The sequence below is a fragment of the Sparus aurata genome, chromosome 13, assembly GCF_900880675.1.
Source record: "Sparus aurata chromosome 13, fSpaAur1.1, whole genome shotgun sequence".
NCBI classification, from domain to species: domain Eukaryota; kingdom Metazoa; phylum Chordata; class Actinopteri; order Spariformes; family Sparidae; genus Sparus; species Sparus aurata.
Window position 1 is genome coordinate 29,719,173 of NC_044199.1, and position 144,179 is coordinate 29,863,351.

Genomic DNA, 144,179 nt, shown 5'->3' on the forward strand with positions numbered 1-144,179 from the left:
GCAGCATCAACACCAACATTGAAAAATGTGACCTCCAGCTTCTTCAGAGCATCACAAGGCTCATCAAATGCCTCATAGGAGAAGTGACGCTTTGTGGACCTCAGTCTCTTCTGTTGCAGAACAGCCTCAACATTCATTTCTTCACAAATATCCTTGGCTGACATCTGTGCTGTCACAAAGCCTGTTGCCCTGTAGCTTTGAAGATCTTTTGTCAATCCTGTTGAGAAGACTGACTGCTACATCAACTTGCATGCTGGGAGACTGCATCAACTTGCTCACATGGTGTGTCTGGCTCAAGATGTCGTACCACACCACTGTACAGATGCTGAAGCGGTAGGATCCCACCTCCTCCGACAAGGACTGGGCCTCAACCTTAATGATGGGGTCTTTAGTGTGATCTCTCACCTCAATCAGTGCCTCTCTCACAGCAGCTGCCTGATATCTCAGGGGCTCAACACTCTTCACTTTACTTTCCCACCTTGTGTCAGTCCACATCTTCAAAGTGATGCCCACATGTTTTTTCAGTATGGCCCATCTCTGAGTGGAGGCTGAAAACAGGGTGAAAAGCTTGTGTAAGATGCCAAAATCATTCATGGCATCAGTGGAAGCCTTAGAAGCATCGGCCACAACCAAATTCAGGGTATGAGCCCCACATGGCACAAAAAGAGCTCTTGGATTCATTTGTAGAAGCCTGGCTTGAACAGCCTTGTTTTTCCCCTTCATGTTTGCCCCATTGTCTTAAGCCTGTCCTCTGCAGTCCTCAAAAGGAACTTTGAGCTCCTCTAGTCTCTTTATAATCAGAGATGCCAAATGCAGACCTGTTGATTCCTCAGCTTCCAAAAAAACATTAAATGTTCCTTTATGCAGGGCTTTTCCTCGGTCAGTGACACCACACATATTACAACTGACAGCTGTTCGGTGTGGCTGATGTCTGGTGTGCAATCAAGAATAACTGAGAAATATTTTGCCTGCTTGATGTCACTCACCATTTCAAAAATGCTCTTGCTGCTCATCAAATTAACCAGTTCGTTCTGTATGCTGTGACTGAGGTAGCTGGGGTGACCAGAGGTACTTTTTGGACCCGGTTAAGTTGCTCTTTCATTACTGGGTCAAATTGTGCCATCAGTTCAACCTCTTTGAGGAAATTGCCATTAGATGGCGTGAACAATGTTTCTGTACTCACCATTAGTGCCAGATTTCTCACTGCCAGAGACTGCACAATCGCAGTCAAACGGGTCAACACTGCTCTCCATCTCATCTTCTCAGCCTCTAGAAGTGCCATCTCCTGGTTATCAATTGTTTCCCCCTTTTTTATCCTGACTGCCAGTTCTTTCCATACTTTCATGGAGTTGAGGTGTTCTGGACTGTTGTCGTGAGAGGTGAGCAAAGAACTTGCATGTTTCCAGTCTGTCAGGCCTGAGCTTGTTAAGTTAATTGTCCTCTTAGAAAAGAGTTTGCAGCAGAAGCAGAAAAGGCTGTTGTTTTTCTCTGAATAGACTAACCAGCTTCTGGGAATCTTTTCACCATTAACCAATGTCTTCTTGAAATACAGGTGATGGCAACTTCTTCCATCCATCCTGGGGAAAACAAAGTCAGCAGGTACCTCACTTGGTCCTCTGCAAACCAGCTGTGTCCGAATTCTGTCAGTCAGAACTGAAGGCCAATTAGCAGGGTCAGTAGACAGAGGCTCATCCTCAGGCACAGGATTTGGTGGGATTTCTGGTTGGCCAGGGCAAGTTAGTCTGGTCGAGAAGACAGTCTCTTTTGTTTATTATTTTGTGTCACATGAGCTGTGAACAATAAATTAGAACTTTTCTGGTTGCAAAACATCATTCTCTGCTTCATTTATATTGTGCCCCTGGCCCCCTAGCGTGGGGCAAAACATAAATTGGGGGCTCGTCCGGGATAGCGTGGGGGAGGTAAGTCTGTTTGTACTGTTGGTTGGCAGTTTTTCTATATGTGTGGAAGCATAGGATGACGTTTTACATGGATGGGTTTACACAGGCTCCTACTCTTGAGAAGTTGGACAGATGTACTAAAGAGGATTTGTTGGTGATTGCTGCTTTCTTTGATGTTGCCGTTCCTATGAATGCCCTTAAGTCAGAGGTAAAAAAAGTGTTGTCAGAGAGGCTGGTGGAGAGTGGTATAGTCGCAGTGGAGACGCAGCCGCAGTCAGATGGTGCTTCTGAGGGTTTAGACGGGGAGGTGGGAGCGGAGGCTCCTGAGGCCCCACAAGCCCTCAGCGACCCGGTGGAGGAAGGGGTGGCGGCTCCTGTCTCCACTCCGGGTCTGCACCTGGATCACAGTGTGGATCCCATGGCTCTACTTCAGGCTGGGGTGGAGACGGAGGATCTGAGGATTGCCCTCCGCCTCAGAGAGATGGAGCTCCAAACGAAAACCCGCGAGGTTGAGCTGATGCATCTCCGCATCAGGGCAATGGAGCTGGACCGCCCGTCTCGCCCACCCGCGTCATCTCCTGTGAGTATGCCTTTCCCTCACGGTTCTCCTGGTCACTTTGATGTAAGCAGACAAATTGCCTTAGTCCCATCCTTTCGTGAGAGTGAAGTTGATTCTTACTTTAATGCTTTAGAACGCATAGCAGCGACCTTAAAATGGCCCAAAGATCTTTGGAGTCTGCTACTGCAATGCAAATTGGTAGGGAAGGCACAGGAGGTTTGTGCGAGCCTATCCATTGATGACAGTTTGGATTATGCTGTTGTGAAAGCTACAGTGTTGCGTGCATATGAATTGGTCCCAGAGGCGTATCGCCAAAAATTCCGTACATGTGAAAAATCTGCCAACCAAACGTATGTTGAATCCGCTTGTTAAGTCTGACGTCACCGGTGACGTAACATCCATTTCCGGGTCCAAACGCTCCGTCAGATCGGAAAAGCAAACAACAATGGCGGAACTAGTGAACCTTTTCACAGTAACTTCCTTCTTCAGCGAGGCACCATTGAGAGTTAAAAAGGGTCTAAATTCTTTTAACGCCAATAGAGTGATGAGTGTAGCTGTTTTGCCAGGTGGAATAATCAAGGGTAGCGTCCAGGCATCCATGAAAAAAAAGGTTTACAAGGTTGAGGTGAGTTAGAAGTTAGCAGTAAGCTAGCTAGCTAGTTGACATCTAAAGATGATATGTATTATTTAAAAACAACAAAAAACACACACAAAACAAACTTCCAGGGGTCTATTACAGAAAGCTGGTTTAACAAACTGAGCCTAACCCTGAACTCTGAGTTGATGAACCCTGCGATAAAAAATCTGAATTGCCGGGTCCAAAGCAGCCTGAGCGCCGATACTACGATTCACCATGGCAACGGGTAAATAAAAGGCAGCGCCTCCATTTAAACAGTGTTGGGCAGTAACGTCGCTTACTAGTTTAACTACATTTCTCAGTAGCGTGGTGGTAGCGTCGCTATTTTCTGAATGAAATAGCTTTTCAGTAGCTTAACTCTTTTATTGACCAAGTAGCGCGGTAGCGTCCACACAAGCTACATTTTTATGAACACCTCTGAAGTTCAGCGCAGCGGAGCTTTCTGTAGCGGTCTGAAATGAAAGGTTAAGTCGGTGATGCCACCGCCACACATGGCCGTGTATGTGGAGCCGACAGAAGCACTCCCGTATGACGGTGACACCACGGACTAATCCTTGCATACAACGTCTCTGCTGCACGGGGACAGACAGGTTAGCTTGAGTGAGTTACGTTACTTGATGGAAAGATGGCAGAGGGTGAGGAGGACGGAGACGAGTTGATCCCGAGGGATGCAAAAGACAAACTTGGATAATAAACAAATACAGTAACGTTACATATAGTTAAGAGGTGGGGAAATAGGGGAACAGAGAAACATTTGAAAAGTTTACATTACTCTGAATTATTACTTTTGTCATTTTTAACCAGCACAGGGTACAGTTATATGAGACACTGGTTGATGGACAGAGTACTTCATTAATCTCAAAGGGAAATTAAAGTGTTAAAGCCACTTGACATAAATCAGAATACAAAAACAATAAGGTAGAAAAAAGAAACAATACAATTAAAGGCTGAATTATATACAATAACTAAATAGACTAACTCAAATATAAATTATAAAGCTGAAGCTGCCACATTTCTGGCTCTTATGCTACAGTACATGATGCAAAACACCCGAGCTACCCCTCATCTGAAAGGGCAGACTTCACAGATTTAGATGACACATAGCACTTGCAGCTACGCCGATTCGCCACAGAGACAGAGGCCAAAGTATAGGAAAACAAAAATACCGCTTCTCCAGGAAAGAAGTGTAATATTCCTCTCTGCCTCACATCCACAAAAAACTGCTTTCAGCTGTGGCATGATGGACAATAGTGCAGTAGGCACATGACACTCCTGTAAATAAAAGTGTAAGTAGTTGTTTTTATGTGCTGTGTGTTTTTATAGTTCACAGAAATGTTTGCAGTGTTGTAAAATAAATCTGGTCCATTTGGATTCAAGATGCAATTGCTTTTGTGATAATTTTTCGAATGGGAAATCTAATATAATATAATATAATATAATATACTGTGTGTGTGTGTGTGTGTGTGTGTGTGTGTGTGTGTGTGTGTATATAAGCCAAAAACTGTTGTATTTGGATGTTTTGAACACCATTAGTGATGTACATCAGAAAATACAAATGGCACAAATGGTGCCAAAATGTGCCAAAATGTCCATTTTGGAGACTTCGCCTAAGATGTCTTTGCTAAAACCTCTCTAATTTTGTTCTGCTGCACTTGTTATAAATCAACCTTTGCAGAGACAATGTTAACACATTGTGCTATGATTTGAAAGAGGGTTACCCTTAAAAATATAGTTGATGTTCAAATATATAGAGATTGAACATATAGAGACATGACTGTAAACTCACAATCTGATCCAGTAATAATGTGGTGGGTGATTTGCACTTCGATACACGCTTTGATAGAGACGGAATCAATGAGGGAATAAAACTGTGCGTCTTGCTCTGTGAGAGAGAGGAGACAGAGAGAAAGTCAGGGTTTGTTATCATAGAAACTGACCCAGAGTTTAAGTTACCTCTCTTTCTGGAACTGAAACCCAGAGTTTCCCTCATCTCAGGTTTTCACTAAACCCGCTTTCTGGAATCCACCCCAGTACTGCTATAACTCTGGACCTAAACAAAGTTGAAAAACTAAATATGTATGAGCCAGGATTTGGAGGGTTAGTGAGGTTAGGCTAGTCGACATTTAATGATCTGCCACCCCCTGTCTAGCTACACAAGTATTGTTGTAAATGTAAACACAGCACATGCAATGTCTTTCAGATGTGTTAGGGTGAGGGTAAAACTGTTTTCAATATAGGTGCACGTTGAGGGTCAGTCAGTGAGGTACAGCACCTGCGAGTGCCCAATCGGCAGAGACAAGTGCCACCATATGGCAGCCTTGTTGATTTGGGTGGAGAAAAATGTGTCCCGCACCGACGTGGAATGCGTGTGGAGGAGGGCGAAGACACCGAAAATGGATGAAATTGCAGCCAAGAGAGTGTCTGAGATGACACCATCCACAACACGAGGTTAGTAATTAATTTACAAGTGATACTGATGTTGTTGCTGGTTTGAGTTATTTGCTAAACCTTAGAAAGAAAATATAAGATATAATATTTTGAACAAATATTTATGAAAATATTATACAAAAACATGTAATTTAGGTTTAATCTGAAGAGCAAAACAGACATTTAGCAAATCGGACAGCAAAAAAAACAAATTCCAGTTTAGTATATGCATTTCTTGCTAAATAAATGATGGGATCTGTTGACTTTTTGTGTAAAATAAAAGAGAAATGTGTCTTGATGTAAAATTGATCATTGCTTTAAGTGAATAAATAAATAAATTGATAAAAGAAAGTCTATGGACATGACATGTACCCCTAATTATAGAATGACATAACACTTGAAATAATCTCTAACTCTATTATTTCAGCTGGAATCAAAAGACCTGTCACCCAGGAAGACAAGGAATGGGCACTGGCATCCTTGTCACAGCTTGGGCGTTTTACTGGAATGGGGTGGATTTTGAGTCCAGAAACACCTCAGGTACGATTTATGTCTTTTGTATGTTACCAGAAACACCATATTACATTGCATCAAATCAGTGACAATTCAGCTAGAGTACAGTCATCCCACACAATAATATCAAGTCAAGTTTGAGCAACTTTTGAAGCAATATTTTCATAATTTCTCATAACTTGAACCAGGGGTTTCAAACTAGCGTAATTTGTAGTTAAAACAAATATTACATAGTTTAGGCCCATGACAAATTTGGTTTGACACGTAATGTAAACTACACAGATATGTCTGTAAACTCCTTGCAAGTTACAGACATCAGCCTCTCCGCTTTAATTTAAAGGTATTTTGAATACACTGTGGCCAAAAGTATGTGGATATTTCGAAATATTTGACACTGTGTGCTTAACATTAAATCCAGACTCTTCCTGTCAAGACATTTGATGGGCTGGTGACCAGCCCAGGTTTTGCTCAAGCAGAGGATAAGGCTCTTTATGTGCTGCCATCCCTTGCTGTCACTTGGCATGAGAAGGAGCAGATTGAGGGAGCCACAGTTGGGCAAGCAAAGAACGCATTATGGTAATAAACGCATTAATAAAAACAATACAAAACTAGTAATTGAAGCTGCTCAACTTCTCAGAAACTTTGACAAATTGTAGCTGCAGAGGGTGTGAGAGATGTTAAGCAAGAACCAACACCATCTCTCTTTTTTTGTTTGGGTTTCTTCATAACAGGTCGGCATATCGCAAGAAGCGAATCACAGCAAGCAACTTTGGTCTGGTCTTGGCAGCATTCAAGCGAAAGTCTTACCCGCCTTCCCTATTCAAAACCCTGCTTGGCCAGTACAACCTCAAAGAAGGATCTAAAGTAAGTTGTGGGTAATAAATGTTTATTTATACTGAAGGCATCTGTGCTCCTAAGAATACAAGCAAGTGGTCACCAACCTGCTCCTGGAGAGTTACTGCCCTGCATGTTTTTGATGTCTCCCCACTCTCTCCAGGAGCTAAGTGGTATGTTCTTTTTTTTTTTTTTCCAAGGCATGTGATTGGGGAATCCTCCATGAGCCAAGGGCAAAGAAGGAATACACAGAGCACACTGGTGCCATTATACAGGAGAGGGGAGTGTTCCTGTCTGACAGTGGCCTACTTGGTGGATCTCCAGATGGGACGGTATCTGATGACTGCATTATTGAGGTGAAGTGTCCGTGGTCAGCTAGAACCAAGACTGTCCTGCAGGCAGCAGAGAGTAGAGATTTTTTTCTGGTGTTGGATGAGGTAACTGGTTCCCTCTCACTCAAACAAAATCACAACTACTGGCATCAGATCCAGGGCAACCTACACCTGACCAGAGCTAATAGTTGTCACCTGCTTGTTTGGACTCCTCTTGACCTTGTCATCCTGCAAGTGCTCAAAGATCCAACATGGGCTGCTAATATTGACACTCTGGAAACCTTTTATAAGGACTGTTTCCTACCACACATTTTGTTGCATTTGTAAATCAAACAAGCAAGGTTTCCCTTTAACATAAAAACATCCCAAAAACACAGACATCTAGGTGCACATTCAATACCGACATTCAACATTGACAACATCTCAAAAAGCACACAAGACATTCAGCTATTCTTTGACATCCAACATCAACATGATCCAAAGAAAAAGTTCAGCAGCCTACGCACACTTCATCTCCCACTCCTCAGCAGCTTGATTTTGTACAGTGGAAGGAGAATTTATGTCTGTATAAATTCTGTATATATCTGTATAAATTCTGTATATATCTTATCTGTTTCCAGTTGATAACCTGTACCTTCTACCTGAAGGCATCAGCTAATATTGTTTGTGAAGGAAGACAGTGGTGATTTTAAGGGCCTGCCTCATCAGTGTCCTCATTAATATCTGTACATGTGCACTTTGAGATTTGTTTTAATGTAAAGTGCATTACAAATTAATTATTATCATTACTATCACCCTGAATGACCAATGATCTTTATCAATGTTTAATTAATTGTGATATGTGTTATACGTTAAGTTATGGGACTTAACAGTGCAATTTACTGGATATAAACGAAGAGAACACATTTTTGTTGTCGTTGTTTGGTATTACTTTTTTAATAAAAGGTTTTCAAAACAAACAATTAAGAACAGGAAAATGGGAAGATGCCCACAGGGTGACAATGCACACCCGTCTCTCCCTTAACAGGCACGAATCAGCGTTATTCAACAAGTTTCAACACACATCGACAATCAGTTAATTCTACAAGTACATAGGTATTCTCAGTTTCTAATGTAGTTAAATAATCAGTAAAAGAACACAAGTATCATTAGCTAAATCTAGTAAGAACACAATTATTATTAGCATCATGTAGTTAAAGAATCAGTAGTACAAGTTAGCTTCATGTAGTAAAAATAAAAAAGTATTATTCATGGATTGCAACAATTTGTTGCAGCTCCAGTTCATTCATTCATTCAATTTCGCGGAGAATGGGTGTTTGTAAATTTGTAAGACACACACACACTTTCAGTATCTTGTTGATGTTTTTTCTGAACTGGTATGGGATGTGGTGCAAAATGCCAAACAATTTCAGCCTCTGAATGGATCGCTCTACATGTATCCTGGCACTGGAGATTAGTCTGTTATTGTTCACTTCCTCCTGTGTGAACTGTCCGTTTACAAGGAAAGACGGGATGTTCAGCAAAACCCTCTGGCAAAATGTCCCGAATTGTGAAGCCCTTGTCAGCCATAACCATATCACCTGGTTGTAGATGTTGGAGAAGTCCACAGTCAGCTGTTATTGCCTTGTCTGAGGCACTCCCTCCGTACAAGTCACTGGCGAAGGTAATCACTCCATTGGGAGCCACACCAATTAGAGCCTTCAGTGTGGTCCGTCCTTTGTACTGGCTGTACAAATGGCTCTGTGTGTCGAGCCTCTCTGTGTTAGAGACTGCAACCTCGGTGCAGTCAAGCACTATCCTACAGTTAGGAAAGGGCCGGAAGCAGTCTGGCAGCGATGTTTGGTTCTTGGCTGTCGAGGGGATGTTGTTTTCGAGCATACCAACATACAAAATGTCATACAGCGCACTAATGATTGTGGTAAAGATGTTTGTTACTGTGGCTGTGCTACAATTAAACCTTGTTGCAAGGTCTACGTGGCCGCAATTAAGTCTAAGCTTCATTAAGGTCAGAAGCAATTGATCCACTAGGGGCATCATTTGGACAGTCCAATCAGAATGATATTGTAACTCGAATTTGGAAAGAAGCGCCTCCAAAAACAGGACAGTGGCAGCATCAGGCAATCCAGTGAAATATTGGACTCTGTCAGGATTGTTTTGAATTTGACTGAAGGAAAAGGTTTGCTTCTGTTTCTCCAATTGTTTTTTCAATTTCTCATTCTCTTCTCTCAGCATCTCATTCTCTATCTCAAGCACCACAAGACTTTTAGATGTACTAGGAGTCTGTGCAGTTGCAATTTCAGCACTGTGTAGTTGATGGATTCCTTCCTCCTCGCCACTGGTAGGTGTTTCTTGTGCTTGCTTCTTCCGTTTGGGGGTATGGCTTAATGGGTCGGGGTATTGTAGGATCTTCCCCTCGTTCCATGCAAACCGCGATGGCCCAGCAGCTTTGCCATTGGGGAAGTGCCAACTGCACACCCTGGAGTTGCAGTTTGGGGTGAAGTTTTCACGCCTGTTAAAAAAGAAAGATGAATTAAATTGATCATCATTACTTAAGTTCTTTCTTAGTCATGTGCACAACAATTACAGTGAAGCAGCCATTGACAATGAAAATCTGAAATCTGAGGCTTCCTCCAACGAAATATGTAGAAAAAAGAAACAAGCAACTAAAAGTGACATCAAAATTAAGAATCTAAGACATAAAATAGTGCTTAAGTTAAAAAATAGTAATAAAATAAAATATAATACTGTAGTAGCAGGTGTAGACAGGTTGTGCACTAATGTACCTATATTACCAATTAATAGTCGGGTTTCAATTAATCGCAGGGTCCCCTTTAAACGCTGGGTGCATATTTTGATAAATAACCACCGGTTCCAAATAAATGCTGGGTCTACTTCATTAATTTTTTTTAAATCAAGGAAGAAGACGTGACCACTGATACTGCACGTTTTTCTTTTTTGCCTTTTTCATATATTGTGCTTGCTTTCTGGAAGTCAGAAACAAATCTACACCACCGTGAGTGACAGCAGAGATGAGGAGTTTGCAGCGAGTGCTGGTCAGCTAAATCGTTTCCTCCACCGCAACAACTTCACTTGCAGAAGGATGCCAGAGAGTTCACAGAGAAGCTGGCGAAGTTTGTGTCATTTTCATCCCGGATTTTTGTGAGGAAGGAATTAAACGCCTGTCCCAAATTGCCGCCTGGTCTGTTGAGTGATTGAAACAAATAAACATCCCGGCTATTAATTGGTATTTTACAGTATATGCATAACGTTAATGAGAACTGGTTAGAACAGGATTTAACAGGTAACATGATGACATGAGTATCAGCTGTGCTCTTCCTTGGTTAGAACAAAAACCTGTAGCTACTCCGGCCCTTTGCTGATACCCATGATTAGCTAAATTGAACTGGGCAGCACAGATTCTATCAAAACGGATAACCCTGTGCTATGGGTTTTATAGGGTTTTTCATGCTACTTAACGTTAACATTACCCCCCATTTTCATGTTTCGGTTGAAACATGAGGGTGGCCGCATCGCTAGCGATCTTCGTTAGCCCTCAGGGCTAATCGCTAGCTAAGGCGGCTAGCTAGAAAAAGGCTGAAGATCGAAACACGAAGATGTGAATTCATGACAACAAACACCCTAACTTAACCCATTACCTAAGTTATATCAGGGGTATCCGCAAAGAGCCGGATTGGCTTTTGCGAGTGGGTGCTAACGTTAGCTAGGTAGCGAACACTGCTTTTATTTTTCTTTATTCGTATAAGAATTGTAACTTACCGTATCAACTGCAGCCATTTCCTCTTCTCTCTTTCATCGCAGGGGAAGCGGTAGAATGACAACTGAATACCATCAGTTTTCTTAAACTCCGATCTGTTCAGGCAACAGGGGACACAGCACTGTGGCATGTTGAAAAGACGTGCGCTTCAGCCTCCACAGTAGAGGCTTGGACCCAGCTTGGACCCGGAAACAGTATTATCGGACCGTTGCTACGTCACGACTTAACAAGCGGATTTGCAAGGGAGAAGTCTGTTCTGCTTGATAAGTGGTGCGCAGCTTGTAAAGTCACTAAGTTTGATCAGTTCCGAGAGCTCATTCTTTTGAAAGAGTTTAAAAAGTGTCTACCCGAAAGAATTGTGGTTTATCTGAATGAGCAGAAAGTTGAAACTTTGGCTAAAGCTGCTGTGGGTGCTGACGAGTTTGTTTTAACTCACCGTGCTGTTTTTCCCTCGTGCGCCGCAAATACTTTCCAGTTGCCGGTGCGGGTAAAAATCCAAGAGTTCAGGCCAGCCCTCCCCTGCGCTCCAGTCAAAGTCCTTCCGATCGTGAGTGTTTTTACTGCCATGAGTCAGGGCATTTCATTGCTAACTGTCCTACTCTCCGGCGCAAAGATGGTCAGAACTCAAAACGACCCAAAAGTGTGGGTTTAGTCCAGTCTGCTCCCCCTCCGCCAATCAGTCCGCCAGAACATGGTGATGACGAAGTTGATGAGTGTTATAAGCCGTTTATCCACAAAGGTTCAGTCTCGCTTACAGGCAAGGATAACGATCAGGTGCCCATTGTAATCTTGCGTGACACCGGAGCTACTCAGTCGCTCATACTCCAAGATGTTCTGCCTTTTTCAGAGCGGTCTTTTCATGGCTCTGACATCCTCGTGTTGGGGGTTGAAATGAGTCTTTTAAGGGCCCCACTGCACACTGTTTTCCTTCGCTCCTCCATCGTCTCCGGTCCGATGAAAATCGGTGTCCGCGCACGCTTGCCAGTACGGGCGTGGCGCTCATCCTTGGCAATGATTTGGCCGGGGAGAAAGTTTTTCTGACACCTGAAGTTGTTGATAATCCTGTGCCCGATCCCAGTCCGTCTGTGTCTGCTGTGTTTCCTGCCTGTGCCGTGACCTGTGCACAGTCCCGAAAATTTGATGAAGTGTTAAATCTGTCTGACTCCTTTCTGTGTCCTGTTGATGAACCTGTGAATACAGAAAACCCCACGGTTAAAAATAAGAAAATTGATAACTTGTTGCCTGCTGAGGCAGAGCTTGCTCTTAAAGTGGATCGTAGTGTGTTCATTCAAGCCCAGAAAATTGACCCGTCCCTGGCTGCCTGTGTGACGGCAGCCGCCACTGACTCGGAGACTCCTGTGTACTGTGTTGTGGATGACCTTCTGATGCGTAATTGGCACCCGCCTGCTGTGGGAAATCTGGGGTGGAACTCAGTGCAGCAGGTGGTGGTTCCCCAAAGGTTCCGAGCCCAAGTTCTCAGTCTTACTCATGATACATTCGCTGGTCATTTAGGAATTAAGAAAACTTACCAGCGAATCCTGCGTTATTTCTTCTGGCCAGGTCTGAAGTCCGATGTGTCCCGGTTCTGCCACTCCTGTCATGTGTGTCAGGTTGTAGGTAAACCAAACCAAACCATTCCTCCCGCTCCGTTACAGCCCATTCCAGCTCTAGGTGAACCCTTTGAGCACATCATCCTTGACTGTGTAGGTCCACTTCCTAAAACTAAGTCCGGGCATCAGTATCTGCTCACATTGATGTGCGCTGCTACTCGGTATCCCGAGGCTTTTCCGCTGCGCACTTTAAAAGCCAGAGCTGTTGTTAAAGTACTTGTGAATTTCTTCTCCACTTTCGGTCTGCCAAAGTATGTCCAAACTGACCAAGGCACAAATTTCACATCCAAACTGTTTGCTCAAGTCCTTTCCTCACTGTCTATCCCCCACAGAACGTCCAGCGCCTATCATCCCCAATCCCAGGGCGCGCTCAAGCGTTTTCATCAGACGCTAAAATCCATGATGAAAAAGTACTGCTTAGAAACAGGGAAAGATTGGGACGAGGATCTGCCTTTTCTCCTCTTAGCTGCAAGGGAAACCGTGCAGGAGTCCACTGGTTTCAGCCCTGCCGAATTAGTGTTTGGACACACAGTGCGTGGTCCACTCCGTCTGCTCCGTGAAAAGTTCCTGTCTGACACAGCTAGCCCCAGCTCCAACGTGCTTGACTATGTGAGTCAATTCAGGGAGAGGTTGCACGCGGCACGTGAAGCTGCGCGCCGCTCGCTGGGGGTTTCTCAGGAAAAAATGAAAGGAATATTTGAAAAAAAGTCTGTGAAGCGAGTTTTTCAGGTTGGCGACAAAGTGCTCGTTCTTCTCCCACTCCCCAGTTCTGCTTTCCAAGCCAAGTTTTGTGGCCCTTATGTGATTGAAAAACAGTAATGTGAAACTGATTTTGTTGTCGCCACTCCTGACCGCAAGCGAAAAACTCGAGTTTGTCATGTGAATATGCTGAAACCATATGTCACCCGCGGTGTTGTCGGTGATGTATGTAGCGTAGCCACCGTCACCTCTGTCCCTCCTACCCTATACTCACCAGAAAGTGATGGTCTCTGTGTAAATGGCTCCCCTTGTTCTGAAATGTTGAAAAATCTCTCTGTTCATTTGCAGCATCTAGATGGTCCCGCCCAAGCTGACATTATTACTCTGATTGACAGTCACTGCACTCTGTTTTCTGACACTCCCACCTGCACTACTGTTCTGTCTCATGATATTGATGTCGGTCAACACCTGCCAATTAAACAACATGCCTACCGTGTCAACCCCACCAAGCGCTCCCTCTTTAAAAAGGAGGTTGAGTATTTATTGGAGAATGATCTGACGGCACGGTTTTGTACAGACTTTAGAAAAGTGAACAATGTCACAAAGCCCGACTCCTATCCTCTTCCCCGCATGGAAGACTGTGTTGACAGAGTTGGTTCAGCAAAGTTTGTTACTAAACTTGACCACCTGAAGGGATACTGGCAAGTCCCGTTAACATCACGTGCTTCCGAGATCTCAGCTTTTGTCACGCCTGACAGTTTTCTGCAGTACACTGTCATGCCGTTTGGTCTCCGAAACGCACCTGCCACATTCCAGCGTTTGATGCACCTTGTCTTATCAGATGTGAATAATTGTGAAGTGTATTTGGATGATGTTGTTGCATATTCTGAGTCGTGGTCAGAGCACATAAAAACTCTGGAAGTGATTTTTGATAGGTTGAGAGACGCCAACCTTACTCTTAACTTGGCGAAATGTGAGTTTGGTAAGGCCACAGTCACTTACCTTGGCAAACAGGTGGGCCAAGGCCAAGTGCGCCCTGTCCAGGCCAAAGTCCAGGCCATACTGGATTATCCCGTCCCCAAAACCAGGCGTGAGCTCCGCCGCTTTCTGGGTATGGCGGGGTATTATCTGAGTTTTTGCCGAAACTTTGCTGATGTAGCTGCCCCTCTCACCAGTCTGACCAGTGTAAAAAAAAACGTTTGTTTGGACCAATGCTTGTGATGTCGCTTTTCGTTCCTGTAAAGCTCTCCTCTGCAGCACACCTGTCCTGGCAGCCCCAAACTTCACTCGCCAGTTTAAGTTGGAGGTGGATGCCAGTGCCAGTGGGGCCGGGGCTGTGTTGCTGCAGGAGGATGAGAAAGGTATCGTTCATCCCATTTGTTATTTCTCCAAAAAGTTCAGTGTTCCACAACTTAACTACAGCACCATAGAGAAGGAGGCTCTCTCCCTACTGCTGGCATTACAGTATTTTGAGGTGTATCTTGGTTCCGGTTCTTTACCCGTTTCCGTGCTCACTGACCACAACCCACTCGTTTTCCTGAACCAGATGCGGAACGCGAACCAGTGTTTGATGAGGTGGTCTCTCTTGGTACAGGATTTCAACCTAGAAATCCGCCACAAAAAGGGAACTGTGTCCACCATTTTGGTACAGCGCCCTTTGTGTGACATGAGCTGTGAACAATAAATTATAACTTTTCTGGTTGCAAAACATCATTCTCTGCTTCATTTATATTGTGCCCCTGTTTCCCTAGCGTGGGGCATGACAATATGAACACGAGCATTGAAAACATTGTTAGTGTACACAGAGTTTATTAAAAAGAAAGTTTTTGAAGAACTCAAGTTAGCAGTTGTGTTTTCCAAGAACCGCCGATCTCTAAATGCGACGTAATATGAAGGAGAGTTAAGGTGGAACGCTACTGTCTTCCGGCAAGAACTATCCACGCAAGATCTCACGTGACTTTTCTGGCTTTTGATTTTAGTATTGCATTCTATTCAAAGATCAATGTCACTTTTCGACTGGCGGGACGGGTGAAAAAACACAGCTAACATGAGTTGTATGTTTTTTTTCTCTCTCACCATCTCCAGCATTCAATCAACACACGGTCTGTTGTCTGTTGACGATTTTTTCCAAAAATATTACCTCACATTTTTAAAACGTGAAGCCCAGTTATTCCTGAAGTGTGATTGGCCGAAGCCTGTAAAGCTTTGATTTATCTCCATTTTACTCCTGCATGATTGTTTTGGAATTTTTAAATAAAGTTGTGTAATGAATCTGAAAGTAACACATTCTCCTGAAATATTGCCTTGGAGTGTTTTCCTTCATGAAAGAGCCAAAATGTCACAAACTTCAAATCATTTCAGAATTCTGCTATTTCTGCTGAAATTACACATCATTTTACAGCTTAACATCCATTCACACCTGGGCTCACCTAGCCGTAGAAACCCACATGAAGGCTGGTTTGACCAACGACACACAAGTGGCCCTAACGACTCTTAAACTCAGAGCTCACACGTGTCCTTAACGACTCTGTAAGGACACTCCCACACAGGGTTTAAAAGCCGGCAACTCCCCTCCAGTTAGTTAGAACTGAAGAAGCCTCTTGGATGAGAAACGCCTTCAAGAAAGTGAAACAAATCCAGTTGCCTACGATACAGCACCTAGATTTACCATGACCTGGATGACTGAGAACCTTCATCAACACATTTGTAACTTTTGTTTGTGTAGCCAAGTGGAAATAAGAGTTCACACTAAAGCCACTAGATGGCGCTGGGCCCCAGACTGTGAGATGTTCTGTAGGAGATCACGTGAGAGATAGTGAGAATCGCGGACCAGAAACAGGAAGTGATGAACCGCGTCCGCTTAGAGAGAGACTCACCTGTTCACCAGGAGGGATATTTGCCGTTTTTCGAGAGGAGCTGCATGAGTTTGACGGCCTGTCGCCGCATGATGTGCATCTGAGTTAGCACAGAGATAGTGTTAAGAGCTACCGCTACAGTTATTCTTGTACTCACATCAAGCTGTTCATGCATGTTGATGCATGTATTTACATGGAGTTGTTCATGAGTTGTTAATGCACTGGCATTAATGCACTTTCAGTCAGAGATATTGTTAACCAAGATAGGTGAAGTCATTTGAGTTTTGAAGAGTAAGATATTACGTGAAGTGAGATTCTTCATGCCTGAAGATGTCCATTTTTGTTTGTGAATGAAATCTTTGTTAAAACCTAAACCAAATTTAACTCTCCAAGATAATTTCATACTACTCTCATTTTTTAAAGAGTATTCAGAGAAATAAAGATCCCGTAAATTAGTTGTGTCCTGTGTTATTTTAAATTTGACCGGGCTACATTTGTATCAATGTGATGCAGCTTCAATCAAGTGCTGCAATAGCAAGACACAGAACACGTGACCTTTTATACAACCAAATATGTGTTAGCAGCTGCATTTGTCTCATACTTAGACTTACATAGATGAATCATGCACTCATCACATATCTTTTTTAGGGGACAAAACTTACTGTTTCAAGCCTGTTTCCCTTTTGTTTAATTAATTGATGAATGAGTGCCACGACTGCACATGAAAAATATTATGAAAGATATTTAAGATGTATCAATTAAATGATACATCATTTCAAAAATAATTCAGTCACTGGTTGTTTTGATCCTAAAATTGACAGGAGAGGGACTCTGAACTTTTTGAGATTGCTAAAAGTATTTTTAATTCCTTAAAGTTTGCAGATAGAAAATACAAATGATATGAAAGTGTGAGATTCAGCCAATAGCCACAACACCTGAGGATTATCGGCTCGTTCACCCACAATATTACCTCGAAGTTATCCTGATCAATTTGCAGCCACAGCTTTAAATGCATACAATCAAATTACCTGCAAGGTATGTGATTATTATCTACAGAAAAGCAGCATTTAACCTAAAAACACCAACATGAACTCAGTACACAATGTGTTCAAGTCAGTGTTGATGTGTTGGTGAGGTAGGTTAGTGGAAACAGATGATTCTTCTGCCATCTGCTGTTTGTGTCTGCACATAGAATTGAGATTAGTGAATATAAACTCCAGCACAACAGCTGCCAAAATAAACAGGCATTCATTAATGAACAGCAAAATACAAATCCAGTGACAGTCAGCAAGATCAAGTCAAAAGGAAACAGTTTGTGGTGTGTTAATCTGCACACTCCAGCAGACTAGTCTCTGTTAATGAGCTTTGTTCCCTCCACTGTGTAACTTACAATTCATTTTGCACTATTTTCCTCTGGTGGTTCACAGCATAGCAAAGAGACTGGTTCAGGTCTAATCCCTGTACCACAGTAAAGGCCAGACTACATCTTTAAGAGTCCTGCAGTGTAAACAGTGTTATTCTGTTCTCCTCCACTGTTGCCCCATTATTTTCAGACTCTCTGAGGTACAAATTGTGAAGTTACTAAAAATGGTGAAAATTCAAACAACAATCTGCCCACCAGAAAAAGAGATTAACAGTTGAAAAAGTTTCTTCTTTTGGAGCTTTATGCTTTCACAGAGACAGAGGGTGTTTTTTTCACTCCTTGGCCACTAAAGACAACGAAAAGCAGATGCTTTCATAGTTTTTACATTGATCATCTGTGGGTTTTGGTATTTTTCATTGAAATTTTAATTTTTTGCAGCCATCTTTAGTCTCTATAGCCAGAGCTGACAATAAGAGGGTAAATAGGGGAAAGCTTTCTGGGCTCCAGCCTCTAGGGGGGGCTGTTGGAGACCGGCATTAATCATGTTCATCCTAATGTAGGTGTTGATGACCACATTTCACTTTCACTCATCAAAAGAGCAAAAATAAACACATCATTCATTGTTTTTTTTGTGTAATGTAGCATGTTTCATAATAAATAACATCTCCTGAGTCCAAAGTGATGTATATATTTTGGAAGCATGTAAATAAATATATACAGATATAGATAAATTAAAGTACAAACAAATGCAAGTGCTAATCATTACACTTATGAAATATATACTTCATTATTTGTCTTATATTTAGACATGTATCTATTCTGTAATTCTTTCTCATTCATTGAAACAGAGACAGTGAACATATCATGATGTGAAAATAATTTTATGAATCTGCTTTTTCTGATAAAATGACCCAACAACTCCAACATGAAGTGGACGTTATTTGATTAACCTTCATCACCCTCCCTGTGTGTTTGTTATAGTACACAGTACAGACCGCAGAATGTAAACTACTAAAAAGAAAACAAAAGATACAAATCATGTTCATGAAGATAGGGTAAAACTTAAATGACTTTTATAATCAGAATAAGAAATGACTGCTATTACTTATGTACAATACATATTTACATATATAACTTTTAATCATTTTGTAATTTTTGACATAATTAAGCCCATTTATATGATAACAAAAATCAAATCTAAGTAGGATAAAAACAGATTTTTCGTCAGTTATATTACGTAAGTAACATTTTCCATACACAGTATGAAATGGAAATGTTTTAGTAAATATCCAATTTCAACGAACAACACAGTTTAATAACTATGTCGCAAAATGTCTTTTTCATTTCACCATTTCATTGAATTGACAAACAAACAAAAACAAACAAACAAACAAAAACTTTATTAAATCCAAGAAAAACATTACAGTCCCACCCACCATGTTTGATCAGTGCAGTGCAGACACACCTCAACATGTACAGCACCACAGATGAGTCTCTCTTTAATCTCCTGTCTACTTGAGCTCACACAACTCTGCTGTGTCACCAGTACTGCCTCGAAACCAAAATCCAGCATAGAGAGGCTGAGTGAACGTGGTCTGGACTCTGTGGAGGAGAGTGATGGTTTCAGAGACGCTGTAGTAAGACAGAGTACCTGCACTATGATCCAGGTAAACTCCTACTGTGGAGGACTGAGGACCTGAGATGGAAGTAACATTATCATTATGTCTGAATCTATAACCTCCACTGTTACATATTAATGACCAGGATTTGTCATTATATCCAAATACACATTTAGTCCAGGTCCCTGTTCTGCTAATGTTCTTGTATGCAGTTGCTATATAAACTGTCCCGCTCCACTTCACCTCCCAGTAACAACGTCCAGTCAGACCCTCTCTACTCAGGACCTGCCACTTTTCAACAAATCTGTATGTGTGAGCTGAATATACCTGGTCTACTGACATTAATGTTGCTTTTCTGTTCCTGTCACTTAATGACAAACGTTTGTTTGCTGTGTTTGGATCCAGTGTGATTTCACAAGGATACTTCAGCAGTTCAGTTCTGGTTCTGTGCTCCAAAAACAAAACATCCACTTCAGTCACTGCCAGTGAGATCTTTGTCCACTCCTCACTCAGGACAGCCTGAAGTTTATCTCTGGCCTCCGACACAGCTGCTGTCACCCCCTCAAAAGAGGGCAGAAGATGTATATCAATGCTGGGTAAGTCTTTAGGTTCGCTCAGACGTGACAGTGAGACGTAGTTGTTCAGGAAATGGAGATGATCTTCAGTGTGTGAGAGCTTCTCCAGCTCAGTGTCTTTCCTCCTCAGCTCAGTGATCTCCTGCTGCAGCTCCTCCTCAAGATCTTTAGCTCGACTCACTTCAGTTTTCTGCTGTGATCTGATCTGCTGCTTCACTTCAGAGCTTCTCTTCTCAATGAGACGGATCAGCTGGGTGAATGTCTTCTCACTGTCCTCCACAGCTTTGTCAGCAGAGAGATTGACAGCCTCCACCCTCCGCTGAAGCACCTTGATGTCTTTCTCTCTGTCCTGGATTCTCTGTTGGATTTTTTGCTGACTCGCCCCGAGCTGCGTCTGCCTCTCAGCCCTTTCTGCTGCAGCAGAGACTGTGTCATGGCCTTTATGATCATCCATGGAGCAGAGATAACAGATACACTGCTGATCAGTGCGGCAGAAAATCTTCATCACCTCGTCGTGGCGAGAGCAGATGTTCTCCTGAAGCTTTAAGGTGGCTTCAACCAGCTTGTGTTTCTTTAATGCAGCCACACTGTAGTGAGGCTGGAGGTGTTGCTCACAGTAAGAGACCATACACACCAGACAGGACTTGAAGGCTTTCAGCTTCTTCCCAGCGCAGAAGTCACAGGTCACGTCTCCAGGTCCAGCAGAGGAATGATCAGGTGAAGCAGCTTGAAGTTGTACTTTCTTCACTTCCTCCACTAACTCTGCTAACATGGTGTTTTTCACCAGGACAGGCCTCGGTGTGAAGCTCTGCCTGCACTGAGGGCAGCTGTGTGCTTCCTTGTCATTCTCCGTGTCCCAGCAGTCTTTAATACAGCTCATGCAGTAGTTGTGCCCACAGGGAATAGTCACCGGATCCTTCAGAAGATCCAGACAGATTGAACAGCTCAGTTTCTCTCGATCCAGCTGAATCACTTGCTGCGCCATTTCTCCTCCAGACGACAGTGAATGTCAGTAAGTTTCACTCTCTGTTTCCAGATAAAAGCTGAGCTCATTTCCTTGATGTTTACTCACTGGTCTGTAGTGTATGAGCCTATCAGCTGTTACAGTTCATCACATGGTGTTTAAACCCACCTGTACACTGGCAGATCTATGAAAGGGGAGGGAACTACCAACATCAGAGCTGAATGTGCTTTGAGAGTTTCTCAGAGCAGGAGGAGCCGAGCCGGCCCATCAGTAACGTCTGGGTGGGGTAAAAAGATGAGTTTAATTTCAGAAAGAGGAGGGATGTGAGAGTTGCATTGTGTATCAGCTCTCAGATCAGTGCACCTCTCAGATAACTATATAATCAACCCGTGTTCCCAAAGGAACCTGATTTACAGGGTACAAGGTTCCTTTTTCTTTCTATCATCTTACAACAGAGTTGTTTAAGAAAATACTTGCTGAATTCCCTTCATGCTCTTCACTTAAGGAAAACAAATCTGTAAATGGATGAATATAAAATAAGACACAACAATGAACAATTTCTTGTAGTTGAGAGCAGAGGATGAGTTCAGGAGTCTCCCAGCCTGAGGAAAGAAGAAGCTCTCTAGTCTGGAGGTGAAGCAGAGTAGTAACACCTGATTGAAAAATAAAAACTAACTTAACCGAATAGTAAAGTGGTCCAGCAGGCTGATTGGTGAGCCACAGCTCAACGTGGAGACCTTGTATATAAAACAGCTACAGCACATATGTGGTTAAATTTTAAATGACAGTTTCCATCCATTGCACACTCAGTTTCAGCTTCTCCCCTCTGAGCGCAGGTTTAAAATCCCCAGGTGTTGAACAAAAAGACACAGAAACAGCTTTTGTCCCTGCAGCCATTACACTGAGGAATAAGTCATAGCTATATTTTGCACTAGTGATTAATTGTTGTTACTTTTACTTATTTACTCAATGCTGTATTTATTTTATTTACTTATCTATTCATATTTTAAACATCATGAATATTTTTACAACCTAAATATTTTTAATTGATAAATTTTGTTAATTTCCCTCTTACTTCTAGCATTTTAGTTCACTTGAATATCTTAGAGTGATCTGGACTTGTAAGAACTTTTTAAAGAACTTCTTAATTTGCCATTGTTTAATTTCCACTGTCCTAAGTTGAGGATGATGTGTGATAGTGCCTCTGTGTTTTTTCTATATGTGTGTTTGTGGACTCCACTACTGCAAACAAAATCTACCTCTGGGTGCTAATAAAGTAACTTGCACTTGAACTTGAACCTGCAGCAGGTTGCAGTCAGCACCTGCTGATGAAGCCCTGCTCTCCTCGCTACCTGCTTCCAGATGATTTCACATTTACATGGCTCCTGTTAGATCGTCCTTTTGTATGACTTCTAGTTCTTTCGTGTTCCTCTTTTGGAGATGCAACGTCTTTCATGTTCACTCTAACACAGTGTTCACCTGCACACCAACTACCAGTGTTTCCAGCTCCACCTGGGACTCTCTCCACCTTTACCTGCAAGACCCTTGTGAAGTCAATCCATGTGCCTGCCACCTGATATAATACTGTTAGTTTTTCAGTGCAACTGCTGGAGATCTATGGTGTGTGGAAGCTCTCACTACATGCTGCTGTGTCTGGTTTCTTAGTGGGAAAATACTACACAACTACCACATGAGCAAGAAGTTTTATGTTACTATCTGTAGAGGTATTTCAGTGTGCTTCATGAAGCATTTGAACACAGCTTAGTGATGGAAACATTCATTTTAAAATGTTTTATTACTGTAAACAAAGGAGACCATCGTGAGAAGATGACCTGAGCTGAGCTGGACACACATTTTACTTTTCTGTTCATCACACTACAGTTTGAATTCCTTATTATCTAATGTTGTTGGATATTCGCTCTCATTCTTGCTCTTTAAACAAACACAAGCAAAGCAAGAAAGGAGGGAAACACTGACACGTAGCAACATTGCCTTTGCAACAGGATGGTTTGCTGTAAATATAGTCTTTCATTTCAAAAACAAAATGCTATATGTAGCACCTTATTAATGTGTCATATTCGTTAGACGAAGGGTTTTGAACAAAGACTTTCATAGATGTTTCCGAAAAAAGTTACCTTGTAAAGACACTTTACAACTCTTCCAAAGATAAGTAGAGAACTCTTTTTCAGAAGGTAAAATTTTAATCATATCTGTTTCTACAGCATCACTAATTTTACGGAGTAACGAGAATTTCCAATATCGTCACAATAACAACATAGTATGCAGCACAGACGGCAGTATGTAAACTACTAAAAGAAAACTAATGATACAAATCATGTTCATGAAGATGTGGCACAACTTAATGTTATTTTCAAAATAAAAAAGATTACTACTATTACTTACAATACATGCATACATGAATTTTATTATTTTGTAGTTTTTGACATAATTGAGCCCATTTATATGATAACAAAAGTCAACTTAAGTAGGACAACAACAGATTTCTAGTCAGACATTTTGTTTAACTAATATTTTCCACACACAGTGTAAAATGGAAATATTTTAGTAAATTTAAAATTTCCACAAACAACAGTTTAATCCCTTAATTTCAACATTTAATTGAGTTGACGAATAAACAAACAAACAAAACTAAATAAAATCCAAGAAAAACATCACAGTCCCACCCACCATGTTTGACATCTTTAGTGCAGAGATCAGACATTCTTGGTTTTGGTTACATTATCATTATAACAGAGGCACATTATGCAGTACAGACAAAAGTATGTGGAAAACTAAAACGAAACATAAAATTACACAAAATAAGTTCATGAAGATTTGGTATAAATAAAATGACAGAAATAACTTAAAACTCGAAAATCCAAACAGATTAACACATTTTACACACCACATGTTTCTGATGCAAGTAAGTCTGACAAAAAAAGATTTTTCATTTCACATCTTATGTAATATTTCCCAAATGTTCAGTAAATGTAGCGTACAAGTCAAATTTCAACAAACAAGATGTTCTAATCACTCTGTAGGAAACAATCACAGTTTCACTAAAGTGACAAGAAAATAAAACCCCAATATAAAATCAGAGAAAAACATTACAGTCCCACCCACCATGTTTGATCAGTGCAGTGCAGACACACCTCAACATGTACAGCACCACAGATGAGTCTCTCTTTAATCTCCTGTCTACTTGAGCTCACACAACTCTGCTGTGGTACCAGTACCAAAAGGAAGCCAAAATCCAGCATAGAGAGGCTGAGTGAACGTGGTCTGGACTCTGTGGAGGAGAGTGATGGTTTCAGAGACGCTGTAGTAAGACAGAGTACCTGCACTATGATCCAGGTAAACTCCTATTGTGGAGGACTGAGGGCCTGAGATGGGAGTTACAATGTTATTATGTTTGAATTTATAACCTCCACTGTTACATCTTAATGACCAGGATTTGTCATTATATACAAATCCACATTCATCACGGCTCCCTGTTCTGCTAATGTTCTTGTATGCAACTGCTATATAAACTCTCCCGCTCCACTTCACCTCCCAGTAACAACGTCCAGTCAGACTCTCTCTACTCAGGACCTGCCACCTTTCACCAAACCTGTCTGTGTGAGCTGAATATACCTGGTTTACTAACATTAGTGTTGCTTTTCTGTTCCTGTCACTTAATGACAAACGTGTGTTTGCTGTGTTTGGATCCAGTGTGATTTCACAAGAATACTTCAGCAGTTCAGTTCTGGTTCTGGGCTCTGCTTGAGGCAGTAAAACATCCACTTCAGTCACTGCCAGTGAGATCTTTGTCCACTCCTCACTCAGGACAGCCTGAAGTTTATCTCTGGCCTCCGACACAGCTGCTGTCACACCCTCAAAAGAGGACAGAGGACGTATATCAATGCTGGGTAAGTCTTTAGGTTGGCTCAGACATGACAGTGAGACGTAGTTGTTCAGGAAATGGAGATGATCTTCAGTGTGTGAGAGCTTCTCCAGCTCAGTGTCTTTCCTCCTCAGCTCAGTGATCTCCTGCTGCAGCTCCTCCTCAAGATCTTTAGCTCGACTCACTTCAGTTTTCTGCTGTGATCTGATCTGCTGCTTCACTTCAGAGCTTCTCTTCTCAATGAGACGGATCAGCTGGGTGAATGTCTTCTCACTGTCCTCCACAGCTTTGTCAGCAGAGAGATTGACAGCCTCCACCCTCCGCTGAAGCACCTTGACGTCTTTCTCTCTGTCCTGGATTCTCTGTTGGATTTTTTGCTGACTCGCCCCGAGCTGCGTCTGCCTCTCAGCCCTTTCTGCTGCAGCAGAGACTGTGTCATGGCCTTTATGATCATCCATGGAGCAGAGATAACAGATACACTGCTGATCAGTGCGGCAGAAAATCTTCATCACCTCGTTGTGGCGAGAGCAGATGTTCTCCTGAAGCTTTAAGGTGGCTTCAACCAGCTTGTGTTTCTTTAATGCAGCCACACTGTAGTGAGGCTGGAGGTGTTGCTCACAGTAAGAGACCATACACACCAGACAGGACTTGAAGGCTTTCAGCTTCTTACCAGTGCAGTAATCACAGACCACGTCTCCAGGTCCAGCATAGGACTGATCAGATGAAACAGCTTGAAGTTGTACTTTCTTCAGTTCCTCCACTAACTCTGCTAACATGGTGTTTTTCACCAGGACAGGCCTCGGTGTGAAGCTCTGCCTGCACTGAGGGCAGCTGTGTGCTTCCTTGTCATTCTCCGTGTCCCAGCAGTCTTTAATACAGCTCATGCAGTAGCTGTGCCCACAGGGAATAGTCACCGGATCCTTCAGAAGATCCAGACAGATTGAACAGCTCAGTTTCTCTCGATCCAGCTGAATCACTTGCTGCGCCATTTCTCCTCCAGACGACAGTGAATGTCAGTAAGTTTCACTTTCTGTTACCAGATAAAAGCTGAGCTCATTTCCTTGATGTTTAGAAAGTGGTCTGTACTGTCTGGACCTATCAGCATTTACATTTCATCACATGGTGTTCAGACCCATCTTTTCACTGGTAGATCTATGAAAGGGGAGGGAACTACCAACATCAGAGCTGCATCACTCAGAGCAGGAGGAGCCGAGCCAGTCAATAAAAGTCTGGGTGGGAGTTATAAAGTTGTGCTGACTTCAAGGAAGAGGAGTGGTGTGACAGTTGCAGTACGTCTCTATTCCTAACAGTGCATAGTCCTATGAATGATTCAACTTCCAGGAGTAAATGTAACTACTCAGATCAGTACTGTTTAATTAAAAACAATGCAGGCGATGTGATCTCTTGTGTGGAAGCTGAGAATGGATTGCTTGCAATCATTTTCTTCATGCTCTAATCTTGAAATAGCAAATTAATATACTTGTAATTAGTTTAAATCCATTGGCTTGAGATTACAAGTCAATTGTCTTGTTATGCCAAGATAAAGCTTGTGCTCTTGTGATGCATTTCTGCCATATGTATCTCTTTGAATTGAGAAAACAACATATTGACTTCTCGACAGAAGGAGATTACTTATAACGAGAAAACAACTTCATGAAGTCAAAAGGCTTCTGTACAGGGATCAACTGAAGGCAGATGTGTTACTGTCAAGTAGACTAAAGCCAAAAAAAAGTCTTAGTTGGGATGGACTTACTGTGAAAGAAACAGCCCACATTGGTTGGTATTTGAATGGTAAAATAAAGTATGAAAATATGTATACAAACAAAGAAGGCTAAGGTACAGTCTAAATTGTTGATGGATGATATGGACTCGTTGATTGGCTGGAACTTGTTGATATAGTTGTCAAGATGCCAATCATGCATGTTGGAATGACACTCCTGATCACTTAAAATAATTGTAAGTAATAAAAAGAATCAATCTCTTTTTATCCCTCTTTTGATATCTTGAAATAACTATGGCCGTTCTCGGCTTCCATAACTTGAAAACCAGATTTCAAATTAAAAGGGAAAACGTTCTTACAACAAAAGCAACATTTCATATAAAAAGAGAGATAAAATATGTGGTTAGTCTTGAAAATCACAACATTGCAATTTTTTGCAAACGTCCAACTGGTCCCTCATGGTTTAATGTCCGCCTCCGGAAGCATACGTCTTAGGTGTTGCATTTATTTTCTTCCGCCGTACCTCGAAACATTATTTCCCGTGAGCCGAACATCATATCATGTAAATTCTCAACATGTCGTGATTACGGTTCATATTTGTATCCAACTAAGTTTTAAAAACATGACGGGCATTTTTAACAAACTGTACATCTCGTATGTTTTGTTATTTATGCTGTGTCATTCTGATGTTCTGAGGTTCTCGGTGGCGGCACAAGGTAAGAGACTGACACCAGCTCGTTAGCTAACAGTGGTAGCATAATAGTAAACTGGCAGTTATTGGTAACAGCTAACTGGTTGTCATACTAATATTAACTTGCTAGCTGTCTCAGCGTTTTGTTCGTGTTTTAATAAGATGTCAGTTAAACCAAACGAACCCTGCTCTTTGCTCAAAACACCATGTCGATCTCCGTAATGTTGAATTAATAAAGATGTTGTAACGTTAACGTTAACGTTACATGCATTATACTTTGAAACTGAATTTTAGTTAAAAAACTAGTGATGCACTCACGGTTAAAGGACAAAGCTAACGCTAGCTTTGGACACTATTATTTCAGTAGACATGAGCATGCGAGCTAGCTAGAACTGTAAGCTACACCTCTTTAAAGCAATTACAACAAAAACTGAATGATAAACTACATAAAGGATCTAATGCAGGCCTTTTGTGTTAGACTGCACTCATGTTAGCTGTGTAAACCTTGGCTTTTTAGCTAGGTGCACCGATAACTTATCTAAACTAGGTCACAAAATGCTTCACATAAAATACTGTTTAAAATAAGCTTCGAAGAATACATGAGAAAAAGCACAAATAAAGAACAAAGGCTAGTTCATATAATCTATTTAAATGCAACCAAATAAAGGACATTTGTGTGATAAAAGTGCTACACAGAGTACATACGAATAAAACAAAATAAAGAACACATTAATAAGCCCTTCTACGTTTGAAAAGACCGAGCAAATTCAATTTTATTGATGTTTCTTACCTGCCAATTACCATGAATTGTGGTTTAATGTCACTTCATTCATGCATTCTATTTGATTCAATAAAGATATTGGCGATAAGGCTCTTCTCTTTAATGAAAGACAGCGAGAGAGAACTGGCTTATGTTCTGAGCTTGACCTATAATTGATGTTTTTCAGGGAGCGATGAGTCCCTGGAGCTCATGCGGTCAGAGGATGCAGTGTCCGACTTGGAGAACAGCCCCAAGTTTGTGGAGTCAGACGACCTGGACTCTCTGCCGAAGAGGCAGTTCAAGACGGCTGAGATCGCAGATGCCGTGATGGGAACCGAAGCCCCCATAGATCCATCTGACATCGAATCCCTCTTTCCCAAAAATGTGAAAGACTTCCAGTCAGGCTTCTCCCCGCCTTGTGACGACAACAGTGCCCAGTGTGATGCACATGATCTGGCTACTAATGGAGCATCACTGGAGGAGACGAGCTCTGAATCATCACAGCAGGTTACTATCTAGAAGCGTTATAATATGAAAATGAGTTGTTCTAGCTTAAGGAATAGGATGAGGTATGAACACCTGACTCCAGGGAAACCATGGTAAAGTTTGGACAGTAAATATTTATCCTGTACCACTACTTCTGGTGATAAACAACCACTGTGAGTTGTTTCCCTAAAATGAAAGTAGTGGATTAAGAATCATGATGACTAGCTGGCCGATGAGGTCACAAATGATTTCTGGGAAAGTCAAAAGGTGATTACACGATTAAAGAAAAATCTCTTTAAATTGTACAAATTAATTAGTGTGTTCAGATTCTTGATATATGCTTGTTTATATTTGTAAGAGCCATTTTTGTCAAGATTTTGTTTTGTTTTGTAAATGTTTCACTACTTGATAGAGTTGTGCCACTGTCAGGGCGGAGGAGGTCTTATAATCATGGCCTCATTTGAGACATGTGGCAGACTAGGAAGAGCCAAGAGGCAAACAGTTTTTGATCATTTGGCAGGCTGTAAATGAAACGTTACCTTTTCTTTTGTCAGTGATCAGCAAATGAGTCATCACAGAGACAGTGATACTCTGCTTTATTGTATTGGACAGCCAGTGACTGACAGACTTATTTGATAGGCAAAGGGTCACTACAATATTTTTTTAATGAATTTGTTTTAAGTCTCTTGATGTCGTTTAACAGTTATTTAAAAAAGGTTGATCCTGCCGCAAAACAATTTAGAACATGTTCTAAATGTCCAGTGACATTTAAAGTCATTTTAACTGATCAGTGAATAGAAAATAAATAATCTGTGGATTACTAAATTATGAAAATACATCATTGTAGATCCATGTTGTAGTCATAGTTTAGGATTTTACAGAAGCATGCCTCAGCTCAAACCAGTTGATATAAACACAGTGATGAGTTGCAATGGGAGAGGCAGTACTGCAGAAGTTGACCTCTCCTTGGATGTTTACCTTCAGGTCACTCTTGAAATAGTGCATGCAGACATCACTCCAATGGAGGAGCAGAATGCCACAGAGACAGCCAAGACGTACAAGGTGAACTGTGATAAGAGGAACATCACAGGAATGGACAGTTTCACCGTGCAGGTCCTCAACGCTTCACAGGTAATCATGCTGCCCTCTGTCTCTGTGTCATAAACACTCTTAACATCTGGATACTTTTTTTTTCTGAATTTACCTTAGAAGCAAGTTTTATTGTTTTGCATTTATGGTCGGAACTTTGATGTTATTCATTCAGCTGTGGAAGCTGTACTTTGGCAACTCTTTACTGCTCCTTTTAAAACAAGCCAAGACAAGCATAATAAAACCAAACAGTATTTGGACTTGTGGTGTTTCTAGCCACCTACTATTGTAAAAGATGATACCAGACTCTGCTGATATTCACGACTTTTTTAATTTTTCAAATTAAGTGGCAGAGGAGAGGATTCCATTCCTCACTTTGTGTCCCTGTGTGTCATTTCTCTCAGGACCTGATGGAGTTCCTGAATGCTAACGGCACAGAGTGCTCCGTGGTGCTATTCTTCACCGCCTGGTGCCAGTTCTCAGCCAGCCTGGCACCTCACTTCAACGCCTTGCCCAGAGCTTTCCCCAGCATGCACTTCCTGGCGCTGGATGCCTCGCAGCACAGCAGGTGATTAGTCTTGTTTAAGGTATTAATGTGTATTGTCCCTCCCTCTGTGAAAGGAAAGACTATTTAGGGATTTCTGATTCGTTTCACCCTTTGTGGTATGTGGCTTAGGTAACATCAGTTCTTTATCTGGTAGAAATATTGCCTTACAGTTTAATTACCAAATAGTTACCAAGCTGATTAGGATAGAGATCCATCAGAAAGGTTCTGCAGTGTGCTTGTTGTCACAGATAAAACTGTAACCTTACACCTGTTGTTCCCCACATTTTTGTCTTGTGAGACCCTAAAATCCAGAAATGTCCGCTGTTCATCGCTCATCCCTGGAGGTTATGGGCTCAATGTGGTTGTGGGTTTGTGAGCGGTTCCCCTAAAGGCTTCTTTTTTCTTCCTGAATTTGTCTCATTTGTGGGATGAAAGTCTCCACTGTTGCATGAATAAATTGCAAAAATCTGAGAGAAGTAATAAAAGAAAACCTTTCTGTCTACTATTGTTTAATTTTTTCACTTTAATCAGGTGGTGATCTTTTCTATTTATCTTGGGACCTCTTCCAGGTTTGGACCCATGATGAACCGGAACAAATATTTTCATTCCCATATGGCAGTGTTTGTTCAGTGGTGGTGTTGTGTTGAATTGTTTTAGTGAGAGGCCCTTATAATGTGCTGTCTGAGAAACGCTCTTAAGGCCCCCACACACCGCCCAGACGTCCAACTGCCTTATCCGACCACTCTCCGACCACTCCGTTGCCTCTTGTCTGACCCGTTCGGCAGAAAAGTTGCATTGAACACACCGCTTCGACGTGCTGCCTACGCCACAGTAGCGTGTACGTTCTGCGCTTGCGCGAGATGCAATAAGCGGGTGGCGCTTGTGTTGTGAGTTGTAAACGAGAACCTTATGCATGCAACTCTTTTTACTTTCGATCAAAACGAAACTTAACTATTTCCGATAAAAAACAGCTGCATACTAAACATGCAGCGAGGCATTACCAAACTTACACAAATTAATTCGTCCTGAACGGACGTAACAACTTGTCTGGTGTCACTACTGCAAAACATGAAAACGGGGAATGACGGAACGGAGTGCATAGAAAAACAAAGCGCACACAGTATTCCGTCCCTCCCACACACCGCGGTGATTCGCTAGCACACCGCCAATCAGAACGGCCATTCAGCTGGCACACAACCAATCAGAGGATCCAATGGCTCAGACGTCCGACGGCCCTCCTCCTCAGACTTCGCATGCTCAGTCGGATCCGACAACGTCCGCACGGCTCCGAAAGCTTCCGACAGAGCCGAACACACCAAACATATATGTTCCCGACCTCTTCCGAGTCTCTCCAAACGCTTCAGACGTCCAACGGTTGGGCTGGTGTGTTCCTGCCTTTAAACATAACGCAGATCAACACAACATCTCTATTAACTACAGCCTCAACCAACACTCCTTTGAACTACTCTTAACTTAGCATTATGTTTATACTGATTGGATGGATTATTTCAGATCAGCATCTCAGCTGAATACCTAGAACTCAATCGTCATTTGTAATTCTTGTCCATCTCCATCTTCCACCAGCCTCTCCACGAGGTTTGGGACCGTGGCGGTGCCCAACATCCTGCTGTTCCAGGGAGCCAAACCCATGGCTCGCTTCAACCACACCGACAGAACTCTGGAGACGCTCACCTCCTTCATCGTTAACCAGACAGGTACAAACCGAGTCTGAAGATTTTTATGCTTAGAAGTGCACCATCAGTGATTATAAAGATCCTCTGCGAGAAGAAGTCCTGTAGCTGGAAAACATGAATTTAGATTTAGGACATTTTGTCCGTGCCAAATAAATAAACAGCAGGAAGCTCCTTGTCATTCAAACTGATGTCTCTATTCAACTCCTGCTGACTCACTGTAATGTCTGACTACATGAGACATTAAGTTTTTCACAAAGATTGAATATATCTTGAGATAGACTGAGATTGTTTCTACTGGATACTTAATTTTTCGGGCCACCAATGATACAAGGAGAAGTGAAAAATGATAACTGATATATCAGCTGATATACACACATTGTTTGGAATAATCCCTCAAATGTTGTTATCAAACACAAAGATAACAGAGGCAGAATATTTTGCAGTTGAACAATAAACATTATAGTTTAAAATGACACCAGAGCACTTTAAACATCAATCTTCACTGGGAATTCAATAATTCAAAATTATCTAAAACATCATATCTCTAACAATAACAGTTTGTTATCAATGTATATCGGATAACATAAACGGCAATACCAATATATACGTGATAGGCCAATATTGCCCAACTGATCTAATACTGATTGATAAACTTTATTTATATACAGAAGCACCTTTGAAAACAGAGTTTACAAAGTGTCTTGGCAAAGTGCTGGTAAATAAAAAGAATGACATCGTTTTGCTGTAATTGAGCCTTTAAAACCAGGAAAAGACAACACTTATGCCACACCACAATATCTAAAATCGAAGACAATAAATAGTCTCATATCCCAATAACGATATTGTATTGATATACACACAAACTCCTGATGCAATGACAAATTAAACCGCTCTATATCTGCACTCTAAGAGGGGTCAGTTAGCTATTCCAACACTGCTCATCAGTCCTGCTGTGTTTTCTGATAACTCTTCCAGGGTTTGACGCTGCCTCCGACAGAAACGTGATGGACGCAGACCTTGTCGGCCCTCTACCCAGCGTCCCGGTGAAGAGCATCGACTGGCTGCTGGTCTTCTCTGTCCTCTTCATCATGGGCTTCACTACGTACGCCATCCTGCGGACGGACAGCATCCGCTGGCTCATACCGGGACAGGAGCACGAGCATCAGGACTGAAAACACGCACACATACACAGACTGCAAGTCATTGGATGTACATGATGATTGGATAAATAGTTTCCTTTGTTATTAAAATTAACAGTTGCTAATTTGTTTATGCTTCAAGTGTTTGATGAACAAAATTAATTTATGTGAGCCATTGTGATTTATAATAAAGATTATAATGATTTGTAGCTGTTAATGTTTCATGGCTTTTGGACTGTTGTTTCTGTTTTCTTTTTAGAAATCTTGTATTCCTTCTTATGCAGCATTTCTTCTCAGCTTACATTTGTTTGACTTTACTTCAAAGTAATCATAGTTTATAAACTCCTAATTAAAGGAGCACTGTGTAGTTTGGGGGAAGAACTTTAAATCGGAAGAGAAAGTTCTTCATTGACTGATTTGTTTTTATGCCAAAACAAACTAAAGCAACTCCATCTTCATGACTTCATAAACTGAATAGAGAAACAACACAATTTCACACTTTTTTACCTTGTGTTTATGTGGCTGACCCTGCCACCTTTCCAGCTTGAAACAGTGTTCTGGTCCTTATTCTCCTCTGAGAACAGCTTGTTTATTCAGTTATGGACATCTGAGTTTGTATAATTACCCCTTTAACATTGTAAATATCAAAATTCTGAGTTTGAATTTCTTCTCCAAAACTACATAATACGCCTTTAAAGTTTGTCTTGCGTAAGAATATACTCATTAATATGCCACTAGAATTGTAATTATAATTTCTCAACCATTTTGTCATAGACCTTCATACAACTGCATGGAATACTACTGGGCAGTCACTCTGTATAACCGGACTCCCATTAAAAAATAAGGGATTTTAATCAGGCAGCAAGCAGAACAGCTATGGTAAAGTGTGAGAGGACAGGAGAGAGCAGAGGAGGTGGCAGTGCAGCAGGAGGACAGCTGACAAAGAGTCGGTCATGTCTGGGTTAATGTTTACCCTGAGGAGCAGCAGCTCTTGGCCCTGCAGCCGACTGTTGGGGCTCAGCAGTCTGCGGCTGCTTCAGCTCTCCAGGAACAACTCGTGTAAAATGGTGAGTGCTGCGGTGACAGTTAGCATTAGCATGTATAAGCATCTTATCTACGAGTTAGATACGAGAGTAGAGATATGTATGAGTGTGAGTGTAATCCCACGGGACAAGGAGGACCTGTTGGAAGCTGCAGGCTCTGAAACAGAAAGTGGAACACGAGTCTTTGTCGCATGGAATTTTGCACGCCAAACTCTATTCGAAACACTCGGAATTTAAGGTCTACATCCATATCTGGAAACTGACACACGTATTGAGCAGATTTCTTTGCACTTTTGGAATTGGTTTGTATCTTATCTTCAATTCGGCGGTAATAGTCTGATTGATATAACTCACCAGGCGATAAGTTTCTACTTCGAGCTCAGCCGGGCTCTTTCAACGTCAACGTTCGCCAAGCTAACGTTACCGTATGCAATATGTCGTCAGTTGGGAGTAAAGTTCTGCAAGCATTTGTCAGAAAAAAATGAATATTTCGACAGTAAATTCTGATGTGTTAATTTTTAAGGAGCCGAATGGAAGAGAAGGCTGTGACAGGTCAAACAGGTGTTACATTCACACTATTGTGAGGGTGTGTTTGCAAATAATTAAGCCAATATTTAACAGAGTAAGAATTGTTAACGGAGTTTGGTTAGTTTTTTTTCACCCCCAGTTTACATGTGGGGGATTTCAGCTCAGTATACAAAGTTTAATATGACTATTACAGTAATATGAGGATACATTAAATATGTGCGTTTGCCTTGTTTGGTAAAGCATCGGTACTCATTATTGGTGCTAGGCTGCCCCCTTGTGGCTGCAGCACTAATAGCACTCAGGTAACTTAAAATAAATGTGACATTTATGGAGGAAATCTCGAACTTGACCTTAAAGCTGTGGTTTTACAGGTGCAGTCAAGACTGAATCAACACGTTTGGATTACAGTGACCTTAAATTAGAAGAATTCTAAAAATATGAACCAAGAACAACTCATAATAGTGAGATATATCAGTTTAAATGCCAGTTTCGGGGATGTGATGTTGACAAGTAAGAATTACTTACATAAAGTATGTAATTTGTCATCGATGTGATTAAAATTAAACAATTTGATCTGCTTTAATTAAGTTAGTGCAACTTTTTAAGTTAATATCCATAAAAGTAATGCGTTACATATGGATTACTTTTAGGTATAATTCAACGTAGAACATATGTCGTAGAATTAGATGGAGGTTTGATGGAAAGTCATGAATTCAGTGTTTTCGGGAAGCGAATAAAAACAGAAGAACAACAAAGTAATGACAAAATAATACACTCTGGGTTCATTTGTTTTTGTCTCCAGTCCTCAGACTCCCACTGGCTCTCCCCTGCAGACCGCGATCAGCTGGTGATGGAGCTCAGGGCCACAGGCTGGGTGGAGGTGGAAGACCGCAATGCCATCTTCAAAGAGCTTCACTTTAAAAACTTTAATCAGGTGTGTGTGTGTGTGTGTGTGTTAGTGTGTGTGTGTATTTATGTTGATGTACTTCTTGCATGTTAGACCTTTTTAAGGACATTTTCGTAAAAGGAGGTCACTTCCTTTGGTTCGGTTTAGGATTCAGACGTCATTTTAAGGCAAAGACTACATCTAGACAAGGCGGGCAGTTAAGTCAATAGTCAGGCACATACTCTATAATCATGTACAGTTCAGTGTATCTGATTTCTTGTCTCCAACAAAGTCTATGGCAGCTCATTATATCAAAAAGAAAGTTGTGCTGAAGTGCTGATTTCAAGCAGCCATGCACAGATTTAGTTTCCATATTGAATTAGTATAATTTTGTCACATGGACAGCACTACACACCTGATGTTACCACCGTTATTAAATAACTCTAACCAAGAGTTGGATATGAGTAGCTCAAATAATTTGTTTATTTGAATTTTTAAGATTAAAAGTCATCAATAATCACAAAATTGGAACAAATCTGCCTCCCACTGCCGCACACACACACACACACACACTCAGGCAGCTCACATCTGCTTCTGCCTTTCTCCTTTTTTTTTTTTTTAACCCCCAAACTCATTTTTTGTGTAGTTTTTGCTGAATTCTGTCGGCCTCAGACTTCTGCTGTGGTCTTCGGGGGGCTGTTGTGAGCTGGCTGGAGGCTTGTTTGATGGGGATCAGGACTCGGGCCGCCAGACGCGCGGCCATTTTCGCTAACCATCGGAAACACACAAATTCATCTGTGTTTATACGCTGATTGGTTGCAGGTGGAGCAGGTTCCTCTCTGCTTTCACTGGTTTCGTTTGGCTCATGTATTTTTCTTTGTTCCTACCTGCAGAGAAAAAGCACCGACGACTATTGAAAAGGTTGTTATGACAGAAGGTATTATTCCTGCTTGTTGTTTCACTGATCAGTGGGGCTCCGACTGAGACAGAGCGCGCTGGGGATATTAATCACAGTAATAAAGTCGTGTTACTGTATGCTAATCTTTATGTTACTATGAAAAATAACAGTCGATTAGTGCCTGCTTAAATCACTTGAAAGACCAAATGGGAAGGTTTATCACGTCCAGGGCCTTTCTCTTTCAATACTGGTGTAGGCATACCAAAATCATATTTCTTTGTCCCTTTCTTTTAGGAATATCAACATATTTTTCCAAAAAACTAAATGTCAATTCCTGTTGTTGAAACAAAAATTACGGCCGTGCGCATGTTCCCAAACAAAATATATAAGAGCAAAAACATAATAACGTGACAAACAAAAGGGTGAAATACAATATGGAAGCTTTCTTTATGACACATTTATTCTTTTAGACCAGAGTAGTCTGATTGGCATAATTCTGTTTGAACTGTGTTTTCATTATTTCAACACAAAGTAATCCCAGTATTTATTTAATTCTGCAGAAATGCCTCCCGTCCCAGACCAAGACGTGAGGTCATCCCTGTTTTTCATTTCAGGCTAATGTTCTCAGCGCATCAGTGTTTAACGCTGTCTCAGTGCAAGCTGCAACCACCACTTGGTTCAAATAAAACGCAGTCTAAACTACCAAAGTAATGACTTATATCAGGAAACATTTTATCTGAGAATAACTAAGACAGGCTTTGAGTCTAAACAAGCATCTTTAGTTACTTTATTCTAAAGTAACAGTTTGGCCCTTTATTCAGTTGCTGCAGCGGTATGAGATTATCACAGTACGATCTCCGAAAATATGATGGAACAAACTCTTTACTTTAATTTCGCAAAACATTATCTCCGCTGCATCGTGGGAGACACTTCACGATGCTGAGGTCGATGCTTCGTCTCATTTGTTTGATCTAACACAAGACCTGTATTCTTCATCCATAGACAATATTATTAAAACATAATATGACATATTTAAGTGCTTCTCACGACACTCAAATATGATTGAAGTCAGAGACAAAAGTGATGTGGATGTAACACTGAAGACATGTTTAGTTGGTTTATGGTTATTGCTGTCCTGATGAGTTGTCGGAAGATTTTAACATATAAAAAAAAAGTTTTACAATATTCTGTACTAGGGATGCGAAGTGCATCGATATTATACTGTTTTTGTGATATGAGATTATATATCATCTTTTTCTGTATGTCGTTATATCGTTATATAATGTAAGTGTTGGGAAGGCACCAACAGTCAGCCTTTATGAATTGTGACAATATCGATATTGAGGTATTTGGTCAAAAATGTTGTGATTTGATTTTGTCACGCAGTCTTGGCCTTTTATGAGGTGCTTTTTAGAAAATATCCAAATATTGACATATAAACTGTGTGTCGTGATATAGCTTGAAAAATACAGCAGGGTTACTTTAAGGCCTCATTTCCCAGCCGTGTTCTGTACGTGCATAACATTCACCAAAGCCTGTGAAAGACGAGCAACACTTAAAAATATTCTCAAGTCAAGATTCAGTTACTAGCTTTTTCTGGAGCTCTGGACTTTATCCTGCAGCCTTATTTAGCAAATAAAATCTTATTATGACCCGAGTGCACGATTTGATTACATGATAACAAGCGTTTGAACAGGAGCAGGTGCCGCCATCTTCCCCCTTCAAGTGCTGTTAAAACCGCAGCGCTGCGACTGAAAGCTCCGAAAAACGCCAGTAAGTGAACTTTGAGATGAGCTTATTTTATCAAGCACATGTTCGTGTTCCCACAGATTTGAGTTTGCAGTACGTTTTCGTCGTGAAGGGGATCTTCCTGAGTACATTCGTGAGCATCTGCCACAAGACGCGCTGCAAACAACTGGGAGTGTTTGGTTCAACATGCTTGATGTGCCAGACAGGTGCAGATTCAGCCTGATGATAGTCAGATAATACCATTGTGCCCTCATTGGAGTTAATACTCTACTTCTGGAGGGTAATAGAAAACACCAAAAGTTACATATAAATGTCTTTTGGCACGGTTTGCTCCCCTGCTTCAGCTCTGCAGCGGGCGAAGCAAACTGCAACATCTCAAGGCCACTTAGCGGACTTCCTCTAATCCTGTCGTTAGTTGTTTTAGCCTCTAAAATAGTCTGTTTTTACACTTCCCCGCGTTTGAAGTCGGTGCGGCGAGCGCTGACCTCCCCCATCTGCTCCTCCTGGCTCTAAAGCCTCTCCTCTTACCCCGACATGTCAGGCTGCATTACCCTGACACACGCCAGGCGGCCAGTTGGCAGCAATTGGGGTTTCGATCAGAATGATTTCTTTCACAAACAATCAAATTGGTTAAAATGTTTCATCTGGTTCACAAACCACTAACAACCCCATCATTCCTTCTGGTAGATGTGCGCTGCTTTCTGTTTTTTTTTTTTTGTTTTTTCTTTTTCTCGCCACCCTCGTCTCCCCTTCATCTCCGTCTCTCCCGTCTTTTTGTCTGTCTCTCATTCCCACTCTGTGCCCCATGTTATTGGGGAATGAGCTCATGTTGTTCCAATTTGACATGTTTGGCAGCTCTCGCCGTCTGTCTCGCCGTCCCTTCTCTTATTCTCTCTCTTGCAATTCTCTTGATGCGTTTTCGCAAACCCTCTACATGCTAGCTCGTTTTTCATGGCCGTTCTTAAAGGGCTTTTACCGGAGGGGAATGGAGATGAGGAGCGACATGCTGGCTGATTTCCACTCGCCACTTATCTGCGAGTGATGGGCTTGAGGAAATCAGATCCCCGAGAGTTTATAATGAGAATAACAAATCCCCTCTATCTGCGAGTTGAAACGCTTCTTCTTTTGGGCTGTAGAGGGCGGTAGAGGCGTGTCTATGAATACGTCTGTTGAAGTGGAGCTGTACACACAGAGGGCCGCTCAAAGCTGTGAATTAACCAAAGAAAAAAAAAAAAAGAAGATGACAGCTGGATTTTTTAAAACTTCATTTTCCTTTGATTACAGCGAGTGGAAAGTGTTATGATGCCGTTTCGCCCATGATTTATCCGCGACATGCGGATCGTTAGCGGCAGTGGTCTTCCCTCATCAAGTCTGGTGATATTTAATCAAGTTTGAGAGGTGAAATCCCGTTTCTGGAGTCGCTTTGGTCAGTGAGAATCCCTGCAATCACATGTGGAAACATCTGTGCGTGTGCGACTTTGATACTGTACATTTCAGTCGGGAGTGTGCCTTTTTATTTATATATATATATTTTTTTAAAGTTGCAGTCACTGATATTGTTTACGCATCAAGCTTACGTTATGTATGTTTACAGATGACCATCTGCTTTACGTTTCGGGCGGGCGAAGTGGAAAGAGTCATGCGACACAAGTGAAATGGGTAGCCTTCAGATGCAGTTTGTATCGGGAGAGGTGAGCTGTGCATGCTCAACTGTTGTGTTACGTTAGGTGAAGTTGACAACGATGGCATTCCGTCTTTTCCCACAGATATTCAGTCTTGCAGCGGTGGGAAAAAATCACTCAAAAAGCTGCAGTTGGGATGGAAAAATAGCTGGAGTCTCTCCTGTAAAGTGAACTCACTGAATTGGAGTCCCAAGTGCACTGAACTGGTTTTACTTACAGGTTAAGACGGCAAGAGAGGATGTCCATCAGTGAAGAGTTCAGCAAGTTTTCAAGACTGTTATAAGCGAAATCATTAGCACGTTGATCAGTTGGTAGATTGACAGAAAACTGGATGGGCAACAGTTCTGATTGTTGATGAACTGTTTGGTAAAATGCCAAACACGAGGATTGGCTGCTGTTCTTTATGACATTTTAGGCAGATTTTCAGGTTTTGAATAGTAGGCATCTGGGATTTAGGCTGATGTTCAGACATTTGAAGACATCACATTGAATAATGGGAAGTTGCTATTTTTTAGAACATATTTTGACATTTTAAAGATGAAACAATTGAGCGATTAACTGAACAGTTAGTCAGCAGATGAGACGAGTTCTGCTAGTCGATTAAGTCAAGACCGTGTTGTGAAGTGAGGGGAACCTCGTCCCTAATGTAACGCAATGCATACACTATACTACGGCAACCAGAGAGTTAGAAATAAGCAAAGTTTAAAGGTCTAATGCTGACACTTTGGAATGGCGATCGACCAGATTTACGAGCCCAGAGCGTCAGTATTTGACAAGTTGGGAACGAGTCTAAAAACTCTAAAAACATTGACATCATTTCCTGCTTCACGTTCAAGTTAAACTCCTCAAATCAAAGTATTCAAACTATATTTGAACTTTATATTTTATTTTTTCACTTTTTAGATTTTAAAGGAACAGTCACCCTCAAATGAACATTCATTCCGCAAAACATTTCGAGAGCTTCACAACAAAACGACATTGCAGCGTTCTCAGTAACAACTGAAAATAATCACTAAATGGCTCCATACAGCTCGTCCAGCATAATCCAAAGTCTCTGGAAGTCCAGAGATCCCAAATTGATTTGAGAAGACGTTGTTTATCCCCCTGACACATGGTTGAGCTGATGCACCCACTTCAGGCGCTTTGAGCAGCTACAGTGAAGATTCCGGCTTTAAAAAGGGTTTTGAAATGGTCTTTGCAAATCAATTTCCTGGACTGTCTGTATTGGATCTCGGGGCTTGGACTTGGATTACGCCAGACAAGATGTATGGAGCCATTTTATGTGTTTTTGGGGGGTTTTTTGAGCTGTTTTTTTTCAACATCTCTTCTTCAGTTGTTTAGAGGAATTCTCTCATGCTGTTTGCTGTGACGCTTCAGAAATGTTTAGTGGACTTCAGCGCCTCACCTGACTTTCCATCGACATGAGGGCAAGTAGACTGAATTTTCAGTTATGGGTGAACTTTTCCTTTAAATGCTGGACAAACTGTTCTCAATGTACACTTCAACATCAAGTATTACACAGGTTTTGCTCACATGTCCAAGTTGAATTAACATTCATGAAATGTCGTAAAATCGTTTGTTACATCCTGTGTAAGTGGTATCTTCTTAGTAAAGGTTCATGACTCCATTAATGTCCTCCTAACTGTTCTGTGACTTCCGTACAGGTATAAGATGAAACTATATTTATTTTGGACGCGTCAGGACTCAGGCTTCCTAAAAATAAATGGACAGGGAGGTGTGTGATTTGGCCACGTGCAACCTCAACATGAACACAGACGTCACAGACTGATGCTGTGATGCAGTCAAAGGTCGGCAAAGCTGCTTCAGAACCTGCTCATTAGAAATATTTGCTGAAATAAAAACATGAAGTGCGAATGGGTATATTTATATTCACAACATTTGCAGTCCTATTCGTTCAATGAATATGCAACAACAACAGAAAAAAAGACACAACCTTGAGTCAAACAACACGCCAAAGACACGGTTCACCGCAGACAATAACTGCATGACGAGCACCGGAAAAAGCTGCAGTGTCCGCACAGCTTCTGGACTTAAGTTCCAATTCTGAGACTGAGGAGAGCTGCCGCTGTGTGCCGACGGCTCCCTCCGCTCCCTCCGCTGCGCTCTCACAGGCTGATCCCCCTTTTTATATTCAGTCAGGGGCTCCCTCTCCACCAAATCTCCCTCAAGCCTCTGCCTCTCGTTACGGGCCTCGCTCTGCTTGTGTTGAATAAGTTGTCCTACAACTAAAACTGAGCCCCTGGGTAAACCAAACTCTCAGAGCCTTCCCACCTCCTGCTTCACACACACACACACACACACACGCTCTTACAGTATGCATGCACACAGGTTAGACAGATGAATTGCTTTGCTGACGTTGGTCACTTGGTATCGGCTCGTTGTGTTCCCATGAAATCCGTCCTCGTCTGACATACAAACAATTAACAAATTTGACTATTCGGTGGTGTTTTCGCTATGCAATGACTGCAAACGCGTGTTTCTCAATTGAGAAATACTTTCTCAATTTTGTTAATTTATTTATCAGCAGAAATAATTTAAACATTTCTGGTTACAGCCCTCAAAATACCGTTATTAGCACGGTTTACTAGTGTCATCATAGAATTATGATTTGAGTTATTAATGAATGAACTAATGGATAGACAGTTTTGGAAATAGTCAGTCCTAATCCAGTAAAGCTTTTAATCCAATGTTTTGTGTGTTGGTTCCTGAGTATTCTATGATTTCTTATCTATGTAATGAGTTTGATTTTAATCAGTGGACAGTTTTAGTGGTGAATAAACTTTCTGTGCATCTTGGAATGAATTTTGATCTACAAAGTCAGAAAACTGGTAATTTAATGGTATGAAAATGTTTAAAGTTCCACATCTAAACCTTATTTACACACACATAGCCGCAGTGCACAAGCGCTCACGCTGTGAGAGTGAGGGGCCGTTTAATGGGCTCAGCGGTGTTCAGTTCCCACCTCCGTCTCCAAAATGGAACTTTCCCTGGGAACTGCGGACGTCCCACATTCATCTCGCCTTGTCAAAATGGCTGGAGGGCAGCGGCGAGGTGTGGCGCCCGAGCGGAGGTGGTTAGATAATCGGGCTATCAGTCGTTGGGTAAGCTAAGATGGCCCTGACGTCTGCTGTCTTTTGACGAGCCCAATGTCTTTTTAAGCCAGGGCTGGTAACCGTGCAGTTAATGAGGGGGTTTGCATAAGTTGGCCTCAACGCCGTGCTTGAGCATTACATGACACTCTTCACATAAATAGGAGCTGACTTGCGTGAACATTTGTTACACAGGATATTAGTCACCGAGCGAGTGTTCACGGCGTGTATCACCTTTTGTCAGGGTATCAAATTGAAGCTCCTCGCCGCGTTTCTCAACTTTTGAGGACGTTAACTTGAGAAGATTACGATGTTACACAAACCCAGCGGAGCGCCCTCTGCTACATGAAAGGACTCCAGCACTTGGCAGCTTTGCTTCATAATTATTCAATATTCTGCTTTAAGTTACATGTCAACTTAGCGGGCAGCCTTGTCCGGCCAGCTGGAAGCTTGTGCAGAGCTGTTTGTGGAAGGAGAGAAATGAGACATAAGAGGTGTGGTCATCATCATCATCATCATCATCGCCACCACCACCACTGTGCAATTCACAGCGTTCTTGCCTTTCAGTGCGGAGGAGCGAAGGTTTTCCAGGGGGCTGACGCTGACGCGGGTGATGATGGGGCTCGCAGGGTAATCATTGGGTAGTCGTGGTGGTGTGTAATGGAGGAGAGCGGCTCGTCTTCATGTGTGTGTCGGCACATACTTGTGTGCATGCTGAGGAGGTTTGCATGCGTGCTTTTGTACATGCATCGGCGTGCACGTGTGTGTCCGTCAGAGGCTGGTGAAGAGAAGGCACAATCTGCATGCACTTAGTCCTGGCAAGACAGAGCAGGCGTTTCTAAGCCCCTGGACCGCGCGGCGGTGGAAAACCGATCTGTAAATAACAGACACATGTGTTTGAAACTGAGTCCTGTATTCCAGCCCACGGCCGCAATGAGAGAGAGAGAGAACACCACTCTGCACCGACGTCAAATTGTCTCATGCAGTGTTGTGTGACAATCATGCAGTAATAGCACCCAATCGGCTCCTCAAAAAGCGGGGAACGTGGGGAAAGGGGCATAGCAAGGGGTCTGCCGTCGGGTGTTTCTGATTATTTGAGATGGGGCCTGCATAATGTCATGTCAAATTATCTGAGGCTGACAGCTACAGCTTGTTGGGCCAGTTGGAGAGAGCTGGCTGGCTGGCTGGCTGGCTGGCTGGCTGGCTGAATGGATGGATAGTCGACAGGCTGGCTGACCTGTTGGCTCAAGAAGTGTGTCCCGTACAATACAAATGGGGTAAACAAAGCACTTTGAGAGGGAGAGTCCTTGACCTCTGTTGACATAAGACCTCAGCTGGGAGTCGAGGGTCGGTTTTATTTTCTTGTTTGGCGTTGAGTTGACCCACAGGTGACAGACGGGCCACTTCGCCACGATTGTGTCCTTCTACTCTCCTTACTGCCCCCGAGGGACCTCCACCTGTGAGAGAGGGGTCGATGTAGGGCACCGTCTCTCAGGCCTCGTGGTGGGAGATTACCGCCTTCCTTGTGTTTTTGTCTCCCCATTTTCCGTTGGACCCGAAGAGTCTTTTCTGAGGGTTCATGTTGCAAACAGGCTGAACTTCTCATCCTCTGTTTCACATTCCGCTCTCCCCCCCCCGAATTACATTTTGCGCTGCGGTTCGTTTGTGCATCAGTGAGGTCTAAATGGGGACTTGTGATTTTTAAGGAAGTGTGACACTTCTCTCGCGTATTCTGCAGCACTTTGAAGTCTGGATAATGAGTATAAGCTCTGGTTGGAGGCTGGCTCACTGTCAATACAAGTGACTCGAAATGCAAATCAAAAACACACTTATTTGGTTTCAAATAAAGCATTTGTTCTGAATCATTAGCAAACAGCCATGGGCTGGCATCGGAAAAAATAATTGAATTAAAACTGAGTTTAGAGAGACCGATTGTTGTTCCACATTAGAAGTTCCTTCTTTTGCCAAATATAGAAATCTGTGGGGACGTATCATGAAGAGGCGACTGCAGATCTTTGCAGTTGTAGACTGGTAATGTCAGTGAATCTACATCTACAGTTGTGTTATTGTGTTAATGTTGCTTTTAAAGTGGTGTGACCCAGTTGGCAGAGGCGTAGTGTTGAAAAGGGATCCTCCCTGTATTAAGTGGGGAAGTACAACCATTATTCACACATGCTGATCAAGGCCAAGAGCCTGAAAACAGTTCGTCTCCAGGAGGAACAAATATGAAACTCTTCCAGTAAAATGCAACCCTATTTTACTTACAGTCGTGAAGCCCGGCTATAATCAGCAGACAGCAATTTGGACTGCTGACCACAGGCCTCAAATGCAGCCGAGGAATTAAACTGGCATTAAGTAGAGCTCCACTGATCCTGGATTCTTGAGGCTGATACTGGTATTTTTCCGATAAAAATAACTCCGATCATGACGTCTGATAGTCATTTTATAACATAACTAAACAATTTTGATGAAGATGCCTCCAATTTGGGCATTAAATTGCAACCGAGGAACGCGCCGAACAGGATATTTTACAGTTGAAAAATAAACTTGGTGGAAGTGTTTGTAAATTAGATTTAATCTTTTTGTACTGCAGTTTACAGCTGTGATTATTTATCAGCCAGCATATACACTAATGCACACATGTCTGTAAAAAAGTCAAAATTGGCGAATAATATTGGTCTGGCTCTGGACTTAAAGGAAGATTTCACCCAAACCCAAAACATTTCCGGAGCCTCACAGCAAAACAGCGTTGCAGCGTTCTCCTGAACTGCTGAAGTGGATGGGGACTCATTTTAACGTGACCAAAAACAAAAAATACAACTCATCCAGTGTAATCCAAGTCTCCAGAAGCCCTGAAATTCCCCAGAGACGAGAGTATCGACACCCTTAATGCACAGTCAAGCTTGTGCACCCGCTTCATACGGGACGTCGAAACGCTTTTTTTCGCAGCTACAGTTAAGATTTTGCAACGCAACGCTGTTTTGCTGTGACGCTCCAGGAATGTTTAATGCAGATAAAGACTGCGCTTTCATTTTTTGGTGAGCTGTTTGTCTGAGTGATCTGTGATGCAGAGTGCGATGACGATGGAAATTCCGACAGTGATCAAATTCATCTTCATTGTTCCATTATGTTGGCGTGCGATTGACACAAACACTAACGTCACTTTTCAATAATACTGTACTTAAAAAAATAAGAAATAAAAAAAAAAGTTGAACAAGCATCATTAGCATCTATCCATCGCGCGTCTGGTACCAATGATGTTTGCAAAAATTGAAAACAAAATGATTAGTGAGCGTAAAAAAATGAACCGGCTTCACACGAGTTTGGCAAACCGGGAGGGTCTTGAAATGCAAAGAGATGAGTTTTTGTTCCATAACAGAGTCCAGGCTGGAAAGAGGAGTGTTTGAAAGAACGCGGTGTTGTGAAACGGGACAATGTGCAGGAACCCTTAAGTGTTCACACAGAATCCTTTTACCTGTCACTCAATGTTCCTCAGCTGCAGATTAGCCGGAGCTCGGCCCTGAGAGGGAGGGAGAGGGAGGGAGAGGGAGAGAGGGAGTGAGGGAGAGGGAGAGGGAGAGAGAGGGAGAGAGGGGAGACATGTTTGGACAACACCTGACATGACAGGCTGCTTAACCATCTCCATTAGAGCCAATGAGAACTGAGAAAAAGCAGACCGCCTCACTCTCCAAATTGGTGCCAGTGGGGTCAAGTTGCAGGAATATGCCAATTACTTAAATTGATCAGGAGGCGGTTTCCTTGATAACCAATTTGATCAAGCTGCCGATCGTGTTACACGTGTCGCGCCGCGCGGGCCAAGCGGACAGGACGTCTCAGAAATTGGTTACAACGCACTAAAACAGCTCAATGCCATTTCTTCCGTGAGAGTAATTCTGTTTCGTCATGTCAGGTGGTGGACGGGGCCGCAGCCACGGCTGTAAACAATGGCGTTCAGTTGATTTAATTAGGCAGGGAGGAAGTATTTAGGGGCTTAATTGAGATTGCAGTGGGAAATTGCTCTGAAATAGGCCTACCTGATTCCCCCCCCCCCCCCTCTCTGCAGTGTGGGCATGACGAGGGATTTCACTCTCCTCTTTGTAGATAATTAGAATAACCGTAATCACTCCCTGGATGGCCTGTGATTGGAGAGAGCCACATGCCAAACTCGAAATATGAAGAGTGTGTATGTTTCTGAGAGTGTGTGTGTGTCTGCATGCTGTCCGCTGCTGACGTGGGTGTGGAAGTATGCACATACATGCCTTCATGAGTGTTTTCCACAGGCACAGAGAAGCAGTGTTGTGCCTCTCTGTGCCTCCGACGGCAGCAGCGCTCCTTTTACTCTATGTCACGTATTACCTTTTCATTCTCAGATGCAGCTATTAGGAAATCCAAAATTCTTTCTCAGCTTTAGTGTGTTCTCATTTTCTTGGTGGTCTATGATTGTGAACTTAAAGTGGTAACAGACAACAAATATTGAATATTCTTATAAATATAAATGTTGAATAAAGTCAAAATGTACCTTGTAAGAAGCAAGGCGGAGCGGTGCCGCCTTATCAGGGATCTAAATCCTAGATGCATGATGGCGAAGACAACTGGATCACTTTTCCGTTCGAATATTTGTTATTAGTCCGGATAATCCGAGCATGAAACTTTTTGGGGCCTTGAACATTTTCAGAAATGGAGCCATCGCATAAACGCCTCGTGGCAGCCATGGCGTGTCACTGCCTGATAATGACTCAAAAAAAGTACATTTTCTCGAGATATCGGGGAAAATGATCTTGACATCTTGTGAAAACAACACTTTTTATTCCATCAACATAAATAACTTGTGCTCTTGAGAACACAAGTGGATTTGACTCGTTATCACGGGAAAAACTGAGGAAATAATCTGTTAAACTCATGAGTTTTAAGGGGGTCCATACTTACCACCTTAAACAACAGCCCTATAATAAACCTCACCTTGATGAGGGTCATAATGTTCTGCTTTTGTTGAAACTCTTTTATTGAAATGGTGATTCAACTGAACAGTGATTTCTTTTTTTTTCACGGCGGTTGTTTGTGCTGCTGTTTAACCCTTTTTTCACATCGTACTAAAAAAATTTTCATAATATTTTTACATCAGTCAGGGTAGACTGGACTAAAAGTCACACGAGGAATTGCATGAAAAAAAAAAAAAAACGTTTCAGATTTGTAAGAGGGGAAATTAACTGAATTGTTTTTGATTGACGGCTGGATGTTTCCTCTTCACCAGGCATTTGGCTTCATGTCCCGGGTGGCTCTGCAGGCAGAGAAGATGAACCATCACCCAGAGTGGTTCAACGTTTATAATAAGGTAAGACCTTTCCGTACGTTATGGCCCAAATTACAATTTTAAAAAAGGTGGTTGAGGAGTCACTTACAGTGGTGAATTTGTTTAGTGTCCATTACAGAAATCCGGGCTTGTAGAATCAAATGGCGTCATCATGCCATATTGACAGTGCCACGGTTGGTTTATAACAAATTACAGGCACACCGAGATCAATCAGCCCCGGATAAAGTCAGATTTTTCCCATGTCAAACAATCCTCGCTGGTCCACTCAAAGTCTGAAACATACTCCGTTAGTCAGAACTACAAAAAAAAAAACACGGTAGCTTCTCACTATAATCCCATCGTTTTTCTTGTGAAAAGCCCTGCAAATATCTCCACCTCGCCTCCACGAAGCTTCCACCGCCTCAACACTCACACGCACTCTCTCTTTTCCCTGCTTCAGAAAGAAAGTGGTGGTTGATATGACAAACCCAGTCCCTGAAAATCTCTCAGCATTAGGGCTGTAGCCACTGAGTTACTGTGTGGTGGACCGGGCCGCTCTGACAGGAATGCTGCTCCTAATCCACTCTTTATTAAAGTGGCTGTAGAACGGTGCTACAGGTCTCTGGGCCCCCACAGCACTTTCCACCAGGCACTGACACATAAATCCCCCCTCAGATTCCACAAAATAGATGATGTATACTGAGCTACTGCTAATATCCTCTTAATATTCGCTCATGTTCTGCTCCTTTTTTCTGGGCTCTCAGTATTAAGATGCGAGTTTACAAACATGTGGTTCTGAGCCAGAGCTGCTCTCCAAGGAGTAATCTCATTGGTCGAGGCAAACCTCAGTGGGTGGAGCCAAAAAAAAAAAAAAACCGCTCCACTGAATTTATCACAGTTCCTGCCATAGAACAGGACATCTTTTTACATCACGCATCTTGTTTGGATTACTGTCTTGCTTTTCATATAAAATACACTGCGTACTTTGAATTTAATGCACATTCCCTCATGAATACTTTGCACATTCCTGCACAAAACAGTATATTACTTTTGTTTAAATAATGGTCAATTATATATATTATTTTGTGTTTTATATTATTTATTTTTCGTATTTGATCATCAATTATTGAATTTTCTATTTTTGCTCCTGACTTGCAGTACTTCCGTTTGAACTTTCTTGGCAGTATGCCCCATTTAGAGTCTGATATCTTTCCAAAATAGAGGCAAGAAGATCGTTATCAGTCTCATGTCTGCGCGTTAAAGCACAGCGCAGGAGTCCGCTATCAAACATAAACAGGAAAGATGAGAGAACGGTAGCTTGTTTTCTATCCAAAGTTCTTTATAAAAAAATTTTAAAAAATGCCAACCAACACCTCTAACGCTCACTAAACAACAATTTGTGGTTTTAGGGGGAGCTGTGTGCTGGAACTAGTTTCTGCCAACACTAGCTGGGCACAGTGCCTGTGTGCAGCTTCACAGTAATGTCACACAGAGACCAAACCAAAACCTGCGCCTGTCGTCTGAATCTGGCAACTGGAGAAGCTACATAGAAGTACTCGGTTGATGGATAAACTGTTGTCAAGAAATATCTACAACACCGAACTCCCCACCAGTTAAAAACAACAAAAACATACAATTACCAACATACAGTAACGTCAGCTTCTGCTTCCACAGGAGTTGTGACATTTAAAGGAATACTCTAATGAAAAACTGTGTCGTGACGAACAAATTCTGAACTCCTGCGGTCTTGAAAAGTAGCATTGAAAAGTCTGCGTCTCTCCAGAGAACAGCAGCTGTCGTCAGCAGCTACAAGTGATGTCAGTGGTGGCCTAGAGTCCTGTCGAGAAACGAACAAGAAAGCATATAAAAACAAACAGAAACTCGTGCCTAAAGGACTAATTGGGTCAATTGACGGTGATACCCAAAACAACATATATATGGTCTTTGGCGAGCACCAGTGACAGGTGTACCAGATTTTCATCATCACATGGCTAACGTTGTGAAATGGTTGCAGTTTAGTTAGTTTTAAAGAGATCGTGGTTTGAGTTCAAATATGAATGTTAGCTAATGTTATGTTGATTTAAAATGTGTAGTGATAAAGTCCTGTACTTTAGCTGCTGCTGGTTTGAGTTTGGGCTGAGTTGTCTCGACGTGCACTTGAAAAGAGGACACTGACCCATTACCAATACTTTACATCATAATTTGATTTAAGTTTAATTTCTTACAAGTGCCCATGCTTCCAAAGTTTTTTACACAAAGTTCCAGCCGAACACAATCCACATTCTTATCTGACAGCCATAAACTGCTTCTGTCACATTAGCAACACCTGTGATTATGTGCATGGACTTAAAATATTCCTTGGCCAGCTCACGCCTTGATAGTGCATGGCATGAACAGCGCTCTGATGAGTGAGAGTCTGGGTTTTATCTAAATCATCCAACCTCCGCCGCTCTTTATGCTGCATCACCTGACTTCCTCTTTTGTTTCCGTCATATTTACTTCCGCCACCAGAGGTCGGCACCTAGCAATGAACCAAAATATAGGGTCATAATAAGCCGCTTGAAAACCCAAACATCCGTTTTCTTGTGAGGACAGGCTGATTTCAACAAAATCCACGTCTCCTCTATTGATTCAAATGCATTAAACCTTCCAAGACTGATTAATGAAAGAATTATAAAACTATTGGTCTTTTTGAACAGATTTCCTTCTTTGCTGAAATTCTCTAAATAGATACCAAGCACAGGTGTTTAACTTGATGACATTAACCTTCCTTTGCTTGACCTGCTATAGCTTTGTGAATGCCAACAGTGTGTTTGTGTCCCCACAGGTCCAGATTACACTGACTACACATGACTGTGGAGGACTGTCAAAGCGGGACATCAAAATGGCAAAGTTTATCGACAAAATCGCAGTTTCAATGTAATGTTTTTGTCTTCACTATCTCCTGCTGATCCATCCATCTCGAACAAAATCTGCGGAAGATTTGTTTTTATTTGGTTTGAAGCGTGTTTTGTACAAACTTTCTGCATCAATAAAAGTTAGAATAAACTTGAAAGGCTTTGCAGTGAACTTGCTCTGTGGTTTAGATTTAGGATTGTCTCTCTGACTGATTCAGGCAGATTTGATTTCATCGTGTGTGTCACTGTGTGGGTTTTCTAGATTTTCAGCAGTGTTTGTTTTCACACATGGATTTAGAACAGGGTGTAATTGCTGTGCAGGGCTCTGTCCGGTACTTGCCAGCGATCCAAAAGATACTTTTCCCCCCAGTCAGTCCTCCGCCACGCCACATGTTCTCCTGTTGGCCCTGAACAGTGGAGCAAAATGAGAAAGGGTCAAAGTCGGTAGGAAGGGGATTTATTTGATTTACGGTTTGGTAAGGGATGAGTCAGATAGGGCTGCTGTGTTTTCCTGACTGCACGAGAAGTTCAGCAAAGAGAAAAGAGTTTAGTAAAAGCCAAACCAGTAGGGCTGTGTTTGTGCTGCCAGGCCGGGCTGCAGAATGTTGTGATCTGTTGTGCTCTCTCCTCTGAGCCTGCAGGAAGGACGTTGATGTCTTTCCCCTCAGGACTGATCCAGGTAGTGTACCCTGAAGAAAAGTCCTGAACACCTGAATTGCTCAGATGGTTGTTGATTCTGAGGGAAAACCAAATACGGTGACTGAGTCTTATCAGAAACTGGTCCCTAACCCTAACCCCAATCACCAATCACATCCACAGCACCTACCTTGCTACGTGTAGTCTTCTTATGGCCGGTCTGTCAGGGTCGTCAGCGAGCATCAGTGGCTCTAGTTGGTGTGGGGCGGCTCTTATCGGAGGCGTTTTGGCCGATTGCGCAAGTCCCTCTGGCTGTTGAGGTAGTGGATCAAAAAGGAAGCCCTCTGAGCCTGTCGCTGAAATATCAATCACTTCACCCATATTTGTATTCTCGATTAGAAAAATTAGGTGTCAAAGGATGCTGCTTAATCAGGACAACAGTTTGTGCTTCAGCAGAGAAGCATTTCCTTTGACCGAGGCACAGAATGTACAAGCTTGTTGGTCGCCAGCCGTACGTTCAAGTGCAGCTTTTTGGCCGACACACAGGAAACGTGAGCTGAGACAACAGTCAGCCTTTGACGCAGCTAATTCTTTGATGTCCTTTCCGTGTTTGTCTGAACCGCTAATGTGGATTTGGGCGCTACAGCAAAACATTTTAATGGGAGGAAAACACTCAAGAAACAGACTTGGCCCTGTGGTGTCGATCCTCTCGTCCAACTCTCACATCAACAAAGTAAAGAATCAAATTTTGGTCCAAAGGATCCAACCAACCCTTAAACTGTACTGAGTACTGGATCTTTAAATGTCTCTGACAGTGTATGAGGTAGCAATAAACCCATGGTAAGCAAACTAAGGCCGATCTTAACTGGCTCCCCCTGAGTTTGCATAGTTATATTTGGAAGATAAGCACATCTCAGCAACTGACTGCAGTACTCAACCAGATGAAATGTAGCTGGCAGAAACTGACACGTTGGCGTGTCTCCAGGGCCATCATTAAGACCCATCATGTTATGGCTTTTGAAAAATTTGGGAGAAATATGTACATGGATAAAGTCATCCTGTGTAAGTCTTGGTTAAGGTTGTTAAAGTGTGTAATTCAAGCCAAAAAACATCCTTTCCTAAACCTAACCAAGTACCTGTGTTGCCGAAATACAAACAAACAGTATAACAGTTTGTTCCAAATGGGTCGTGAGTCCTGTTCTTAACCCCATCAACCAAAGCATCTTGTTCCAGATATAAACTTAGCTGCTCTTTAGTAAGTTGGGTCGCAAAGCTATAACATCACAACAACGTGATTGGCCAGCTGCTTGACGGCCCTGGAACATTAATTATGATATTCTCAGAACGACACTAACACGAGGAGGATGCAGTGGATTTCTAGTGAAAGCACAGTCATCAAAATGTGCCAAGGTGGCAATTTGACAGTCCACTGTGGGCTGATTGCTTCGGGGTGTGTATGTGTGTGTGATATGAAGGAGGAGACATGCCTCCACTCCAATTAGAAGCACGCTTACAGGAAACAGCAATTAGACGCTGAGCAGCCAAGGTCATTACAATTAATGCAAATTACCTGGCCCCTGCAAAGTGGAATGGCCTCTGTGGCCTCTCATCTTCACTCCGGGGGCTTTTCCACCACCATTCCAGTCCGAGTACCAAATTGAACCTTTCTGAGCATTTTGACTAAAAGCGGGCGTGCCGTACTCCACAGGTCATTGATGAAGCGTCCTTGCTAACAAAGGTTCTGATCGAAACTGGGGGAAAAGCCAGTTGGTCCCTTGGTATAGCATCAAGCTCCCAATAATCTCAAATGGAACAGGTTCAAGAGCCAGCACTTATTTGTGAAAATGATTAAATTAGGCGCACTTGGAATAATCAAAACAAGAAGTCCAGTTTTCTGAGCACATTTTGTCCTTGACTTACATGGTAACTTGAGTCTTATTGGCTATAGACCAGCTGCATTTACATTAGATTAAATAATTTGTCAAATTTTCATCATTGCTTCACCATTTAACAGTGAAGGCCACCCCACACACACACACACACGTTAGTGAGGCTAAAGCGCACGCGTAAAGTTAGATATCAAATTGCAATCATGATTTGGGTGCACGTAACCTGCCGTTGCATCTACTTTGTATTAAATTACAAGTATCATGGTGAAGTAATATCAGCATTTGGTTAAATTATCAAGAGTAGATCTCAGATCTCTGATTTGCTGTGTGTATATATATGTGTGTAGTCAAACCTAGGGGATGGACCCCATCCAGAGGGTCAGAAGATGCGTCTGAGGGGTCATAAGATGATTAATAAAGAAGAGAGGCAGAGAAGAAGAATGAAGTGGAACTATCTGAGTGTTTCAGAGAGGTAATCTGTCTTTGCTAACAACAGATATGAGAGTGGTCCTCTCATCAAGGTATTTGCTGATAAATGAATAAGTACATTTCCCAAAATGTTTCTATTCCAAAAAATGTTTTATTGTACTTACCTGTTCACACTCTCTTTATATGTATATATATATATATATATATATATATATATATATATATATATATATATATATATATATATATATATATATATATATATATATATATATATATATATATATATATATATATATATATATATATATATATAGCCTTTAATCAGCTTTATTGATAGTACAGCTGAAGATATGACAGGAAACTGGATGAGAGAGACACGCGGCAAAGGGGGCCCAGGCCGGGACTCGAACCCAGGGCCACCGCAGCGAGGACGAAGCCTCTGCACGTTGGTCGCCTGCTCTACCAACTGAGCTCAACTGCGCCCCGTGTTCACTCTCTTTATCGTATTTTTTGAGTGTGTGTGGTGAGATGGCAGTGAAGTATCTGAATCAGTCCAAAAAAACTTTTACTGAAGCAAATTTATAAACCAGATCTTAAAGTGAGGATGACATTCAATAATTATTGAAAGTGTGTTTGCTTCTTTAAGATTAAAATCTCTGACTTAGTCAGAACTGACCATGATCTGAGGATGAACCTTTGAACTGCTGACTTTTCATATCAAGATTTCATTTCAAGGCTTGCAAGGAACGACTATTATTCATTCACCGATTAGTCTTGCATTTTGTATCTTCCTGTATATTGTTCAGTCTAAAAAATGCAAGAAAATAGTAAAAATAATTTTAAAAATCACACATTTTCATGTCCTTTTCTCACACAAGTAACTATTTAAAACATTAAAATTTCCCCATATCCTCATATTTAAGAAGATTTGTAGAAAATGTTTCTTGAATAATGACTTAAAAGGCCAGTACTGTATATGGATAGGATTTCATCTCATCTAGAGGTGAGGTTGCAGATTACAACCAACTGAACACCCCTGTTCTCATCCTCGCTTACTGCAGCCTTGCTGAGGCTCCATGGAAGAGGCCCCGGTCCCTCTGATGAATTGTCAAAATTTAATGTAAATGATAAATTAATTTCTGTCAGACAACTAATAAATTAACTGACTAATCGTTTCAGCCTTTCTCGCTGCTAGGACACCGTCGTCTCTCCTCTGCAGAAAGGAAGGCGGAGTTTTAAGGGACCAGACAGACGTTCCTAGAAGGCCAAGCCGGTCCAGACCCGGCCAGATGTGGCCCCTTCAGATAATTGGTCTCAGCTGATGGACAGAAGCAGCAGGCAGCCTAGCCAGCCCTCCCATTAGCGAACTCCCTGGATTCTGGCTCCCTAATCCGTTTTCAGCTTCACCTACTAATTCTGCACCGCCAGCAGTCCAGCCTGCACACACACATGAGAACCAGAGGGAGACAGAAAGACCGGGGAAGGAATGAGGAAGAAAGAAAGAGGCGGGGAGAGTGGGGAGGGAATTTGAGGGGGGATAAGAGGTTGCAGAGGAGGAGGAGAGTAAGAGACAAACGTCGAGAGAAGAGTGGGAAGGAATAAAGTCAAGAATAGATGAGTGGGACGGGCCAGGTGGGGGATGCCTCTCTCTCTTTTTTTGTGTGTGTGTGTAGACCTTGAGATGGAAAAATAATAATTCTCCTGAGCATAAATATCTACTGACCGACTGAGAGCGACACAAGAGGGGAAGAGAGCGATGGAGTGGGGGGTTTCATCAGTGAGTGAGAGAAGAAGCCACGAGCAGCAGAGAGGCTTTCTGGGCTTTTTCCAAGCAGCTGCTGGACGTGATAGCGGCCCATATTTCTCCTCTATAGTGTGTGAATCACAATTTCACTCCCCAACCATGTGGTGGCTCTCAGCTAGCAGGCCAGTAGTTAAAATCTGATACAGCCAAATAAAGATAACAAGGTCAACGAAAGTCAATCTTGACCTAAGTCTGCTTTTGGAGTCTCTGGGGGAAGTGCACAGGCCAGCAGTCAGCATGTGGGATCCACTGCCGTGGCATTTCACTGCAGACGCAGCGCTGATAGTAATCACAGCCTGCGCTCGATGCCAAAAAGTAACCAGGAGCTTAACATTTGCAGAGACATTTGTATGGAATTTGTTATTTGATCAAATGCACCCCGTTTGTACATTTCCCATATGGTGCAGCAGTAGCGACCGGACGACCGCTGACTCTTCTCATCTCCGTGAGCAGAAACATATTGTTGTCTGTTGTGCTGATAAATGGCAGTTTCATGCTGTCTTCTTACATTTAAAAGACAAGTTGTCACGAGTCTTTCCTTTGTGAAAAGGGAAACACATTTTCTGTGGGATATGAGGGATCATAGTCATGGTTGTCAGCAACAGAGAGGCTCCCTAATACAGACATCCATTACAAACCCTCAGCCTTTCACGAGTTCAGAAAAACACTGTTATTAGCTTTGTGACGGTGCATTTTTAAAATAGACCAATGGGATTTACGTTTACGTAACAGAAGAAGTAGGAGAATTCCTTCAGCCCGTAAAGACACACAAAATGTAGACCTGCAATAATTGAAAACATGATTATTTACCCTTCGCTAGCGTTTATTTCACTCTAAATAGATCCATAATTTACTAAATGAGTATCAAGCTGTGGTGAAGAATACTTGACACTAGAGATTGAGACCATAAGCTCATTATGAAACTGTTTACTGAGGCCATACATCAAGTGAGAAGTCATTTTCTCATAAGCTTACATGCAATCTGACTTTTTTTTTTAAACCAGTGGAGTTTTCTCCTGCTGGCCATTGGAAAGAATGCAGATTTAAAGGCATTTCCGCATTGGACAAAATATAAATGGAGCCAGTCAATGGCCAAGTAGGTGTTTTAAGAGAACAATAGTAAAGATCAGGATTTTTTATGTATTAAATGTTTTTTTTATGGCTGCCCATGAAAGGACAGTAAGGCCCCACTGCTGTTAAAAAAAGTCAAGTAATTGTAATGTAATTGTAGTAATTGGCTTCTTTTAAAAATGAAGGTGAGTTCAACCAGAATCTTCATACAGTAGTGTGAATTCTTCACTCAGTCACCCAAAGCTCTCTTTAGTGTGTTTTAAGCACACACACACACACACACACACACACACACACACACACACACACACACACACACACACACACTTGGCTGTGAAGTCAGTTCGACTCAGCACGGTCACTAATCCCAAAATGACTGTCATGTGTCAGCTTTGTCAGAATTACTGCGGTACTGAGACTCAGTCTTGGCGGTAATTACATCATTTTCTTAGGACACATATAATTACAGTAATTCATGCTGTTGTTCTTTGGCTTGCAACAGTAGGCAGTTATTGGCCAAATGCTCTTTTGACTGCAGGTTCCAATATTCTGTAATAAGTCTCCAGCTCCCATGAATCACAGTTTATCTCCACGTATCACGGTATAAACGCTGATTTACAGCAGTTAATATTAGAGTCATTAGGTTGACATTAGACTCAGATTTAAGTATGATCACAAAGATATAAAAATCCTTAACTGGGATATAAACAGCATTAGGGTCACGTTGTTAAAGTAGAAAATCAATGAGATACGGGAGGACGATGGAGGTAAAATAAGCAGCTACTGGGCCGTTTGAGACATTTGGCTGATCCTCCTCACCGGGAATCTTTTCAGGAGAATGTCAGTGTCTTGTTCAAGGACTCTTTGTTGGAGAGTTACAGTGAGCGTCCTCATCCAACCTGCTGTTAGCCTTTAAAATACTTTTTCAGTCATGCTTCAGGAATCAAGTCCACATGCTAACTTCGGTTTATATCTAAAACTATGCTTTCTTTGTCTGCTTGTCAGCTGATGGATACTCAACTCACCACGGCAGGCCTGGTCCAAAACAGAAAGCACCACACCTGTTTCATACTTTTATATTTCAAACTTACTAAACACTGTTTCCTTTAACAACACTTTCTGACTTTTAAAACTCTTTTTGTGGTTAGCAGCTCCAAGCCCATTAGTTCCTACCTCTTAAGAATGCATTACAAATATATACTTTATTTGTATTTTATTTCTAAATAAGCTGGACACTGTAGATTTTAAGTAATCTTTTAACCTGGAAAAACTAAAGCATTTGTTGGGGACTTTCAGCTGTGGTTTAAGACACACCGAGACTGGTAGTCCGCATTTCTGACGGTGGGATTGTAAATGTGAAAGTGACTCACATTAAACTACAGTGCAGGTGTTTCTGGTTGTGAAGGAGCGTGTGGCACCAGTGGCTCTATGGCACGGAGGAATAAGATATGTATTTAAGTCCCAGGCACCACTAAAGGTTTCACTGTGGCTGCTTGTTGTGTTTCCACCGTCGATTACAGTTAAAGCACAAGAACCAAAAAAATAAACCGACTCAGAATCTTTGACGAAATCTGAGTCACTCCAGAGGATGATGAGCTAAAAACCTTTTAATAATATTGGCTGGTGAGTTTCAGTCGTTTAGGTCTTTGTCAATGCAAAGAATAAATGGTTGCCTTTGGGCTCTATCATATATAGGTTAGAGAATAGTCACATGATTAGTTTAGGCAGTTTAAATCATAAATGATAGACCGTGTTCAGCATGCAGGTTGGATAAATGACTTCATTTTTCCTCACCTGAGCCTTCTTGTATTCTATTTATTGACAAAGAAAAAACTGGTTAGCAGCTGTAGATTTATAGACTGGTAGTTGAAATAAAAATGCAGTGAGTACTTGACTAATCAGAAATGTTCAGCGCTGCGGGTCCCACCCCAAAAGTTACTGTATCTTTGAAAAAGTCCAAACCCTCGAGCGGGGACTTCTTGAGGGGTAAAATAATGTCCCCGGAATGAGATTTAGACCCTGGTCCTGGTGGTGGAAATCTACCAAGTTTATCTGAAACTTCCTCGTCCCGTGGGAAAGTTCCTGTGACAGCTAATGTCTTTATTGAACTAAAGAAACAATTCATACAGCTTTATAACTGTTGTAAACACTGACACAAATTGTTCCAACATCTAATTCGGGTCGACAACATCACCAGCGGAGAAGCTCATTATAGACACACATATGAATAAACACAAGATGATCTTTAACACAGATTGTTACATTTTTTACAGCTTTGATCACAAATGTACAAGGAATTACAGCGCCAAACGTAAAGACCCGCGGAACCACCAGCTCCAGAAAAAAACACCTTTCAATCAAAAACAGACATAAACCCCAGAGCCACCCTTCTTCAAACATGGTGGAACCAGGAAGTATAAATAGATACAAGGATCCTCGTCAGATCCTTTTGCCTGAAGACTAGACAGAAAGTGAGTGACACAGGTAAGACAGCGCCTTGATAAGACAAGTATGTTGGCAGTACTTAATGGACTGGCTGTGGTAGCGGTCCCTGAATCTGATGGTTTGTTCGTGCCGCACTGACTTTCACGGCTGCCAAGAACTGCTGACTCATGAAACCTCCTGTGTCCGCACAAACTGCAATGGAACAAAATGGAGGAGATTCTCCATCACCTGCTGTCGGCAATAAAGCAATCACAGGTTCTCTCATCGCACAACTGAGATATGTGTTATAGTTACAGTTGCTAAAGTAGTTACCAACTAAAATGTGCTAAAATAACACACACCGGCGCTTAGAGTAGCACAAGACAAAGGCCCAATTCATTTATTTCACTGTTATTATAGGTCTGGTGGTGTTTTGTTTTTGTTTTTGACAGGTGTGTTCCTCCAGCAAAACGCTCGTCTCAGCAGAGTTGATACCTGCACTTGTGCTTACTGTGTGATATCAAGTGATTTTCACAACACCGTGACGGCTTCTGTGAAATTTGGGTTTTTGAAGGTGTGACTGTTTTGCCCTCACACGCCATGTAGCAATAGACACCCGATCTTGTATGTGCTGTTCTCTTTAGCCTGAGAGCATCATAACGCGCTTCATCTAAAAGTAGCGATTCCACCGAAATGAGACCTACTTTGTGGACGGAAGTAATGCTGAATTGAAATAAAATGTCCCTTTCAGTGTAATGACAAGTCTTAACTGTGCTGCTGGCAATGCATGTCTGCTGATAAGATTGGTCAGTGCAAATTCCCTGTTTTTTAAATGGAGTTTGGTGTGATATCCGTTGCATATGAGAAAGACACTGTTTTAGGGATACAATCGGATCAGTGGGTACAAATAAAGAAAAGACACAACTGACATGTTACTTATTACATGTACCTTTATTTGAACCTTCATGTTACACTTGGTCCATCTTGTGTCACTCACCTGTGGCAGCTTCCTATGACAGTCTGGCTGAACTGCGGTGAGTTTGCACCACAGTGGCACACTACATGAGACAGAAAGCCACACAGTGATTTGCTGGTGTGTGTGTGTGTGTGTGTGTGTGTGTGTGCGCTGTGGAAACACCTCCACTCAGTTTAAACTGAAGGGAGAAAAAAAAAAGAAGAAGAGAGATACGACAACCCCAAAGTCTGTTTGACACAATAAACAAAAGCAAAAACGTGCAACATCTTGAGTTGATGTTTGTGATGTTGTGAGTTTCATGGCAACCGTAATCCAAAAGCAATCAGATGTGAGCAGCAATTCAGGATTCAGCTTGTTGGTTCATTTTCTCATGAAGGCCTTTTTTGTTCTAAGCAACATTTGAAAACGCCACGCGTGGTTATGAAAGAGATGGTTTTGTCCTCCGGTAAAACATTGTGCTGCTGTAAAGCAGTTTAACAACATTTACTACAAATCATTTATATTTTATCACTATTAGGCAGTTTTCCTCAAAGGTTTTTGGACTGAATGCATTTTTCCTCCACTCCGAGCAGCTCATTACTTCTGATTGATTTAAGTATGATGAAATCAACCTGCAGAGATTGTTATCACATCTGAAATGCGCCTTTAAATAAGTCATCTATCATAGTGTGTGTCTGATTTTATTGATTCATTGGAAGGTCAAAGCGTTACAACGCGATAAAATTTGCTGATAAGAGAAGCAGACAAGATCTTCATTGTGATGGATCTCGTGCAGCCCAGTCACTAGAGAAAGGCGGTACATCTCTGCAAACAATGGATACATTAGAATTGTACAGAAGGTGGTGGTGGTGGTGGTGGTGGTGTGGCATCAGGGCAAGATGGTTGCCAAGTCAGAGACAACTCTTTGAGATCACTTCACCTGGGCAATTTAGCGACAGGTCAGGAGTTTGTCGGGATTACTTGCAGCCATTTTTGGGTCAACAGACTTCATATCTTAGGCCAAAACACGACCTTTTTCTTACTCTAACCAGGTGTTTCTTTGTGCCTAAACCTAACCAGATCTCAATCACAGAATTACACAAGTTTAAAAGATATTTGTGTGATATGAAACACACAAATGTATCGTATCCGTGGCGTGCATAAATGTACAATGTCAATATTTATTCTGGCGGTGGCCTTGGCACATTCCCTGGCCCTTGTAATTTGATTTACAAGCCATATACAGTGTTGTAAAAAGTACAAGAGGAGAATAAAAAAGAAAAGGGAGAGTACAACCCAAAATGAAAATTCAGTCGTTATCTGCTCACGGTCGGGGGAAGTTTAACAGCAAAACGGTGTTGCAGTATTCCCCTGACAAGTGAAGTAGACGGGGACCTGTTTTAAAAATATTAAAACAAAGCATGAATTGGCTCAGTACAGCTCATCTTGCATATCAGATATAATCCAAGTTTCTGGAAGCCTAAACTCACAGTTGAGGCTGTCAGATGTGTTGCCCGCTAATGTTTTTAGCTTAGCGGCTACAGTGATGAACTTACCAGTAAAAAGGGTGTGAATAACATCTTTTCAATTCAATTTAGGATCTCTTGCTGGAGACTTGGATTACACCAGAAAAGCCCCATCTACTTCAGATGTACATGAGAACGCTGCAACACTGTTTTGACGTGAAACTCCAGAAATGACTTGAGTAGACAATGACTTGAGTTTCATTTTTGGGTGAGCTGTCCTTTTAAGTATCAAAAGTCAAACTGAACTATACACACATTTCCATTGTTCTATGGGTTGACCTATAATTGTCCATGGCCTTTATCCAATCTGATATTCAGCATTTATTCAATGATCAGAATCGTCATTTAAAAAAAAAAAAAAAAAATGTTATCTGATAGTGGCGAAAATAATCAATTTTAAAATGTGCTGCTCTGATGCAGCACGCAATCTGCAAAGTAATAAGTAACTAAAGCTATTTAATGAGTATAAAGTACAATGTTTTCTATAGGGTTAAGGTAACAGGAAATAGAAATACTCATGTGAAGTAGCTAAAATTGCACTTTTCATCACTAACCAAATGAAAATTAATGCAAAAATACTAGCTTCCTGTATGACTGACAGCGCATTCATAATGCTCAATACTCTGAGGCATGCTGTAGGCGATGGTCAGCCCTGATGTAAAGTACTGTGCCGGCTGCTATCTTGTTGTTGGGGTGCAGCAGCTGCCTTAAAAAACGCCCAGAGAGATAAAAATCACTCATTAAGAGAGATGAAGGCTGCTGCTGCCGTGTCCTAATAGACCCCTGCTGCTATTGTTTGATTACAGGGTCAGTATTGTTATATTACAGAGTCTAGGCAGTGCTTCTGGATAAACTACAGGTTTGGATGTAAACAGGCACTCGGTGTGTTTACAGGATGCAGCAGCTGCAGTGCAGGTTTGCAGGATCAGAGGAGCTGCTGCAGGCACCCGGGTGGCAGCAGCAGGGAACTAACAGAAGCCGAGCAGCATTTTGTTCATAGCTGAGGGAAGGCCTCGGTTTTGGCAGCGCTTGTTTTGTAATTGGGGTACACCAGATGGGCGGGGTTGAGGAGATTATTGAGATGTCTGTCAAGGAGGTTTGTAAGTGTCCGCATTGTAATTCACGGTGGCTTTTTTTTTTCTCCGCTAAATTCTGTCTGTCAAACGCTGACATGAAATATAATTGCGGCTAATTGCTGTGCCACCACGATCTTTAATTTTATAAATGGAGTGTGCTGCCTCTTTTTATGCAACCATTAAGCATATCTGCGAATGCTATATTATTCTGGTGTCTTGGTTTCTTTACTCTGCTTCCTTTACAGCCCACTGCTTCACGGTGGCATGGCCGTGATCACCGCTCAGGGGGCCCCGGGGCAAAAAAAAAGCTGTTGGGCCCCCGTCGAACACCCTCACAGCAGCTTCATTATTCAACCACAGGCGGGTGACACCAGGTGTTGTGAGTCAGTCTCCACTGTAATAAACTTGTTTATATTTTTGGCATTGTGTACATATTTTTAAGTTATCATAAATATTTTATACTGTACTACAACTGCCACACATCGTTATCTTTGCTAATGATATTGCTCGACCTGCCTCAGTTGATGGTCCTACGACACAGCGCACTTTTGGGTGTCTGGGGAAGTTGCTGCTTTGCCCTGCAGGTATAATTCAGACAGCAGTGTTTTCTTTAGATAATCAGAATAAAAGAACTAAATTAATGTAGTTAAAGTATTCTTCAGTCATATGAAGTTTTAAAACGTCAATTCATCTTTTTTTATTTACAGTGCAGTTAATTGCAGTGATTGTTAGAAGTGAAGATGCTCTGACCTGAAGTTAAGGGCCTACAAGTGACTCAGTTAGTTCCACTCCTGATCAATCTCCTGATAATTTATTAATTCATCGATGAGTGGATTTTTTCAATATGAATGTCAGAAAACATCTTTGAGAAGCAGGGAGAGAGATTGGTCTCCAACACCTCCTCTTTTCCCCTGCTGTGTTTTTAATGTGTTAACACTCTGTATCAATGTAATCACGTGTGTCTCTCACACATGTCTATAACCATCAGCCATCATAATGTGTTCAATAAAGAGAAATTATCCTTATCCACATACTTCTCTTGTGCATTTGAATCTCTCCCTTCATCGTGTCTCTGATAGTTCAGGAGAAGTGGGGACTTCCCTTCCCGAGAAACACTAGTTCAAATATTTGCCGTGCATGAAGCGTCGTGTTGAACTTTGCCCTCCAGGTTCATGCGCGTTCCCGCTCCTCATTTATAACTGGAATCAGGTATTATGGGTAACTTTTACGACAGCGTGTGCGCTTTGTTTTTGTTTTTGTGTTGCCATTCACCACGAGCCTCCGGTGCGCTTCTTCCTCCCGTCACACTTTTTTTTCCCCCCAAATCAAAAGCGGGTAGATGCAATTAAAGGCCATGCGCGTGCCCGCGTCGAGTAAACCCTGCTGCCCCTCCGTGCACGCGGGCGCGCCCAGGGAAAGAATTTTGAGGCCGCGCGCGCTGGTGCTGGTGTGACTGTTGTGACTTGTGATGAATGGTGAAGCTCAGACAGAACTCTAGGAACTCTGTGTGAATATATATGATGATAAAATCACCTGAAGTTTAACATTAACTCCCTCTAAACCTCACAGACTCACCACATGTGGATGATGAAACATTAATAGAGCCACTACAGGAGATAAACTCACGCTCAAAGCACCCAACTGTCCAGACACTGACCTGTGAGTGACACAAACAGACTTTTAAGTGTGGTAAAATATTAAGGAGATATTAGAGAGCTACAATATGAGATTGTTTTTCCAAAAAAGGCAAACTCACTTTTTAGACTGTCATATATACTACATGTAAAGATGAAACAGCATTGGAATATTATTGAGGTACTCCAAGAGGATTCATTGAGAAACATTATAAGGTCGACAAAACACACAAGTGCCAGACACACACTTAAGGAACATTATTGACACGACTTGAGATGTATTTTTCAAAAAGGGGCGTAAAAGTCGACTAACTCGTGTCACACTCACTATCAAAGTGCATATTGGTGTAATATTATAGAGACATTATAGGAAATAAATCCACCACATAGCCTCTGCAAGCCAAGATAAACTGACTTCTGACCTTCAGACACACTCGATGTTATCGTGAATTGCTATGGGAATATTGTAATCACTGTAAGAGACACTTTTTACACCTTAAAGTCAACATAAACTCACCTTATGTGTCACAGACTCACTACTGTTACAGAAACTTTACGGAGCCCCTGCAGGAGATCAGTTCACTCTCACTGCTCCCACTACATGTGTTAGAAACACTGTGAAATATTAAAGGAGTATTATCGAGCTGCTGTAGGAGATTGGTTCTCCAAAAAAAGGCAGCTCACTTTTAAAGGATCACATGCACACTACAAGTCAAGATGAAATATTGAAGTTCTCCAGGAGGATGATTTGTGAAAAAGCCACCAGAAGGTCAATAAAACCAATGAAAAGGTGAATTAGTGAAGGAATATCATAGACACGGTATGTTACGGAGCCATTACAGGAAATAAATTCATGAGAAAAGAACCCGAGGGCCAAGATAAACTCACTTCTGAGCATCAAACATGCTAAATGTTATGCTGACATACTTAGGGGATATTATATTACTGTAGGGACGTTTTTCCAAAAAGGCACCCGAAGGTCAACACAGACACGCCAAATAAAGATAAAACCAGTGATGTAACTAAGTACATTTACTCAAGTTTTTTTCTGCTACATTTTGAAGGCAAATATTGTACTAACTGTAATCCACTACATATATTTGATTACTTAAGTTACATGCTGCACGGGAGCGAAAGAATCACATATTAGATCATTTTATAAACCATCAGATAAAAGACGTTTCACATGAGATACTGCAAGACTTTTACTCGAGTACTTTCCATCTGGGTGACTTTCACTTTAACCAAAGTAATACATTAATGCGATATCTTTGTTTTTACACGAGAATGAGTTTTGAATACTTGAGTAAAAGCAAAGAATATCGTCGAGGAACTAGAATAATAACCTAGAAGCCAGCGTGAGATCAAGATAAACTCACTTTCGAGAGTCAGATTACGATTTAAAAAGGAAAAAAGAGCGTAGGATTAAGATAGAGCCACTGTAGAAGGTACATTTCCCCCAAAAGACACCCTAATATCACTATAAACTCACTTTTCATAGATAAAATATTACAGAGCTAAAATGGGATCAAATACGAGAAAACCACCATAATATCAGAAACACATCTGAGCGCCAGACGCTGAAATATTGAGGAATATTATAGAAGATACATTTTTCAAAAGGGGACGTAAAAGTCACCAGGCTCGTGTCAGACTCGCTATTAAAGTAAAATATTGCAGCAGTTCACTTAAAAAGGCATCCGAGGGCACTACGCTGATTTACGAAGGGGATATTAAAGCCACCGTAGGGGATTCTTTCCATAAATGCACCTCGAGGTCAGCATAACTCTAAAAAAAGATGAAACGCATCGCTGGAACATTATAGAGGGACTAATGATAGTGAAAAAGCCACCACGAGTTCAAGACAAACTCACTTTTGGGGTTCAGAAATGCTGAAACGTTGTGGTGAAATACTTTGGGAATATTAAAGTCACTGAAAGGAGACTAAGGAGTCCCACATAACTCACTTTTAACTGCAGGCAGGCAACAAATCAACATAAAAACATAAAACTGAAATATTCTAGAGGGACCACGGAATAATAATTTCTTGCATTTCAACGTGGCCTTCGCGTGGGTCGGTGTTTGGGCTCAGACTACCAAAAAGCCACCAAGAGCTCAAGATAAACTCACTCCTGAGAGTCAGACAGGCTCCAGGTCACAGTTAAAAAGTGAAGGGTTATTCTGAGGCCACTGTGGAAGATGCATTGTGCAACAAGACGCCCCAAAGTCAACATACAACCTCAGTTAAGATAAAATATTATCGAACTGTATAAGAAGTGCCACCAGAAGGCACCAGAAGGTCAAGATTTAGTAAATAATGGCTGGAATAGACGAATATTAGTGCCAAACTCGACATGATGCTTTTAAACACTGGTTTGGAACACAGTTTGTCGACCTGCGTCTGTCGAACAACTCGTGTGATCATTTTCTTGGAGCTGTTTTAGAAGCTGTAGTGTCCCAACACCCTCCCTCCCTCCTCCCAGCCCTATCAGCTAAAGCACACAATCATTACCGCCTCATTTGTGCAGCGCGCTAATATCAGTCTGACTGTCAGTAATATAGATATGAGGTGTCAGAACGCGAGATACGGTATTGATTGAATTCATGGCGTTTGCGCTCGGAGGAAGCAAAACAAAAACAAAACACGCAGAGGTAAGAGGAGCTGGTTTGGCGCATTTTGGAGAGTCGAGTCTGTTTCAGAGTTGCGCATTCCTGCAGCTCAAAACAAACGACTCGTAAGATCGATTATAAATCCTTAAATCAGTTTAAGAATAGATGATTGGGATATGATAATGTGAGGCAGCAGGTGGGCTCAGGAAGGTGAGCGCGCACGCCAAAAACTCCGCCTCCGAGAATCCGGTGCGATGAGGCGCATGTGGGACTATTTTCTGCACTGAGAGGTGAAACATGGCCATTATTATTATTATTATTATCATTATCATTATTATCATTATTATTATTATTATTATTACACCCGCCAAATAACAATACCCACAGAATATTAGGTCAGGCTTTTCATACTGATCCTTTTTAATATAGTGAGGTCTGGAAGTTTTCACTAAACTCATTTTGGATTAATTTCTTCTCACAGAGAAAAGGGTATTTTAGATGCGCGGTATAAATGCTTCAAAATTAACAGAAAAGACTAAATAAAATGTAATGTTTTAAAGCCCAGATAAATGCCGGCTAGTCCCATTAATCCTCCCGAAATCTTCATATACCTCCGATAATCCCCCTTCTTAAACTGAGCGGATCAATACGCCGCCGATGTGCTGCCAATGTGTTTATTGTGGCTCCTCTGAAAACAAATCACTCCGCTAAACAAAAGGACTCCTCTGAAAACATCCTTGAAATAAACCTCTCTTTTTCCTGGAGTTTTATTCAAACAAACATGTTACCATAAACACATGGGTGACTCTGAATCACCCTTTTTTTCTTTTTTCTTTTTTTTGGTTGTATACAGTTAGGCTAATGAACTTCTGCAAAGTCTTACATTATCGTACAAAACACGTTGCACTCAAGTTAAACATGCGGGATTTTTTTTTTTTTCAAATCGGTTTCCAAACAAGAAAAAAATTAGAAAAAAAAAAAAAAAAGAACAAAAACATTTTAAAGTAAAGTCACTGGAGTCAGACTGGTGGTTTCCTGCATAGACTGTAAATAGAGAGCACACAGAAGCAGTATAAAATATGTACAATAAAAGCCAGATTTCTTCTTTTTTTTTCTTTCTTTTCTTCTTGTTGAGTCTGGAATATGCTCGACACTTTCTTTTTTTTCTTTTTTCAACGTCGCAAAAATCCTGGTTTTCCATCGAGAGTCTTCAAAAAAGCAAAGCGAGCGCACGAACACACACACAGAAAAAGAAAAGCAAATCCCACCGTCTGTTTTATATGTTAGGCCTGTATATATTTACATTTATATATGTACAATGCAGCAATGTAACACGTCTTCATCATTACAAAAAAAAACAAAAACCCTGGACATTTCGATTGCTGTGCAAGTTCATTGGTAAACACATTTAACCCGCATAATCCATTTTTTTCTCTTTTTTGAAAAATGACCGCAACTAATCCAGTTTAGTTGTCTTTGATTTCTTTTTTTTTCCCCATCCGCAGGTAGCCTCTAAGCTCTCAGAACGTGTCCGTTTATCACACACACACACATATATATATACATAAACATATATGTGTATGTATTTATATTTGTAAGACGCAGCTGTAAAAATCAGCTGTTGTACTGACACGCGTTCAGGCTCGAGCCGGGGCTCTGCAGCCCGCTGTATCCAAAGGTCGGGTGCTGCTTGGATTTGAGTCTGAGGGTGGCCAGGCTGGAGTTGCAAGTGTCCCGGTAAACGCTGTACGGAGAGCCGGGAGGCCCGTACGGACACGCGGACGACGACATGGCCGAGTTGATCCCAGATGTGCCGATCCCGTTCAGGTTGCTGATGTTGTTGAGACCCGGGGTGGGCATGCCCGGCACGGCCGAGTGGCCCATCCCGGAGGCCATGGTCATGGAGGAGATGGAGTTGGGCGCCGAGAACATGGACTGCGAGGTGAGGGGGCTCATCGAGTTGAAGAAGGTGAAGTTCTTGGTGGTCAGCGGCGCCGGGGTGAGGCCCTTGTTGGTCCAGTTGTTGTAGGTGTACGCCGGGTACATGTCGTCGTAGGGCTGCATGAGGCCGCTGAACTGCGGCAGGTAGCTGTTCTTGCACAGGTCCATCTGCTGGTTCCGCTCCCGCTTCCTCCACTTGGCCCGGCGGTTTTTGAACCACACCTGGAGGATACACACGGTTAGTTGGCATGGGTGCGGGAACTAGAGGTGCTGAGGGGGGCGGCAGCACCCCGTAAAACGAGACTACGATGTACGCCGAATTTACAAGAAGGCCCAAGTGATTAAGAATTTGTCAAATAAAGCGTTTCATAAAGTTTAGAAAGCGTCTCCTAAGTCAACAACTCACACAATTGAGCGATTTTACAAGGGGAGTCTGGGGAATTTATCTCCGTGCTGCTGTTGACTGTAGTTGGTACAGGAACTAGAGGTGCTGTAGGGCGGCAGCACCCCCTAAAACGAGGCTACAACATAAACCGAATTTACAATAATTTCGGAATAATTAAGAATTTCTCAGAGAAAGCGTTTCATAAAGTCCATACAGTGTCTCTTAAACCAACAACTCACAAAATTGAGCGATTTTATAAGGGAGTCTGGGGAATTTCTCTCCTTCATCTCTAGTTGATGTAACTGTTTTGTCCTTTAGTGTTTGTGTTCAAGTTTGCCCTCTGCTGCAGTGCAAAATGTTCTCAAATTGTTACAAATTATTGTTATAATAATATCGATCAGATACACTTTATCCTGGAGATTCAAATGAATACAAAAAAAACATTTATGTGCACCAGATACATGAACACGTGTTGATCAGCAGAATCACATGAAACAGTAAAAAATGTGAATTCTCTTAATGGTCCTGATTTAAAAAACAATTCTATGTTTTATAATCCAAAATCACAGTGCTACTCCTAAACAACAGACCTGCCTCTTCATTAAAATCATCATGTTCTAATATTCTACTAAAGGACATCACTGCTGCCACAAAGAGGCTGACTTTACATAAAAAAAAAATCCCAAACAGTGAAAAATAGGAAATTCCTTATCACACTCTTCATCTCTGCATTTCTAGATTTATATTTTAAAAAAATAAATAAAAAGGTTTTAGTCACTAAAAAGACCAAAGCGTTTGGGACAGAAGACTCTGAGTAAAAGAAGGAGAAGAAGAAGAAAATTAAAACGTGATTTTATGTAATGTATATTTAAGATATGCATTTCATTTATGAGTTAAAATTCTTGCTGCAAGCGATTTTTGTAGCATATTTTAAATAATTATGCTCATCAGAAAGTGGTAGGGACAAATATATGAGTAAAATATTTTAATAAAATATGTCTATAAATACAGAAGTGGTGAGTGCGGGAATTTACTCTTTCATTAGTTATTTTTTTTTGTGGGATTTGATTTACTTTGACTCGAAACTTCCCATACAGTCACAGAAGCCGAATGATCAACACACACACACACACACATTGATATAATTAACACTGAGACATCATCGTGCCGGAGCTGGCACACAAATCAACAAAGAGTCTGATGTATTATCATTCGCAATTATTACTGAAGTTTAGATTCGCGCGTCCTTCAAATGTGTATTTTGTTACATGCTGTGTTGTTGGTGTGTTTCACCTGAAGAAAAAGGACGATCAGAAAAAGTGGCACGATCACGAACACAGGCAGTTTAAACATTCTGATCTGCTTCAACCTAAAATCTAATGAATGATAGTTTGTAGTGGCAGAACAATATTTGGTTGAGCGTTATGCTTGTCAAACTTCCTCCTCCGTGCTGCTGCTTGGTTCAGTCCACAAACTTAAAAACCAAAAAAATCTAAATGAATGATCTCTGGAGCCTTTTATCTTCGATCTTGTGTAATTTCCTCATTTACTCTTAAAAGCCCGGCAACGAAATCCAACATGTGAAGATTGCAGTCCCACACCGACTGACGCTTCTTTGATACAACATCTGCTTAATGTTCTCGGATGTCTTCGGTTTTGTTTACAGCGGTCTGTAAACAGGGCCCAGCCTGCACTTTCATTTCTGATCATTTGAGTGAAACACACACACACACACACACACACACACACACACACACACACACACACACACACACACACACAAAGGGCTCGTTTGACTCTTCAGCTCGCCTCCGTTCATTTACGCATTTATAATCACAAAAATCCGCTTGTTCCTTTTTGTAAATCACCTTTTCGTCCCCCGATGCATGTGTGTGTGTGTGTGTGTTTTTTGTTGTCTGGAAACATCAAGCTGCGCCAAGTCGTGATCGTCTTTTCCTAATAAAATCCTACTGCAACGCAAACTTAAACTAACAAGCAGCTGCTGCAGGTCTGCAACGTGGTACTCTGATCACTTAAACTCCAAATTCATCCAGTAAAACTGCTCTTCAATCATAAAAAGTGAACACAGCAGCGGAATGTGAAACGCAGACTCTTAAATCCAGACTGCTGCTGTTTGTTTGCGCATGTTTATAACGGGCTTTTTATTCATTCATTTCCAGTTGCGTCTATTGAAGCGTTAAATGAGCCCTGATATTACATAATTACATGACATATTGTTGTCCACAATAGTCGCTACAGTTTTTTTTTTTTATTAAATATTCATATAAAAACACTTTTATTTTGAAAATTCTGACCCTATTGAAAATATCCAGGAATCACGTGACTTTTGTTGTTTTTTAAAAAAAAAACATAGTTTGAGTGACATCATTGAAACAAAACAGACTTTAGCTCGAGTTTGAAATATGTATAAACCAAATATATATACTTAATGTAATTATTATTCCTTCATGTTTAGCGAATAAATTAAACCTAATTCTGGGTTGAATGCGGCTCAATTTAGCGCCTGTGTGTGTGTGTGTGTGTGTGTGTGTGTCACACTTCCTGAAATACAACCAAGCATGAATCAAACACGCGCGGCGGGAGGAGTGCAGATGACTCAGCAGAGCGCGGCCTCTGGAGATCCTCACGCCTGATCGAAACCTGACAAAATATCCGTCCGCCGCCACTCTGCGAGTCCATTTTTAATTCATAGTAGAAACAGTTTACAAGTGGCTTCATCGGACGGGGCCCGCGGGGGCTATTTATAGCCGCGCAGAGAGCAGGGTGCTGCGGACAAATTGTCCACAAAGACGTGAGCGATGTGACAGAGAGCCGCGGAGGAAACACACCGGCTGCGTTCGTCACAGCAGCGCCTCGGCTCGTGTGCGGCTGCAGCGAAAAAGAATACACACACACACACACACACACACACACACACACACACACACACACACACACACACACACACACACACACACACACACACCTCATGTTAACACGCACCAAACCCTCATTAAAGCTGAAGGTAAAACAACCAGGCCCACAAATATCACTCAATCTCATTCTCTGTCAAGCGCGATTGAACACTTGTGACCTCAGAAGGTCAAGTCCAAACACTTTAAAATGTCAAAACATTTAATTAAACGCTCCGATGCTGGAACAGAAGTATTCACGCTGTTCTTATTTTTAATTCCGACAAAATAAAAGGCTGCGCTGTTTGAAAATCTGACTCCTTGGCTCCAGAAAAAAATAAATAAAAAAATCCAGCACTCTGAACTTGTTCTGAGAATTTTTTACGTGTTTCCCTTCACTTTAAATAGCTCTGTGCATTTTTTTTTTTCATGCAATTTGAGATGGTGGACTTTTACAGGGACGGGCTGCCAGGCGCCAGTTGCTCCAAATGAAAACCAAATGCAATTGTTTTGTGTTTTACGCACATTTCTCGCTTTTTTTTCCCAGAGAAAGGAGCAGCCTGCACAAATACCTGTGTGTAAAAACACCTTATTTTCAGTCTTAACTCAGTGTGTCAGCTATTTATTCTTCCTTTTTTTTTTCTTTGAATGGGCACTATTATTAGAATTGAAGTATTCGCGTCCTTTACGAAGCTTAAAGTTGGTTGAACAAAATACAGTTCAAATATGATTCCCCCTCATGTTGTTAAATGAATAGAATCACGCGCGGTTCCTGCTCCTTGCACAGCTCCAAGGTGGATCTGGCTGCATGAAGCGTCTCCTCCACGGGGACAAATGAGGGTCCAGACTGGTGGTGATGTCATCAAAAGACAAATCCCCCATTGGCTCCATTAGCAGCGCGGATACACCCTTACAAAGGATGTCATTCCCAACACATCCAAATAGTTAAAGGCAGCTTTCAGTTCTGCTAAACTTTCAACATGAACTTTTTGAACAGGGACGTGTTTTTAGTCCCGCGTGTGTCACAAATGCGCGCACGCGTTTCAGACATGGAAGACTTAGTTTTTGGATGCGCCGCAGTTTACAGTCAGGCATGAGTGCAACTGAATATCTCTTAACGCTACAGTTTTTAAAACCTCCCAGTGATTTCTGTCAGCGGAGTGTCTCTGAATTATTTCACACATTTATAACATTTTACTGGCCGAGTTGTTTAAAGTCACTTAAGTGAGTGACGCTAAAGGTTTGTGTTCTCACTCTTTCCTCCCGTACGAACCTTTCGACTCTGTGTTGACATCCTCAGTGAAGGATTTTTCTTTTACTGTTTCTTATTTCTATATTAAAACAGATTGGCTCAGGCAAAACGTCGGTGACTTTGCATTAAAATGTTTGTGGTGACATGAAGTTCTCATTTTATTTCAGCGCACCGCTCAAACACAGCGTGACTCTGAAATTAAAGCAGAATTCAGGATCGTTTGTAGTTTTATTTTTGTGTTAAAATTGCGTAATTTTCTGTCAATATTCTTATTTATTGTGGGCATATTTAAGTTGATATTCCATTATTCATTTTGTCCACTTTTAGGGTATTTCATTTACCCAATAATATTCACATTTAATTGTCAGATCGTCTTGACGCACACATTACGCACACATTACGCACGGCCGGCGGCCCGCCCGATGGACTCTTACCCGAACTCTGGCCTCGGTCAGGTTGGTCCACACAGCGATTTCCTCCCTGGTGCTCATGTCCGGGTAGCGGTTCCTTTGGAAAGTGGCTTCCAGCTCCTGCAGCTGCTGGCTGGTGAAGTGAGTCCGCTGCCGCCGCTGCTTCTTCTTCTTGGGATCGTCCGCGTTGCCGTCATCGCTCCGGTGTTCGGCGCTCCTCTCCTTTTCTGTGTATCACAAATCGGAGGGTAAATTACTGTGCGTTACAGCTCGCGTTTGCTTTGAACAGCATGCAGATAAAGGATATTTTTTCTGCATTGAAGAATATGAGAATTTGCATCTTAAATGTCAAACGATTCAGGCTGAAAGTATGTGCAACAACGTGCAAAACAAAATCCCCCTAAAACTTTCGGTCAGCTATAATAAAAACGAACCGTCCTCGTGAAATAAGCAAAGTCAAAGCTGTAAATAAATTATACACAAAGATGTCTGTAAAAAAAATAAGCCTCGGACGAGAAGTGACAGATTACAGCCAAACATTTACAAACATGCCTGTGAGTTCTGCATCGACTCCTTCAGGCATGCGCCTCTTTTTACACTTATAGATCAATATTACACTTTCTTTACGACGAGGTCTGACCGCTCTTATCTCTCCACCGCTATCTTGTATTCGTGTCCCAACAAGATTGCCTCATTAAACTGAAGGGTCAACACGTGCAAAGGTTAATCACGAAAAGGGATTTGTCTCTTGAATGTTTGCCAGTAGTGGGGGAAAAAAAGGCAACTTCAGACTTACAGCAACAACATTTTTTTTTTTTTTTTTTTTTTTAATTTAAGCGTAATAAATATTTTTAACAAAGGAAACGAGAAACAATTGTCATTCTCTCGTTCTGCTATTACTTCCTCATGTGGACTGAGAAAGAGAAGAGACAGCTTTGGATTTTCTTTTTTTCTTCTTCTTTTTTTTTTTTTTTTTTTTAGAAAATGCGGCTGAAGAACAAAAAGCTTCTCTGAGAATTGTTAATACAGACCTTCTGGCTTTTAGTTTAGATTGGAGGACGGGCCCAGTATTTATAGTTTGTTTTAATGCATCTACTGACAGCAGGCCAGGCTGTTCTGCACATTTTTCCCTGACAGACCTCGGGATCCTGCCAAGTGTTTGGTTCGGCCAGCGCAATAAACAAGAAATGGGGTGTAACAGCACCAAAACTGCACTATCCCCCCTCTTATTCCTGCGCATTAAACTGTATAGCAGGCAAAAAAGACGCTAAACTAACATTTAAAGCACATGAGTTTTGTGTATTTTATCCACGTGCATGTTGCCCTGTCACACACGGAAATACATCGCCATTGCAGTGAGAAAAAAAGCAAACACTGGGACATGAATTCAACCAAAAATACTGTCTCTTTTCCCGCAGCGTTTAACCGCCGGGATGCCTCTGCGACAGCCCGTCCTAGCGTAAAAACACACTGTTAGAAGAAGGAATCGAGTTGCTTAAAAGCACTCTGACGGTGTACCTGCCAACTCTGTGTCTGAAGACTCGCTGCTTGAGTTCTCTAAAGTTTCTCGACTGCTGTTCGAAGTTCTCGGTAAATGAAACGCGGGGGCCACGTCGCGGGCCGGCGGGGCTCTCACTGCCTCTGCGATTCTGTCCAAATTCATCCCACCTTTGAAGAGAAGGATGCGTACAAGAGAGGAAACGTTGGGGTGAATCCTGGTGGGAGTGCGTAAAAGCTTCCCCCTCAACAGCCAAAAATCCACCCGCTGCCAGACACACACCACGACATGAGAGGATGAAGCACACAGGGAGAATTTCCAACCAGAGTTTTGTTCTTCCACGCAGGAAAAAAAAAAAAGGGAGAAAAGGAAATAATCACTCAGCGCCCTTTCCCTCCGCTACAGCAGTGACAGCCCAGTGCGCTCTCCTTTCTCTCCGCTGCAGGGAAACGCTTCTGGCCGCTGTGACCGAGAGTGAGCTCCGGCTCTCCAACCCACACAGGAGACACACCCATTTGTTGCGTTAAACCTCCCTAAAACGAGCGAGTCCCACCCACTGTGCCTGCCCGCTGCAAGAAAAAAAAAAAGAAAAGAAAAAAGATACCCACCCGAACAAGTTATTTATCTGACGTCAAGATAAAAGAAGTGAGAAAAGCCGCCATTAATTCACCAGACGCTCCGAAAATGTCAATGAACGGTGGAGTGAAAAATAACCAAGTGTATTTAAACCGTATTATTATTCTCTGCTATTCTGATGGACTTGTGTGTCGGCATCAGACTGGACGTTGACGTTTTTTTTTTGCAGCGTTCAGTTTCTTTCTTTCTTTTCTTTTTTTTTTCTTTCTTCAAGTCTCGGGAGCGCGCAGGGCAGCGCCTGCTCAATGAGAGTAAAATGGGCCTTTTATTCGTGCAGGCATGTTTGAAATGTGTCCAGCTGGGTGCGCTTATACACACACACACACACACGCACACACACACACACACACACACACACACGCTCTCCACACAATGTATATCTCGGATATGTACTGAGCTGATCAAACATTTGCCATCTAACGCGGGCCTGCCCAGTTACTGTTTCCTCGGTGTGATGATATGACGGTTACTGTGTGTGTGGATGACACAGTGTCGCTCTATCAGATCATTGTTTCACCACAAATAAACAATCAGGACTAATGAAAGTCAAGCACATCGGAGCTCTGTCAGCTGGACTGCAGGAACCGAGCAGGCTGCTTTAAAACGTGCGGTTAGAAAAGTTGATCTTTTCTTTTTTTCTCAACTCGTTAAAAACTGACGGAGGTCCGCAATAACAAATCCACCCACAACTTCCCAGGATGCACCAGGTAAATCTCAAGGTATTCCGCAAAGGCCTCACCCGGCGCCATCCTGACCTCAGATGAAGTTTGGCCGCCGTGATCGCGACCAACAAAACACGGAGTTATCAGTGGGACTCAAAAATCAACTTCTCTCACAAACTACACCTTTTCAATTGATTATCCAATATTCATCTGACACAACGTTAATGATCAAACTCCAATTATAAAACAACTTTTTCTAAATGTGTGCATCTTTCACCTCATATCCAGGTGCGAGAGATGGTACGGTAATATAATTGTTTGGCTCTGACGCACAAACAGCCGCCGGTGGAGGCCGCAGTGACAGGCGCGTTCTCGGCTTTACGCATTATATGTGTTGTTGTTTTTTTTTTTACAACTCTGGAGCCTGAAATAATTCTAACACAATCAGGCCCTTTAGTGTGATCTGGATAATTGGGAAGGAGATATACGTGAATTTGCGAATTCAGATCTTATGTTTCCAGGTCACGCACACACATTCAGTGGTGTACCTGTGTGGAGAAGCACGAAGCTCCGTCCACATGATCTGATCTCAGTGTGTTTTGCACTGGAGTGAAACATGCATTAAAAAAACAAAAAAAACAAAAAACAAACTTGAGTTGTGCAGCAGCTGCAGTAGAATAAAGATGTTGCTTTACAAACTTCCTCAGCGGCAGCTGGTGGTCACGAAACACGGAGGCCAAACTTCTCCGTGTGAATCAGTCTGAGGTCAGGATGGCGCCAGGTGAGGCTTTGGTGGAATACTTTGAGATTTACCTGGTGCATCCTGGGAAGTCGTGGGTGGATTTGTTATTTCAGACCAATAAGGGTTATGTCATTTAGTTTGGGTTTTGGTTTTTCGGGCATTTCAACGTCTTGGGGGGTAGAGTATGTGCGCGTAATTCACCTCTGTGTGCGCCAAACTCTCTTTTTTAGCGTGATTGCGCATGTGTAGACCTCCCGCAGAATGTCATGTTCTCCTGCAGTAGAATCTTAACATTGCGGTTTTTTGTTTTTTGTTTTTTTGCGCAGGAGTCACACACTCTTTTCTCTCGAATCACGAGCAAAGTCATCTCTGAGTGACTGGAGGGCCGAGCAGCCTCTTTAAAGGAGCAGTCTGTAGTTTTGGGGGAAGACATTCTAATCAGGAGAGAAAGACCTTCAGCGATTCTCTCTTTGTTTCCATGAGTGAATAAACTGAGCAAACAAACTGACGTTAAAGGACAACACAGCTTCATTGTGTTTATTTTTATTTATATGTGGCGGACCCTGCCACCATCCTAGCTTCAAACGGTGTTCAGGACCCTATTTTTCCTCTGAGAACAGCTCCTTTATTCAGTTATAGAAAAAAATACATGTTTCTATTTTCCTCATCAATATTGCAAATATGAAAACTCTGAGCTTGAATTTCTTCTCCAAACCTACAAAGTGCTCCTTTAAGTCTCTCCTCTGCAACATGAGACCATCTGACCCGCCGCCTCGCTGTGTCGCCTACATGTGTCAGGTAAAAAAAAAAAAAAAAAAAGCGCACCGGCTCAGGCCTCACCGTCTGGGACTCGGACTGTCACCGGCGCCAGTCTCGAGCATTTCGAAGCCATTGTGTGACAGTGACTTCTGACATGAGATCCCCGTCCGACCGGAAAACTCCCCCCCGAAGGCCCTTTCAGAGGACAATTGTTCAAGCTCTCAACAATCACTTTGCTTTCTCCGTCTAGATTTGTTCAGCCTCTGAGTGCGGCTCACAGAAAGGCCTGTGAGGAATCTGGAGTCACATTTTTAAATTGTTATAGCAGAACTGTGGCCTGTTGTGTGTTACTGAAAAAAAAAAACCCCATCCTCTGCCTGCTTTACGCGCGTTCTGAGCTGCAGCCAAGTGCGTAAAAATGGTTTTGGAGCGCTATTTTTTTTTTTTTTTTGCGCAGGCAACACACAAATTCAGCAGCAACCATGATGGCTTGTGCGGAAGTGACCCGAGCTACCTGGTCACCTCATTGTGTCAGCAGGTGGTGTTTACTATGCAGGGTTGTAGGTTGGTGGGTACATTGCGTGTCCGTGTCTCTCGGTGGGTCATTATGAGGCGTTGTTACGAGCAGTAATGTCCTGAAAAAAAAAGCCATTTTCTCCACATCATATGGCTGCAAGTACAACATGAGAATAAACCCACTGACCCTTTAAATCCCCGTTGGAATATTAAAGGATTTACAGCACATGGAGATTTTCCACGGAGGAGTCGCTGTGTTTCCACCGTCCTCTCTGTCGTCCAGCAGATATTACAGGCTGATAGATGGGGCTAATCTAAATACCCAGCCTCCTCAGCCCTCATCCCTGCCTGCGCCCTTCTCCTCCTCCTCTGCTCTGGAGGGCACTTGCGTGTGATGGATGACTTAAAAAGCCTTTCCATCCGGCAGGACAGGTTAAAGGCCAGTGGCAACGCAAACACTCATATTTTTTTCTTTTCTTTTCTTTCTTTTTTCTTCCTCCAAGAAGTGAAAATAAACTCTGCGAACTCCCGTTAATTACACACTAAAAACACACGTGAAAACACAGTCTTGGTTTGGTTGAGGAGGAGAGAAAAAAAAAAAAAAAGCACACGCACGCACGCACACACACACACACACACACACACACACACACACACACACACACACACACACACACCGAGTCGAGCCAACAAAACAAAGCATATAGAAAATTAAAGCGGGCGAGAGGACTCAAAGGCAGGACAGCAGCGGAGATGTAACCGGACACGGAGCGTAACCGGAGAAGGACAGAGCTGATTATTTCCTTGGTGATGGTCCAGGGCCTGTTTGACCTGGAGCCTGACGACCAACAAACTAGCCGACAGACGGGGTGCAGGTGTAAATAAAACAACGACCTCTTATCACAAGGAAAACATAAAAAAAAAACACGCCATAAATGCTGTATTTTTTTAGGACTTTATGTGATTGAATCATTCCTAGTTGGACATCTGCGCATTCATACATCCCCCTGAGTGCTTACTCAGCCCAGCAGCCGTTTACTGAGGCTTTAAGGGAAAATAAAAAGGTTGATAACTTGAGTTGAGCTGAAATTAGTCCTGAAAAAATGTCATTTATCGCCCAGCTAAAGGAGTTTGTTCGCAGTCGTGAATCACACACATCCAAGCTCCTATTAAAAACGCTCACTGTCCCCTAAAAGCTCTTCATCTGTTGTTTATTCGTCTAAACAATAGACACATAATAATTATGTGTCCAGTGTGTGTCGTCCTGTTGAGCACCTGACCTTTAAGCTGAAGCCGTTTTAATATCATAAATGTTTACCTCCTGGAGGGAAAATCAGATTTAAATATGAATGTACCCAGAACTCGAACATTTCCCAAACTTTACGCTCCATCTTTGATTCTCTGCTCTGTGATTAAATCCAGATTTGCAGAAAAACTTCTTTCTCGGTCGCGTCGTGAGAAGAAAAAACACAAACTTCTGCCCCCCCCCCATCTAAATATAATTTTTATGTCTTGTTTTTCCACTTTTCTGTTTTGTTTTTTAAAATCGCAAAACGAGCCACCAGGAAACGATTATCGTCAGAACGACCACACGACATAAAACAAAGACAAACTATGTGGAAGTAAAAACTCGACGACTCTTCGTTCTGCTTTTCATTTTAATTTCCCCGCGAGCTCGCATTTGCGTCTCATTAGCTGATATATCCGCGTATCAACGTGTCTGTGCCGTGCGCATTAATTCATCTGGAGACATGTTGCGTCCATAAAGCAGAGGAGGCAGATGTTCGTAACACGCACAGCGCTCACGTTTCTGATGTTTCGCCAAATGGACAGGTTGCGAAGAACGAACCCTTTAAAATGACAGCTTCTGGTTCTGTATGTAGCATCACATCATGTGTATGTAAATATGACACAGTGCAGAGAACGAGTCATACCTGGCTCCCCACAAGAAATCCCATTCTTCGACAGATTCAGTTCCATTCCAGTTGCCTGAAAAAAACACAGAAGAAGAAGAAGAAAAGCTGCATCAGAGGACAGTTTTCCTGCGCGTGTGTCACAATCGTCATCTCTGATAAACTCCATGAAGCTGAATCATAATAATCATTTCACACAACGTTGCTACACCACTGGGAGCTCAGGAAACACTTTTCCAGAAAAAATGAAAACATAAACAATAATTACAAAAGCGATGCAGCCAAAACAAAAAATAAAGAAATGTACTTCACTAATGTTCCTCACAGATCTTTATGATTTGGACCCTCAACAACAACAACCCTAACCCAACATCACACACACACACACACACACACACACACACACACACACACACACACACACAGCCGCTCTTATCTAAAGGAATCCCTTTGCTGTCTCTGTCCTCAGTAAATCTTCGCCCGGCTCCCTTCAGTCCCTCCGCATGTGCTTCATGAGACCCCAGAGATCAGCGCAGAGTTTATCTGGAATGTTCTGCAGAGATCACGGCAGGTTATCGGTTTGACATCCGCCTGACAGTGATGCCAACGCCGACTACTTTTTCTGCAGGCTCTCCAGAAACCGGTGCTGTGCGTAAAAAGCTCCATCCACACGCGGCCTCTGCGCGGTCACTGCATCCTCTCTGACCCCGAAACTAACACACGACGACACACGCAGGAATCACTCACTTTTAAATTCCCTCCGCCTCCGTCATTCTCAAAACGGACACGTTTGTGATTCATATTTATTTTTATTTTTTTTTGCAAACATCGGAGGCAAAAGAGAGAGAGAGAGAGAGAGAGCGGGACGGCGGCCAACCTTCTGACCGAAAACTCCTGACGAGAAAAGGAGAGAAGCTGTTTGACTCACCAGTTAGCTCCCAGCAGAGGCAGACGACAGAGAGAACAAAAAAAAGGAATAAAGCCCTCAGTTTTCCTCCATGCAGGTGTTCAGTAAATCCACTTTACGCCGTCGGCTGCGCGTAAACGCTGCGTCCGCGGTAATCAGCGCTTTGGTCGCGTCTCCGCGGCGCTGCCTTGGTTTTCTTCACACAGCGCTCTGCAGCACGCCTCGAGGTGACGTCACTGCACCGCAACCCCCCCCCCGCCACCGTCTCTCTCTCCCCCCCATGTCTGTTGTCATCCTCCCCGCACCTTCAGCCTCATCTTCATATTCACAGCTTTTAATACTCGAGTTTATTGTCAGCCTCATCTTCACCCTCATCCTAAAGTCTGTAACTATAATAAGAATAACAACCATAATAACAATGATGATGATGATGATGATGATATAATAATAATAATAATAATAATAATATCAAGAATAAAATAAATATAAAGGTAATAATAATAATAATAATAATAATAATAATAATAATAATAATAATAATACTGTGTTATATAATAATATCTCGTCCATATTTCCCTCTCTGTGTGGAAAACCTTCCTGATCCATGTTTCTGTTTTCTTGGATTTGAAAAACTGTTTGACGGCTTGAGAAATAATATTTTCTCTCTCTGTTATAACAGGAAAATGAAACACACACGTCTGATATTTTAGTTTTTGAAAAATCTTTAATCACTTTTATTCTAAAGTGACCTCACCCAGACTTCCACTTCCTGCTGCATTTGTGTTCGAATGTTTTTCTTCGCCTTTCACACACACAAAATCACTATTTTGCCTTTTTTGTAGCCTATAGGGTTTTTTTTTGTTTTGTTTTGTTGTTGCAGCAGTTCGTTTCTATAAATATCCTGATTATCCAGCAGGTCTAATACTAATCATGTTTGTCCTCTCGATAATTAATTGTCTTCATAGGTTAAATCTCTCGTCAGCAGCGGGTGATTATTTAAACAGTTAATTGTTCATATGCAAATATTTACAGGAAGGTTTTAAGCGATGTTTTGTTCCGCTGTTAATAATAAAACATTATAATTGTGCCATTATTCTATTTGCTCTGTCGCTTCGAAGGAATTTGAATTTGATTCCTCTTTTTTTTGTCTCAAAAAACGACAAAAAGAAGAGAAACGCAACGAAAACCGACGGAGACAAAACACTTCTTTTTTTTTTTTTAAATAAACCTTTCAGCCGAAAGCAAATAAACTGATGATGCAGGTCAAGTCTTCGGCGTTAACGCACGGCTGATTTAAAAACACAAAAGGCCCAAAAATCCAAAGTAAGATAGAAGGATAGAAAACGTCGAGACCGAGATTAGAGCAGATTTAGTCTGTAAGAGGTGGGCGGACTGGAGCACTGACGCTTCTAATAAATACAAACCATGGGAGCGGAGAATACAAACAGCTACAGTGAAATATTCAAAGTAATTGAATTCACTAATACAGAAGTCTCTACACGTGTTTTTTCTTTCTTTCTCTTCTTGTGTGGGTCCCCTTCACATCCACAGACGCGCACTCAGGCCGGGTTTCAAGGAGCCCACGCAGTCCCACCTCTGAGCCACCGCAGCGTCTCTGTGGCAGAAGAATCATTTCCAGCTCCACATACTCTCTTTACAAGCTCCCTCTTTTTTTGGCCGGAGACATGGGAGAAAGTGTGAAATTTGTCCCACCCTTACACTTTTTCCTTTTTCAACTCAGGCCAAGAGCTGTGCTGCGAGGCAAAGCCCGGCTCTGAGAGAGGGATCCTGGAGGGATTAAAGTGCAGCGGCGGGGCCTCCCTCCAGGACACGGACAAGACCAACTTCCCATGGTGCCTCTCGCAGGAGACACCGACGGCTCTCTCATCTTCACGTCAGCTGTTTTTTTTTCTTTTTTCTTTCTTGGTTACACATCAGGTTTCTCCTGTATCAAAATGGACGTGCTGCACACACAGGTGAGATGCAGTGATGTAATAATCCGGCCTGGATGGCGCAGGTTTTGGAACAGCGCTTGCTTTAATTTTATTTCTTTTATTGTATTATTATAAGAGAAAGAAAATAATAATGTGCTCAAAGTGTTGGTGACAATCCGTGAAATTGTGACGAAATGTACTGTAGGATTTGTGTACATGGGCACGAATTTTGTAACGTGTGCAATGTAAAATTTGTGCCACACTTCCTAAATATTAAATTGTGTCATTATTTCAGGAGGAACTTTTATTCAAGTTGAACTCAAATCACAGACTTTCCCTTCAGGTTAAAGGTGCTGTTTGTAAGGAAAGTTGATTTTTGAATGCAGTCCCAATTCGTTAAATAATGACGCTCTGGGATTGGAGGACAGTCCAAAGCGTCAGTATTTGACGATTTGGGAATGCGACTCAAAAAAAATCACCCTTCCTTACAAATTGCACCTTTAACCAAAGTGAGTCATATAGAAAAAATCACAAAAGTATACAATTATTTTTCCAAACCTAAACAAACAAATACAAACCCTGGATTCTGGCGATACCGTCCAGGACTTTCTAGCACACCGACCCAACACAGATTCCCAGTGTAGTTCATAATGTAGTGTTTCCATCAGTGGTGTTTCTAGAGTCTCCAACCAGCGTTCATCACACGCCAACAAAAAATATACAAAATACAAACCTATTTCTTTATTTAACCTAACTCTCCAATGTTTATAGCATTAATATTTAAAATGATCGCATACTAATAAAAACATTTAAAACCTAAATTAATGACCAGAGATCATCGACAAATTAAACAGCAGTTGAAGTGGGTTTATACTTATATTAGTTGTATAACTGACCAGTTTGAGGGGCCTCTTTTCACGCAATTTTGTAGAGGCCCCCCAAACATTTGGTTGGTGCACCTCTGGTCTCATTCAGTTCAAGAAATGTGGTGCAGGCACAAAAAATAGATGATCTGAGCGTCACAGAAACAACTGCAAGTCTGTGTCTAGACAGTATCAGTATCTGCTGCCGTGCCACCAGACTACAGAGCAGCGTCTGTCCTCAGGCTGCGAGGCTCCTGAACTCATCATCAGCAAATTATTATATCTATGAATTAGTCTGTCTAATTTTTGTTTTGTGTGTGTAGCTTAAGGAATCATGACAAAAATGTCATCGCACAGTCTTGTGTTGCATAACGACAACTAAAGGTGCAGTATGTAAGAATTTAAGCTCAACACATGAACTAAAATGATCTACATAACGTGAAGAAATAACAGTTTTGATGTTATGTTTTGTGTAGAAGAAATACTGAAGTTAGCATGCTAACCAGCTAGCCGGGGCCTGAAAACCTCTGTCTTCCTTCGGTCCATAGCACCTGTGCAAGCAACGTTTACACTCCCCTGGTAGTCTTGCTAGCTGCACTGCTAACTGAGCTAACACGCTAACAGTAGCTACAGTCACGGATGTAAAAACTGAATACAGTTAGCAGCAGCACTCAGTACACTGGTGATATGCGGCTCCCATTTGAGTGGACAAATCAAGGCGGTCGGTTGTTACGTATCATTTAAATGACATATTGTGACGATTTTTGCAAAACAGACGATTTAGCTGAAAATTAACCAAATGATCTAAAATCATCTGCCGACTGTAAAGATTCAGTAGAAACATGCACGTTGACCTGATTCACTGGAGCCACGACTGGCCTCAATACTGACCCCACTTCCTCAGCATGCAACTGCATCCACAAAGCTGTAATGCTAGGCAATATCAGCCTGTCTACCTGTGAGGCCTGCATTGCTAAATAATGAGTCTCTCACACACTCACACACACACACTCTTCCTCTATAATTAGGCAGTAGGCAGGCAGGTAGGAGAATGCTGTGATTACTCAACGAGTGACTCGAGGAGTTAAGTAGTGCCCTGCAGGTGAGGCCGTGGCCTCATCTCTCCTGTGCAAATAGGTGGAGGGATTATTTTGCCCGTGTGAGGGGGGGAGGAGGTGTGTGTCTGTGGCCAGGGCCTGTCTGATGGTCACCCCCGCAGCGTAAATAGTTATTCCTAAATAACAGAAGGGCTGATACACACTGTGGAAAACAAGCTCAGGAGAAGAGTTGGAGTTTGGAGGAGGGTGGGTGTCAGAGTGTGTGTTTGCGACACTTGCAGAGTCATGTGTGTGTCTGTGTGTGTGTGTTTTTCTGAATCCCAGCAGAATCAGCTGTTTAAATCTGCTCCGAAAACAGGACCTGCTGCTCTATTCTCCTCAGCCGACAAGTTCCCTCCTTCCAGGACGATCATACTGAAGCAGAGCCCGTGGCATTAGTATGTAAGGCCTGTTTCCGCTGAGCGAGGAGCGGGGAAGTGCTTTTTGAACCGTGTGTCGTCCAGACTCTGTAGAATCAATCAGGGGGGGTTTTGCGGGCTTGACGCCGGACGGCTCGACAGGATGGAAAGCCTCTTTGTTACGTCGCTGCCGGAGAAAGCCCGCCTGCATGTCAACAAGCCAAACACCCGACAACCAGCCAACCTGCCCAGACACTCAGACAGACACACGACAGCCAGCAAGCCATGATATTTACTGCATGAAGTTTCCACTACTCTGGATATTTATCTGCAAAACATGTGAGCGGACAGAGATGAAGTCACCCTCTCATCATCACTGGGGCTATTATGAGGAAAGGATGCTTCCCAGTTGCAGCTTTTTTTTTTCTGTTTTGAAGCAATCCCCCCTTGAAGTGTGTTGAGAACGCAGATGTCACAGTTTCCAATCGGCAGTGAAATTAGTGATGTTTTGATTGCGCAGGGTTCGGAGATTACCAACGTAAACAGGTCTGGTGCATAGATCATCATTTCAAGAGGAGGCATCATCCCCCTTTTTCCACTTTATCCAAACTCATGGGCCTCTTTGGCTTAGTGCTGATGAGAAGCGGACGTCCAGCTTCCAGTTTTTCATCTGAGCATCAAGCCTAATGCCGGCTAAAGTGATATTTCCTTTTGGTGGAACATTTAAATGGCCGACCACCAAAACCGGCTGCACTAGCACCACGGTGCTGGACTGAGCTCGTCTTAAAAGACGTCTCTCCATCACTTCCACTCGATGAATAAGTAGAAAACAAGCGAGTGATAAATAATGTCTTCTTCTTTTGGTCCAGATTTGAACTTCTAGGCAGGGAATGTTTCCTGTTGTCCAGGGCCGTTGATTTTGGAGGCTGAACGCTCCTGAACTTAAAGAACGAGTTCACCAAAAATTAGAATTCGGTCAGTATCTGCTCACCCTCACACTGATGGAAAGTCAGACAGCAAAACTTCGCTGCAGCTAAAGCGGCTAGGCTAAAAGTGTTAGCGCACATCTCATCCACCGCGTGTCAGAGGTGTAAATAACTTCTTTTTTTTCATCAATTTGGGATCTCAGGCATTTTTTTTTTCCGCTGCAATGCTCCAGAAAGGTTTGGTGGACTACAATATTTCACCCGACTTGACAAAATGTACATTTTTGGCTGGACTTTATCCACAATTTGAATGGTCCACCACAAACATCACTCATTTAACTGTCTGTTTGAAATGTAGCACATCCTGGATTGAAATTTTAAGTCACCTGATCCTGAAATAATTGTTTGATCATAGATTCACATCATATTTTTTTTCCATCTGTATTAATTTAGTCAAAACTGCAGCCCCCTTATTGGCAGCATATTCTCAAATGTATCTTACAATTGTAGCAGAGATGCTAAAGTTCCCAAAAAATGCCAAATGTGCCAGAATGAATTTGGGGCTAGCGCGTGTCAACAGATGCCCAAGAAATTGAGAATATTTCCATTTGATGTGATACAGTCCGAGAGCAGATTTTATTTGGTCATTTAGAAAAAATAGGGGACATAAAAATGACTAAAATTGAATGTACTTTGTAAATTAACCCTCGAATTCTTTGGCTTATTAACATGAAATCTGAGAATAAACAGCATTTAAGAGTTAGTCAACTCTCCTCCTGAATCTGAGGGACAGGAGAAGCTCTCCAAGACAGAAACAATCATTTTTGAACTGAAAGCTCAACGCTGCACCAGGCTCATGTGAACTGTGGCGGCTCCAAATGGCAGCAGCAGGTAACTGTTTGAAAACCGTGTGAACCCCAATACCCAGAAATCCTTCAAATCCTTCGATGTGACGTCTTTAAACTGCACGCGGCGCTCTGACGTCGGCCAGCCCTCTGGGCGTGAGATCAGTTCGGACATAAGTGCAGAGACGAGCACTTTTCAAGAATCGATTATCCACTTCCTGTGACTTGATTAAACCGGACACTAGAAGTTAATGTGTGGAGGGAGCTGAAGGGAGCGTGCATGTGTGTTTTCATATAAAAAATCCTCCCTCCAGTGGCTGTAAATCCCCCCCAATACTCTGCTTCCTCTGTGGTACATAACCAGAAATTCATGCTTTTATATATCAAAATGTTTTGCAGCAATCTGAGTTCTCTGCTCCCTTTGTCTTGTTTCGTTTATCAAGCCAGCTGAAAGCCGAGAAAGACACAACAGCAGCAGGGACGCGGGATACAAATAGGTCCTCCAGGAGTCAGTCCCAGGCCAGCAGGAGTTCATGTCCAGAGGCAGTGGTCTTAAACAATAAACCATCACTTTGCTCTGCACAGTAAGATGTTAAGCCGCAGATATTTAGTCCACAATGAGGTTTCCATATCTGTTTATCCCTTCAATCCACCTGCATCTATAAATGATAAAAACTAATCCAGAGGACCAGGCCTGTTTTGTATTCAGAAACACCTTGAGCTGCATGGAGCGCATTGGTGTTATAATATCTGTGTCGTCCCAAATGGGATTAAAGTACTGATTTCACTCATTGAGGGAATTTGTGTTGGACACGATGGGCGTCTGGTCGGTGCGCACAACATTCATTGATAATCTGAAAGCTTAAAACAGATTTCCAATATCGGTTGCATGAACAACAGTCTTTAAAAAAAAAAAAATCTGTTTTTCTCCCCTTTTTTTTTTTTTGGTTCTTTGGTTTTGATAGATTGTTTTATTTACCGTCTCTCTCCAACATCTGGATTCTGGCCTCTGGAGCGGCACACAGCACTGAACAAGCTTGGCTGTGGCTCGGCGAGCTCGGAGATTTATGGCGGAGGCTTATAGCACTCTGCTGTGTTTGGGATAGCGTTGCCCTGCGCCGTCCCACTAAGATCACTGTACTCTCTCCTCCCCTGTTTCCCCGCTTTCAATCCCAGCCTCTGGCTCATCGAGGGAAAACTGTCCGCCCCCTTTCTTTCCCTCTCTGTCTGCTTCTGTCACCAGCTAGGGACAATAAAAACCCCAAGGTCATGTGGCGGTTCTGATTACAGGAGAATGTCGGTTAGTTGCAAAGGGCCTCAACTAGGGTGCGTGGTTCTTCACATAAGGGTGATTTAAGTGATCTTTAAGCGATACGAACTGTAAAATGGATGAATTTCTTCACCCTACCAAACCGTTGTTTATCTTTTGACAGATTAAATACATTTTATAAACCCATCCTGCGTTCCACAGCCAACAACAACTACAAATTAGAGGAACCCAAATTTCGCTGTCAGGACTTGACACCATGCAAACAATGGCTGTTGTCTGTGAGAAATTTGTTTTATCATTGGTCTCCTCTATCCCTGACAGATTTCTTCGCGAACATTAAAGAAATATTTTGAAATTTGGTTTCTGGAGGAAAGTAGGACGAGCAGCCAGTTAGCTTAGCTTAGCATGAATATCTAGAAACAAAGGAAAATGGCTAGCCTGGATCTGTTCAAAGGTAACAAATTTGGCCGATCAGCTACGTCATGCTCAGATTACGTTTAGGCACAAAAGCTGATTGGTTATAATCAGGAGAGCATTATGATGTTTTGGTTGCAATGCTCACGGATGCAGATGGTCCGTCTCAATGTTAAAAATGCTGTAACCGCTGGAAACGTCTGCAGCTCTCCTGTAAAAAAACACGTTTTTTTAGCCACCAAAATGTCTGGAAATGTCTAGTTTTCCTTAAAAATATGCAGTGACCTGAACGCTACTACTGTTTCTAATAACGCCACCACCTTCCCCTCAACCTCCTGCTACGACAGCAGTGGCGCCTCCAAGTAGGGGCTGTGATATTACTGTTGACCACCCCACTGGTGCCCCCACTCGCGAGTGCCCGCCTCCTCATTGCGAGTGCGCTCCCTCTCCTTAGTGAGCTGCATATGATGATGTGCTTCTATCTGATATTTAACATTAAGTACTTTTTATCTACATCAAATAGATAATGAAAATAAGATGAACAAAAAATAGCCAGCCAGCCAATTTTAACTGGGGCACTTGATGAGACAAGAATGTTTTTTTCAAAAGCATAACGCTTAATTCAACATGTGTTTAAGCTTATTTGAGTAAAACTGAATTATTTTTCTATCAGTGGTGGAGGTCATGGTGACTTTTGGAACATCACTGCCAGACTCCTGTACTTGTTCTCTGTTTTTCTGGCCTGTGTCGATTGTTACTGCTCCACTTCCTCATCTTTGGGCTAAAAGAAAGGGACCGTTTCCAATTTTCCATCATTGGAGGTACATTACTTCCCCTCCTGTGTGTGTGTGTGTGTGTGTGTGTGTCGACTCAGCTTCAGCAGGGCTGCCCAGAGTGTCTGTAAAAATCCTTTCGGCCTTTTGTATAAAGCGTTCCCATAACAAGAGATCAGTTTTAAATGCAATGAAATTCTACTTGAGGAGAGATTTCTAGATAAGTTGTCTTTGGCACAAGAGCCTGAAGCTTTACTCAGCACGTAGTTGATAGCTGGATTTCTTGGTGCGTGTCCACCACTAACGTTAGAAATTTGGATGACAACAAAATGTTTATGGTGTGTGGATGCTCTCCGCAGCAGGTTGTATATCTCTGCAGAGACTCGGCAACCTTGTGCTAACTGGGCATGTGAAGGTAGTAAAACTAAGGGCATGAGAACTGTCAAAGGTTACTCAGAGGAAGGCTGTGCACCGGGCCTGATACATGTATATGTAAACCTACTGACAGCAGGCTGGAAAAACAACCTGGCAGAGAGAGAGAGAGAGAGAGAGAGAGAGAGAATGGAAAGTAGAGTGGAGAGTAAACGAGGAAAAGAGAGAGAGAGAGTGTCCAATCCGACCCACCCAGGTTTCGACCTATAACTCTCTTTGTGCTCCCCTGACACAAAGATTTATTAAGCAAACATTACCATTCCCAAAAATACATATTGAAACAATTTTTGGACAAACACGGCAGACAAAGTGAGCGTCCTGCGCTGTCATGGGAGTGTGGAGCTCAGGGCGAGGCGGCGAGCAGAGCAGCAAGTGCATTAGTAGTCTCGCTTCAGGAGCCGTGAAAAGGTAAGCAGGCCCGGGGGCGGCGGCGTGGGCCGTCACACAAGAGCGAAGGACTGTCAAGAGAGAGACAAAAAGGAGGGAGAAATGATTAAGAAGCTGCCACGGCCTCCCTGCCTGTCGGTGTACCTGCCTGCTCAGTGGAACCAGGCCGAGCAAAGGCTTGAACCTCTTGAGAGTGTAAACAGTTATAAACACACTCCCATGCACATGTGCACGGACTCACTCACACATTCGTACAGCTGTATGTCCTCAGAGAACATGCACTCACGCACACGTATGTAACACTGCAGATTTCGGGTCATTCACGGGCTCGGCTGCGTGCCGACTACGGGCTTCATGTTGATTTATACTCCTGAACTGAATCATCCTGTTACCTGTTCCACAGGTGCATCTGGTGGCTCTGCAGGTACGGCGAGTAACTGGAATCTAGTTTATAGGAAAATTGGTTGTTCAAGCCATGCAAACACGGGAGTGATTGGTCTGCTTCTACCGCTTCATGTAACTTCCTCTAACGGTCATACCATAAAGAGATGCAGGGAAATTATATTGCATGCTATTGTAAAACAGGAAGTAATTAAAGCTAATTGAACAGATAAGCTGCATGAACATGGATTCAGGCAGACAGTAGATGGCAAACTGCGTATCATTTTAGCCACCCAATCACCAGAATACTTTTAATGTTAGGTTTCTGCAAAACCACAGATATCTTACCACACCGCCGTGCTTATGCCCTGGTTAGGTTTAGGCACAAAAGCCACTTGGGTATGGTTAGAAAGACATTTGTTTGTCTTAATATAACCGTTTTGGTCACCACAGACGCGGCTTCTATTCTATAGTTGCGGTGACGGGAGGGGTAAGCAAGGTAACCCAGGTGTTCTCCACATCCTCCAGCTCTTCCTGGGGGGGGGAGGAGATATTCAGGGAGGCGTTGCCAGGCTGGATGGGATCTCGAGGTGCAACTTTACGTTTCTTGATGCTAAATGTTCAATTTTATCTTGTGACAATGTTGTGCTTATGCTCTGGTTAGTTTGGGCACAAAAACCACATGGTCAGGGTCCAGAAAAGATTGTGTTTTGGCTTCAAATACCTGTTCTGATCGGCACAAACACGGCTGGACTTTTTACAAATGTTGAAATGCCACAGGGGACCACTTTTACTCTCTCAGTCAGTCAGAGAACTGTTACAAAAGTCTTTGGTAGCAGTCAAACCTTTAAAAAATGGAAGTGGTGTTTGCTTTCATGCTGATACTTTGATTAGAAAATCAACACCCCTTCGATACCTCCTAACTGTCTTGTAAATATGAAGCTACAGCCAGGAGACGGTTAGCTTAGCTTAAAGACTCAGCTAACAGCTAGCGTGACTCTGCCTAAAGGGGAAAACATTCCCAGGCACTATAATACACATCATATCTTGTTTGTTTCAGTACAAAAAATGGAAGCATTGTTTCGATTTGCTGAGGATTATGTGCAGGACTCTTGTCACCACAGCCAATACGCATATTTCCCCCAATCCTGAACCATTTCTTTAACTGTGAGGACGCTCGCGGAGGCTTTAGGATTGTGGCTGTAAATGTACCGTTCTTAAACGTCCAATGTGCCTTTTGTTCGAGAGTCTCGCACTTTGCAGGTTTGCTGTACGATCACTTGAGTTATGAAGATGGGAAAACCTGAAGCGCTGCAGGTGAAACTCACTGACTTTTATGGACTCACATCTAATAATGAGTGCACACAAAGCGCTGCCTTACACCTCAGCTTTCAGAGAGCTGACAACACGCCCTGAGCTGACCACAGCGTCGCTTTATAAAACCACTCGTGTGTTCCACCTCTTTCTGAGAGGCTAATACATCAAAACTGCATCTATTGAGGTGACGTGTTCTTGGCGAGGTCGGAACTTCTCCGCAGTAAACTTCATATATTGATCGAGAGAAACCGCCGGGGGGGAACGAGGCTCTACATATTTGTTCAGGTACCTCAGCTGTGTTTGTCCATCAACAAAAGGTCAACCGCATATTTTATTTCTCACAAAGGAGGCGCTCCCTATTCGCGCACTCTGGGAAGTTGTCGGACTTGAGAAAGTCATGGGCCGAACGTAGCACATACAGTATTTACACGCGCGCACACACACACACACACACACACACAGGCTCACATCCTCCCTTAAAAAAAAAAAAAAGTGATATATGTGTTTTTCAGAAAGGACACGTAGGTGAAACTCAACATGCCTCCGCTCTTGTCTCTTTTTCTCAGAGTGAAAGGTATTCAGGAGGGAGAGGACAACGTCGCCCCGCCGGACAATTTACTGCCCTTCTCTGGGAATTCCACATGATCCAGGTATGGGAATGGAGAGTGGGAAAAGCCGGAGCAGTGAACTCACCCTGGCAGTTTTATCTTGATTGTCAGATAAAACGCTATCTGCTGCTCTAAAGCTGTGCATGAGAGTCTTTAGCGAGGAGCACTTTAGCTCCTTCTCACGTTCTGGCTTCTGATAAAAAAAATCGCACAAACACTGTGTCATTAGTGAGGCCAATAAAAGCGCACAGAGGCCTGGAGCTTCTTCTGAAGACTTCTCTTTAAAGCAGCAGCGGACTTGTGGTGAAAATAAAACCTTTTCTTTCAAGTTCATCAATCAAAATCTCTTAAATACTGAGCCGCTGCTCTGTAAAAAGGATATCAGCAAAGGCCTCTCGGTTAGTAAAGTGTTTTGAATTTGAACTACTCATAAAAGGATAAAACTATCCAAAAAGACCTAAAACTGCCCAGATAAAAGTTACAGCAAAATGCTCCAAAAATGATTGATCCATCACTTTGCTTCTACAAAATGCTTATTGCAAAGACATCAACAATAACGTTTTCTTTTCACACCACTGAAACCATCACAAACAGTGGATGATCAGCATCTTTGTACCTCCATCTCCATCACCTTTCGGATGGTTATTCCTCCAGGAACTCCGCCGCTCTGCCCATGGCTGTCGCCTCCAGAATCTTTCTGTCTGTTGACACTAACAGGGTCAGTCGTTAATTCAAAGCACCAGCGTCTCTCCCTCCACTCTGGTCTCTTAGTCCAATTAACCGCACAGCAAGCAACATGATTAGTCAGATATGTGCAATCACACACGGCCCAGAGGTTAGCTGAGCAGATAGCTCGCGGCTAGCTGTCGCTCAAAGTGTCCATGCCCTCAATAACGCAAAACTTTTGGCCTCAAAATAATTGAAATAAGTGAGTTACGTGTACACTTGTCTTGAGTGCTGATATTAGCTATAGAGCCAAAAAACATTTTTTTGTACCTGGCTGTAAACATGTTTAAGAATTTTAACATCGGCCTCCTGTACGTTGCAACATAAATCGTAAAACATTTTTGGATCATATGTTTCAATGAACACCAGCTTTGATGCCTTTGAGCCCAAATGTTGGTTATGAGAAATTTCTATAGGTTTTTGCCTTTGTCAAACTTTATGCTGTAGGCAGCAACTTGTTTCTTTGTCCTTCATTCTTTGCAGGCTGAGTACTGAGCCAGACACGCAGACACAGGTGAACACAAGCATACACGCACACACGCACACACACACACACACACACACACACACACACACACTGATGCTAACACACACACACAGTAGCCTGACTGACGGAGCAGGCCAGGTTAAAGAGGAGTAAGGGAGGAGGAGGAGGATGAACTGTGAGACTCTGGTTATCTTCAGTCAGGAAAGAGTGTTTTCCCACAGCAGCTCACGCAAACGGCTCGTCGTGGCCTCTCGTGTAACGCAGCGTTCAGCTCTCCTGCCTTTACTGCTCCCCCCTCTGTCAGGCTTATCTGATGATGTAGTTTTCAATAAAAAGTGACCTCTCACTGGTGATCACCATAAAGCACAATCGCTGTCCAAATACCGTGTAGCCGAAAATCTATTATGCTTTAATGCATTCATTTACTGAATGCTGTTTTCTCAATTTTCACACTTTTCCTCACAGACTGTACTGTGCGTTCACACAGCAAAGTCCTGAGAAAGCACGCAGAGATGAGTGTTTTACTGAAAGGTCCACTTTGTAAGAGAGTTGATTCTTGACCCCCGGATGTTGAGGCTTTGGGATTGTCGGTCACCTTCCCAAAGCTCACAGAGTGGATCTTTAATTAAATTGGGTAAACAATAAGTGAAGTAACCTGTGTTTACACTCACTGAATCCCTGATCATGTCATCTTTTCACCAGAGTCTCTGACCGAGCGTCTTCTTTCTCCTCACTCATCATCCGCTCGTCTGTTTTTTTGCTCCTATCTTCCCTCTTCCTCCTTCTCCGTCCCTGTGGTCGTGATCGTCCGCCATCTGACATCTGCTCTGCAGAATGAACAAACCGGTTCCCAATGTTTAGTCGGAGGGAAACGCCAGAAATACACTCCAGTGATAAAGCAGGTGTGGGTGGCTTTTGTTAGACTCTTGTCTTACGCTGCGAGGCTTTATTCCCAAATGTTTTGAATTGTTTGGAAAGGCTGGAGTTGGCAAGGATTTGTTGCTTCAGTGTGTGTGTACGTGTGTGTGTGCACTTAAGATAGCTGTGTGTGAGGGAGAATTATACACACATCAAACCGAGTGTCATTGGCCTAAAGCTCTGATAATTTTAGTTTGACCAATATTTTTTAATTGTCATGATACATTTCAGTTTCCGTGCCAAAACTGACAAACATTCAGCGTTCGCCAAGAATCGTGAGACCCGCTGCAATAAAGATAATAAAGATTTTACCAATATGGAAATGTGATGATGCTATTTTTGGACTAAAGCTGCTGGCAAAGAAAATCCCACATTTTCAGCATTGCAGTGGAAATGTTATTCTTGGGGAGAAAAACTCATTCTAAAAACGATTCTCTGCGGTTTGAAGCCTGAGACATAACAAACGTACCCTCATTTAAAAATGCCATCAAGTCAGCTATGACATTTATGAACCTGTGTAACCAACCACGACTCAACTTTAATCCACTTTGAATGACATCATGCACAAGCCCAGCCAGATCATCACATCTTTTGTTCTTTTTCCGTCTTGTGAAACAAGTCTTTATTTTTTGATTATACAATAAACCTGCTCTGGTGGGGTGTGTAGTGGCACGATGAACAAACCAGAAGAGCCATTGCATGATTAATGTCCAAAGAATCATGCTGAGGACCTAAAATGGAGCCAACATACAAATACAAAGGCAGAGGACACGTGAGCAGCAACAGGACAGGGAATGTTTAAAGGTCGCGTTGACATATTACGTGGACAAATCATCTTCAGAGCTTTTTTTTTTCAGCTGGAAGTAAAATGTTAAAAGTTAAACGTGCTTTCCATTGCAGTTACAGCCGGTGACAGTGGTGGAAGATGTGCTGAGATCTCACGGTGACCTTACTTAAAGCCCTGGCATTCAAAATCCTGCTTAAATTAAAGTAAAGAAGTAAAAGTACTGATCCTTGAAAAATGATCCCTGTCACATATTATTATATTTCACATGCATATCATTAACAGTGATACATCAAAGTGTGACCGACTGATGTGAAACTAACTTTCTTCATAATCAGTTTGGGAATTTTGCCGACTGGTTCCTTTGCTTTTTGTATGAAGTCTCACCCTCTCTGCTTCACATTTGATCAGAATGAGACTACATGAGGGGAAAATCCATCTTTACTGGAACTACTAACAAATAATAGACATTTCAAATGTGATATAGGGGTCGCAACTGTTTTTTATGTGAGGAGTCATGAGCAAAAAATGCTGTTAAACACTGGTTCAATGTTTACTTTAACAGTACAACTCATAAACTTATTGTAGACTATGAGTTTTTATGTCAAATCTCAATCTGTAAAGAAGTGGTGTAAAAAGTACAATATTCCCCCTTGAAAGGCAGTAGAGATAAAGAATACAGTTGTAGAAATAAGTAGAAATACTTTGTACTTAACTATTTGAGTAACTTGTAAGTTCCTTTCAACCACTGGCCAATAACTCTACATCCTAAATAGCTGCAGAATAACTACTGTGCTTATCAGAATCAAGGCACAGTCACTTCAAGCTGTTATCTGAGCGAGTGAATATCTTAAGTGTGCAAGTGACCAGTTTTAACTCCGACATAGCACCTATTTAACCACATCTGTTGGATTATGTTCACATGTTATTGCCGTGGGGCTAATGGGCCTCCGAAATGGCTGCCACATCCAACGTTCTCACCCGTCAGGCCTCTAATTTGCACCTCAACTCCAGATCACAGCGCTTCTGTCCAGGTTTACGAAACGCAGTTAAATGCCCGGACAGACGAGGGTGAATGTAGGAGTGTCGGGGAAGAAAAGCCGCAGACTGGAGCCGGTGGCGGTGGGAGAGAGGTGGGAGGAGGGTGTGTCGGGTGAGGCTGAGAAGGGTGAGAGCCTTTCTCAGGTAGGTCTGCCCAAACATGACGGCTTGTTTACCTGTCAGGTTGTTGCTTTTGTCTGGGCCTCCCACGAGAGACAAAAGAGACGGAGCTTTAGCTCTTCTCCAAGCAGGACCACCAGTGTAGTGTGTGTGTGTGTGTGTGTGTGTGTGTGTGTGTGTGTGTGTGTGTGTGTGTGTATGTGTGTGTGCTTGTGCTGCAAAGAAGAACGCTCATTTTGGCATGTTTGTCTTCATGTGTGCGCTATTAAACATCCTGACGAGTTTCAGTGTGCGTGTAGTTGTGCACATGCGTGTTATGTGTTTGTGTGTGTGTGTGTGTGTGTGTGTGTGTGTGCACATGCATGTATGACCCTGAGTGCCTGTTGTGTTTGTTTCTGGGAGGGTTTGTGTACAAATGCAAACATGTGTGACTAATTCGTTTTCGGGAGCAGCAGACAATGTACGTAGTAGGCGGCTGAGGAATTGGGTTGAGGGTGAGGTGTGTGTGTGTGTGTGTGTGTGTGCGCGTGTGTTTCCATCTATAAGGGCGTGTGTTTCTTTGTGTCTGTCTCTATATGTTAGAGTATGTGTGTGTAGTAATTTGAGCGCTGTCATTCAATTCAGTCATCCCATTGACTCAGTGTGGCCGACAGTATACAGTGTCAAGCAAACATAATGGACGTAATAGTCCAACACAATAGTCTGGAGGTAAATTCAACTTGGAAACAGCAACGCACATGCAAACACACGCGCACATGCACATTTTCCATTTTTCAAGCTTTTGCAGACATTTTGTTACCTAAGTTTGTGGTTACGTCTGCGGAGGAGGTCGTGTTTTCAGCCGTGTCCGTTTGTTGGTTTGTCAGCAGGATTACACAAAAACTGCTGAAGGGATTTCCATGAAACTCGGATGGAGGATGGGTCTCGGCCCAGAAAAGACCCCTTTTTAACTTTTGGTAAATGGGATTTGTTCTGGACTGAGCTATGAATAATTCACAGATCTTGATGAGAAAAAGAATCAGCATGATGATTTTTACGGTTGGTTTTCACGTTGAAAAATATTCCGGCGTATTTAGGTCGCTGGTATCCAGGTTGATGTGATAAAAAATAAAACCCGGATTTAGTGGATTTAAATACGTTTTATTTGATATCAGATTAGGCGTAAAGGGGATGGCTGGGCGTTGGCGGAGGTCTAGTTTCGGTCATGTAACAGGTTGTCGTCCGAGGCTGGAAAAAGAACAAGGAGGCGGTATCTGATACCAACTGCTGTATACAAAGATCCATAATTTGGTGACATGATAATAAACCAATCCATCATGACAACAAAGACCACAAGTTGTGGTTGAAAGCTCTGGAAACAAGAAAGTTGGACCGTGTAATTTCTGGTCAAACTGCTGTTTTCATGGTCAGGAACGAACCCTCAAACTCTACTGGCAAACAGTTGGAAACACATGTTCTCACAATACAGGGCAAAAGTTGTTTCTTATTAACCTCAAATTCTGTTTTTGAGCTGAACACAATTAACGGAAGATATGATTATATGGATTACACAAGGAAATGTAAAGTGGATAGTACAGTACAACATGCTGGAAGAACAACAGAACATGTTTTCACTCATGTTCAACTTATTTTATTTGAACTTATTTCTAAAATTTTAGAAATGTTCCTTGACTTTGTCTGAATGTGCACGAAATAGTGAACACTTTAAATTATCTTGCACCCAACTTTCCCAGATATTTACTGTTTACTTCCATTTTTCTTGTTAGCAGGTTGTATGATCTCAGAATGACAAAACTATATTTGATTGCACGCAATTATAATGACAACAAAGAAGAACTGAATTCAATCAAAAGAAATGTACTTTAATCACATAAAACCTTTAATTAATTAATGCAATACAATTCTTTCATTTGTACAGTTTGTTTTATAAAAGGATATAATTAAATATCCCAGCAGTTGATCAGTGTTCTGTTTTTCATACAAACTATTCTCCAGGGAGTCGCTGTTTCCTCCAGGAGTTTATTGTCTTTGGGGCGGCGGAGGCTCAGAAACAACACTGAGATCATCTCGGGACACTAAAACTCTCCTTTTAAAGCCAAACCCTAATAAAAAATCTTGTCGGTGAGGCAGCGTGACCCCACCTGTCTCATAACAGGACAAACTTTGGTGCATAGTGCTGCACTTCAAATGAAGAATTAACTTGCGAGACATTACGCAACAATGAGGCGATAAATTAAACGAGCATCGTAATCTGTCATCAGGTTTTACAGACCGTTTTTATGAAGCTGTTAGTGAGAATCTTAAACACTGTCTGCAAACACATGTGGCACAACTCAACGTTAAGACACATTTTTCTTGTATTTCTTCTGTCTTTCGCACAGATTCCATGATCGATGTTAATTTTGAACAGCACAGGTTGTTGTTGTAAAAAATCGCAACGTATCTTATCAATCTAATGTATCCAGAGATTTAATATAACTAATAAATAGTTACTTTGAAGATTGTAGACTGCATCAGAACCAAAGAAGCCAATTTTTAAAAAATCAAATTCATTTGGTCAACAACTGATGCCAATAATTCAAATAGCCTATACATGTTAATATTTATGTAATCGAGAAACCACAAACTTTCTCTTACCTTTGAACAAAGTGCATTTGTTGCCTTAACCCAGTTATTGAATATAATTAAGTACATTTACTCATGCACTGTACTTTTACTGTTACTTTATATTTCCACTCAACTTCATTTTTGAAGGCAAATATTGAAATATCTACTGTTTATTTGATAACTTTAGTTTTGAGGTACTTTGCTGATATCAGGCTGCATCAGAGTGAAAGCATTGCATTTTTTAAATCCATTACTTTTTATCAGAAAAAAGAAACAAAGAGAAAAAAGAAGCTGGTAAAAGCTGAATATCGGATCCAATTTGTTCTATTAATGTATAAACAGACGTGCAAATATCTGTGTAATTTACTTTTTAAAAGTGATTTTAAGTTTATTTAATATCAGATACTTTTAGTCAAGTTCTATTCACTTTCACCAAAGTAAGATTTAACATCTCTATCTTTTAACCCGAATATGACTTTTGAATACTTTTTACAACTCGGAATGTGTCCGTTTATTAGTTACAGGTACACAAATACAAAACACATGAGGGAATTAAAAAGTTAGAAACCCGTACTTATATTAAAACCTCACCCAATAGACATACAAATGGTTAAATACAATCAAGACTGTCCATTAATTTTAAATACAAAATACAATTCCACAATAAAAGTCGATGGGATAGAATTTAGAAGCATATTAACAGTTTGAACATCAGTTTCTAAGAGTGATTATTATTGTTTCCAATCAAATGATTACGACGGCTGAAAATATCTGAGTCTAATGTCTGTATAAACAATGAGACTTTAGTAATTAAACATTATCATTCCATAAAGCAACTCCACGATATTCGATAGGAAACTGATGGCTGGATGTTTAATACAAAGGGAGATGGAGATCCTGAGCCTGTCTAGTTGTGCAGTTATGACATTTTGAGATATGAACCAATTAATATCTAAAACTATTGGGAAAAAATGTAATCCTATATCTCACTTTAGTATTAAATAGTCAACTACTGCAGTGATAGCTTACGGTACGTTGTTCTGTCTGTATTGTGCGTAACAACTTCCCAGAAAAACTAATGTACATTTGGAAATATACGCCTCTTGCATAAGCTTCCTACGCTTATAAAAAACACAGAGTTGCATAAGACTTTTAAAGGTGGTAAAAGACATTTCCATTTTTTTTCACTGATGCCTCTTTGGGAGTGAAACAAAGGCTGTTTTAACGGGCTGAAACCACCTTGAATTCTGATCAGTTACCTTTCTACCGTTTAAATTGATTGCAACAGTACTGGATCCAATTTCATTCCTTTGGTGCTCGTGTTAAGTTGTCTTAAAGCTTTAGCTGCTGTCTGCTGGCGGTGTGTGTGTGTCCTCGTGTCTCATGCATGTGTGTTTGACAGAGTGTCTACCTGTGTGGCAGTAGGTAAGCCCAGTAATCTCTGTTTGTCTCAGTCTGAGAAGTATAATGCTGTGACTCATTCCTCGGACGGGTGTGCTAAAACCCAAAGCACTCTGTCTATCATAGAAATCAACAGTCGCCACTGTAATTTACCAAAGTAATCCTCAAATGCCAAATTAATATGTTAAGTATAGGTGTGATTAAATGATGTGAAAGAAGCCTGTGGATGTTTAGTCAGTGTTCTCATCTGTGGTGAGTGAGGGTGAGTTTTATGTGGTAATCCCAAAAGATTTCTTCGTTTTCTTTCATTCAGGAGCTGCGTGGGCGATGCTGCCGTCTCCTCACTCGGAATTTATGTTGATAAGAGGTGGTGCTCTTTTCTTTTCAGCCCCCGATGGTTGTTGTTGGCAACGATAACAATGTAGTTTGTCTTCTGTTTAATCTGAACAAAGTGCTCGTTCTGAGCGCCGAGCTTTAACCCCTGTTGCCTGTTCCTAGCCGCATATTTCAGCCGCTTATCCACATCTTTTGCTCTGTGTGCGTTTCATTTCACCCACATCAGGAGAGCTAATGAATATTTTCTGTTTCATTCCGGGTCTTTTGGGAGCTCAAACCGGAGACAAACTGTAGAAGGTGAAACGGAGTAACTAAACAGAAATTATCATAAACAAGTCTCCTGCATTTTTAAGACTAACGTCAAATACGCTTCGGAGGAAGTATACAGATGTACTGATTTACATTTTCTATAATAATGTCATACATATCACTAAAACATTCACTAATAATGTATTTCATTTGATTTCTGATTTTAGATTTCAACATTCTCTCAAAGAAAGAACCAGCATCATTGCATTTTACGGTAAAGTTCAGGCACTCATATTGTTTAGTTAAAGAAGCTATGATCTTGGTTTAAGAGTCTATATGACTTACAGGCGAGGAGAGTTTCTATCTGTCTTGTCACCAGAATAAACATTCACAATATAGGTTTTTGCAAACCTTTCTCATATGTTCAAACTGTTCTTTAGGCTCTTTAGGTTTAGGCACAAAAGCCAGTTGCTTAGGGTAAGGAAGAGATCATGTTTTGGCTTAAAATACCTGCTTCGGTCGCCACAGACTGCAGTCACTGGCTTGGCAGCCTTCTCATCTGAAACTCCACCATCATCACCTCCACCTCTTGATATGTAAGTCAGGTCATAAAACATGTATTGTGAATGTGATATGACATATTTGTGCAAATGCCAATGACACGTCAAGGGCACGACTGGGCTGGTTTCTTTATTGACATTCAACTGTGGACAAAATCTTAAGCTAACATTAACCGAAGCGTGTTTGTTGGATAAACCAAACCAAATTCACTGTTGTCAAAAGTACCCAAAGCTCGTTACTGAGTAAAAGCAAAGATATTGTGTCAGAAAAAATACTTTTGGTCACCCAGATGAGTTGCGCTTGAGTAAAAGTCTTAAATGTACCGTTTTCAAAGTAACTCATAACTAAAGTAGTGAAGTCAAAGTGCAATATTTGCCTCAAAAAGGAAACAGAGTGCAAAAAATAAAGTAGCGTAAAAATGGAAATTCTCAAGTAAAGCACACGCATCTGAAAATTGTAGTTAAATACAGAGCTTGAGTAAATGTAACATCCCAGACTAATCATTCTTTCAATCAATATCATTCTGTATATGATCATATAAATGTCTTTTCTATGTGACAATGGTATAGAAGTGTCATTTCCAGGCAGGTGAAACTGAACAATCCGCTTTTCACAGCCGCTATTTTGGTGCGCGATGGCTCTGATCTTTGGAGTGCATCACAGCCAACGATGAGAGTCGCCCCATTTGCATCTGGTATTAAAGAGGGATCTGTATCTGGACATGTTATCTGGATAATGAACTCTTGCTTTATTTGTAATTTTTTCAAGGTGGTGGCTGCAAATCAGCGCCAGACCCCCTTCAGAAATCAAGACGTTTTGTGAGTTAAGTCATGCTTTATAACTTTTGTGAAACATTGTCTCCAAAGTCTTACTTGCTTGTCCCTTCTTGTAAACTCACATATTTAATACATGAGTAAGTACACAGGAGTGACGTTGGACCAGAATGTACAAGACCAGGACCCTGAAGAAACTGAAGCAGGTAAATATGGTAAACTTGGTTTAATATGATGATGTTGGACGATTCTGCAAAAAAAGATTGTGTTAAATGGTCAGGAAACAAAACATGGAAATTTGCTTTCAGCCTTACTTTCTGCCTCGGTATACAGGGTGCACCACTTTCTGCATTGGCACTGAATGTCAGCATACATCATAAGGTGTGTATTTATCTAATAAGACAGTAATTCTTTTTTTTACTGTGGAGGTACGAGGCTGAAATCTACGGTTCAGCTTCGACATCATCAAATCTCCTCTGTTATGTCTCTCCTTACTTTCCCCCTCCATGTCCATTGTCTCTCTCCATCTCCCAGCCTTCCTCTGTCACCTTCTCCCATATTTCTCCTTCTCTCACTCCCCATATCTCTTTTCCCATCTACCTTCTTACCCCCCCCCCCCCCCCCCCCCATCCATCCAGCCATCCCTTCCTCTTGCTGTGTAAAACCAGCTGCTCCTCTTTCTCTCTTGGGTTTGTGAGCTGAGTGCTGAGGAGGAAGAAGCTAAATCCAGCTGGACATATTTCATGGGGATAGAAAGAGAGATGCAGGAGCTGAGAGAGGGAGAAAAAAGGGGAGGGGGGGGATAGCGAAATGGAGGTTTGGGGACAGAGGATATAAAGGGTGAGAGGGTGAGAAATGAGGGAGAAATTTAAAGATGGGGAGAAATGTTGGAGGTGGGGGGGGGAGAAGGAGAAAAAAAGGTGTGGCATGGAGGCCTGGAGACATATTTCAGGCTGTGGTGGGGGTCTGCGCAGGCTGTCAGGCTTTGATCTGGCCTACACATTGTGTGTAAGTGTGTGTAAGTGTGTGTTTGTGTGTGTCTGGCCTGTGAGCGAGGAGCTGATTGCCAGAGGCCAGGGCTGCAGGATTAGAGAGCAGCTCTCCTCTTCTGGCACAAAAAGCTGAAAAACTTCCCCTCCTTGGTTTTTCTTCCACGTCTGTTTGTGTCTGTGAGTTAAACAAAAAAAAAAAGCCAAGATAGTCAAACTGAGTAGATTTGATCGCGCTCCTTAAAATCCATTATTTAACTGAAGGTGAGCATACAGATTTAAGGTCTTTGCTTATATGCGTATAGCGTTTGAGAATTTAGGATTTTCTTTGCAACAAACTTTGCCCATGTAAACAAACAGCCCTTGCACAACGATAACGCGTATGTTGAGAAACCAGTCGGGTGCCTCTTTAATAAGTTAGTACACTCACCCTGATTAATGCGACTTAGCCTGTAAAAACTATGACGTCTTTAGTCTAGACTGAGGAAATAATCCTGATGTCACGAAAGCCTGCTACACAAACTGGGGTGTGGAGTTTGAAAGGCATTTACCGGTCAGCAAGGTTCTGCAGGTTTAACAAAAAGATGATAATGATTGCATTATGGGAAATGTGGTTTCCACTGTTTTTGGATCTTGAACAGAGTCTGGGACTAGAATTCAATATATTTCAACCTCTGTTGCAACAATCTTGACCTCCCCTTTCTAAAATCTGTGTCTTTCAAGCCTCCATTTTTACACAGTAAGACGATCGACATATCGGAGTGATGACTAGACCGTCATGTGGAGTTAAATAGATGAAGCTTACATTACACTTTGCTTAATTGTAAATAAATCTTGGAGGGGATACTGGGGGAGTTACAGGGGTGAGGGCTTTGAATCCACTGACCACAGTTCAAGACTATGTTTCAACATTTCTAGTGTGGTGTTACCGCATATTTTTAAGGAGACCCCGGGAGACTTTCCAGCCGTGTAAATTGAGAATTTGCTGAGGACTATTTTCAGCTGCGTATTTAGACAATTTTGTTGATTGCGTGACTGCAGGGACTCTTTCTCTCCACGATATTTTCAAAAACAGGCTCTGATTTTATTTCCCAATTTTACAAAAGCCTTAATTGGCAGACTACAGTGATAGAAACACTGTTCTTGGTGAGAAACTACACTAACCTCCCTAAATTATGAAAAAGAGTTACATGTAAATGACCTGTACTGTTCCTCAGTTAGAGAGTGGTTTAGTTTTCAGCCAGGTGTGTTCTCCTCTCAGACAAATGTCTGTATTTCCTGCCTGGTCAGTCGGTCTAACCTTTGCTCTGTTTTAATCAGGTAAAGTAGTGCCTCAGTAATCCACTGTTTGCAGCCGCACTGTGGTGAGGTACATACACTGAATATGTGTGTGTGTGTGTGTGTGTCTGTGCCTGCTAGTCAGACTGGGGTCTTGTAGAGATTGGAGTGGCCTTGAGGTCAGAGGTCAGATAAACACAGCTGGCACTCTCCTCCTGGCTGGCTTAGAAAAGCTGTTTTCTCCTTTTTTTCCTCTTCCTCGCTCCCTCGTCTATCTGTGTCACTAATATTTTGTCTCACTTCTGTCTCCCTTGTGATCTTTCTTTCCCCTTCTGTCACTTCTTTCTTTCGCTTCTGTAACTTCTTCTGCACCTCTCCCTTTTTCCTTCCCCTAATCCCTCCTCTCTTCTCAGCCCTTTGTCCCCTTTTCTTCTCCTTTTTTTGTAACTTTTTTCTCTCCTTTGTTTGCCCCTCATCTCGTCTATCATCCATCTATTTGCTGGTCTTCCTGGACGACCCCTCTGTTTTTTTCTCACAATGAAACATTTGCTTTGATTTCTCGTGTCTGACTTTCTTGTTCAGCTCTTCGCCACATCTCTGTTTCTCTCTCTCTCTGTCTCCCCATCGTGTCTGGTCGGGGAGGAATGCTCCCTCGATGCCCAGACCCATCCCGTCTCCACATTGTTTTCAATAAATCAGCCTCTTCTGTCTCTTTCTGTCTCTTTTGTCTTTCTGCTCTGCCTTTTCATCTGTGACCTTGTCAGAGGTCTGTCTATCTACACTTTACGGTCAAAAGCAAGTGGACACTCTTATCTCTCTCAACTTTACTACATTGTTGTAATGAAATACAGCTTTGTACTGTATAAGCCTTCGAACTCCGAGCATCACAAACTGAAATGATCCATTATCAGAATTTGAGTCCAATAAAATCTGTCTGAACGACCCGTAACCCAAAATTCATGTGATGGGAATGTTTCTAGGAAGGCTGCTAGATTCACGAGATCATCCGATCCTGCAAATCCATCTTCAAGTTTTGTGCTTGTGACAGTTGTTCAATCAATCAACGTCACATTAAGAACCACTGGCAGATAGAAACAACAGCAATGGGCGAGGTTTTGATGTGGCGACCAGCCAGGGAAGCGACTGTACATTTAAAAACAATGATGGCTTGTTTTCTTTGTCCTGCTGATAGACTTCATTTGGGGTTTGTGATTCCTTCAACAGTTTGATTTATCAGCTAGCTCAGCTGGTGGTAGCCTCTCCTACTTTTGGTCTAACTGGTCCAAGTTAGCCTGTGATGGACGATGATAGACAGCCAAGTATTTGTCTTTTTGTTTACAACTGCACTTTCTCAGACGGCTTTGTGAAACATACTGTCTTGTGCCTCAGGTTAGACCTTCCACAGACTGTTGCAACAATGCCGGAAGTGTCGTTGTGCTCTGTATATAAAGAGAGGGTCCAAAACCAAATGTCTCTATCTGTTCCAACATCTATTCATTAGTCTGTCTTTATCTACCAGAACAGTTGCAACAAGACAACAAGCAGAGTCAACAACCATGCTAGTGGCTTTGTGAAGCTTTATTTAGACACAGTGGTACTTTGAGCTGAAAGCTAACATTAGCATGCTAACATGCTTACCAAGACCTTGATAAACGTTGACGTTTGCCAGATATAATGTTGTGTCCATGTTCACCGCCTTAGTAGAAGGGCGATAATGCCAGCGGATTAATTTACCGGAGACGGTCAAGAGAAGCCTTCAGCAATGTTATTTGGTCTCTTTCAATTAATAACACTCTTAACTGATGCTATAGCAGCATCAGCGCTAACCTGTTTCTTGACTTCATCACTTAATGTCGGGAATCCATCTGCCTCGACAGTTAAGCCTCCACAGCGTCAACTACTTTGACTAAAAAGAGGCACCAGTTTGTGCAAAGATTCGTAGTGGATGTTTAACCTTCTTTTGACTTGATTGCTTTTTAACCCTCAACCCAAGGTAACTCTGACACCGCTTCCACTTTAAACCAAACACAAACTGGTACCCTAAAGTATATCTTTCTCGCAAATCTCTCTCCTCTTCAGTTCAGATCTCAGACTGAACAGTCGTAGACATCTTGGACAGTTAATCATTGTGTTCTTTTGAAGGTTTGCCCTTCAGTTAAAAAAGGTTTATGATGTTGTTTATGAAGGTTTTATTTGTGTCTTAGTGTTTCAGTCTGTATGAGAAACTTTTGTTCTTATATGTTTTTATGGGCATGTCTGTGAGTGTCAACCGAAATACACACTGAAAAGTATTTCAGTGCTGGAATTTGTGGAGGAGAGTCCAGTTTTTCTTTCTGGTATCTTCTTCCATCGTCCAAACAGACACCTCCTCCACGATGAAAGTGTCCTCTTCAGTTTTGTAATTTGCTTGGACTCCGTCCATCACTGCTTCCTCCTTAAAGCGTCACAGTGTGAGTTGCACATCCACAAAAATCTGGTAGAAGCCGCAGCCAGGCAGAGAAATGACTTAACACACTGTTTATGTCAGTATGTTATTGCTGTTCCAAGGGGCCAGCTGGAAGACCAGAAGGAGTTTGAGAAGTGAGGTTGTGATCTTGGAGCCGGGGTGTGAATCCCAAATCTCTACTGACAAATTTGTGGCAGGAGAAGTGAAAGTGTAAATCTCTCCCTTTGTAAACAAGCTGTTCAGCTGTCAGCAGCACACAATTGTGGTTTTATTGATGTGAGTGACAAAATACGAGACGTGTCTGAATCAAAAAATCGGCACAGAGCAACAGAAAACAAAGGAGCTTATGTAGAAGCCACATGTTGACATACATGTGGGTTAACAGTAGTCCACACTTCCTATTGACAGATGTAACCTGAAATAAACAGGCCATTATGCTTCTTTTATCACGACTTTTTAAGACTTGAAAACTTGTGTAAACATTCCACAAACCAGCCTCATACCAGTACATCCTACCCCTCCTCATGAGTGCTGCAATGATTATGCGAAGTCAGACTCAGGATGGATGGATGGATGTGTCTACGAGTTTACAAATAGGAATTTTGAACTTCAAGTGGCGTGACGTTGTACCTTTTCAAGCTGGAGCTCGAAAGTTATTTTTCATTCTGAGTTGTCTGGAAAGCCGCGTTAGCTATTAGCTGTTAGCTCCATTAGCTCTAAATGCTCCGTTAGCTGTATTCCCCCCTGATCCAAAACACACCACAAGACTCTGTTGCCCATTGGATGCTAACAGCTAACAGCTAACTAGCGCTCCTCCTGCTAATCTCAACACAGATTTATTGTTCACAATGTACCATTATCAAAGAAGAAACTACGTGCATCGCCCATTGAAAGCGAGTTAACCGCATCCTTTCGTTGTCATCACGTGTCAGTTCTTTGTCATTTGTCACTTTGTGTTTGTACAACAATCACTGATAATTACACATCTTCTCTACAAAACCCCGGACGATGGACGCCCTTTATCTAATTGAAGCACGTGCGGATGTGTGGATTGTTCTCTGACACCCGGCTAAAGGTGTTTACTTTTTTCTTCCTCTGGGTGTATTCATCATTAGGTGTAATGGATTGCTGCACTTTTGTCAGCTTTCCAAACCCTCGTGGTTGTTTGTTAAGGACGCAGGATGTGTCACCGCGATGGCTTTTTTGTTGTTGCCGTGCCACGTCTTTGGCATGGCCAAGTAGTTGCGGGTCATTTTTTCAAATCTGCATTCTTGCATTAAACCCACCTGTCTCGGCAGCTGCTCGCGGTTTGTCTCATTGCATTGTCATATGCAGATGTCAACACTATTCAGAAGCACAGTTGGAATAATTCATGCTCACCCCTCCCTTTTTCTACTGCCGCAACAAGCCTTACACCTCCATTACTGATTGCCGCCAACCAGCTCTACCTGCTTAATATGAAGACTGGGCTGCTGTAAGGTAGGCTGGGGCGTTCGCATTGCATGCAAAGGAGTTGGTCGGCTCCTGACAAGTGGCCACAGCTGCCAAATGAGAGACAGCTTCATCATTGTCTTCATGTTACAGATGGATGGCAGTGCTGACAGACAGGCAGAATAAATTGGAGGGGATATCAAGGACAGACCGCTTACATTTCAAGGCTTCTCTTTCTCCTTCTCGCTCTTGTTCTTTCAACGTCAAGGTGCATTTTTATTCAAATGCAGAGGGAGGAGACAGACCGTTGGCCCAGTGCACGTGTTTTGTTAAGGTGATTTAATGCAAAGCAAAGCATTTGCGTGTATCAGTTTCCTGTGTATACAAAAGATCGCCTTCTGCATAACTGGGCTGTGGTGTGGTGCAGAACAGATATGCACAAAGGAAACAGAAAAATCTGCATTTTATTTTTGTCAGTGTCCCTTTATCCAGGCATCGCTGTACAGAAAGCCTGCATGACATTACTTTATGACAATTATGACAGATAACTGTGAAAAAGATTTGTAAGAACAAGTAAGTAGTAAGTGAAGTAAGTGACCGCGTACGACGACAATGACAAAGATTAAGGGACTTCCAATAGATTTTGATATCATGTAGAAATTAAGGGAGGCTGAGAGCAATAATAATGATAATGATAAGAATTTATATAAAAAACACAGCAGCGTGGTTTACAAAATGTGTATGTGATATGAAGAAAATAGGCTAAAACATGCAAAAGCACTAATATGGTATTATAGTTTCTGCTTCTACTATTGAACTTTTCACATTGAATGAAAACAGGTGTGATGACCGCCCATATTTAGCATTTCAAAGCACTGTACAAACCCTTTAGAAATGGGTTATAATGGGTTTTAATGTAGTTATAATCAAATATAAAAGGATTAGTTTATAAATGTGTTTGTCATCAATCATAACCCCTCCAACGACGCATCTCTGACAGTTGTATAAATACTTGATAACACAGTACAACAAAGATGTATCAATATGTGACATGAGCACGTGACACCACCAAAGTATGTTGTTCTTTACTGTGTGTTATGAAACCTTTACTAGTTTAACCAAAAGATGGTTTAAAATATGTTAAAAACCCAAGAAGACGCTACATTATATGTATCATTTAAACTATGTTAATTTATGATATCAGGCATTTATTTTATAGTTGTTTTGTTTTTGTTTTTTAACATTTACAGCAGTGTTGGGAAAGTTCACTTTCTACCCGAACTAGTTCAAAGTTCAGTTCACAAATTTTAAAATGAACTAGTTCAGTTCAGAGTTCATAATTCAAAATTTTGAACAAAGTTCACAGTTCCAAAAATGAACTAGTTCATAGTTCTTTTTTTTTTTCAATATGTTGATGCAAGCTATTATTTTTCAAAATTATTGCCACAGCCCATATAGAACCACAGACAGCTAATATTATTATTATCAGCTTTAACACTGAAGCTGCAGCTCTTCAACAGTATTCTGCAAAACCAGGTTGTCCAGCTGCGGCTGGGAGATGAAGACAGCGGAGCCGCTACTGTACGCCGTTAATGTGATTTGGGTGGCAGAGGATCTGTTTTGGCTCGCCGTTGCCGTGTCTTTTGATTTTTTATGCACTTGCACATACCTTGAAAGGCTCGCCGGGTTAAAGGCTTGCTTTAGTTCAATGTGCCATTTCAGGTTTGTGGTACAGGATAGAGTACAAATTAAAAATAAAATAGATTAATAAGTAAATAAATAATTTTTTTTTAAAAAGAAGAAGAAGAAAGGGAAAAATAAAATAATAAATAAATAGATATTTCAGACAGTGGCTTCAGGGAAAAACTTTTCATAATGACTCAGTAAGGTCTTATTTTTTTAGTTATTTAACAAAATCAGAGATTTAAGCAAAGAGCTCAGTTCCAGGAGAAAAGGAGCAAATTTAGGTGATTTTGCAAATTTTTGTTTGTGAATGAAACATTTTGCATAGGATAACAAAGTTCATCATGTGTTCAAGAGCATTATCTTCTGGGTTAACAGCAAATAACATGTTTAATGGTAAGAGAATGGACAGAGAGCAGCATAAAAAAAATGAGATTCAACATCACACCAAAACTTTTTAGATATATCACAATAAAAAAACAGATGTGAAAAAAAACCAAAAGCCTTCATTTGTTTTTGCCTCCATGCTTAGCACATTGATGAAGCATGCGGCGGTGCGACTCTGTGGTGGCTGGTGTTATGGGTGCTGCCAGTGTTGTGTCCGTTCAGGACAAATTAATCTGTGTTCGTTTGGTAATGTCTCACTGCATGTTTGGTATGCAGCTGTTTCTGTCTGAAATAGTCAAGTTTCGTTTTGATCGAAAGTAGAGCGAGTTGCGTGTGGAAACCTCTCGTCCAGCGTCTTTTTTATACACAACAGCCAGATTGGGTGTTTTTCCGCTACATATTAAAGCCTTCACGGTGTATTTTAGCCGATTTTCACCTGGAAGGCTCGATGGAAATCTGGCACTGTCTGAACGAAGTTAAACTGTGAGAACGCGCCGTTCATAAACGCCAGAATGAACGCGTTCACAATAATGTTCATCAGGCAGAAATACAGTACGTTCAGTTCACGTTCGCCCAAAATATGAACGCGTTAATGAACGATCGTTCATTGAACGCGTTCAGGCACAACACTGATTTACAGTAACACTAACACGCGTTTACACACTGATTTAAATGCTAAATAGAGGGTTAGGATACAGTGTCATCAGAGGTGTGTTGTTTGTTCATTTGTGTTTCCTTCAGCTGGTCAATATCATCCTCTGACACCTGACTGTCAACTTTATGAGCTGTCACTTAGCAGCTTAGCATTCAAGTTGACTGTGCGACAGGTATTCGTAACTCGATGGCTCTTTGCACGCCATGTTTGGAGACCAAACTAAAGCAACGACGGTCTCAAAATAACAGCACTGACCTAACTCTTTTGTGACTCTGGTGCTTTGCAGCTGTTTTATTTTAAGATGGTGCTCGTGCAGAAAATACATGATTGTACCTGTGTGTTTGTACTGGCGTCATGTTCAGCTTCATTGTTCATTCCCAACTGCTTTTTCCAACTGACTGTTGGAGGGACTTCCCTGTGTTTTGGCCACTAACATGAACTTCCCAACACAACACCAGCTGCGCTCCCTGCACGGACACAAACCGATGATGAGTAATTCATAAGCTCTATAAAATACACGTCACTGAATGCTCTGTTGCATATTTTTCTGAATATAAACGTGATTGCACTTGCTTATTTGAAGCAAAGTGCCTATTTGCTAAAAGTAGAACTGTGGAACACATTTTCAGTCCTGGTTTATCCTGGTTTTTCGGTCAAACACCTTTACCCATGAGTTACGTTCCCCAACTCAGGGGGGACTGTTAGGGTACTTGAGGGGGGGAAAGGGACAAGCAGTATATTAAGTCCAATTTCCATAAGCCTGGCCCTAAATTAGACGTTTGGTGGTGCTTTAAGTAAAACCTGAAGGTAGCAGAGGCCAGAGTGGAGCCAGAGAGATCAGGAAGATATATGGTGACATCAAAGCTGTTCTCTGCACCCCACAAAACCTCGACAGAATCAGAAAAATCCACCCAATTTAGAAGTCTGTGAACGTGAAGTCAAGATATTCTGCAGTTGTGTATCTGCACAGAGACAAAAAATGTGTCTTTTTTGGCATGTAAAGGTGTGAAAAATGCTTGTGTGCTGGTTAAATTGTAAGAGAGAACAATCAAATTATATAGGTGCATATTTGTGTATAAGTTTGCGTGTGTTTTTGTGAACATAAGTATCGTTGGAAAGTAACTGTGCTGCTTGTTACAGTCAACATTTTACATCCGGAATATTTGATCAGATTATAAATATGATGCCTTGCTATAGATCATCACTGTAGCTAATTTGGGCTTCTCTTCGAGCAGCTACAACATTTACAGTAAATACTTTCATCCTTTATGCATCAGTCACAATAATAATAATAATAATAATAATAATAATAATAATGATAACATTTAATTAAGTGTTCCTGGTAAAATTATGTATCTTGACAGGGATGATATGCATCAATCTGACAATAAGTTTTGCAGGCTGTTTTATTGAGCTGTGTTCTTACGTTATTGTAAATATTTCCAGTGATTTGTTAAAACCCAGAGAACGCCATCTTTTTTTTAAAAGTAACTGTGTGTTTCATTAGGTCGGCCATTGTTATAGCATCTGGAAAAACATCAGCTGATATGTCAGAGTAACTAACTTGACTAATAAAACTTTGAAAACACCAATAGATTTTGGATGCTGTATGCTGGATCCAACACTACTTACTTATTTCATCTTGTTTTGATTGAGAGACCCCTAGTGGCAGGAATTACATATTGTGCATTTAAAACTGCTATAATCATTTATTTCTATGAATAAATGGCCTGTTGTTTCATTCCAGGAAGGCAGCTGTTCTAAAAAACAAAAAACATAAAGCAGAACGAAACATATCCTAAAAACAGAAGTGTATGCCACCTGGAAAGCATCAAACAGGACACAGGTAAAGTTAGTAACCAGGTGGTGGACGGAAAAAAAACCTGTCAGACAAAAAGATGACTCTAAATGAAGGCTGGCGTTGCTCTTTGTCTGAAAATGTACACATAGATCAGCGTTGGCTCGCACATGAACCATATTAGATCTACAAGGTGATGATTCGTCAATGTTGTGTTAACAGATTGTTGTTCTGCCCCCAAGTTGCCAAAAAATCACCAAATTCTGTTGAATGTTACAGAGAAATATTTTGAAACAGGTTTCCAGGTGCTTTGAGTGCATTTTGCTCATAGTAACAGTCAAGATAATACTAGCTTACAAGAGTACTCGAGTATTTTACTTTGTGGTATTTACACTTCTGACTGCCTCCTCCACACATCAGATAAATATCTCTCCATTGGTACTTCTTATAGTTATCAGGATCAACAGCTTGAGATGATTGTGTCTTGTAAAAATATGTCAAAAGTAAATTTGAATGTTAGCTTGTCATGAAATCCTGTCACCAGAGGAGGGAAACTGTTTCTCTGGTCTAAAGGTCACGAGTTCAGAGTCGACATTTCTATCCATTCTGCAGGATTTCTGTTCAGGCGTTCGGTTGAAAAGAGCAAAAAAGTATAAACCTCATGCCTGGGAGAGACGTGTAAGGCTGCACCTGTCAAACCTACAGAGCCAGCACACGGTTTGTGACAGGCTCTGCTAGGTAAGAAAAATAACACGAGGGGGGAAAGCCTAATCGCTCTGGAAGTTTGGAGCAGTGTGAGGGTTGACGTCGTGCGTGCAGGAGAATAACCGCTTTGTTTTCTCCGTGGCTTACAGAAATTAGATGGAGGTCTTCTGTCCCGCATGACACCTCAAATTACCTTTGTCAGAAAATTGGTGTGATCTGGTTCTTTTCCAACACGCTGTATTTATGTGCCATTGAGGAACGATAACTTTAAACCCGCTCGCCAAACCTGAACTTTATGACGAGGTTATACTTTGATTTCCTGTGCCAGCCCTGGTTATTTTCTGGCTGTAGGAGACGGTTGCCGCGAGACGGTTATTACCCACCGCACATATAATTAAAACCAATTACACAGCTGTATCATCAGCTCTGCCTTTCCCTGTGACTTCTTTGCTTTGCTTTGATGTTTTGCGCGCTGCGGGCATGAGTGTGTGACTTGATCTTGCTTTGGTTGCTTTTTCTGTCCTTAACAGAAAATTGCATGTGATTAAAGAGAAATTGTCAACTGGTAGTAACGCTGAGCCACTTCTCAGGTGATATGACCCTGAAAAAACAGAAATTATGTTCTAAAAAGATTTCTGTACAATAGAAATTAGAACAGAGATCATCTGAAAAGCAGCTCAAGCAACATCTCACACTATGAGCACCTGAGATTCCTCATCACTGGTGGTTTCTGGCACTGAAACTTCATTTCTGATGTCTTACTTAGTAAAGAGAAATAACTTTCGTCTGTTGTAACAGAGTATATTTACTAAACACAATCTTGAAGTACTTGTATCTGTGTATTTTTCCGTTTTGTTCCTTCATAACTGGACCTTCGTCAGGTTACTGTGCAAAAGTTTATTTCACAGCTATGATTACTTTTCATAATGAAGATTCAACACAAAAACAATTAATTATCAATGATTAACATTAAATGAGTGCTAAATGTATCAATACTTGCATTGCGTTCTGGCAACAAAAATGACTACTTTTGCGTTCTTTTGCTGATATTTCTTTCTGCGCTACTACAATTTTGACACAGGACTTCTGTAATATATGTATATGTATATATGTAATAGAGTATTTAGACAAGTTGGTGTTAGAAGTTGGTTCTTTGAATTAAAGCAGGTACACAGAACATACATTGTTTGTCTGACTAGCGTGTGCATTTGTTCACAAAGTCAGTGGAAGAAAGATTTTAGGATGTATAGTGACGAGGTAATGGATCCATTTGTGGATTTATTATGTAAGAATAATAACTGTATGATACACATACACATAATGTAGCTGACACTATCACTATCGTACTGATTCTAATTTTTATCTTATTTATTCCCTTTTTTTCTGAGGGGAAGATGCATTTTAGCCACCTACTAGGACTAAGTGAGAACCAAAAGAAACTGAAATGATTAAAGTGACGCTGGCCTGCTTACATAGTATTATGAAATGTGTGTTATTGACATGATGTTAACATTTCATTTCTAAACATCACGGTTATCAGCAGCACCAGTTAAACATTCCCTTGTTGTTGTTTTTCCAATCTGGTGACAGGAATTAGACATAGCCAGTCTTTTTGCCGATGGTCTCATTTGCCACTGGTTGTAACTTGGTCATTAACGGCAAATGTTTTCCTACTAAATTACTTCATCCTAACTGCACAGCACATTATTCATAAAGACGTGTTTACAGTTAATCTTGTTTTTCGGCCACATTCAATCATTCCGTGAGATAAACTTTCTTCTTCATTGTCTGAACTGTTAACAAATTCTGGAATGTTTTGACAGAATGATTGTGGTGCAAATCCGGGGGGGGTTACAGGTGTAACAGCGATACCATTGTTTTGACAGCATTTGAAGGTAAAGTCCCACCTGAATTATTCAGACGTAGCCACTGAAGTCATTGCGCACAGACCCCATATGAGCCCTTTGTAAGCCCTGACTGGTAGAGAGGGGGAAAAAGAAAGAAACCAAGAATTCAAGGAAGGACGGAGAAAGAAAATTTAAGACGGAGGGAGAAAGAAACAGCGAAGAACAACTGGAAGAGTACGAAAGAGAAAAGTAGAAAGAGACGGAAGGACGGCGATAGAGAGACAGCGAGAAAAGCAAGGACTTACAGTGGACTTACTGTAAGTCCTCACCCTGTCACTCTGCTATCTAAGCCTAATGCCGACACCTAAGTGGCCCTCATTAGTCTGTTAGGAGCCACCCTGGTCAGCACGTGTGGCTGAGGTGGAAGCAGATACAGGAGAGGAGGGGATGTGGGGGTTAAAGTGGGGATTGGCTGGATTTGGTGCAGCGCAGACGTAATCCGGTCTCTCCGCTGCTTGAGATTCGACCTCTGTTTACGAACCTACGCGGAGATTTGTTTCCAAACCTGGAGCTGCCGCATCTTTGAATTTGTTTCAAGAGACTGTGTCGCCAATTTGGGACAGGATGGAGACACAAGGCGATGCGGAAGAGAGAGTTTATATCTGAGTCCCCGTCGAGTCTTTCGAACCCCCCTCTGGGGAGCTTTGGGTTCTTGACTGCTCAGCTTGAGGTCCTGACTGTGTGTTTAAAGCCACAGCAGCGGCGGCGGCGAACACACAGCCTCACTGTCTTAGCGGCCTTTACACAGGCTTCGCTCGCAAAGTGCAGACAAAAGCCCGAGCTTACACCTGTAAATGTGCCTCACTCAAACTGCCTGTTGTAATCTTGTGAGCCTCCACAATCCGCCGGTACAAAGAGAACTGATGATAGGGTATTATGGCAGTATACTAAATATGGCCCACCCTTAGAAGTGCCTGGGATGATATATTAACACTGTTTCCCGAAGTGCAACTGTACCAACACTGAGCTGCTCTTTAGTTTGTAATTAGATGATGGATTTTTAGATCAATCGCCCGATGAAACTATGTTGTGATTAAGGTTCTTTGTCTAGATTTGAACGGCTTAAAGAATAATTAGTGTTTTGCCAGAATTGTTCAGATTCATCTCCATCACGCAATGTCATTAAAATAATGATGTTCTAGAAAAATCTGCATACTTTATAAGTACAATAATGATGGCAGCATTACACTGTAATACCTGCTCATCATGTCTCATGGTTTTTATAAATACAGGGTGCAAACAGGATGATTATAACCATCGCTGATGTCAAAGTACATACAGCGCTTCCCCGCATGGGCCGAACCGTTCTATCAGAGATGGTGTGACTAAATAAATCATACTTTCAGATATGTTCTTAGTTTGGCCACTTCTTACACTTTGCATCATTCTTTGCACTTAAGAAGGTCATTTTATCTGTTCATTTGACTTTTTGATTATTACATACGTGATATGATTAAAAAAGCAACCAGTCACTGGGTGAGAGGAATTAAATCATGTACAGAAAATGTTTTGATGTGGCGATAATCGTTTTATAATCGCACCGTCGCCCTCTGAATCAAAACAAATCGCGAGACAATATTTGTGAGCACCTTTCCAATATTAACTTGTATTTTGAATATATTACATTTTATTTTTTAGTATATGTCGATATGTGCTTGTTTCGTGAGCATATTTCCGTGTGTATGACTTTCAAATGACACGACGCTCTGTAACTCTGTTCCACAGAGAGAGAATAATAACAAGACCTTTTTTCTGCCTACACTGACACTGACAGGGCAAATCTTTGATCTGATCTTAGAATCACAACACCGTCGCTCCCCTTTTTCATCCAACCAGCAACAATGCATTCTTTGTTCCGGTTATAATGAGCTTCAGATCATGAGGCCGCCGGTGTAGTTACACACTTCCAGGCTTACAGAAAGTAAGTCGACCCAAGAGTGGATTTATTAAAGATCAACGCTGATGTGAAGTTAACCATTCCGATTCTTCCAGCTGCTCACACAAGTGGCTTCAACTGATGAGGCTCATCCAACCGAATTTTATTAAGAGTAACAGAAAACCCTCCAACAAATCCCATTGACTCTCGTTTGTCCAACAAGAACAACGACACAACGCAGGGTAGTAATAACTTCCCAGTCTATTTAGAACAAGTTCAGTGCCTTCGAATGGCAGATAACCCCAAAAACAACAGAGGCTTCACTCAGCAGTCGCCACTGCAGCCCTCGAGTCAAATGTTTCGGCCATTTTGTCACAAAGTCGCACTGACATGCACAGGACACACAACAGCCATGTATGTACGCAGGCATGTGCACACAAAAGCCCAGAATACACACACTCGCACACACTCTCCCCGTGTCAAAATGTCACAGGAGCATCTGAATAGCTGTAGTTATAACAGTTAAGGCAGGGCATCCGCGAGACGCAAGACTGACACTCTTAACCTGCCTCCATCAACACACATGAACTGCCTCAGTGGCAGCGCAACAATTCTCTCACGGCACTAGTCAAAACAAGGTGCGCTGTTCACACACTCTGCAGCGGCCACGACTCCTCCTCGACACACAATGCGTATTTGTTGTACCCACACAGAGAGGCGCAAAAAGCTGCATGCTGTTCTCATGAAATCAAAAGACCCCTGAATCCAGGTGAAAGCCCCTGTTTCCTATTGATTTCACCTGTTAAATCCACTTCCAGCGTCAAAAGGAAGCGGACAAAAACTTAAAGTTTACGAAAGGATTTTCAGGCCCTCCGTCGTTTTTGGACGAGGAAGGTGAAGAGGCTGCAGCTCAAGATCTGTAAGATGAGTCCAGAAGTGTTTAAAATGGGCTTTCTGAATCAAAATATTGGCAGCATGAAGTCGCTAAAGCTTTTTAAAGTTCTCCTCCGGTGTACAGGATGCTGGATAAAGTATCACAGAGTAAAATCATGGTAAATTATCTTCAAGAAACCTTTATTGTTCCTGGCTACAAATTGGAAATGTAGAAAGTTCCCATTGATCTGTTCTCGCCTCTATTCTGAAAGCGCAGCAGATTCAGCCTGCGGTTGACTGTCTTCATCGCCCTTTCTAAACAGCGAAGATTTACAACCTGTAATCACTGTAGTGACGCTTGCTTGTGGTTTTCCTCAATCAGCCACCATCTTCTTTTCTTGCCCCTGAAGGGTCGAAAACAAAAACCTCGAGCTAAGAAAACTGCTTGGAGAAATCTGCCCCGCAAGCAGCCCGTGTAATTTCCACCCTGAAAGATTCATTGCGACATTTTACACCCTCATTGTGTTTACATTAGAAAAGTGGGTGTAAACGTAGCACGCCGCTGAATGTTTTATGAATCTATATCCCTTTGGTTGAGCTGCACGTGGTAAACTACACGCTGCAAGGGTGTAATGAGGGATGATGATAGCCTGGACAAGTCAGAGGAGGGTAATGAGGGCTGGCTGAGTTGGGAAAGCATTGCTCAAACGTTTGGCTCCATCAAGACAGGGCGTGCTCGCGTAAGAAGAATTGGATTGATGCTGAAAGGCCTCCAAAGTCAAACCTACCGTGAAATGAGCCAATGATTCGATGGTGTTAAACCGTTCGCTGCTGTCATATCAAATACATTTTGCATGTAACTTTTAATTTGTGCTGTGATCTGTGAAACTTTGTCCTTACCACTTTTAAAATGAGTTTGCTGAACTATGTTTGACTAAATTTAAGGTTCTAGATGTTGGAAACAGAAGCAGGGAAGCTATTCTTACCACAGGGTCCACTGAGAAGCAGTTTTGCAGCTTTTGATGCCCGTTCAAAACATTCTGTTTGGCACAGATTATCTGGTAACGCGACCGGTTTACAGATCCAGCATTCAGCCTCCGAACTGCTCACTGCTTGATATTTATTTATTTAAAACCTAGATGATATCATCGTTACTGACAACAACAGTGAGAGCTTTCCTTGAGCAGCCAATTGTGCTGCTAAGGAATGGGAAACATTCCAGCCCTCGAGGCTGACGTTAGCTAGCATACTACTGTTGACAGAAACTTAAAATCTCACCTCGAGTTCTTTCAAAACAATCGAAAATTGGTGTTTCATTCCTTCTTCCCATGTTCAATTGAGAATCCAAAATCAGAAAATGAAAAAAATGATTTGTTATTTCAGTATTTTGGTTATGAATTTGATACCAATAAACAAATCCTGTTTGTTTTGATTTTAGACTAACATCAAATGTCGATCTTGATTTTCATGTTTAATTTGTCCGATTTGTGTGGCTCTGAAGTTATTTATTCTGGTTTTGCTGGCTCACACAATATCCATGGTATAATAATATGTTCTCGATGTTTTTTTTAGCTGTAGTTCTGCAGGTAAGCACACCAACCTCTTCTGCCCCAAGTTTACGTCTGCTTCCCCATGAGATCACATGAGATCACATAGCCATAAAGAGAGATGAAGAGAACCCTGTTGTAAAAAAAACATTGCAGATATTCAATTGAAAAAATGATTTTAAGTTGGCGTAGAAATAATTAAATGTATATTTATCTACATAAGTTAATGAAAAAACTTTCCGGTATTAGTGTGTCAGCTTCCTGTGACAGTTTAGTTTTAACCATCATTCTCTCTCAGAAAATGCTTGCAGTAGAGCGACGGGAACGATTTTGATCTACATCATGTCAAGGTTAAGTGGAGGAGGTGAAGGGTGGTGTAATTATCACCAGGCAGGTTTTCCCTCCAGTCCTCTTCGCTGTCTCTCTCACTGTCTGTGTTTCCTTTGTCAACATGTCAGGATGCCCTGCAGGGTGACCTGTCAATCACTGGTGTCGCAGTAACACGCACACAAACACGGAGGAGAGGCATTGTGTATATATTTGCACGTGTGAGTGGAAACGTTTCAGATACGTGAAAAGAGGTGGTGAGACAAGTTTAGAGCAGTAAGGGAAACGGTTACTCTTGAAGATGGTAGTTAAAAAACAAACATGCACGGACAAACACTTTTATGTTCTTTTTCAATGAAATACAATCAGAGCGAAATGTGCAGGAACATGCATGTGCACACATAAAGGGCAGTGCTTGACTTTGAACTTTGGCAAGCAACGGAAATCACACACACCCACATGACTCATCGTGACATTGTCATCAAGGAAAATTATAATAGTCTTTTGTCAGTTTGTCAGCTGCCTGAAGCGATCACAAGCGTTTCAATATATTAACATTTCTTAGAAGGAGCAGGAAGCCCGTGAGGCTCAACCAAAGTTGAATGTTCTCCAGAGGTCTGTCGGACTCCACCTGTGAACCTAAATTAGTCAAATAGGTAAGCGGTTAAGGAATAGAGTGGTCGAAGGTTTGGGCGGGACATAACACACTCACATTTTAAACCAATAAGACATCAGTTGGGCAGTGAAAGGTAATTTAAATTGGTGGGAGGAGCTTGAGGGCGTTCAAGCTGCAGCATGAGGTCACCTGGACATGGTTTGTTGGTAGGAAGGGAGAGTTCTTAAGGGATTTTAAGAAAAGTATATTCAGTGCAGGTGGATGCAATCATCCATTTGCAAACCAATAATTATTTTATGATTCTCTATCTTCAAGCAGCCATAATGTCTGTTGATTTCAGGATCAAACTGTAGAGCTTTGATGCTTATATTAGCTCCGGTGAGCAGATACATGTGTATCAATGATGTGTTAACATGAAGCCCAGTATACATATATATATGTATATATATATATATATATATATATATATATATATATATATATATATATATATATATATATATATATATGTATATATAACTGGTTTTAAACCAAACAGAATAAAATTGCTCTATATAAAGAGGCCAAAATCTAACAAAATTTAAATGTGTTGCAGTGGTGTAATTTTAACCTTTTCATAAACCGTACTCCCGGTCTGCCTCCTTCAGATTCTCTACAGTTTTATTCTGCCTCTGTTTTCTGCCTGTGACATGGACAGTCAGCTATTCAGAGACGCCATCTGCACTTCATCAGACAGACAGATTCTTGTAATAACCCCTCTCAAATATCATTCTCCTTTTTTTTCTCTTCTTATTTTTAAATAACACCATGCTGCTCTTACACAGCGGTACAACGAGCAGTTGCAGTCGAGTTGAACGTGCAGCCGAAAAAAAGGCCTTTGTGTTCGACCTACGTTAAGGAAACAGACGGGTGGAGCTCACTACATCAGGTGATTGTCAGTGACGCAAAAAGTATGTCAAGTCTATTTTAAGCCTGACCTAAATGGTACATAGTCAATCTGTGTGTTTTTTAGTTTTGAGCTATTTTAAGTTCAAATTACTTCATTTTGAATAAATGAAATAAAACTTTGGATCATGTTTTTTATGCATCAGCACAAATGTGTGAGACAAATTAATGTGGTTCATCCAACACGACTTAAAACTGAACAAATATCAATGTCAGATGTCATCAGTGCTCAACGAATGTTGAGTCGAATCCAGGCTCTCCATGACCCTGCAAAGGATAAGTGATTACAGACAATGATTGATGGATGGATGGGTGTCTGTATTCTGTCTCTCCTGACATGATCATTAGATTTGGTCCTGACATTGAAATTTGATCACCCAACGTCACAACCTACATTCAATCAAATATCAACGTCGAATGATGTTGTGGCCAGCTTAGTAGCATGATTGTCAGCAATTTACTGGCAATGCCATGTCCCGAACAAGCCAGCAGTCACTGATGCCCACATTCCAGGTAGTTGAAGAAAAGCAGGGCACACTGCCCACACAAATGTTCAGGAAGTTAGGAACTTAGTGAAAGTTAAAGCTTAGCGTTTACGGAAATGTGTTTATTTTTAACTGTTGCTTACAGCCTCATTGTTTTGTTATCTATAGTGACTGACTGCAGTGTCACTCTTCAGTTATTTACTTGAAAAGAAAGGCTTTAACTGAGCTGCTGAAAACCATTAGCCAGCGAATTAGCTTGCTGGCTAGCTAGCTTTGCAATCTTGGCACTTCACCTTGTGTACCAGTTATCTGATCATCACCTACCAAACAAGCCCTCCCCTATTGTTTTATAAAAATTGGTTCACACCAGTTCTGTGAGCAACGTTCCATTCCACTTCTACATGGTCCAAGTCCGCCTTTCACAATCTTTTATGAGTCATACATCTGTCATACAAACTGTCAGTGCTACACAACCGTAGTGCTCTAACAACTTGCGCCAAGAATGTTGCAAAGGGCAGCTCATGACTTCCCACGTTGTTCATACGATGTTTGTTGCGACTTGCTGCTTTTCAGGACTGTCAAGTGTCAGTTTAGTGAATGACAGTTTCTGTTCATTCTCTTTTGGCATGTAATCAGTGTTTGTGAGTATGGTTTCATTAGACTATGAAGCATGCAGTGGCAGGGTCAGGTGACTTGTCAAAATATGGTTCTGTAATCTACATGGAGGTTGTCAGTCATTGTACTTTTAAGTAGCCCGAGGCCAAAGAGATATCCTATTAAATACATGAACCTGTGTCAACTCACATCAAGTACAATCGACACCTGAGGATTTTCAGATATCGAAACACTTACAGTCTTTGTGAAGGTGAATCCTGGGCACGGCTGCCTCGGGACATGAATGTTTGTTTTGCTTTTTGATCAGCGGAATCTATCTGCATCTTTCTCCCCTTTGTCTTCCCAGCTGCTGTTTATTTTCTCATGAAATAAATCAGGACGAGAGCCAAGTGAATGACACAGCGACGCACTGGATGAAAAGATAGATAAAACGAAACACATCCTAACATACGGAGCTTCCTGATTGGCTGCTTCAAGTTCAAGTCAGAAAAATCAAAGACAAACTATTTGAGGATAGAGCTTTAGCCTACCAAATGTTGTCTCGTGGTGGTGGTTGTTATATTTCTTTTAACCCCCAAATCAGTCTTTGAAATGTGATGGCTCTTTCCTCTTCATTTAAAAAGAATAAACAGAGCCAACATTCACTTGACTGACTGACTCATGCTTTGACATTTTTGGCCTGTCCGTCGTCTTACCTTATAAGCTACGACTAGCTGATGAACCGTGTGACCAAATTTTTCCTGACGTCTGTAAAAACCATTTTGTTGCCCAACACCTCTTCAAACCTAAAGGACAGAATAGGTGTTTTGTCAATGACTCACAAAATATGGAGACGGTTGGAGAGGCGTTGTCAGAGTTTGGTTAGTCATGGCAACAATATCAAACTTGTGGTTAATGTTGTGAAACAGTTGCAGCTTGGTTGTGTTTAGAGACCAGTGTATTTAGATTAAGGAGAAGATCATGGTTTGGGTTAAAATAAGTAAGATTGTTAAATGTCTAATCGTCGAGTTGGGAATGAGACTGAAAAATGAAAAATAAAAATTCCAATTGACCCTTGAATTTTGTTCAGTTAAGCAGGTAAATGATTTTTTGTTTCATTCGAGCCACGGGTTTTGCCCTTCCATCCTTCCTGACCTCCTCCCCTCACAAATGTTGTCACTCTTTAAACTACGTTACCTGACTTCTTCCTTTGCTCCCGTGATACTTACAAGAGGTCACCACTTAACAGTAAATATAAATATGACTCGTAATAAGCTACTTGCACAGGTGACATTTTTTCGTGTATTTTCCACAGCTGTTGTATGAGTCATGAACAATCCGCCTTTCTACATCTGTAAAACAAAACACTTCATTACCTTTTATGTTCATGGCAGTTGAACCATTCCATCTTCATTTCCATCACAGTACGGCTGCTCTGATGAAACGACACTGACAGCTGTGCTACTAAAATCTTCAAACAGATGTGGGGTCCCCTAACAGCACTGCTGAAGCTGCTTCTCTTTTTGTCTCCATCAACCAATTTGTGAATTCAACAGGCAGCTTTATATGGCGATGTTAGGGACGTAGAGTATGCTGCTGATCAAATTTCAGGAACATGCACCTCCTCGTCATAAACTTAGAATAAACTCCGGGATTGAATAACTGTACAATATACATACACCTGCCAGGAACAGGTTGCATTCATCTGAAACAAGCAATTCACAACAAGTTGAATGGCTGAGTGAATGTGAGAGAGATTATAGGATAAGAATCTTAACAGATTAAAACAAATGAGTGACGCTTGATCTACAAGGATGTCGGCACGGTTTGGATGTTTACATCCACTCATGTTAATGGCTGAGCTCGTCGGTGTGCCACTGTGTCTATAAGGTGATGGACAAAGTGGTGACAAATGGCGCAAAACTCGTAATAAGAACCAAAAGGACGAATGTGAAAACTTTTCTCCACAGTGTGTTAATTTGTCTGCTCCAGAGAACTCCAATAAAAACTGTCAAGCTCTCCATTTAACAAGTGTTTTTTTTTTCACCTCTTGACATTCACTTCCACGCCTCTGGTGTCAAACCTGTCCTTTAATTTCCCCTGAAAACATATATGTCTATACGCATCTTTCACCCTTAAAAAAGTTCCAGTCTTCTTTAATTGACTCGTCTATAAGATGTGCTGTCACGTCCGTCTCTCTTAACAACCACAGCCACGATTCACCCACCGGAGGATAATGGCCGGGAGGAAAGGTGCCTTTAGGTGCCTCCGAGCCCTCTCTTCCCTGCTACCTTGGCCTGATTAAAACAATTGAGGGGGAACACGCGGGGTACTTGACCCAAACGGTGTATCGTACCAAATTGCTTTTGTTAGGTGAACCAGCGCTATGCCTGGCCTGCCTGTCTGCCCGTGTCCGGGGGGGATTTGAGATGCATATACATGAGCGCTGCAGGCTGGGAGGGGAGTCAGGTGGAGTTCTGGAGGCCAATTTAGGCCTGGCGGGAGAGGTGAGGAGGACAAAGGAGAACGGAGAAGAGGGCAGGAGGCGAACCTAATAGAGCTTCCTGCTAACAAGCCCCATCTCTGGGCTTTAAGTCTGATGTCACCACATCTTCTCCTCCTCCTCCTCTTCCAGCAACGCTCACTGTTTGCCTCTGCATAATTTCCCATACCCATTTTGTTACGCTGCTTTCTCGCCGTTTCTCCTTACACACCAATTTGGATGGGCAGCAGCGAGTTAAAGACCTTTTCTCTCTCTGCCTCATTTGTGGAGGCATACAACAGGACAGGTTCTGCTGTTTGTTTGCGTGTTTGGTGTCTATCCGTCTCTGTCAGACAGGTGCTTTGTTAAGCTGCTGCCAATCATTGTCTGGGTTGTCTTGTCCTCCCGAGGGGCTGAGTTTTTTCTCTCCATGCACGATTTGTTTGCAAGTGTAACCAAAAAGCAGCAGAATGGTTTGGAATTTGGAAAGCAGCCCACGCCCCAGACAGTCATTAAAGTACAGTTCCTCATAGCAGCACTTAAGGCCTTGCAGGTAACAGGTCAAAAAGTTTCTCTTGTGCAGTCAATAAAGTCACAGAGACAAGTTTTTAAAAGTGTTTTGGCCTGACTTGACTTCTTGGTAACTTCTGGTTTTGTATGAATAAAACTCTTGCAGAACACAAAGAAAACACCACACGTTTCTTGGCATATAAGAGCTACTGTAAAGTGTGCTCCATGTTAAAGTTAAATGTCCATCTTGCCAGGCTTTTGCACAGCAGTTGAGCCAGTCAGCATCCTCAGAGGAACTATAGAGACAGCAGCAACAGGCATGGGTTAGATGTGAGGACCAGCTATGGAAGCCACTGTAGCATCAGTTTCAGAACTGGAGAGATTATTTCATTGATAGAAAAGCAAAGAAGATTAAAGGCATTGCTTTTTTGTTGCCCTTTTCACAACTGGCTTCGCTTGAGTTGAGAGAGTCGCGTCATCCCTTTCTTTTTTGAAGCAGTGGCAGATAGTGGAGCCTTTAAATGAAACATTGTACTTCGGTCTCTGTAATCGTGCATTTAAACTGCCTGCTTAGAACTTACTGGAAATATCTTTCGTGAATCACATGACTTTTGGCATTTTGAACGACTGCTGTCGCAACTCCCTCCACTCAAAGGCTCTGGTCGTGCTCTCCGACTGTTGATCTGATCGGTTGAGGTTGAAGCATGATAGACGTTGATGGACAGATGGTTCATCCAACCATCAGTCAGGTATTTTATAAAGTGCCTGCTTTTTCCAAACAGCGATGGCGCCTTTCCAGATGCTTCTGTGTAACAAACCAGGCTAGCATAGCAATGCTTTAAGCTGAATGTTATCTTGCTAACATGCCCACTACAACAATGCTAATACACTAATGTTAGAAAGGCAATCTTAACCAGGTTGGTAAATAAGTGTGTTACCATGCTAATATTTGATAATTGTCATTAAACACAAAGCAAGCTATGAAGAGAATGTCATTAGTTTTGCAAGTTTTTGGCCAGTAACCAGAGCATTGGTTGGCACATTTGACCCGTTGGTGGCGATGAAAATCCACAAATTGAAAAGGAGTCAAGCTCTTGGGACCACGAGTACCTACAAAATTTTATGTAAAACTAATCAATAGTTGTTGATTTATTTTACTCTGGATCAATATGGTGGACCAACCAACCTACTGATGTTGCCACAATCCTCCAAGACACGCTTTTTGCATGGCTAAAAATTCCCAGCATGCACCCCGGCCAGCTGAACCAGAGAGACACCCAAATTCAAATGCAAAACCCCCTTTGACCCCATAAAACCTTGTGAACATGAACAGCTGCTTAAATTGAGTTGTGTTACCACTTGATCATTCAGGAGATGTTCTGTCAGACATGGAGGGTTAAACTGGGGGCTTGTCTCCCTGTCAATCAAGCACCATGAGATGAACATCTCTGTCAGAAATCAACTCCATCCCCCTTCCGGCGTGCAGCGTCGCCCTCATTTTGACATCTGTGTTAAACAAGGACTCCGACAAATCCTCCCTCTGCAGGCTTAGAGGGGCTACCTGGGGAAATCACAGCTGTCTGGGTGTGTGATTGTGTGAATGCGTGTGTCATACATATCCATGATGCCACTGCTCCTCTGCCAACATGCAAGAGCAGTTCCGTGCATGTGTATGTTAGCAGCAGCCAATATGCTTTGGTGTACAGACCCCTGGGAGTAATTGAGAGGCGGAGGCTCCTTGTTTACGGTGGTCTCAGGGGGGGCAGTTAGGCCGGCTGCACTCGGAGCCGCAGACCTCCACTCATGGAGAATGCATAGAGGGATCTCTGGTGTATCTGCGGATTAGCTGCATTGTAAAGGGCAAGGGGCAAATAAGGCCACGGCAGGTGAAGTTATTTGACATGCTCGAAGTGTGTGAGTGTGTTTGTAAGTATGAGTCCACAAACTGCACCGAGTAGCAGAAAAAGTAGCCATGGATGATGGGAAGAAAAAATGAATAATGAAAACCGCCTTAAAAGTGACAATTCAATTAAATTCAATCAGTGCAGGATATTTATAATCTCATGTCTCTAATAAAAGCAGCACAGCTTGTTTGGGGTTCTGACTGTTAAAAAAGGGAGATGAATAAATGTAGGTTGATAAGTGATTAATTATGCCAGTAATTTCATTTAAATAAGGTTTATAGTAGTAGCTGTGGTGGTCATATGTTCTGTTAAGGTAAAATGAAGCATTTTCTGCCACATATTCTATGTGTGTATGCACAGGACTTTTTTTTACTTAAGGTAAAAATGTCAGCGCAGCGCAGGCCGGCCACATGACTGGAGCAGTTTACTCCGACTACTCAGTGTTTGTTGGAATTTGCTGTATGTCAGGACTTGAACAGAAAAGAAAAATGAAAAGAAAGGATGGCTTTTGACCCAAATAATAGTGTAATAACAAACTCTGTTCTGTCAGCACTGGAAGCTTCTCCAGCCAGGTTCAAAGGGCAAACGATAGCCGGGAGGCAACACTCCCGGGGTCAGTGAAGGGAGCCACCACCACCTGTGAGAATGATCCTGTAGATGCTAACAAAGATGTTCAGTGTGTGTTTATGTAGAAAAGACAGAGTATGCTGGTGCAGTGAAGAGCAATTTTTTGAGTAATGAGTAAAGAGCGAGTCACGTGTTCAGTTAATTTGTAATAAACCAACAAAAACAGCCAAAAAATACTGATGAGACTTGCTTCATAATATGTTAGTAGAACAGGTTGTGGACTGTAGTTAGGTCTCCGGCTGCTTGGTCATGTGTTGAAGAATCCACGAGCAAGTTGTTCTTCAGTGGTGACAAACATGTGAGGGACAAAATGCTAAATTAATGCAATATAAAGGCAGCATAAACAGTAGATTAATGATATGAGTAGCAGTAATTGACATTTTGGCCTCGTTAGCAGCAATTGTGCTTCAGTGGTCCCATCACAAATTAGGAAAACAGAAAATGACACTAAACAGAGGGTTTCAGTCGGTCCTCTCCCGTCCTCCTTCTCTCTGCAGGTATTTCCACAGCGATGCTTCCCACCCACAGTCAGTCTGACATGATCCGACCTGTGGCGGTGCTGACTTGGTGGGTCTCTGCCTGCGTTGGCGTTGTTAACAAACACTAGCTCTCATCCAGAACATCAAACAGGGCAGGGCTTCAGGAGGAACCAGGGGAGAGGTTGGCAAACACTACTGATGGTGTGTAATGACAATAGAATTAACATTTGATGAGCACTTGTACCAACAACCATTCTCAGCATGACATTCCTGTTTTCATAACACGGTGCTCTGCTCATTGAGGCATACAGGACTAATTGACCCAGCATTGATTCTAATAGTTGTATACAAAATATTTTATTTCTAAAGTACATGCTTACAACTGTTACGACTCCATCTTTGCAGCAATGCACAGCTATAAAACTGCTACTTATCATGACAACGCCAATACTCGGAGTGCTGTGGTCGGGATACGCTCTGACATCTCAACAATCCGCGACTTCGTGATACAGATGCGAGTTGATGTAGCCACCAATCGGGAGGACATGGCGAAGCTAGCAGCCATAAAAGCTGCAGAGGAGACTGATGAATAACATGAAAATGCATTAAAGGGTTCTTACACCATCCCAACACCATCTCAACAAATAATAAATACACTGGACTTTTGCTCTCTCTCAATTGGATATTCTGACTTTGTGGCAAGCCTGGCTATAAGATGAGGCCATAAGATGAGACTGTTGTTCACTCATGATGGACTAATATGGACACATGTGCAGACACACATGTAATCTGTATGTACTGTCTAGAGCTTGAATTCAGCTCTATATGCTACTGCTGTAATATGTTTTGTCAAAGGTCATAACAAAAGAAAAAAAGAGAAGAAAAGAAAAAAGTAATTTGCAAAAGACAAGAAAAGAATGATACGTGGTTTGTTTTGAATTGAGTGTGCTACCAGAATTTCAAGGAGGCCAAACAAGAGCACTGGCCTTAAAACAGCCGGATATATTCACATTAAAGAGAACTGAGATCAAAAGTTAAAACTACCTAAAACATATGACAGAAAGATGCACTAAATACAGCTAAAGGACATGCTGACACCTCTGCAGTGTGCATGCATTACTACAGAATGCATGCACACAAGAGCTCGAGCTGCAAAAGGAGTAAGTTATTCTTCCCAACGCATGTTTAATGTTGTGACTGTGTGCATTTTAACCCAAACCATGTTTTCCTAAAGTATTTTTTGTTGCCTCAACAAAAGCAAATATTTTTGTTCCTTAAACCTAACAAAATATTTTGTTCCCTAAATCTAACCAAGTATTTTTGTTTCCTAAACCCAGCAAAGCTTTTTTTATTATTAATTATTTATTTTAATTTATTTTGGTGCATATACCTAATCAAATATTTTGTTTTCTTAAGCTAACCAGAAATGTATTTTCCCTTACTTAGAGCCAGTTAAGTATGTTTGTTCCCGAAACCTAACCAGTTATTTTTGTTTCCTAAACACAACCAAATATTTTTGTTCCCTATACCTAACCAAAAAATGTTGTTCCCTAAACACAGTGACTTATTTTATTGCTTAAACCAAACCAAATATATTGTTCCCAAAACCTGGCCAAGTATTTTTGTTCCCTAAACCCAGTGAAGTATTTTTTCCCCTAAATCTAACCAAAATATTTTTTTCATTGCCTAAACCTATCAAATATGTTTGTTACCTATGTTGTCCGGTCATATGATGCATTCCATTTCTATGGTGAGGTTGGTATATCATGTGTTTGAGTGTGTATGTCACAGGACAAAAACCTTCACAGAGGTTTCGTGGAATGCAGAAATATTCATTTATTTTCCCTCTTTCATGATCAGACCTCACACAGCTCTCTGCTCCCCTAAAACATGACACCAAACGTAACCAAAGAGACACGCGACGCCATGAACTGTTCATCACAACAGCAACTGTGCTCACAAAACCTCACATGACCCCTGTGAGAGCGCAGGAGAGTGATGCATCATCAGCGCTATCATCAAAAGCCTCATGCTTCACTGGATTCCACATTTGCTCACAGGCAAAACTCTCTGGTGATTTTGTGAAATTCGGCACAATATCAGTGACGTTAACCAGGCGTGAGAGATCGCACAGAAGGTGTTTATTTTCGCTGTCTGCAGTCACGCTTGGGTTTGCTGAAACACCTCAAGCAGAACTCGCTCTCGTTAGGCCGGCGTGATGAATTGATTAGGATCTGACAGTGCTTGGATGCACAGAGACAACTGACAGACCAGTGAGTCATCCTCTAAAGAGATGCTGAAGTAACTGCAGGTGTTTGATGGGATTGTCTTTGCTTTTATTGTACCAAACTGTTTTATAAAGGTGTGACAGTGCTGATAATCTCCATGTTTTTTCATTTATTTGCATTGCTGCAAAACTCAGACTAGTAGATCTAAACACTGATAGTAGCAGGTTATTTCCAGTTGCGTTACAAAGAGATGAGATCATAGTGATGTAATTGCCTCTTTCTGGCGATATTGAGAGGTACATCGGCACTTTACACTCAGTTTATTTGTCCCTTTTAAGGTATATCATTTAGGTATATTTTATGCAAAAGTGCCGAAGAATCTTGTCTTGGTCCTTTCACACAGGTATGATCTGGGATATAGGTTAACCTGTTAAGCCTGACTGCAGCCCAATTAGGCACAACTGATCCTGCCAAAAAAGTGCCAATATGTGCCTGAGTACTCTTTACTGAAACCTACTAAAATATTGTTCTGATTCACTTTCCTAGCATAAAAGTTGGCAGAGCTAATGTTCAGATGTTTTGCTATGGTTTTCTAGAGATTTGGAGCTGCAGCTGCATTCCTCAGGTATATTCATTCCAAAATTGTATTTTTTTTAAAAAAATTTAAATATTTGCTAATTTATTCTGTGTGCCAAATTATTTACTTGGACCCAGTGACATATATACATATATACAGTGTTCCCGTTATTATGATGGCTTGATTTTTCAAATAGACCTTGTAGTTGCAGAGATACACTGTTAATTATCGAGCAGAGACAGAAAATAGAAGCTAGTTCTCCACCGGTTAAAGGGCTCACCAACAGATAGGCCTATCATGAGCAGGTTCTAATCTGCTCTTTGGGTTTGGCACTGTACAGACGTGCCTTTTCTTTAAGTAAGAGAGAGAGAGAGAAAAAAACAATCTTTCCCACGTCTGAATATCATTGACCTTTTCTTATTTGATTACACCACAAAGGCCACTTGCTGCCAATCCCTGAGGTGTGGTTGCTCAGTGCACCTCAGCTCCAGATTCTTTTGGCGTCCCGGCTGGTTGACAATTTGATGGCCTGATTGACTTGACTGTTTGTTTGTTGCCTCTTTTATTTCTCTCTGCTTCAGATGATAGTTGGTTGGTAGTTTTCTTGTTCGGGTTAGTATGCCAGCTGATGGAACATGTTGTCTTTGCCAGATGTGTTGGTTGCTCTACAGGCTGGTCACCTGACTCTTTGTATTAGCGATACAGCACTTATCTTGCTGAGTAAAAAGTTATTACAACCAGTAACCAAAAATAAGACAGCGATTGTTGTTTTTTTTTAAATCCAGAGCTAGTTCTCCTGTGCTGTTGAAGTGATTGGGAAAACCCCCTTGTTCACTTTGCAAATACAGAGTGAAAAGACTTGTTTTTCACACAATATAGAATCATAATAGGTATTTTGGCTTTTTCTAATGGCTGACTTGGAAGTGATTTTGAAAATAATTAAGGTGATATTAAGTTTGATCCCTTAATATCAAGTACTCCCGTGTAAATTGCCCTCTAATTTTTACACACACATCTCAAACATTTAGCCTGCGATGTTGAGTGTTTCTGGGACCACTTGGATTTCCATCAGAGAGAAGTTAAAGGTGCAATATGTAATATTTGGTCACCTGTGACATTAATACTCCCAACAAACAGAACATCACAGGAGTAGCTGCTAACTAGCTTTTGTTAGCTTGTCAGCTCAGTTAGCCATGCAGCTAGCTGGACTGCTGTGGGAGTGTTGGTTGTTTCCAGTGTTGGGCACGTTACTTTAAAAAAGTAATTAGTTATAGTTACTAGTTACAAAAAGTACAAAAAGTAACTGAGTTAGTGACGGAATTGCTCCACTATGAAAGTAACTAGTTACCAGGAAAAGTAACTATTGCGTTACTTTCAATTATTCCCCCTTTTGAGCTCGGCAGTCATTTTAGCTACTCGGCATCTACATATGTATTTAGAAAATGTCTTTCTGCATGGCGGACTGGCACCTGTTCCCCCCGATATTTTTGCCAGTGAGTGCTCTGAGCGTACTGAGTCAGCTGTTGATAACAGGAGCATGTTCTCTATAACATACCTTCCTATCACTGCATTCAGTTCAGTCTGTGTCAAGTTTTTGTGAAGCTGGAGCAGAGAAATCCAGCTGTAGCTGCTTGGACAGCTCTGTGTCCTTCTTTGTTAGCGGAGCTCACGTTAGCCACACCTGGCCTGCTGTCATCATCAACAGTGTCAACAACAGGGTTTTTGGCCACTAGTTTTGTAGAAGCGTGTGCCTTTGAGAGATGCTTCATTAGATCAGAGTTGCTCACAACGGACGTAGACAAAAGAGATTAAAGTAGTGTCTGTACTTCCACTTTGAAAACATTAACTTTCCCTCTGGACTCGCCAGTGCTGCAGCTGACCTCTGCTAGTTAGTGTGTGCGAGGCTGCTGTGTGCGTGTGTGGTTTGTGTGTAAACTGAACACTGCCTCTGATTGGCTTACGAACTCTTACTCTACCTTAGAGAGCCAATCACCATCACTTATGCGGTTGTCCCGCCCCTCCCTCCTCCCTCGCCAAGCTAAAAAAATAATAAAGTAAAACAGCTCTGCAGCTCCGGTGGCTGAGAGCCGTGTCGGATGATAACAGCTTCAATGAGCAGCTTCAGTTTGTAACGTGCCACATTTAATAGTCGGTAACGGTAATGGCGTTTTAACGGTGGAAGTAGTAATTAGTTAGATTACCTGTTACTGAAAAAAAGTAACGCCGTTAGTAACGCCGTTAGTAACGCCGATTATTGTAACGCCGTTATTCCCAACACTGGTTGTTTCAAGCACGAACACAGAACCTTGAATCGCTGGAGGAGAGAGGTTTATCAGCCGGTTAGCATGCTAGCTTCAGTAGATGTCTTTTCTAATATAACTTTAAAACTTCATCACATTCTTATGATGATTTTGTTCATTCTTAAACTTTGAACATCTAAACAAACAATTTTGGGGGGTAAAACTTGTTTGCTTGGAAGACGCTGCTTATTAAGCGGTTAAAGAAGAGTATTTTTGGGTTGTGCATGTCATGATCTCTCAGGTGGTCTCAGTCAGGCACAGTGATTTCCTCTCGGTTGACCCCTCTCAGCTCCAACCAGGCTTCAATGTGTCTGCTTTTTTTCCTGCCGGTGACCAACAGTGACGACCATGCGCCGATTCTCTCTGCTGACCAGTTGGCTCGTCTTTGGTAGTCGGTTGGTATTTTGTCCCTCTGGTTGGTTCACTGACTAACACATCTCCCTGCAGGCAACAGCTCATGCACGAGGACTTTAAAACACAGACTGCAGTTGGCCCTGGTGATGTGAACCACATCTGGTTATACACAGGAAAACCAAACCGTAAGCAGCCAAGCAAAATAATACACAAACTTGGTAATTTGTAATCTCCGTCAACATACACAGGAGACAGGCAAAGGATCAAGATAATGGTTTATGATCTGGATGCGTATTGGCTTGTTTATCCCGTCCTCCTGAAGACAGCGAGAGAGAGAGAGGAGGAGGAGAAGGAGAGACAGATGTTGTTTAAAAAGTATAATCCTCGGGTCTGTGATGGGGTATGTGGCTCTGCTGTGTGTCTCAGCTCACGCTGTAACAACGCATGGCAGCTTCATTGAGGCTCAGCCGCAGAAATCTTTTTATTCTTTGTTGTAGGGCTTTATTTACATGTCTGTTCATGCAGCATTCCTGCCTGTGAAAAAAAAAATAACAGTGAGTGAATAAGACTGAAATAAGTGAGAATGAACTGAAACGACACCGTCATTAAAGGTACTTTAACATAAATCACTCTTGCCTTCACCTGTGATCCGTGTGAGAGAAAGTTAAGTTACTTTGCACGTTTTGATGCAGCTGTAACATAAGATAATGGACATTTAAAGGACAGCACCTTTCACCTGTAGTCCTAATTATCCTTCTAGATTGTTTTGGTTTGAGTTGCAGAGCTTTGGAGATATTTGTCTTCACGATTTCTGCCTTCTCTTTTACTGCAGCTTTTGTGAGAAAGTTAATTTATTCCTCTGTGTACGAGAGAAACATTGGAAATTAGGCCATATTGAAAGAACTGCCTTCATATTTGTGTTCTCTGCAGACTCCTAAAACTATCAGCAGCTGCCATCTTTAGTCATGCAGACGATGATGTATGTCAAGCGCTTTTTTATATTTTTGTTCCTTCATCCTGGTGTGATCAACAGAGACACCTTAAACTTGATAGTAAGTAAGGAGAATTATAGAAATAGGATTAACTGTTTGACCAAAACACTGGTGAATTCATTCAATCTCGATGTTACTTCCTGCATGTTTCAAGTTAAATGTTTCTTGTTGCTTTAATGTAAAAATGATATGTTCTTTGTTCATTTATGTGAAACGTCGGACGATGCTGTCTTGGCCAGGACGCCCTTGTATAATAGATTTTGAATCTTAAGTTAATGCAACATTGTGTAACCTTACCTTAAAATAACAGCTGTCAAATCATTCGGATCGTCCAGTGTTTTGTAATCGCCCCCCCATCACTTGTTTCTGCACTATGTAACTTCAGATAGAGGGTCGGATGACAGCGTTACATACATGTTTACTTCAAGATACACATTTTCAACACATAACATTGTTTTAACGTAATGAGTTTTGTTACAGACCTGGGATCAGAAACTGTGGGGTTTGCTTTGAATGAAATAAATAAGTAATTTTTAAAAATACATTCAGAAAACAGCCATATTTACCAAACGTCAACGAGTAGATGCTTGTTTCCTCCTACGTTGGCATATGGTGTGGTTCTGTGGAAAGTGTTTCAGATATATATCTTTGTGCTTTAAGCACCTACAACCGGGTGCTAGCTCTACTGATATCTCTAAAGTTCTGCAACTCCCACCAAAAGAATCTAGATGGATATGTAAATACATTTTGGGTGAACTGTCCCTTTAAACACCTACAATAACATATAACACCATAACAACATCAGGCAAACACACACCTGTCAACATAAGGGAAATAAAACAGCTCTTGAGGGTGAATAGTGACTAACAGTTAATTAAAATGAGTCTATGAAATCAGTTTATACAACAAACACATGCAGACCAACATTTCCAGTTATTCTCAGTGCAGGTGAGTAAAACAGTTACTCAGCAGAGCAGCGGCTTCTCACCACCACATATGACTAAGACTCATCCCGGTAAGCCCGACTTTCATGGATCATCAGCAGCCTCTTTAGTTGATCCGACATCAGTCATGAAGTTCATGGGTGGATTGCTGTCAATCGCCACCGTGTAGCTCTAGCTGCTCACAGTAGCACAACTGAAAAGCTGATGCATTTGCTGCAGTCGTGTAAAAGGTTTATACGACGTGAAGGAGGATTCACAGCATGAAGAAACTTGTGGTTAAACAGAAAGATTTCACTCAGCTAAGGAAGGGTGTTTTATTATACCACCTGTGTTTTCTGAATGCTTTGGCTCAGTTTTCACACAAATAATTTAACCTTAACATGGATTGTATTCATAATTGGATTCTTATCATGGTTTCAAAATAAAATGATCTTTATTTAATGTTGTTAACGATAATATGTTCTGATTTCATTTTTTTATTTTCATTTATTTATTTATTTATTTATTTGGGCATGTCAAAAACAGAGTATGTAGAAATCTCATTTTATTAAAAGCAAAAGTAATGTGCTACTTCCCAAAATGATGTATTATTAATTATGTGATGTTCACACATGGAAATGAAATGAGCATTGCTGTGTTATCATTTAAATATACATATACAATATTTTAAATAAATACCAGTCAGTGTCATTTCTCTGTTTTGCACAAAGATAAGGTCACTTTACAGGAAAGAATGAATTGATAATTGAGACACAGTATGGATTTATAACAAATGGATCTACATCTAAAGCAATGATAGAGGAAATAGAAGAAATCACAGCACCTATTAAAAAAGAAGAAACACAGTTGGGGTATTTATTGATACTGCTGTGTCTTTTGTTTGGATCAGTGGTTCCCAAACGTGTGATGCAACACAGCAAATTTATTACAAACCAAAGTTTATTACTGAAATATACAACAAGTAATGATTGTGTTTTAACTTCACTTTATCCTAGGTTGTACATATTCAATTTCTTATACAGAGATGTAATCTATACGCTAAAAACATCCTTTGAAAACCGACCTGAGAGCGAAAGACAAGCTGTTTCACACGTGGACGGACACAGCAGGTGTGCCTGGAGGTCTTGGCATCGGACACAGATAGTTTGTCGTTGATCAGTGTTGTTGTTTAAAAATTAAATTGAATTAGATTGAATTAACTTGAAAACGTTATTAGTCACGTGTAAAGCCAGAAATATGCAATCACCTGAAAATCTAAAGAGGGTGTTTGCGTTCAGATCAGATCAGACCGTCATGGAATGAATTTGAATTTAAATGTCCGTGTGCATTAAAGCAGACGTGTATTTCAGTGTATGGAGCGAAACTGTGGAGTTCTCTGAGCAACGACTTCAAATGAAATCATGATTATTGAGCAACACTTGTTAGATGATTATTATTGATTGCATATGAGCGTGTATTGTTGAGGTTTTATATGATTTGTGAGCAGAAGAAGGGGAAGAAAAAAAGGGATGACCCTCTGTATCTACAGTATTTCATGTTAATATGAAGAAAGCTGCAGGTCTGATCACTGTTTCTTCTCTCTGCTCCTGTTTTTTTTTTGTTTTTTTTTTCATGGATAATGTAGTCTTTGTTTTTTTATTTGTCTTTTACACTTGTTCTGGGAACATTACACACTAAAAATACGCAAGACAATCATGAATGAATGTGAATGAATGAATGCATGATAGATAATAGGTAGCCCCGGACTTCTATCTCTAAAAATATGAAATATATAATTACAGTGTTTTGTGCAATAGGTGTTTAATGAGCCTGTGTTCTCATACCTGGCAGCATTGTCGCTATTGAGCAAACCATTCATCCATTAATCTTGCTATTCTCAATCAACTGTTTGTTCAGACAGAATCCAGGATGGAGGTGTGTGTAGTCTGGCTGTTATTTCCTGTCCTATTGTGTGTTGTCATCCAGCGATGTGGTGGGAACGTCGCAGAACGATCCCTTTTCACAGGGCTGTTTGTCGGCGTTTCTGTGTGTCTGGCTGGCTGCGGTTTCTCACACACCGACCAGTTTCTGCTTGCCTTGCGGCTTCATCTGAGGTTTAGGAGCGTGAGTGGGTGTGTGTGTGAAATGTGTACACGTGCACAGTGTGTGTGTGGTATGGCAGTCTCAAGGCGTCCATCAAATTTAAATCCAGAGATAAAAGGAAGGGGAGGGGGGGGTGCCCTTCCCTGCCTTTTAATTATAGTGTTTGCGGCGAAGGAGTCAGGAAACCCAGATGCTAATGTAGCGTACAGTAGCCGCTGTTCCGCTTACCTGCTCAGGTAGGACGATACTGCTCCCTCTCATACTTGATTAATCGTTTATAACACAGGCTGAGAATGAGAGGGAGGCGATGGAGATGGAGCTGGGGAGAGAGCCAAGATAAAGACAGAGAACAAGAGGTGACTTCATTTGAGTTTCTTGGAGTGATGTGGACGCCTGGAGGACGAGGAGGAGGAGGAGGAAGAGGAGGAGGAGGTACGATAGGGGGTTTGTAGGAGAGAGGGTAGTTGCCACGGTAACGCTGTTATATAGTATATTGTTTAAGGGAGCGGGGAGAGGCTGGAGACAGACAGGTTAATCCTCTGCAGGCAACCAATTACAGACTTCCATCTCCCATCCTTCCTCCCCCGTATAATCTCCCTGACTCACCCTTACACTCCCTTCCCTCCACTTACCTGACTCTTACCCCAGTCGCCGCTCTCTCTCTCTCTCTCTCTCTCTCTCTCTCTCTCTCTCTCTCTTTCTCTCTCTCTTGCTCCCTCTATTTCTTTTTCTCCCAGAATGCAGCACAGGAGTAATTCAATAACTGGAACCAAAATGTTCCTAATGCTTAACCGCACTGTCGTCGTCCTGCACCGATATTGTTGAATAAAAGACTTCCAGTTATTACCTGAACGTCTGGATCTTACCTGATACAACGTCGGCACTGGAGCCAAAATGCTAAACTGACTGAACGTAATTGAAGGCTTTACAGAATTGTTCCGATACTGATGTTGAGACTGTCCTCTTAAAGGGACAAATGTTGTTTATCTTTACTGTGAAGCTGTGATCGCCTGTTGTTACATCGAAGGTCCGCTGCTGAATCTGCTTTCGGTTACGTAAATGGGATTGAATAACAGTTGGATAGGTTCGATGAAGATAGCAAATCCATTCAGCCTCACGTCAAAATGAGGCAGATTTTCTTGATGCTCTTTTGATTTAATTGATTATCGACCAAGACGATGATCTATCTTTAGTTGGTAACACATAAAAAAAACACAATTAATTGGTTGTTTACAGATACAGAACGTGCTGTTTGAACATTTTAAAAGTTGGCAGGTATGATCATTGAAAAAAAAACATTTCCAACTAAGGCCGACTGTTGCGTAGCTTCACTTCATCTGTGTCTCGGCCACAAAGCTGCACTTAAACACAACACACAGACTGCAAGACTACTTCTAGTGAACTGATTTGCTGAGCTGAACAGCCAATCAGAGAGATGTGTTTCACTTGATTCTACACGCTCGAACGGCTAAAAAAAGTTGATAATGCATGTAACGACGAAGGTAAAGTGACGAACCATTGCTGTGATATTTCAACCGGAGCAGATGTGTGTAATTCCCTTAAGATGTCACTTATCTGCCGGCCTCCGTCTCGCCTGGCAGAGAGGCTGCGATATAACGAATCAAATCCCTGAGCGTGACCACTGGAGACGTGTCTGCGGGGACGCTGCTTCTTTGAAAAGCACTTTGCACAAAGTGAAAGCTTATTGTGTTTGGAGTCTGTGTCTTATTTGGCTGCACTTCACGGGGACTTACAGAATAAAGAGGTTTGTTTTCGAAGTGTCTAAACAGTGTAAAAGCAAACACAGTCGGGCCAAACACATTAATGCACGGCCAGGAATCAAAGTGTGTGGTTTGGGACTTTTAGCTGGATCTAATTAACTGCTGCAGCAGAGAACAATCTAATCCGTAAGAGAGATGATCCCCGCATGAGTGACGAATAACAGACAGCAGCTAAAAAGTTGGAAAAGTTACTTTTTTGAGGCGAATAAACTTCAGAGTTCGGGACATAAACAACTCGGAGCTGGTGAATTTCTCTGTCACTCTTTTCATCACATTTATGCACAATGTAATGTGGCTCATGCTTGTGTGTGTGTGTGTGTGTGTGTGTGTGTGTGTGTGTGTGTGTGACAGATGGTTCTCACTGTGACACACACCAGGACGACTCAGCATCCGACCAGTAGAGGACCTGATAGCAGATCAAAGCCTCTCCAAACTCTGTTGTTTTGTCGCCGCACAGTTTTATGAAGCGTCTGAGTCGAGGCCTCTTTTATCTGAGACACTTGGCAGCAGCTCTGCTTTATAATAAAAAAAAACAAGCTAATATTAGAAAATGTTGGGAACGATTCAGAGCAAAACAAGTGAGATCGGAGCAGAACAATTCTCCTTCAGGACGTTTGACCCTCCGTGCGCTCCAGCTGGGAGCAAAACCGCGGCTACAAGGACCCCAATTAGGGCCCTGCTCCTGGGGTGGGAGCACCTCAGGGAGGCTCTCACCCTTGAGACCTCCTCCCTCCTCCCTCCACCCTCGTCCCACCTCTCTCTCCCCCCCGTCACTGCCTAAATCCCTGTGCAGGGATTAAAGACGGCCGGGCTGCAGAAAAAAGATGATTCACAAAGCTTCTTGTCCTTTTTTGTTCCTCTGTGATGGAATAGGTGTGGGGCGAGCGAGGGGGAGGGATGGAGGTACTGTAGGTGTGTGTGCGCATGTGCATGAATCCAAGTCCTCCCTGACTGACTGTCAGTATATTTCCATTTGCGCGTGTGGCATTTAATGAGCCGTAGTCACCGAGAGTCTGCTGACGTGTTGTGCTGCTTTAAACCCTCCCTTCCTGCCTGTCTGCTTACCTGTAGAGGTGTGTGTGTGTGTGTGTGTGTGTGTGTGTGTGTGTGTGTGTGTGTGTGTCATGGCCAGCAGCAGGTATTAGTGCACAATGCGTTGGAGGCACTAAAATGGCAGCCTCCTGCGCCGCAGTAATTTGTCCTTCCCGGCTCGCTCCACACGGCAGCGTACACACGGTGTGTTTCTAAAATATCCTGAGTGACGCTGATGTTTAGACACATTTCACTGTAAATCATTTAGTCCATTCATGAAGCTGCCAGCGTCACACATCCAGGATTAAGGGGGCTTCTGTCTCTCGCAGGTTCCCACAGGATGACACCGGCACCTCCAGGGTCGGCACTTCAAAGGTGCTCGGCCACCCTGAGAGGCTCCGAGCACCTCAGCATCCAGCAGCAGCAGCACAATGATCACACGAGCTGTGAGAAGATTATTAAGGACACACATAAGGTGCATTGTGTCCCAGCTGTGTGGGTACAGGATGACATGCAAAGATCCAAAAATATCCTCAGTTTAAGGAACTAAATTCAATTAAAATAGATTTGTAGCATATTATTTTGTAGCGTCGCGTTCATGCCGCTAAGCATTTTTAAACAAAAGCTTATTCATAACTTTAAAAAGTACACTGATTCTTGAGACTATGGCATAAACATGTCTTGCTTACAAAAGTGTTAATTCTGAGAGTAACATTTTCTAATTTAAAATAATCAGGGTTGATCAGCTGAGGGGGTTTTGCACTTGCGTTTGTTTTATTTTTAATTGTGTTAATTTTGTGATTATATGATGACACAACCAGCTGTCCTCAGACAAGAGGTTAACATTTCAATTGGATAAAAAACTATGATAGGGAGTAGAATGTAAAACCTCTTTTTGTGAGAGAAACAGGTTGAATATTTTCAGAATAAAGCAGTCAAAAACTAGTTAATCTGACCTCAGCCCTTCTTTAGAGTTTGGAGAGTCCGGACAGCCTTTTTGAAGAATTCTGATTTCACCCTGGTACGGGACGTTGTAACGTTCAAGGTGAGAGACTGTTTTATCTTCAGTTCTTTGGATGATCAGTTTTCTCACCTAGAGGACATTTATGTACTAGTAGAAGTAACTTGTGTAGCTTCCGAAAGTTTCTCTTTGGAGCAAAGTCTGTCACTCCTATTTGTGGCATCAATCAAATGCAATCCAATGTTTTATTCCTCTTTTGATTAATGTAGGAAATGTTACAAAAAAATGATGATCAGAGTGATTTTTACAGACTAAATAATGAGGTCTTTTTCAGTTTCAGACGCAACTTATGTGAAACTACCTTAAAAAAAAAAAAAAAATGCGCCAATCTGTCTCTTTTTTCCTGCTGAATCTGATCAGATGCTGAGGTGCTACCTCTGTGCTCAGTCCTGTTTTAGATGTAAAGCTGAAGGATTTTCTTTCCCCTTCAAATGTCAGATAAATACATCTTCTCTCGCTCTCGGTTTCAATCAAATCTTCCACTTCTCTCAGCCTTCGATGTACTGGCACACTGTTGGAGCAGACTCAGGACATGAAACACACACACACACACACACACACACACACACACACACACACACACACACACACACACACACACATCGATGCTTGTTAGGCCCTGGCAGAGAAACTAAAAAAAAAAAAACTGATGTAGCAGAGGGGGGAACGAAAGAACGAAAGAAAAAGCACCCCTGAGGTAGCTTGTAAATTGCGTTGGAATGCCGACGCAGCCAATCAAATGGCAGGAGACGGGGCCAGATTGGGAGGGGCGGACGTACAGTGATGATGATGCTAATGCAGCCAATTAGAGGTGGGCCGGCCACGCTCCGATTTCCCCCCTCCACGATGTCAATGGCAACATTTATCCCCCAATAAAACAGACATGATCTCAGGAGCCCGGGCCCTGCCAGGGCTTTCCGTTCCTACAAATTTCAGTTGATTGTACAGTGCTGTGCCTGGAAGCACTTCGAGTCATGATTACTGAGCTTGTGTTACATGTTTAAAGGGAGATTCCACACCGTTTTTTTTTTTTTTTGTTTTTTTTTCAGGGTTTTTCTCTCTGCAAGTTGGAATTCCTGACTGAAATATTAAGGCTGAAACGCAGGTTGTTCTTTCTTATTCGCAACACGTAGAGAAAGATAAAGTCAATGCATGTGGGCTTATTATGTATGCGCGCACACACACACACACACACACACAACCACTCAGGCAGCAGGATTGACCTCTCAGGCTGGAAAACAGTAGGAAGGACACAACAACCTAAAACAATTAACAACAATGGACTGAAATCAGCAATCTAAATCTTTTTAAGTGTCGTGAGATGAGTTTTGGTGATTATTGTCAAACCTCTAGGGGTCTCGCTTTAATTAAGT

General features: G+C 41.8%; 7 protein-coding genes across 9 annotated transcripts; 3 read left to right on the top strand and 4 right to left on the bottom strand.

Annotated features, from left to right (window-relative positions):
* The first annotated feature begins 2,835 nt into the window (after positions 1-2,835).
* Positions 2,836-6,709, top strand: LOC115593731 (uncharacterized). The gene is made up of 4 exons (XM_030437343.1): positions 2,836-3,082; positions 5,332-5,542; positions 5,949-6,061; positions 6,453-6,709. Exons 1-4 carry the CDS (start codon positions 2,903-2,905, stop codon positions 6,612-6,614), a joined length of 666 nt encoding a protein of 221 aa, XP_030293203.1. The 5' UTR covers positions 2,836-2,902; the 3' UTR covers positions 6,615-6,709.
* A 1,952-nt stretch (positions 6,710-8,661) lies between these two features.
* Positions 8,662-11,183, bottom strand: LOC115593829 (uncharacterized). Its single transcript, XM_030437513.1, has 2 exons — positions 10,978-11,183; positions 8,662-9,709 (listed from the first exon to the last, which is right to left on the bottom strand). The coding sequence occupies exons 1-2, from the start codon at positions 11,103-11,105 to the stop codon at positions 8,662-8,664; spliced, it is 1,176 nt and encodes a 391-aa protein (XP_030293373.1). The 5' UTR covers positions 11,106-11,183.
* Positions 11,184-18,912: 7,729 nt separating this feature from the next.
* Positions 18,913-20,764, bottom strand: LOC115593684 (tripartite motif-containing protein 16-like). The gene has a single exon (XM_030437285.1). It carries the CDS (start codon positions 20,679-20,681, stop codon positions 19,014-19,016), a length of 1,668 nt encoding a protein of 555 aa, XP_030293145.1. The 5' UTR covers positions 20,682-20,764; the 3' UTR covers positions 18,913-19,013.
* Positions 20,765-23,253: 2,489 nt separating this feature from the next.
* On the bottom strand, positions 23,254-25,599 carry LOC115593616 (tripartite motif-containing protein 16-like). Its single transcript, XM_030437200.1, has one exon. The coding sequence runs from the start codon at positions 25,530-25,532 to the stop codon at positions 23,859-23,861; it is 1,674 nt and encodes a 557-aa protein (XP_030293060.1). The 5' UTR covers positions 25,533-25,599; the 3' UTR covers positions 23,254-23,858.
* A 1,156-nt stretch (positions 25,600-26,755) lies between these two features.
* txndc15 (thioredoxin domain containing 15) lies at positions 26,756-32,886 on the top strand. Its single transcript, XM_030439091.1, has 6 exons — positions 26,756-26,979; positions 27,902-28,221; positions 29,185-29,331; positions 29,694-29,857; positions 31,421-31,551; positions 32,506-32,886. Exons 1-6 carry the CDS (start codon positions 26,886-26,888, stop codon positions 32,700-32,702), a joined length of 1,053 nt encoding a protein of 350 aa, XP_030294951.1. The 5' UTR covers positions 26,756-26,885; the 3' UTR covers positions 32,703-32,886.
* A 591-nt stretch (positions 32,887-33,477) lies between these two features.
* Positions 33,478-50,910, top strand: LOC115594835 (pterin-4-alpha-carbinolamine dehydratase 2). 2 transcript variants are annotated; one of them, XM_030439092.1, is made up of 4 exons: positions 33,478-33,736; positions 35,043-35,174; positions 47,817-47,897; positions 50,683-50,910. In XM_030439092.1, the coding sequence occupies exons 1-4, from the start codon at positions 33,623-33,625 to the stop codon at positions 50,776-50,778; spliced, it is 423 nt and encodes a 140-aa protein (XP_030294952.1). In that variant the 5' UTR covers positions 33,478-33,622; the 3' UTR covers positions 50,779-50,910. The 2 variants fall into 2 exon arrangements, with proteins under 2 accessions (XP_030294952.1, XP_030294953.1); XM_030439093.1 differs by lacking the exons at positions 33,478-33,736; positions 35,043-35,174 and adding an exon at positions 37,670-37,797.
* A 16,636-nt stretch (positions 50,911-67,546) lies between these two features.
* pitx1 (paired-like homeodomain 1) lies at positions 67,547-81,523 on the bottom strand. Of its 2 annotated transcripts, XM_030437078.1 has the most exons (5): positions 81,364-81,513; positions 80,457-80,511; positions 75,228-75,377; positions 73,734-73,936; positions 67,547-68,972 (listed from the first exon to the last, which is right to left on the bottom strand). In XM_030437078.1, exons 2-5 carry the CDS (start codon positions 80,500-80,502, stop codon positions 68,424-68,426), a joined length of 948 nt encoding a protein of 315 aa, XP_030292938.1. In that variant the 5' UTR covers positions 80,503-80,511; positions 81,364-81,513; the 3' UTR covers positions 67,547-68,423. The 2 variants fall into 2 exon arrangements, with proteins under 2 accessions (XP_030292938.1, XP_030292939.1); XM_030437079.1 differs by lacking the exon at positions 75,228-75,377 and having other exon boundaries at positions 81,364-81,523.
* Positions 81,524-144,179: the final 62,656 nt, after the last annotated feature.

What these genes read in the sequence shown, in the direction of transcription:
- LOC115593731 (XM_030437343.1), top strand. Translation starts at nt 2,903, where the DNA reads ATGGCGGAACTAGTGAACCTTTTCACAGTAACTTCCTTCTTCAGCGAG. An exon ending in AAAAGGTTTACAAGGTTGAG is followed by an intron (nt 3,083 to 5,331) that starts GTGAGTTAGAAG and finishes TTTTCAATATAG; the next exon opens with GTGCACGTTGAGGGTCAGTC. An exon ending in GACACCATCCACAACACGAG is followed by an intron (nt 5,543 to 5,948) that starts GTTAGTAATTAA and finishes CTATTATTTCAG; the next exon opens with CTGGAATCAAAAGACCTGTC.
- LOC115593829 (XM_030437513.1), bottom strand. Translation starts at nt 11,105, where the DNA reads ATGCCACAGTGCTGTGTCCCCTGTTGCCTGAACAGATCGGAGTTTAAG. An exon ending in AAATGGCTGCAGTTGATACG is followed by an intron (nt 9,710 to 10,977) that starts GTAAGTTACAAT and finishes CTTTTTTAACAG; the next exon opens with GCGTGAAAACTTCACCCCAA.
- LOC115593684 (XM_030437285.1), bottom strand. Translation starts at nt 20,681, where the DNA reads ATGGCGCAGCAAGTGATTCAGCTGGATCGAGAGAAACTGAGCTGTTCA.
- LOC115593616 (XM_030437200.1), bottom strand. Translation starts at nt 25,532, where the DNA reads ATGGCGCAGCAAGTGATTCAGCTGGATCGAGAGAAACTGAGCTGTTCA.
- txndc15 (XM_030439091.1), top strand. Translation starts at nt 26,886, where the DNA reads ATGACGGGCATTTTTAACAAACTGTACATCTCGTATGTTTTGTTATTT. An exon ending in GTTCTCGGTGGCGGCACAAG is followed by an intron (nt 26,980 to 27,901) that starts GTAAGAGACTGA and finishes GATGTTTTTCAG; the next exon opens with GGAGCGATGAGTCCCTGGAG. An exon ending in GCTCTGAATCATCACAGCAG is followed by an intron (nt 28,222 to 29,184) that starts GTTACTATCTAG and finishes GTTTACCTTCAG; the next exon opens with GTCACTCTTGAAATAGTGCA.
- LOC115594835 (XM_030439092.1), top strand. Translation starts at nt 33,623, where the DNA reads ATGTCTGGGTTAATGTTTACCCTGAGGAGCAGCAGCTCTTGGCCCTGC. An exon ending in GGAACAACTCGTGTAAAATG is followed by an intron (nt 33,737 to 35,042) that starts GTGAGTGCTGCG and finishes TTTTGTCTCCAG; the next exon opens with TCCTCAGACTCCCACTGGCT. An exon ending in ACTTTAAAAACTTTAATCAG is followed by an intron (nt 35,175 to 47,816) that starts GTGTGTGTGTGT and finishes CCTCTTCACCAG; the next exon opens with GCATTTGGCTTCATGTCCCG.
- pitx1 (XM_030437078.1), bottom strand. Translation starts at nt 80,502, where the DNA reads ATGGAACTGAATCTGTCGAAGAATGGGATTTCTTGTGGGGAGCCAG. An exon ending in TTCAGACACAGAGTTGGCAG is followed by an intron (nt 73,937 to 75,227) that starts GTACACCGTCAG and finishes TGTGATACACAG; the next exon opens with AAAAGGAGAGGAGCGCCGAA. An exon ending in TGACCGAGGCCAGAGTTCGG is followed by an intron (nt 68,973 to 73,733) that starts GTAAGAGTCCAT and finishes TGTATCCTCCAG; the next exon opens with GTGTGGTTCAAAAACCGCCG.